General features: G+C 41.1%; 1 protein-coding gene across 11 annotated transcripts; it reads left to right on the forward strand.

The window, feature by feature from the left end:
* Positions 1 to 45,003: 45,003 nt before the first annotated feature.
* LOC126284589 (apoptosis-inducing factor 3) lies at positions 45,004 to 120,110 on the forward strand. Of its 11 annotated transcripts, none has more exons than XM_049983621.1 (12): positions 45,080 to 45,359; positions 45,584 to 45,706; positions 46,030 to 46,090; positions 52,883 to 53,055; positions 62,895 to 63,071; positions 64,648 to 64,814; positions 71,822 to 71,943; positions 90,600 to 90,733; positions 96,781 to 97,115; positions 116,557 to 116,767; positions 118,051 to 118,244; positions 118,370 to 120,110. In XM_049983621.1, the coding sequence occupies exons 1-12, from the start codon at positions 45,254 to 45,256 to the stop codon at positions 118,382 to 118,384; spliced, it is 1,818 nt and encodes a 605-aa protein (XP_049839578.1). In that variant the 5' UTR covers positions 45,080 to 45,253; the 3' UTR covers positions 118,385 to 120,110. The 11 variants fall into 11 exon arrangements, with proteins under 11 accessions (XP_049839579.1, XP_049839580.1, XP_049839578.1 ...); XM_049983620.1 differs by having other exon boundaries at positions 45,080 to 45,284; XM_049983630.1 differs by having other exon boundaries at positions 45,086 to 45,101.
* The last annotated feature ends 24,069 nt before the right edge of the window (positions 120,111 to 144,179 follow it).

Consider the following 144,179-nt stretch of genomic DNA (forward strand, 5'->3'; position numbering starts at 1 on the left):
ATTATGGACAGCTGTAGAGGCAGAATGGCTCAATATTTCTGTAGGGTTGTTCCAACGATTTCCTGAGTCCATGCCACCTCGAGTTGCCCACTACGCTGGGCCAAACGAGGTCCGGGGCGATATTAGGAGGTATCCCATGACTCCTGTCAGCAAGAAGAATGTGAATAGCGAAAGAAATTAAGGAGTGGCATAGAACTTTTATCGGACGGGCGAAACAGACTTGAGCAGAGACGTCTCAATTTGTTGTAACAGCGCTAACAGGGAATGATTTGTAGACAATTTTGTTCCTGTCATATTTCTAAATTCTTAGATGGTCAAGTTGACATATGTACATGTGTACATTTGAAACAATAAAGCAGATGGTGCTGTTATGAAAAACAGCAATATGATTTTTCATTACTAGACCGACTATCATTACAAAAATTGGTAGTTACATAGTTTTCCTGCAGCATTCCAAAAGGTTTGCAAAATTTCGTTATTGCGTAGAGCAATGGATCTTATAGATGACAATGGTGTCATGATTATACACTACCACCCAGAAATATATGTCTACAGCGTAACTAAATTGATATGAGTTTAGTTCCGTCACCTGGGGGGAATATGGCAGAAGCGACACTAGTCTGCAGACACGCAGAGCCGCTACCACAAAGGTCGCAACTTCAGCGAGGCGAGCGCGCCAGACCAGCCGACCTCTGCCCTCCCCATAGCGCCTCGCTCGACCACAGAGCCACAGCCCGCTTCGAGCATTTGCACTCGGGCAAGCCACGGCCGAGCGCGATGGACTCCAGAGTGTATGAGAGATCAAAACGCCCAATTTGCACACATCTACGGTACACTCCATATAAAGATAAGGTGCTTCATTAATCTGTACAAAAACAAGATAAAGAACTCGTTTTACATGTAGTATTAAGTCCCACTGGTTATTTTATGTAACGCGCGCGTCCGGCAACCGAAGGCACTCCGGTCCTCGCGTCGCGGCAGAAGGCGGTGCACTAGCTGCAGGAAAGCGCGATCTCTCCAGCGTTTGTCATTCGCGACGTTGCCAACGGAGAGGTGAGGAAGTGACCAGTCAGCTGAGGTCGCTACGCTTAGAAGGGTGTGAGAAAAGTAATGACACTGATTGTTTATGTAACGAATTTCTTGTTTGTTTTTTTTTTTTTTCAAGGAATAATATTGTCTTCTTGAAAGTAGTCACCCTCCGGCAGCTACCCTCCGGCGGAGTCATTGTTTCCAGTCTTGGCAGCAGCACTGAAAGACTTCAACTGATAGGTTGAAATGACTCTAAGTACTATCTGAAGTTATCAGTCCCCTAGATTTAGAACCACTTAAACCTAACTAACCTAAGGACATCACACACATCCATGCTCGAGGCAGGATTCGAACCTGCGACCGTAGCAGCAGCGCGGTTCCGGACTGAAGCGCCTAGAACCGCTCTGTCACAGCGGCCGGACAACTGGTAGGGCCTTTAACCCTATTGGTCACGTTCTTTTGAATGTTCTCCTGAGTCCTGTGGTATCACGTTTTAATTTCACCCCATGGGCGTCATAGCAACAGAATAAACGGAACAAAACCGATAGATGTAAAGGTAATATCCAGAGTACCACGGGGAAGTGTGATAGGACCGTTGCCGTTTATAGTATACATAAATAATCTAAAAGAAAGCGTCGGATGTTCTTTAAGGCTATTCGCAGATGATGGAGTTGTTTATACCAAAGTAGCAACGCCAGAAGATAGTAAGAATTTGCAGAACGACGTGCAGAGAACTGTCTATTGGTGCAGGCTCTGGCAATTGACCCTGATCTTAAATAAATGTAACATATTGAGCATCATAGGAAAAGAAATCCACTACCGTACAGCTATTGATGACAAACAGCTGGAGACAGCGTCTGCCGCAAAATATCTTGGCGTAACTATCCAGAGCGACTTTAAGTGGAATGACCGTATAAAACAGATACTGGGAAAAGCAGACACCAGACTCAGATTCATCGGAAGAATCTTGAGGAAATGTAATTCATCCACGAAAGAAGTGGTTTGTAAGGCGCTTGTTCAACCGATTCTTGAGTATTGTTCCTCTGTCTGAGATGCCCATCAGGTAGGATTCATAGAGGAGATAGAGAAGATCCAATGAAGAGCAGCTCGTTTCGACACGGGATCGTTTTTTTGGTCGGTGTGAGAGCGTTACAGAGATGCTAGACATACTCCACTGGCACGAGTGACAAGAGAGACGTTGTGCATCATGGAGAGATTTACTACTGAAGTTTCGGGACAACACTTTTCAGGAGGAATCGGACAATATATTACTTCCCCCCCACATAGATCTAGCGTATTGACCACGAGGAGAAAATTCGAGAAATTAGATCCAATACAGAGGCTTACCGACGATCAGTCTTCCCACTGTTCATGAGCGGAACAGGGCTGGAGGGATCAGATAGTGGTACCGAAAGTACCCTCCGCCATACACCATTTGATGGCTTGCGGAGTATGATGTAGATGTATAATTGCAAATTTCCTTGGGACGCCGATAGCGGTCGTATGTGATCCGAAGGCTCCGGTGAAACACGCCCGTTGAGTCACGTCTCTAGCGCCCTCTGCTCCTGCAACATAGGATAGCCGGTGGCAGCGGCTCAGCCCACTCCGCTCGGAGCCACGTCACGACAGGAAGCTACGTAGACGCCTCCTAGTCGCTGCTCTGACTCCATCGTTTTGCTGTTATACACCCCTGGAAATTGAAATAAGAACACCGTGAATTCATTGTCCCAGGAAGGGGAAACTTTATTGACACATTCCTGGGGTCAGATACATCACATGATCACACTGACAGAACCACAGGCACATAGACACAGGCAACAGAGCATGCACAATGTCGGCACTAGTACAGTGTATATCCACCTTTCGCAGCAATGCAGGCTGCTATTCTCCCATGGAGACGATCGTAGAGATGCTGGATGTAGTCCTGTGGAACGGCTTGCCATGCCACCTGGCGCCTCAGTTGGACCAGCGTTCGTGCTGGACGTGCAGACCGCGTGAGACGACGCTTCATCCAGTCCCAAACATGCTCAATGGGGGACAGATCCGGAGATCTTGCTGGCCAGGGTAGTTGACTTACACCTTCTAGAGCACGTTGGGTGGCACGGGATACATGCGGACGTGCATTGTCCTGTTGGAACAGCAAGTTCCCTTCCCGGTCTAGGAATGGTAGAACGATGGGTTCGATGACGGTTTGGATGTACAGTGCACTATTTAGTGTCCCCTCGACGATCACCAGAGGTGTACGGCCAGTGTAGGAGATCGCTCCCCACACCATGATGCCGGGTGTTGGCCCTGTGTGCCTCGGTCGTATGCAGTCCTGATTGTGGCGCTCACCTGCACGGCGCCAAACACGCATACGACCATCATTGGCACCAAGGCAGAAGCGACTCTCATCGCTGAAGACGGCACGTCTCCATTCGTCTCTCCATTCACGCCTGTAGCGACACCACTAGAGGCGGGCTGCACGATGTTGGGGCGTGAGCGGAAGACGGCCTAACGGTGTGCGGGACCGTAGCCCAGCTTCATGGAGACGGTTGCGAATGGTCCTCGCCGATACCCCAGGAGCAACAGTGTCCCTAATTTGCTGGGAAGTGGCGGTGCGGTCCCCTACGGGACTGAGTAGGATCCTACGGTCTTGGCGTGCATCCGTGCGTCGCTGCGGTCCGGTCCCAGGTCGACGGTCACGTGCACCTTCCGCCGACCACTGGCGACAACATCGATGTACTGTGGAGACCTCACGCCCCACGTGTTGAGCAATTTGGCGGTACGTCCACCCGGCCTCCCGCATGCCCACTATACGCCCTCGCTCAAAGTCCCTCAACTGCACATACGGTTCACGTCCACGCTGTCGCGGCATGCTACCAGTGTTAAAGACTGCGATGGAGCTCCGTATGCCACAGCAAACTGGCTGACACTGACGGCGGCGGTGCACAAATGCTGCGCAGCTAGCGCCATTCGACGGCCAACACCGCGGTTCCTGGTGTGTCCGCTGTGCCGTGCGTGTGATCATTGCTTATACAGCCCTCTCGCAGTGTCCGGAGCAAGTATGGTGGGTCTGACACACCGGTGTCAATGTGTTCTTTTTTCCATTTCCAGGAGTGTATTAGCTGGACTGTGTTTCTTATCGCGTTATCTGTACTGTCTTCGTTTGCTTGGAGAGATACGAGTTAAGTAAATCTTCTGTTTGTTGCGTTAACTTGTTCGCTAATTACTTTCTTACGACGTCAGCTACCACACCATTCTGTAGCATACCTCTTCTTACCGTTGTGTACGAAGTCCTTTTGAATTTCGGGAAAAGAACAATGTAGCAAGAACTCGTATCAGGTGAACAGGGAGGCATTGGAACAACAAGAATGCATTTGAGGTCAAAAATTCCGTAACGAAAGTGGCCATGTTATATGGGGCGTCCTCATGATGTGGCACCCACTTGTCTGCAATGTCTCGATTCACCATTTTGCTGAGGCTTTCAAGGACATCTTTGTAAGACTGTTAGTTGGCAGTTTGTTCTGGAGGGACAAATTCCTTATACACTATCACCTATTGTCAAAAAGGCAACTCAGCATTTCTTAATTTCTGATTTGCTCATTCGAGCTTTTTTAAGTCAACATCTACATCTACATCCATACTCCGCAAGTCACCTGACGGTGTGTGGCGGAGGGTACCTTGAATACCACTATCGGTTCTCCCTTCTATTCCAGTCTCGTATTGTTCGTGGAAAGAAGGATTGTCGGTATGATTCTGTGTGGACTCTAATCTCTCTGATTTTATCCTCATGGTCTCTTCGCGAGATATACGTGGGAGGGAGCAATATACTGCTTGACTCCTCGGTGAACGTATGTTCTCGAAACTTCAACAAAAGCCCGTACCGAGCTAGGGAGCGTCTCTGCTGCAGAGTCTTCCACTGGAGTTTATCTATCATCTCCGTAACGCTTTCGCGATTACTAAATGATCCTGTAACGAAGCGCGCTACTCTCCGTTGAATCTTCTTTATCTCTTCTATCAACCCTGTCTGGTACGGATCCCACACTGGTGAGCAGTATTCAAGCAGTGGACGAACAAGTTTACTGTAACCTACTTCCTTTGTTTTCGGATTGCATTTCCTTAGGATTCTTCCAGTGAATCTGCCTGACACCTGCTTTACTGACGATCAACTTTATATGATCATTCCATTTTAAATCATTCCTAATGCCTACTCCCAGATAATTTATGGAATTAACTGCTTCCAGTTGCTGACCTGCTATATTGTAGCTAAATGATAAAGGATCTTTCTTTCTGTGTATTAGCAGCACATTACACTTGTCTACATTGAGATTCAATTGCCATTCCCAGCACCATGCGTCTATTCATTGCAGATCCTCCTGCATTTCAGTACAATTTTCCATTGTTACAACCTCTCAATATACTACAGCATCATCCGCATAAAGCCTCAGTGAACTTCCGATGTTACCCATAAGGTGATTTATATATATTGTGAATAGTAACAGTCCTACGACACACCCCTGCGGCACACCTGAAATCACTCTTACTTCGGAAGACTTCTCTCCATTGAGAATGACATGCTGCGTTATGTTATCTAGAACTCTTCAATCCAATCACACAATTGGTCTGATAGTCCATATGCTCTTACTTTGTTCATTAAACGACTGTGGGGAACTGTATAGAACGCCTTTCGGAAGTCGAGAAACAGGGCATCTACCTGGGAACCCGTGTCTATGGCCCTCTGAGTCTCGTGGACGAATAGCGCGAGCTGGGTTTCACACGATCGTCTTTTTCGACGAGACGTCTCAGTGTCCAACTTCTCCCTTTGCCACTTAGAGGATCGTACCCAAAAAAACAGAATTCATCACCCGTGCTCACACGACTGAACCATTCATGGTCATTGGCAGTCCTCTCAAGAACATCAACGCACACATTTCTTCGATTTTGCTACTGCTTAGTTGTGAGGTTTTTCGGCACCAATTTGGCACAGACCTATCGCATGTGCAAAACTTTGGTCAAAATTTGATGTACGGTGAAAGTGTTCAAGCTTAACAGGTCGCACATCATCTTTATTGTCAAATTTTGGTCCGATCTCATAAGAGGACGCACACGTTCGATGTTTTCGTTGGTTTTTGAGGCTGAAGGTCTTCCTGAGCGAGGTTCACCTTCAATGTGTTCTCGGCCTTCCAAAAATGATTTTTGCCAGCGGAGAACTTGTGCTCTTGGTGAAGAATGTTTCACATAGGTCAGTTTCAACTTTCCAGAGGTCACACTCGCGGATTCCCCATGTTTAACACAAAAGTTTGAAAGTCTACCCCTTGTTTGTTAAGCTGACTGATTTTGATGTAAGAAGTATCTCCCTTTAATATAAGCGGACGCAGTGCTCCATGGTTCCCATTTCTACCGCTATGTGTCTAATTCTTTCAATTAGGCCTGATAAATTGAGCTACGGGTAATCAAACCCGCTAGAAAAGATAATGTTCTAATTTAAAAATGAAGCAACGGATAACGCAACATCGGTGAATGGCCACGGAACAATACGTGCACATTAGGGACAAAGACTTCCTTTTTTTTTTTTGATACTATGAATTCAGTTAGTCGCATAAAGTGCATAATGCATACAAAGGATATGCCTGGATTGAAAATTCATAGAATATAGTCATCATCTCAGTGGTATGGATGAAGGATACTGAATAACGCTACGAGAGAATTTTAATTATCATACTGACTTATTTTGATAATAATTAAGAAAACTATTACCCTATGTGACAAAACACATGTTTAAGAAAACGACCACTCTCAGTGACAAAACCTTCAGGAAGCACTCACTACCTCTTGCATCTCGTCATACCGGAAACATAGACAACACTTCGTCGCCAGTTACATCTACTAATGATTAAAATGGGTAAAAATGAATGTTACTGAATGGTGGCCTCTTAACACCATTTAGTTATTGCCACAGCTATTTAACGCGCGGAGTAGGGAAGGATATTACCTTTCACTCTCTCAAACATTACTTGGGTTACTACACATGCAGTACCATGCGGATAAGTTCATGTTGAAACCACGTATTATGCAACCACAATGCAACGTGAGCAAACAAGCCCTGGCTTCATGACTCCACATTATTCATGCTATGATTAACGAAAGGAAAATCCAGTGACTACCGTTATGAATGCTGGCAACGCGTGGCCAGGTTCGACAACAAAGACACGAGTAAAATAAACCGTTGAATCATGAAAAATTTATATTGCTTGTATCCAGAACTAAACTATGCAACAAATGAAACATTAATGAACCTACCCGCTATTGACCTAAGAACAAGAACCGTTGGTTCATGCCCTCAATCACCTCGCGCCCAAATCCGTTAGTGGAAACACATTAATCTGAAAAATTTCTACAAATAAAATATCGCTGACGTTTCCCGGTATTAATTCACACCCGAACATGTTTCATAACCAATGTTTCCCCAAAAAAACCTACATTATGAATAACTTTTCTCACCATCCATGACGAGCGCCGCACCCCTGCGTCCGTCTCTTTCAATCGGCGACCCCAGAGTGTCCTAACATGGCGCGTTCCAGGACCAACCGCCACCCGTTCAAAAAAACTGGTGGTTGGGGTAGGACCTCAGTGAGAACCAACCTCACCAACTCTGCCCTGCTCATCCCCACTGTCTTTGGAATCACGAACACTCTGCCGAATCTGCTCACGTTGTTATGTTGGTGCTAAACTACCCTACTGCTACCATCTTTGACTAACCCAGATTATTATATATTCCATGCATAATTACGTTTATCCATCCACATACATCACGGGATCAAAGGATGAGAGAGGAGGTGTGACACCGACAGAAGAAAAAATATACACGGAAGCATTCTTGAATCCAGAGGTTAATTAGCTAGACGAAACATTAAAAGGACGCTCTCGGCGTAAAATGAATTATTAAACATATATAAATTAATCAGTTAGTTAAATGAAGCGTAAACCTGTGACGTTTCAAGTTGACGGCATAACACTGCTTTAAATTCCATTGCACCATTTTCGTAACACACAATATACACACAATTTCACTAATGGAGCTCTCAGAATTCATGGGGTGGCTGTATGGAGTTAAAACTCGGAATAAGCATCTGGAAGTAATGAATACACCGGTCTACACAAGTAGAGCGACACAGTGTCGCCAGATCGCTAGCAGTGTTGTCGCTCGCGTTACTTTTCTCACACACCTCATATATGTAGCCCCAGTCCCTCAATATCATTATCATATCTGCTCTATGCATAAATCAATGGAGAGAAAACAGACTGAAAACGCCACTCGTGTAAAATCATATAACTTCGGTCACTCAAACAGAGAATTTCCACGTAAGTTGGATTGGGTTGTTTGGCAGAAGAGACCAAACAGCGAGATCATAGGTCTCATCGGATTAGGGAAGGACGGGGAAGGAAGTCGGCCGTGCCCTTTCAAAGAAACCATCCAGGCATTTGCCTGGAGCGATTTAGGGAAATCACGGAAAACTTAAATCAGGATGGTCAGACGTGGGACTGAACCGCCGTTCTCCCGAATGCGAGTCCAGTGTGCTAACCACTGCGCTACCTCGCTCGGTCTCCATGTAAGTCATACGTGTCCAGGTCTTCAGTTACCTATATTGCTGTGAAATGAGTATTTCAGGTAAAACTAATAATTAACATCAATCTGGTTGACCCAAGAAATTAACCAATAACAAAGTGTGCGAACCGCGATGCGCTGTCGAGGCCCGGCCGTCAGCGGGACTCGGAGCAGTGGGGAAACATGCAGCGCTGGGAAGGCGGGAATGAGGGGCCATACGCGAGTGGAATAGCCTTCTGAATCGTCTGCACTCCTCTCACAAGGGGAACTCCACGTCGCACCCCCCTCAGATTTATTGGTAAGAGGGCCCAGTGGAAAGATCGTCAAAAGCTGAACACAGATCAAGCACGAAGCTGGTGTACTGAACTGTGAAAAAGAAGCAAAATAGAAACAGCGAACGGTCCAAGGACAAGAAGTGCAATATAGAGCCGCGTGACACAGCAAACGCGTCGTGGTGGTTGTTACTGCGATGGACTACCAAACGGGCGAGTCAGCTTCGAACCTCCCTTGTGCCAAATACCTTTTTCTTTTCTTTTTCTTGCCCGCATCTCGTGGTCGTGCGGTAGCGTTCGCGCTTCCCACGCCCGGGTTCCCGGGTTTGATTCCCGGCGGGGTCAGGGATTTTCTCTGCCTCGTGATGGCTGGATGTTGTGTGCTGTCCTTAGGTTAGTTAAGTTTAAGTAATTCTAAGTTCTAGGGGACTGATGACCATAGATGTTAAGTCCCATAGTGCTCAGAGCCATTTGAACCATTTTCCTTTTCTTTTTTCTTTTTTTTTTTTTCGCTGTTCGCTGGATTCGAATTTGTGTCTGTGTCGTGGTGTAACAACCGTTTGCAACAGCAAGGTGTAAGGATGGTGAGACGCCCTGCTAAACCCGCAGGACAGGACAGGACAGCACAGGACAGGCAGGCCGCGCCTGACTAGCCGACCGGTCTGAGGCGCTGCAGTCATGGACTGTGCGGGTGGTCCCGGCGGAGGTTCGAGTCCTCCCTCGGGCATGGGTGTGTGTGTGTTTGTCCTTAGGATACTTTAGGTTAAGTAGTGTGAAAGCTTAACGACTGATGACCTTAGCAGTAAAGTCCCATAAGATTTCACACACACAGGACAGATAGTTTAAATTGTAGAAAGGAGCCAAAATAAGCGGCTATCAGTTACACTCGAACAAACAACTTTATTTATTTGACCAAACATTACAAGAGCAAAGATTTAAAAAAAAAAAAAACACAACATTAACTTACCGGCTGAATGCGCCGTACAATCTCTTGCCTTAAGGGCAAGACCACTTTAATTTAAAATCGGCTGAAATCTAATAACTTAAGACTCAAACCAAAGTCAGAAATTTAAAAGGCAGAAGGCCGTATCTTAAATCAGTTCTTTCAATTAGGCTGAAGTCGAAAACAGTCTCACACCTTACGAGGAAAACAACTTTAATTCTAAAAAAATCGACTGAAGGCCCATCTCTTAAGTCTCAAACCAAAATTAAATTTTTAAAAGGCAAAAGGCCTTACCTTACGTTAAAACAGTTCTTCAAATTAGGCTGAAGGCCGAAACAATCTTACCCCTTAAGGACAAAACAACCTTAATTTAAAAATCAGCTAGAAGCCATACAAATACAAACAACAAAAACAAATAAGAAAAGGCAGAGCACCCAACGGCGCTCAGAAGTTTCCGAGGGTCGGCCTGGAATTCAAACACTAACGGTCGCTTAGGTGGGACAGGCAGTCAGCCCATCCATTCTCGTTATGATGACAACCCAACCGACAGACAGTCAGTGGACCCACCGACAAGATAACATCCGCTCCACCCGACCAGCACACAACTGGAAGTGCAATGGAACAATGTAGACGGCATTGGCGTCCACAACCAATTATACATTGACATGACTGACCTGTCAAACTACACACTATGCTGTACAGCGACAACACTATGAGGAAAATACACTGCCTGAATTTACGTCAATGGCCAGGGCAGGTAAGCGGAACGTCAACGGCCACAAGGCAGAAGATTCCGCTGGTGCACTTCAATTCAAAATAACCAAGTACAGTTAAACTCCACGGGAAGGTGGCTAAAATTTGCCAACTTGAAAACACACGTTGTTGCTCGCGAGAATGTCCCAACAGCCGGCAACGGAATCCAAACGACACAGTCGTGACTTGCTGGTAGATTAAGTCCAAACTCAACTTTTCTGTCCAGGATCGGTGAGCCACGGACCTCCTAGCAATAGGAAGAGCACCACACACTCGCGTGGACGCCGCCAGCAGCCTCGGCCAAACCACGCGCCGCAGTGATTTCCTCGCTGCTCCAGGCCAACCGTCCACTGCTCGCACACAGCACAACCAGAAACTATAAGCGCCAGGCCAAAGATAGTACAAGGTGCGAATATCGATACACACCGCTACTGCCACTCGCGAACAGAGAGGATAACAGCATAATCTCGATAACCGCGGGAGAGTAAACAGAGAATAGCAATCAAAGTTTAATCCAAAGCATAATATGAGGCAGCCACGGCTCAGAAGTGACCTACAATGATAGTTGACTCTGCGCAACTACTCCATTATCAGCTGAAAGGAAGTGAGTTTCGCGTGGTAACCGCAAATGTTTGATGACAAGGCGACAATTCAACCGAATCCTCCACCAAACACGTCCGGTGTGTAATACACGGCATTAGTGATAATACGTGTGCTATGTGATAGGAACCTCTTACCGACGCACCTAATTTGTACACCTGGTGAGTGATATATGCCTCCTTGCCCGATTTAGGTGCTACTATGAATGGGATCACTCGTAAGGAAATGATGAAAACATAATAGTTTGTCACGTAAGTTGCAACAAATGAACGCAGCAGTTTCACAATCGCACCGTTTCTCTGTTCTCTGTCAAAATATACGTTTGCAGTGTTTTTGAAGTTGCGATCCGTTTTGAAAGTTTTGACTCTTGAATTCCTTTGTTGTTACATAGTTCACATCCGTTTATTTGTTGTTTTCCTTTCTGTGAGATGCCTGTGTGGTATCTCGCCTGCTCTAACTATTCGTTACGTTTACTTGCGACGGTAACGCATTCCTACCACATGACTCATGTGCGATAACCAATGAATAGTACGAGAACTGCCAAGACTTCAGAAAGAGAACAAACATTTCAATGACCGGATGGACAGTTCATAATAATGTGAAAAAAAAAGTGGGCGGGGTCACAAACCGAGACCTGGCCACCATGTCGCGTTCCCATCGTCCACGAACCAAGTAAAGCGTAGCGAACGTGGAGTAGAGTACAATGAACATCGTTTATTTATTTCTGTCATTTGTACCACCGATAATATCAGGAAACCGGCGTTATGCGAGGAGAAGGGCGCAGCGAGACGTCAGACTAATAGAGACTACCAAACTTATAGTTTTTCCGAGACGAACGTTGCCATCACTGGTGAATATATCGGTTCTAAGTGTGGAAGAGGCGGGGACAGGAACGCCCCAGTTCTGGGGTGGGTTACGAAAGACACTGCAGAGGAAAGTGGAGAAAAACTGTCTGTATTTTGGATTGCGGACAATTGCACAAGGGCGTTCATTAAGGAATTGCCAAAAATCAAGGACTGTTTTCTCGCCATCAGCAAAAAAGTAGTGAGCTGCGAGTCCACAAATCCACTTCACAGAATTCGTCTTGCAGGAAGTATCCAGAGCCCGGAAAGAGGAGCAGTTGAGAAGGTATCTGTTGAGGGTAATTAGGGACATCTGCTGCACCAATAACCAGACACCTCTTGCCGATCTGCATACGAGGTGATGCTCGTCCGTGTCCATAACATCACAGTCGACACACAACGTGGTGTCTGCGAGGTGAATTCTGTGAAGGCGTGACTGGCATACTTGCTTCCCATTGACAGTAAGGTACCGTGCAGACTAGACGTCAAGAGTCAAGGTAAAGAGCGCTCACTGATCGCCAAACGGCACGGCAGTCGACGTGGCGAAGCTTCCCTTCAACAACATTCGGTGACTTGTGCTGCTGAAGGAAGCCATAGATCGCTTTCGTGGATGTCAGTTGCACCGGCAGTTTCACAGTACTGACGCAGCTCAGTTCAAGGAAAAAGTGGCGAAAGTAAAAGGGCGGCGAGACTACCGAAAGATAGACAGATGCTGAGGGATAGTGTGGTGCAAGGGTTTCCAATAATAGGCTGGTAAGGTGCGTAGGACTACAGCGCCACAACGTCATGTGAGAACCAAAGAAAAGGGCTGCCGCTATGTCAGACACCTAATACAGACTTAAACTGCCCCTGCACCTTGGGAGAGTGAGGGTTTCCTACCTTATCTTAAACAGCAAGGCGTGACAAACACACAAGCCTAATGCCGCTAGCATGCAGCGGGGCATGGATGATGGAATAGGAAGTGTCTGTGCCACGTGGGGCATACGGGACGCCAACTATACACTTACATATTGTGTGTGTTGTAGAAGATCGAGTGCTCGTAAACGCTGATCTAACAGCCCAGCTCGTAGTCGCTGATAACTTGCGAAATCGAGTCCTAAGCATCGGAGAGTATCACCTACACGCAAAGAAGGAGCGCTGTCCACGTGAAGTCCTGCATCTATAGCCATGGCGCTCGATTTTCGAACGTTAAGGCAGCTACTAGAAGCTTCGCCGTAGGTGGTGATCCATGCCAGTGACTCCCTGACCTCAGCACCGCTACGAAGAACGATGACAAGATCGTCTGCATATGCAGTGCAGCTGAATACGTGGCCACCGAGAGAAATCCCAGAGAGCCGCTGATGGCGGCCGCAGAGCAACGGTTCCATAGCGAAAGCACGCAACACTGCAGAGAGCGGGCAGCGTTGACGCACTGATCGACGGATCGAGATCGGAGGAGTAAGACGATCATTGTAGAGTACACGTAGCTCCACGTAGGAGACGCATTATGATATCGACGGCAGTATCAAGCTAGCCCATAATGCGGAGCACCCTTTCCAGGAAGTCGTGGTCGACTCGATCGAATGCCTGGCTGAAGTAAAGAGCTGCCAAAAGTCCAAGCATACGACGAGCGTCAGCAAGAGGGACTATGTCCTGACAGGGGCAGAGGGAAGTGCGGAAGTTATTGGTACCTCCCAAAGAAGTTTGATCGGGGGAAACCATGTACTGAGCTGTCCGTTTAAGCCACACAGCCGACAGCTGGGTAGAGATCTTTGTATCACTGTTGAGAAACGCCAAGGGGCGATAGTCGGATATTCGTGAGATACCCCGAGGCTTGTGGATGGGACTGAGGAAAGCATCGAGGAAACTGTCTGGAATCGACATGAAAGGTGACATAAGGTCTTGGCAAATTTCCTTCCACACTGGCGCCAGAAGGGGACGAAATGTCCGACAAAACTCCAGTGGGAGGTCGTCAGGGCCAGGCGACCTGTTCTTAGAACCCTCCTAAATAGCGTCATGAACTTCGTGACGTTAGCAATCAGATCCATCATTGGATCGATGGGAACCGACCCAAAGGATAGCCTGGAGACCGTCTTAATGTTGTCAGGGCAGTGACATTGTTCAGAGTACAGCGTAACATAATGTGCATGGTTGCAGACCAAATATTCCGTTGGGTATTAAAATGCTGCCCATCATCAGTCGTAAGAACATTAATCAAATTCCTCCGATGGTGGTGTTCTTCCGCTTTGATGTGATACACAGATGGACGCTCTTGCACTAATCCATCATGTGTGCGCGCCCTGACCATGGCTCCTTCAAGGTGTCGGCGAGAGAGGGATATGAGCTTCGCCTTGGCACGATTCGCCATCGCCTGGCGCTCTGGCGAATACCTAACCATACTACACTCTTGGAAATGGAAAAAAGAACACATTGACACCGGTGTGTCAGACCCACCATACTTGCTCCGGACACTGCGAGAGGGCTGTACAAGCAATGTTCACACGCACGGCACAGCGGACACACCAGGAACCGCGGTGTTGGCCGTCGAATGGCGCTAGCTGCGCAGCATTTGTGCACCGCCGCCGTCAGTGTCAGCCAGTTTGCCGTGGCATACGGAGCTACATCGCAGTCTTTAACACTGGTAGCATGCCGCGACAGCGTGGACGTGAACCGTATGTGCAGTTGAAGGACTTTGAGTGAGGGCGTATAGTGGGCATGCGGGAGGCCGGGTGGACGTACCGCCAAATTGCTCAACACGTGGGGCGTGAGGTCTCCACAGTACATCGATGTTGTCGCCAGTGGTCGGCGGAAGGTGCACGTGCCCGTCGACCTGGGACCGGACCGCAGCGACGCACGGATGCACGCCAAGACCGTAGGATCCTACGCAGTGCCGTAGGGGACCGCGCCGCCACTTCCCAGCAAATTAGGGACACTGTTGCTCCTGGGGTATCGGCGAGGACCATTCGCAACCGTCTCCATGAGGCTGGGCTACGGTCCCGCACACCGTTAGGCCGTCTTCCGCTCACGCCCCAACATCGTGCAGCCCGCCTCCAGTGGTGTCGCGACAGGCGTGAACGGAGGGACGAATGGAGACGTGTCGTCTTCAGCGATGAGAGTCGCTTCTGCCTTGGTGCCAATGATGGTCGTATGCGTGTTTGGCGCCGTGCAGGTGAGCGCCACAATCAGGACTGCATACGACCGAGGCACACAGGGCCAACACCCGGCATCATGGTGTGGGGAGCGATCTCCTACACTGGCCGTACACCTCTGGTGATCGTCGAGGGGACACTGAATAGTGCACGGTACATCCAAAACCGTCATCGAACCCATTCTACCATTCCTAGACCGGCAAGGGAACGAGCTGTTCCAACAGGACAATGCACGTCCGCATGTATCCCGTGCCATCCAACGTGTTCTAGAAGGTGTAAGTCAACTACCCTGGCCAGCAAGATCTCCGGATCTGTCCCCCATTGAGCATGTTTGGGACTGGATGAATCGTCGTCTCACGCGGTCTGCACGTCCAGCACGAACGCTGGTCCAACTGAGGCGCCAGGTGGAAATGGCATGGCAAGCCGTTCCACAGGACTACATCCAGCATCTCTACGATCGTGTCCATGGGAGAATAGCAGGCTGCATTGGTGCGAAAGGTGGATATACACTGTACTAGTGCCGACATTGTGCATGCTCTGTTGCCTGTGTCTATGTGCCTGTGGTTCTGTCAGTGTGATCATGTGATGTTTCTGACCCCAGGAATGTGTCAATAAAGTTTCCCCTTCCTGGGACAATGAATTCACGGTGTTCTTATTTCAATTTCCAGGAGTGTACTTTCCCGGAGAATGGTGAAATAGAATTCTTGTCCGTCGCTGCCACGCCGTAACCTCCTTTCCTTAACCATCAAGGACTTGCAGAGAGCAGGCTTTGCATGGCGCACCCACCAAGAAAGGGTAGACTGATATGTATCATGGCGTCGACGCAAGCTGCTCATGTGGTCTCTTTGAGCTGCCGGCAGTCGGGTGAAGTAAGGTGGATCGGGTTCAGTTTCCATGGTACACGGCCGCGCTGCACCCTTTGGCGGCAGAGATAGATGGCGCAGATATATGCGTCATGGTGAAAAAACGCAGTGGGCCAGACTTCAGCGGTTTGCACCCCACTGACAACATCGTGGGAGAGGTAAACACGGTCGAGTCGGCTGGAACAATGGCAAGTGAAAAGTGTGAACTCCGGACGATCGCAGTGAACATGTTCCCAAGAATTCACTAGTCTGAGGTGCTGGTGAATTGTCGCTAGCGCCGCGCATGGAGGATGACGCGGTAGTTGCTCTTTGGGTGCCTGTGTGCGGTTGAAATAGCCTCCCGTGATATGCATCCTGTCCACCCAGGAAGAAAGGCGTGGCGGTCTCTAAGAAGAAGATGGAACGTTCATGGCGGCGACCCGAACCAGATGGCACATAGATATTGACGATCCTGACGCCACGAAAGGTGAGAGCCATACCTCTGGCATCGAGGGGGATAGGCAACTGCATCAGCGAGGATATCGTTACATAAGAGGATCGCCACCCCACTATCATTAGGGGAAGCATGAGAGACATGTGCTGTAAAACCTTGGGGAGCACAGAAAATTGCAACATGCACCTCCTGAAGGAGAGCTACGTCAATGACCGGGGAATACAGCGTGTAATGGAGTAAAGCCAGTTTGTGGGTACTCGAATAGCGTTGACATTGACCGTGGCTATGGGATAAGTCCGAAAGGCTGCCATCGCCAGACGGACAGGCGATTCAAACACAAGGGAATCACAGTGAATTCCCTGTCAGGACCCCACGGAAGGGCACATCAGATGCAGGCTGGGGAAGGTCGATGTCCGAAGGTGGACGCTGACTGAAGATGGAGACAGGGAAGGACGTTGCATCGTCAAGTATCAGGGCATCAGAGGCCAGCGCACCATCAGTAGCAGGGTCGCCATCCTGTGCAGATTTCCGATGGACGCAGTCATCAGAAGGGGTACGACGTTGCCTCTTCCGTTTCCTCGGTGACCGTTGCTTCCTAACATGGTGTTCCTTGTCGGAAGGCGGGCGATTGTCGTACGATGTGGGGCCAGTTGACAGAAAGGCAGATATAGGTCCACGATCAACGACCGTGGAGTCGAGACAGACAGCTTGTGCCTGCTGATAGTCATCGTTCATTTGTACTGCCTCCAGCAGGGGTGTAGGAGAGACAGGTGGAGCGTCCATCGCGTCGCCGAGAGGAGCCGACGATAGTACGGAATTCCTTCACGGTAGAAGACGAAGTAAATATTCCAGAATTCGAAACCAGAACAGCTGTTAGCATGAATGACATAAAAGTAGATATCTTAGGTGTTGCGAAACAACTCAAATCACTTAAGAAAGGCGAGTCTTCTGGTCCAGATGGTATACCAATCAGGTTCCTCTGAGTTTGCAAACACATTGCCGCCTTTCTTAGCAATCATATACAACCGCTCACCTGACGAAAGGTCTGTTCCTAAGGACTGGAATGTAACACAGGTCACACCATTATTCAAGAAGGGAAATAGGAATAACCCATTGAATTACAGACCCATATCACTGACCTCAATTTGCAGTGGGACTTTGGAGCATATACTGCACTCGAACGGTATGAATCACCTTGAAGAAAATGACTTATTGATACATAACCAACACGGATTCAGAAAATATCGTTCTTGTGCAACACAGCTAGCTCTTTATTCCGATGAATTAACGAGTGCTGTCGACAAGGGATCTCAGATCGATTCCATATTTCTAGAGTTACAGAAGGCTTTTGATACCGTTCCTCACAAACGGCTATTAATCAAATTGCGTGCATATGGAGTATCGTCTCAGTTGTGTGACTGGATTCGTAATTTCCTCTCAGAGAGGTCACAGTTCGTAGTGATAGACGGTAAATCATCGAGTAGAACAGAAGTAATATCTGGCGTTCCGCAAGGTAGTCTCATAGGTCCTCTGCTGTTCCTCATTTACATAAATGATCTACGTGATAATCTTTGCAGCCCCCCTTAGATTGTTTGCAGATGACGCTGTAATTTACCAAATCATCAGACGATCAATTCCAATTACAAAATGATCTAGAGAGAATTTCTATATGGTGCGAAAAGTGGCAATTAGCACTAAACAAAAGTGCGAGGTGATCCACATGAGTACTAAAAGAAGTCCGATAAATTTTGGGTATACGATAAATCGTACAAACCTACTTCTACATGACTACTCTGCAATTCACATTTAAGTGCTTGGCAGAGGGTTCATCGAACCACAATCATACTATCTCTCTACTATTCCACTCCCGAACAGCGAGCGGGAAAAACGAACACCTAAACCTTTCTGTTCGAGCTCTGATTTCTCTTATTTTATTTTGATGATCATTCCTACCTATGTAGGTTGGGCTCAACAAAATATTTTCGCATTCGGAAGAGAAAGTTGGTGACTGAAATTTCGTAAAAAGGTCTCGCCGCGACGAAAAACGTCTATGCTGTAATGACTTCCATCCCAACTCGTGTATCATATCTGCCACACTCTCTCCCCTATAACGCGATAATACAAAACGAGCTGCCCTTCTTTGCACCCTCTCGATGTCCTCCGTCAATCCCACCTGGTAAGGATCCCACACCGCGCAGCAATATTCTAACAGAGGACGAACGAGTGTAGTGTAAGCTGTCTCTTTAGTGGACTTGTTGCATCTTCTAAGTGTCCTGCCAATGAAACGCAACCTTTGGCTCGCCTTCCCGACAATATTATCTATGTGGTCCTTCCAACTGAAGTTGTTTGTAATTTTAACCTAAGGGCTGTCAATTCGACTAAATACCTAGGAATTACAATTACGAGCAACTTAAATTGGAAAGACCACTTAGATAATATTGTGGGGAAGGCGAAACAAAGACAGGGCTTCGTTGGCAGAACACTTAGAAGATACGACAAACTCACTAAGTAGACAGCCTACATTATACTTGTCTGTCCTCTGCTGGAATATTGCTGCGCGGTATGGGATCCTTATCAGGTAGGATCGACGGAGGACATCGAAAAAGTGCAAAGTAGGGCAGCTCGTTTCGTGTTATCATGCAATAGGGGTGAGAGTGTCACTGATATGATACTGAAACAAAGGCGGTTTTCTTTGCGGCGAGATTTATTTACGAAATTTCAATCACCAACTTTCTCTTCCGAATGCTAAAATATTTTGTAGACACCCGCCTACGTAGGTAGAAATTATCATCATCATTAAAATAAGAGAAATCAGAGCCGGATCGGAAAGATACAGGTGTTCCTTTTTCCCACGCGCCATTAGTGTGTGGAATGGTAGAGTAGTAGTATGAAAATGGTTCTATGAACCCTCTGCCAGGCACTTTAGTGTGAACTGCAGAGTAACCAAGTATATGTAGATTCAGAGAGGGCGTAGCAGGCAGCACCGCCGCAGACACGATACATTTCGAACCTCTTCCACGTTTCAGCCATGTGACAGACGACTTTGCCGTAAGGTGTAAAAGCGGCCACCACAACGTCCGACGGTGCTTCAAACGGGAGTTCGAAAACCCGCAACGTTCGGAGGCCAAAACCAGCGTGGTCAGCCACGATAGTCCCTACATGTCCGTCAGACTTGAGATCATTAGCCTGACGCCGTACGTCTGCGCACAGCTCGTCATTCGCCAACTTTATGTACGCAATAGTACTGAGGATCGAAAAATGTATTCCGAAAACATCTTGTGGCTCGAGACGCATTTCTTCCCGAATAAAACGTTCAGCCTCATACGCCTTCGGTCGTTCGCGATTTAACAGAAAAGTTAATGTAATTGTCCCTTGGCGGTAAGAAAGCGCCATGATGATCAATGAAGTCGGACTCGGAAACAAGCCGCTACGCAGATGTAAACAAACGCGCCTTCGCTAGCAGGCAGCAAAACAGGCGAGACGCAAACAAAGTGTGTGCGCCTCACCACAGCCAAAGGCTGACTGCCCACTCAATGTCTTAATCCTTGCTCAGATTGCACTTGTTGAGCTTGAACCATCCACTGTTTCTATTTTGCTTTTTCTTTTTCGCAGAACAGTACGCTTTTTTCCTATTTTCGTGCTTGATCTGTAGACAGGTTTTGACTGGGCTATCTTGCTGCTAAACCTTAGAGGGATGCGATGGGGAGTTTCCAATGTGAGAATCATGAAGGTTTGATATTCTAGGAAGGGGTTGTCGTGCCTTTATAAAGGAAAAAAAACTCGTAATGTAAAATAATGAATGCAAAATAGTAATGCGTAATAAAATAAAGAATGTAGTACAAGCAACTTTTTATTTGTTAATAGAATTCAAATGTTTCAAATGTCTCTGAGCACTATGAGACTTACCAGCCCCCCTACAACTTAGAACTACTTAAACCTAACTAACCTAAGGACATCACACACATCCGTGCCCGAGGCAGGATTCGAACCTGCGACCGTAGCAGCAGCGCGGTTCCGGACTGAAGCGCCTAGAACGGCTCTGATTCAGCGGGCGGCGTCAATAAAATTTCATCGTTTCCTTTTTCCGCTTCTTTCTCAGGTCTCCACATTTTTGAGCTCTTTTATGAAACGTGATCTCAAATTTTGAAGTTAAATTTTTGTCACACTCTGGTCCACAGTTTTATATCGCCTTGAAATTTTTTAACCATTTTTTCGTACGACCTACTTTTTACATTCTTCGGAATGTAAAGTTCCTGGATGATTTGCCACACAGAGTATTTTGCAGTACAATTTTATAAGTTTTCGATGTGGTCAGTGATCTACTACTACGCCATATCGGTACCAACTAGAACTGACTGTCACGTGCAGGAAAACCCGTGGGCCCCATTGCGACACTCGAATAACTGCAAAGCTTCTCCTAATTGTCAGACCAATAGAGGTGGCAACCTTCCGGAGTCAGCAAAATCCATTGTTCTGGAGAAGTGTGTAACAATGTGCACAAATTGCCTGTGGCCCTTCATCAAAGGGCCAGGAGAAGGTTTTCTAGATTTTGCGCAGACACTGCCGGAAACAGAAGCACACTACCCTCCACCAACAATTTCTCTCCCTGAAAATGAAACACCAGACTTGGTCCACCACGTGTTGCCGGATATAGAGGATGATGTGCTCGCATGTACAGCTGACACGTGGGCAGACGCATACACTAAAAGGCATTTTATTACGCATTCAATATCGTCAGTGTTGCAGTGTGAAAACCAGGTCCTGTTTGTTACAGAGTTCCTGTTTGTTGGAGAAAAATGCTACGAATGTACGGGAGGGAACTTTAATTAAGAAAGTTAGGGATATTTACAAGCCATGTCTTCAGGGTTGAGTTCGTTACCGGTCAGGGAGCAATAGGAAAAAGTCCCTAGAGAACTGTAGTCACCTTCCATACAACAACCACTTCTGCAACACTGTTCTGTGCTACATCCTTGGGGAAATATGGTTGCTGGAATCTTCTTGTAATGTTCACCCATCGTTGGAATCAACAGAACATGCCGTGACTTACTTAAAAATGAGTGGTCACGTGAAAGACTCACAGTTGTACTTTACCGTGAAGCAGCACGTAGAGACTGGCTGGAATACTTTGTGTGTCATGCTAAAATCCGTGTTGATGCAGCATGGAGAAATTGCTGAAGTTTTGTGTGAATTCGGAAAAATAAACTTGTTTGGGAACTGGGATTACCAGGTATCTGACAAGTTAATTTATTTTCTCGCAGTACGATAAGGGGATACCTCGGTTACGGAAGCTGAGAGTGATTCAACGCTGCAGTTTCTGATGCCGTAGGGGTACCAGCTATAGGAACACTATGCTGAGAATGAGGCCGATAGTACGGTAAGCACTGCCACATATGTAAAACGACGCATTTATAAATGAAATTTGTATTTTGGCTAAACATCTTGAACACCGGTAACAGGATAAGAGATCGTATTTAAGGAATGCGGTATGGCTCAACATTGTCAAACATTTGCGGAAAGCAGCACTACTGAAAACAAGCGCTCGAAATCTCTTAAGCGGAAAAATGGAAATAAAGTCAATGCATTTACTTGCATTATTTCTAGTACCACAGGAGTGTCATCTAAAGAAACTCACGATAACAGAGAGAGAGGACGATTATCCCGCAACACGTTCTAGATGTGCTGCACTATGAGGTAAATGCGATGTTAATTAGCTGTACTAAGCAAATACGAGGGCTATCCACAAAGTACATTACGTTTTCGTTTGTGTCCGTTAGGGGCGGGGCTAGCGCGGCCATCTTGGTGTCATGGCATTCCGCCGCTCAGTCGACATCCTGCCGTGCTAGTGAGAGGTTCGTATTGTACTCCGTTGAGTTACTGTGACAGTTTGAAATGTCAGCGTTAATTGAAAATGCCGCGAAGTGTGAAGTGCTTGCTCTAATAAGGTTTCTGGCTGCAAAAACTGTACACCGATAGAAATCTATCGGCAGTTTGTGAAGTGTATGGGGACAACATAATCACTGAAGGTGGAGTGGCCTCAATGGGTCATAAAATTTAAAAATGGCCTAACTAACGTTCACGAAGAAGAGCGAAGTGGAAGACCCAGCATAGTGACTGCATGAAACCATTACCGAAAAGCTTGGGTACCACAAGTTTTGTGCAAGATGGATACCAAAAATCTTGACAGAGATTCACAAAAATCAGCGAGTGGCTGCAGCGTTAACGTTTTTGGACGCTTACGAGAAAGATGGCGACTCATTACTCGATCGCATCGTTACTGGTTACGAAACATGGGTTAAGCATGTGAACTGCAAGACAAAATTGCAGTCAATGCAGTGGGGGCACACAAATTCCCCCCAAAAACCCAAGAAATGCATGCATACAATGTCGGCAAGGAAGGTGATGGCGACTGTCTTTTGGGATGGAAAAGGTGTGATTTATGTGGATTTCCTGGAAAGAGGCTGTGATGTCCGGAATTAAAAAAAAAAGGGTCGGTGGTTTTTTTTTTTTTTTTTTTTTTTTTTTTTTTTTTTTTTTTTTTTTTTTTTTTGAAAGGAAAGAAAGAAAAACGGGTGAATAAAGGTGAAGGGAAGTGGTTCTATTTTTACTGGAATGAACTTATTGATGGACATCACAAAAATTTATTTTACCTATATTTTTTTTTTTTACTCATCGAAGAAGACAACACAACACATATAAAAGAAATCATCACACTAATATTATCCACAGAATGATCGTTTCACAGGACACTTTCTAGCTCGACTGACTCTTAAGACTGAACAAGACCGGACTGACTCTACTCTCTCTCTCTGGACCACAGCCTCTTCACGTCCCTCTGGACCAGAGATTTCAACTGTGATTAGCACGCCGATTATTTAATTCATCGTACAGCCGCTGGGCGCGCGCTTGGCGCGTCATTTAAATGGGGTTAAACGCACACCGCGAGAGGCGTGGGCTAGCGGTGTCTTACAGGTATCGCCACACGGTCGCCTCTACTGGTGCGTAAGTTTTTCAAACTTCGCGGCAGTACCAGATTTGAGTTGACGAACAAGGTTGTGCAGTGTTTGCACCAGCATTATACAACATTTTCAAACATATGACAAGTACATACATATATAAAGAATTATAGCCTAAAGTACAAAGTTTAAGTAAATATACATAAATTGTTGCACATTACAAAATAGCCACTTTGAAATTGATCAATGGATGATTCATTTTTTTAGAGAGATGCCTGCACCGTTGGCAGTCCTGTTATTAAAACAATAGCTGCTACCCGGTATTCACAGTTCTTATTGTGTCGACCAGTGAGCACTATGCTTTGCCTCAGTTCAGTGTGGTGCGTCGTGCGAAGCACAGTAAAAGTCACAGCACCACAACTTTGTTTACTTTACAGTTTGCATATCAGGACAATAGGTAATGAATCTGCTTACGACAAAAGAACACAAAGGGTCATACAATTTGGTTTTAAGTTGTCGATGACAACAAAGTTCATGTCAGTATTGTTGGTGTTTAAGAGTGGCTGTGCGTGCACGAGTGCAGTAATTTTGATAAAGTGGTCCATCCACCACTCACCGCGGCACTGCGTACAGCCTCGCGCTCGGGTCCGCTGTTGAGGTATAATAGGCGGTGACACGTCTGGCGGCGCCACCCCTTACGACGGACGCGACAGTATTGGTAGCCGCATCCGAAGACCGTACAACGCAGACTTCCAAGCACTTTCCAAGGTAGGGATCACTGTGATACGCATCATTGCACTTTATCGTAGAATTTGAGATTAAACTTATCACTTTGTACGGAAAACACTTTTCTATCATATTTTTACTCTTGACTGGTTGATTTCTCTTTATCAACACTATTTGATTTTTTTTTTTTACACTGTTCAGAAGGGAGGTTCGACGTCCTGTTCCTTCTGAGAACACATTTTCACAGACACTTCACTTTTGAGCAAAATTACACTTTGCATCTTTTCTCCTTTTATATTAGGTGCACATAGTAAGACTGTTTTGTGTGTAGCCTTCACAAGAGGACATTTAAGTTTTGAATAGGCAAGTTCAAAATTACATAGAAAAAATGGACATGTACATATACATAAAATGATTACCTACTATAGACATGAAATTCAATATACATAATACAAATGAACTTCTTCGTAGCTAAGTTGCTACATAGCCATTGAAATACTTTGCTAGTCGTGACCTGTGAAACTCTCCCAAAATTCATATTTATATAGAGAATACTAGTTGTTTACATCTTCAAAAACGTACAATTAGACATGTTTTGCTAGTCGTGTCCTGTGAAACTTTACAAAATTCAGATTTATATTGAGATTGCTAGTTGTTTACATTTACAAAATTTTACAATTAGACATGACATGACGTATTTATGTACACGAAATTCAGGTTGTGCCATCTATTTCTTGCTGTGCATGTGCACTAACGGAGTACTATCTCCTTCTTTACAGAATATTGAAATCTATGGCATCTGCCATCAAGAATTCTGCAAAACTCGACGAGAGACCCTAAGTGCTGCAAATTATGAATGGACAAAATATACCAAAGAATAGTGCAAAAACCTCACTACCCCACTATCCATCGTCCAGCAGTGGGCAAGGAGGTGGGAGTAGGATCAAGATAGAAGGATTGGGTTATATTCATATTTACAAAATCTTCATCAATACAGTAGTGTTTTCACCCGTGTGTGCGACGAATAGTGTATCTGTTTGCGTAACGTATGCATCATAAACTTTGCCATTGCGCAAGTGTCACTGACTTTAAGCCAATTCATGTTGTATTCAGTTTCATCCTTTAAAGTTGATCCGAATTGCTGTTTAAGCAAAAAGAAATTCAATGATCATTGTCAATCACTTCCTGTAAATCAGTCAAAGATTTTTTCAAGAATCAATGTGAGTACCGTATATGGTTTAATTCACTCGTTGAATCAGTCATGTTTAGGTAAATACGCGCTTAATGACACGGTAGTTTATATTCCTGAAAAAAATTCGGTCAGTAAACGTACTAATAAATGACTATAGGATCCTTCCATAAGAGGTGTACTTTAGTGAGTATCACGTAGTAAAATAAATATATGAATTTCCTGTAGGTAGAGGAAAATGAATGCGCTTTAGTTTCCATAAAGACAAGAAAATCGCTGTGTCCACGAAGACAGCTGCGTCGTACTGCTTCACACACAAATCTTCAAAAACGTATCCACTTTGCTGAAAGAGAAAGAAAAATCTCATACACTAAAGTATGTTTTCTTGTAATCGTGAATTGTACGTCGTACCGGTAGTCGTGTAGTTTTTGTTTCCTGGTCGAGAACATGAGCAGAGAGCGGGAGACTTCCTATCCTAGCAATTGTTTTATGAGAGTCGCATTTTCTTAACTCTGGTCCAGACAGAACGACATAAAATTGCATAACTTATATACTATCCCACTTACACAAATACATATGTCCATGTCCTCACAGTATCAAGTAATGAGTGCTAGATTTCACCTAAATTACTTCACAGGATAAAAACATTTTTTTTAAATAGTGTTAATGTTAGTGAGTTCATAAGTTCGTAACCATTAAACAAGACCTTCGTAAATGTAGAATACGAATCTTACGAAGGCAGCCTGCATGCTTGGTACTACACAATTAGCCTGTGTAAAGAATGAGATTCTATAACGACAGCAATTTTTATTCGCTACGTAAGCAGATTATTTATTTCGCTGTGGCTGATAAACATTTTTCCTCCACAATGACCTATGTACAAAATTTACGTTTGTTACGATGGAGAGCACACAAACTCTTTATGCCAAGCGTGAGATAATGGTTTTTTAAATAGGGCACATACCAAATAAGTTTTTCTTTCTCCTTTTTTATTGCCTACACGGCGAATCATTTCTCATTAACATCTATCAGTATTCATACACACGTATCGTTTTCATTCATACAGCTTCATATAATTAATATTCACCTTTCTTCTCATAGAACAGCTTCAATATAAATCGCAAATCATCAAATAATACTACGTGGTGGCATCATTGGCTCACACACAACGAAATCCTCATCATCATCATAAAAACTACCTTATAAACTAAAATTCACATTCATTCTTTCACACTCATTTCAGCACAATCATTCACTCATGCTGGCCTATAGTATAGCATTCTGGTGGCTCTCAAATTCATCACAGTTATTAACATAATAAAATCTTTTTTCTTGTACATAGTTTCCTGTTCTAGAAAATGCCTGTTTAAGGAGTAAGTTTGGTCGCTAACTTCGTTGTCCTTGGCTAGTAGTCAAATTATTCGTAACATAGTAAATATAACGTAGATTAAATAGTTCTTGGATTGCATGTAATGTTTAACGTAGATTTGCTATAGTTTAATGCGTTATGATTCTTTGCATTGACTAACAATTAACACTAACATTTTAGCTGTAACTAGCACATCCTTTCTCTTTTTCTTACTTTACATACTGCTTTAAGTGGTGGTGGGCGTAAAGTCCTTTAACCTTCTGTGTTGTAGGGTATGCTAATAAATAACATCCAGGGTGAGGAATATCGACGATCCGATATGGACCTGAGTAAACTAATTGCCATTTCTTAAGCAAACGTTTTAGCCTCGTAGATTTGGGATGGGTTGTGAGCAATACCAAATCATCAATTTCGAACACACGTGTCGGTCTGACCCGTTTATCAAATTTTTTCTTCCGGAGCTCCGCAGTGTTCTGTTTTTGCAAATCAGTTAGATGGTAGGCTTCGGCACACTTTTCCCACAGAGTTTTACTATCAGCATTGTAAGAAGAAATGCAATTGTTTGTCATAGAAAAATTAGTGATGGGCACAGATTGTACTTTCAAGTGACGTACGTCCCGATAAGAATTGTTGTTATTAATTGTTTTAGATAAAGGTATCAAAATTCTTTGCTTTTCAACCGTCAATTGACAGATACCATTCCCTAAGTCAATCACTGCTCGATACTGATTTAAGAAATCGATGCCGAAAAGACATGGAACTGTTAAATTATCCACAACAAGGAAATGATAACGAACATGCACGTTGGAAACAACAAAAGTTAGAAGAGCTTGTAATTTGACATTTTTTGATTTGTTTCCAGTGGCACCGATGATTCGGCAGTTCTGCACTGGAAACGTCGGAAGTTTAGAACCTTTATCTAGATCCAAGTACAGGGAACTAGAAATCACGCTTGCTGACGCTCCAGTGTCGAATAACACTTCTACAATGGATTTCTCTAACGATAAAACAGCAGTTGCCTGAACCGTTACCTTTACTTTGTCGTTATTACTAGACTTATTATTCTCGGCAAGAAGGTCATGTTCCATAGTGTGTCCGTCTTGGAATCTCAAAAAACAATTTACAAGATTATTTGCGCCCGTGCTCACGTTCTCGACCGGGGGTTGGGCGCTTACGCCGGTCTGCTCATGTTTTCCGCCGCGTTATTAGGCGACGCATTTTGGTCATCACTTACCTCAATAATATTTATCCTTTGTTCATGGACATGTTTGGTATTCGGTGGAGTTTGATTACCGCAGTCCTGATTATTAGCATTGTTTGTTGGTACAAAGTGTCGTGCATTCGGAAACATATAATTGTAGTTGTGTGGTGTATAGTTCGGGTTTCCCCACTGCGGGGGTGGATAACTGACTCTAGAATTTTGACAATTTGAATTATTCTGCTGATATGGCGAATTTCTCTCAAAATAACCAGGGTTGTATCTTCCATCCTGACGTCTGTTTTGATTGTTGTTGTTTCGGTTACGGTTGTTGTTGCCTCTGGAGTACTGATTGTTGTTGAAACTACCATTGCGTCTGTTACCATTACTATTACTTTTTCGGTAAAATTGACCATTACCAAAACTGTTGTAATTGTTGGAATTTTGGAATCGGGGATCGCAAGATTGCTGCGAATATTGTGTGAAGTTGGGCTGTTGTGATTTTTGCCCCTGATTTTGAGGAAGCGGGTTTGCATTCCACGTGTTACCGCTGTTGTTATTTTGATTGAAATTATGGCAATTGTTTTGGCGAGAGTTGGAATTAGCATTATAAATATGTGGAGTGTTCCCTGAATCTCCTCTAAACACAAGGTCTACTTCATTCAAATAATCTAGAAATTTCTTAATGTTAGTTTCCGGAACACCAATTAATTGTGTCCGGTAATGCAGGGGTAAATGACTTTTTAAGGTGTTAATCACATCGGCAAGATCGGCCGGTTTTGACCAATAAAGTGTTTTGTCCAGGTATCTTTCAAAATATTGACGCAAAGTTTCTTTACGAGGGTTGTATGGTTCGGGATTGTGAACTTCACGTCGAAGTTGTTTTTGCTCATGTTCTGACCAGAATTCCTGCAGAAAAGCCTCTTCAAATTGCTTGAAAGCTAAATTTTGCCTTTTTATTTCAGCTCCCCATCTGGATGCTCGCCCCCTCAACAGATTACTTACAAAAAAAATCTTTTCCGCATCTGACCAGTTGTGCGGAAACATTCCGTCAAAAGACCTAATAAAAACAATCGGGTGCACCGCTTGGGTATCATCGGAACTGAACGTTGGAAAATAGGCATGTTTAATCATGTTACCGTCAACAATACCGGCAGGCACTATAGGGCCTGAACTATTGTTCCCTGGTGAAACTTCATGGCACAAGGGTGGTTGAGAATTACTGTTTTGTGCGATCACTGAGAGCGGCTCTGTTTGATGTTTTTCGCTCGCAAGTGATTCGCTGTTAGACTGTGGAACAAACTGCACAGTGAAATTAGGCGGTGAACTCGTTGTGAGTGGGGTTGTAGGCGGAACAGTAACTACGTTAGAATCGGGAGTTAATAACTGAGAAATTTGGTTTTTTAAAGTGTTGGTCTCGGTTTGCACCTGCGACATGGCCTGGTGTAAAATCTCTTTTGTAGCGGTTTCTACCCTTTGCTCAATGAGCTTGTTGCAAATACCACATTCGTGCACTAATTTTTCTGCAATGTTTGCGTTACACTCTATAGAAAGCGATTCTGTTTTTTCCTCCAAATGGGAAATTTTTTCTTTCATTTCTAATTGTTGTAAGCATACTACGCTAACTTGTTGAGTAATACCTTCGATATCCATCGAAATTTTATTTTGTGAGGTGGTTTGATTTTGCACGAAATTCTGAACTAGATCATTGACCTGAGCCTGAGCGTTCGTGACCTGATCCAACTTGGTTTTACATGACTGCATTTCGGAATTTGTCACTGTTTGATATTTAACAAAGGAATTTTCGTGAGTGTTTACACTTTCGGTCAATTGTGTCGTTTTTGAATTAAGTTCTGTGATTTGGTTAGCCTGTTTTTCCAGAGTAGATGTTACCTCAGAAGACAATTGATCGATTTTGCTGTTTAATTCTTTTGTACTCTGCTCCTGTTTATCAAATCCTAGTGTCTAGTTTATCAAACCTTTCATTAAGGATGCTATCCATACTTCGCGTAAGAAGTTGTATAAAAATTCCGTACTGATTCGGATCAATGTTTGGATCATTGTTCCTTTCACTAGAGTTGTGCAAATTAGGATCGGAGTGGGAAATCCCTAGTTTGACACGTCTACTATCGTTTTCCATAGGGTCAGGATTATTGGGTGTGTCACCTAATGAATTACTTTCGTTACTTAGTATTATTTGATGTGATACACCTGCAGTAAATTCCATAGATTCTGGGCTGGAAAAGCCTAGGAAAGGGGATGCTGATGATACAGTAGCATCACCGTTATCAGTTTGCTGTTGCTGTTGTTCCATTTTTGCCAATAATTAACAAACGTGAAATATACAAATAGTACACCCAGAATGGCGATGTCTTGCAAAGTAAAAAAGATAAATAAAATTTAAATAGTTAGACGGTAATAACTATTACTTGATAGAATTTCCAAAAATGTCTGAATTATTATTGTGGTTGTAACCGTATTCGCGTAGCTAATCTGAAAGTGGTGACATGACGTAACAAACAGGATTGACTCATAACAATGACTTCTGCATATCTTACTGTTGAATTTCAATGTTACAATAATAGAAATTCCATTGACAAAGGGTATGATTCTTGTTTAGGGAAAGGCATGGGAAATGGGAATAAAAGTTAGCATAGGCGGGAGGCGCACGCTGGACAATGGCATAGCAGAACAAATGCTTTTGCACTACTCACCGCGCTGCGTTGAAGCTTGCAGAAATCTTGTTAATCTTGAAACAACGTTAGCTCTCGTTTTCATATTGGGCATGAAAGAGAAAATTACAGTTTTTTAGCCAATGTACAAGACAATAAATATTACTACACGTATGATTTTACTTTAATTTGCCCTTGTTAAGTTCATTCCAGTAAAATCCGAAGATTGGCGTCCTGTAAACGGTCGCCAGTGTGATGTCCAGAATTAAAAAAAAAAAAGGAGGGTGGTAATTTTTTGTTTTATTGTAAGGAAAGAAAGAAAAACTGGTGAATAAAGGTGAAGGGAAGTGGTTCTATTTTTACTGGAATGAACTTATTGATGGACATCACAAAAATTTATTTTACCTATATTTTTTTTTTTTTACTCATCGAAGAAGACAACACAACACATATAAAAGAAATCATCACACTAATATTATCCACAGAATGATCGTTTCACAAGACACTTTCTAGCTCGACTGACTCTTAAGACTGAACAAGACCGGACTGACTCTACTCTCTCTCTCTGGACCACAGCCTCTTCACGTCCCTCTGGACCAGAGATTTCAACTGTGATTAGCACGCCGATTATTTAATTCATCGTACAGCCGCTGGGCGCGCGCTTGGCGCGTCATTTAAATGGGGTTAAACGCACACCGCGAGAGGCGTGGGCTAGCGGTGTCTTACAGGTATCGCCACTACAATAAACTCTCAAAGGTATTGCCAAACTCTGCACAACCTCAGAAGAGCAATACAAAACAAGCACAGGGGAAAGTTGGGCTCAAAGATCTTGTTGATTCACGACAATGCCCGGGCCCACATGGCAAATGCCACTCGTGAAGTTCTCGAATCTTTTAAGTGGGAGTTGTTTCCTCATCCGCCGTACAGTCCCGACCTGGTACCGAGTGACTTCCACTTATTCCCAACAATGAAGAAGTGGTTGGCTTTGCAGCGTTTCGATGATGAAGCACAGCTTCAAGAAGAGGTAACCACGTGGTTGAAGGCGAAGGCGGCCGAATCTTACGACGAAGGAATTTCCAAGCTCGTCCATCGCTATGATAAGTGGCAACTATGTAGAAAAGTAGTATTTAAGTGTGGCTTTCATCTGTATATAATTTTAAAAAATCCAATACTTTATTTATTTTTAATTCCAAAACGTAATGTACTTTGTGGATAGCCCTTGTATTTTATCATTACTGACGTGCCCAATGTTAGATCATATAATAGTGAAAAGACGTAAATTTATGAGAAGAATGTGCCAAATTTACTAACAGCTATGCAACGTAACATATTTGTCCTCTATGCTGGCATGATATACTCGTATTATTTGCAAAATGTACAGAGAATGAGCCTCAGCATCGACGCCTTCAAAATGTGGAAAGTGTGTGCAGTGTGAGAACAGTTCTGCTGTGATATAACCTTATAACTTTAGTGTGTGTGTGTGTGTGTGTGTCAATAAAAACATTTAAATACTTGCCGTATTACAAAACTTCCACAATTTCTAGTGCAGTATGTAATGTGTCGTAAGGTACAGAATTTTTTACATGCACATAGCAATAAGTTGATTTAACAATTACAAGCAACAGTGGAGATTTAAGTACCCATCTTGTTCCTGATGTTACAGCCATCAGTTATTTTAAAGCAACACCGGAGGTTAAGTACTGTGTCGGTAAATAATGTGTGAAGTAAAAAACTGCTAGCATGCGGGCCACAGATATTCCGTTCTGCGGACGCAACAGCTTTGGCCACCAAAAAGAGGTATTGGGAAATCGGTTTTGGGAGCCGCATGTAAACGGGTTGGTACGGTGTATGTCGGCAGCCCTGGATCTACGATATTTCCAAACCATGGCCGACATCAAAAATTTAAAAAAAATCGATTTTTCCAAATTAAACAAATTTTGCAGCAGACATCTTTTGTCTGAAGAGTTTGTTATATAAAACATGTATGTCCGAGGCAATGTAAGACATGTTATTCAATATTAAGTGTGCCAAAGTGCCATGCCACACCTCTTCACACAGCATTCTTCTGTCACTGTATTTCACTCTGTGGAATTCGAACGCATACATTTTGTAATGGAAGCCATCAAACCTACATTCAGCACCTGGAAATTAAAGCGTTCTGTGGTGCTTCTCCTGCCCAATTTGAAATTGTACCTCCCATTAAAAAATTAACACTGGGTCGGATTATTTGTGACCAGGAGAATAAGAACTCTTCAGAAAACTTGCACTCTTTGTTGGTTATTAGCTAATAACTTTCTAGTTTGTGTGACATAAAATTAAATATAGGGAACATAAAGCAGTAAAGACAAGAGACAAGTACCAAAGTTCGTCAAACCTTTTGCTACATGAAAAGTCACAATGTAGTTGTCTTTTTGTATCCCACGTGGAAGGCAGCGGGTGGGTCTGCTCCTGAAAACTGAAAAGTTAGCTGAATGAAGGATGCGAGTAGGAGCAGGTGAGATAAAACACGTCAGTACTGCAAGTAAGGAAAAATGGTTTACTGGTGCATGAATATATACAGAGGCATACATAACTCTGTTCGTAGGTGCAAAACCTTAGACCCGTAGTAAGTAGAGTAAAGTCTCTATATGAAGCTAAGTGTACCGGCGTCTGCTCTTGATCAAATGGCTGAATCCATACCAACACTCGTCTAGCTCCACAGTACCGGCTAGACAGGGCTGTCGTCGGTGTCGGTGTAGTGTCAACCTACGAATTTGCACCTACGTGTCTAATACTGAAAAAGCTGTTAATACGAATTATCACTGTCTGCTAGATAAAACGAAATAAGCCTTTCTAATATTGCAGGGATTGTAACACACGCCAAATAAGCGAGACTATTTTGGCACAAATGGTCATTTTTATGTACTTCATTTACATAAATAACACTGCAGAACACAATTCACTAATTACCCGTATCAAATGCCTATTAGGCCTACTACAAGCAAAAAGTTTCATGTTAGGAAATAGTTTCACATTTCATTCATACGCTCCAGCTTCTCAAGCATGAGATAGATAAGTAGTACTAGGATTTTTTTTTATTGGAATCGTCATACTCTACCATATAATTTGTGTGATGTCACAGTTTCCTTCCTAATTCTAACAAACAATCTTGTCATCATTAATTCTGTAACTATTCCTGCCATTGTTAAAACTTATTCTCTAGTTAACTTCACTAACACTGCCATAATGACAAGTTCAAGTTATAACGCATTTATTCTTCAGTTAGGCATTATTACGTGTTCGTGCAACACATTATCTGCGGTATTCCGAGAAAAGTGGCTGCTAACCAGGAAGTGTACAACTGGTAGTGTAGTGATCTGGCAAAAATTTTATGTCAAAATGTCATTTTCTTGGATCTTTCTTACCTGTTATTCCTCTTAGTCGTTCAGTCCACTCTGGTAGTATGAATTGATGGATTTCGCTAGTAATTATAACAATGCTGACCATTCGCACATCCAAACAACCACATAAACAAACAGCGATTGGCACTCACCCGCTCAGGTTTATTCGGCTCGGCATGTATAGCCCCATCCAATTTTGTTTGCGGGAAAATTTTTTATTTCTAGATGGCAAGAGGATTCCCCTGGCAGAGACATCACGTTCACTATGTATTCATTCAAAAATCGACTTATAATTCGTTCAGAAATCAACTTAGAATGTGTTCAAAAATGTTTTAAAACCAACAGGGATGTCATTCAAAATCATATGAATAATCTATAGGCCAACATGCATTAGATGCTAAGCGCTTTGTGAAACAAGGTGCTTTTTTTCCCCTCGAGAGTATGAATTTGGCGCCCCCTAAATTGCCACCCGGGGCAGGTACCCTGGTTCAGCCACCCAGGTCCAGGCGCACAATGTGACAAGCAGCCGAGGCGCACGGATGTACGGATGGACACAGGCGGCTGAGCACTGCAAGGCCATGAGGGCACCTGTGAGGCTCTCACAGCTGACCAAGCAGTGCAAGTCGAGGCTCGCCCTACAGTCATGGCTGCGGTCGCGGGAGGGCTGTGCAGGCGCGATCCTTATCTGATCAGGCAAATACTGGGGATTATTTTTCTTCACAATTAGGATTTGAACCAGCTATCTGAAAGTACCATTGCCAACCCGCCAAGATAGCCAAGAGCGTTAACACGCTGCTTCCTGGACTCAGGTAGGCGCGCCGGCCCCGGATCGAATCTGCCCGTCGGATTAACAACGAGGGCCGGTGTGCCAGCCAGCCTGGGTGTGGTGGTTAGGTGATATTCCACATCCCACTAGGTGAATACTGGGCTGGTCCCCACGTTCCACCTCAGTTACACGACTCGCCGACATCTGGACATGTTCACACTATTCCATGAATTACACTAGATGCAGACAGCTGGGGTACACTAATTCCATCCCGGGGGGTATGGGGCGATGGCAGGAATGGCATCCGGCCACCCATTCATACTTACCTTGCCAAATCCGTTCCTAACAATGCCGACCCTGCATCAGTGCGAGACATGGCACCAGTGAAAGAAAGAAAGAATGAATGAATCTGAAAGTACCATTGCCAACCCAAAAGTGTACAGTAATAATCTCAGCTACAAAGACAAAAGCTGAATTTCACTAATAGTATAACATAACCCAATTATTCTTAGGGTTGACACAGACAGTAGTTTAATGCCTTTATTTCCAATTGCACAAAATAAAGATGGCTTAAAATGGAACATTACATTCAGATTCATAGGTAAATATCTGCTGCAACCACTGGACTTGGAATCCAGAGTATAATGACTTTTCTGAAGACGAGAAATCTATTCTGTAGGAATCAGCATGGGTTTCAAAAAAGACCATCGTGTAAAACCCAGCTCGCACTATTCGTCCACAAGACTCAGAGGGCCATAGACACGGGTTCCCAGGTAGATGCGGTGTTTCTTGACTTCCACAAGGCATTTGATAGAGTTCCCCACAGTCATTTAATGAACAAAGTAAGAGCATACGGACTATCAGACCAATTGTGAGATTGGACTGAAGAGTTCCTAGATAACAGAACACAGCATGTCATTCTCAATGGAGAGAAATCTTCCGAAGTAAGAGTGATTGCACGTGTGCCGCAGGGGAGTGTCGTAGGACTGTTGCTATTCACAATATATATAAATGACCTTGTGGGTAACTTGGAAGTTCACTGAGGCTTTTTGCGGATGATGCTGTAGTATATTGAGAGGTTGTAACAATGGAAAATTGTACTGAAATGCAGGAGGATCTGCAGCGAATTGACGCATCATGCAGAGAATGGCAGATGAATCTCAATGTAGACAAGTGTAATGTGCTGCGAACACATAGAAAGAAAGATCCTTTATCATATAGCTACAGTACAGCAGGTCAGCCATGGGAAGCAGTTAATTCCATAAATTATCTGGGAGTAGGCATTAGGAGTGATTTAAAATGGAATGACTGAGCCGTGGTAAAACTTGCTGTTTTGAAGAGTGCACCGCAGCACGTAGTGTAAAGCAGTCGCCTTCCGTTTCTGGCGGTGGCGCCGCTGTGGCAATCGCAGCTTTGGTGTCTCCCTCTTGTGGGTAAGGGGAAAAGTTGCCTGTTCACATGCATTTAAAGGGTGCTATGAGATCAGCAAAGGGTCAGTCGGTCTCGGCAGGCCGGTCTCGGGTCAGGTTGGGTCGGTCTTGGGTCGGTCTTGGGTCGATCTCGGGTCGGTGTGGGGCAGTCAGTGTCTGTCTGTCATCTGGACTGCTAGTATGTGTTAGGCCGCCAGTCTGCTTGAGTTTGTTCAGGCAAAGGTCATTGTCGGTGGGACGATCGGTTGGTCACACAAGATGACTTGTCCTCCTTGAGCATCGGCGCATTTGAGGTTGTTGCGTGAGTCCAAGGGGCCGCACTATATAGCGAGGGTTAGTGGCTTCGCAGCCGACACAAGAGCAACAGGAGTCAACCCACAACATCGGGCTGACCAGTGCGAGCTGCGACGCCATGAGACGGGAGATCGGCACACCTTCCTGCGTCCGTTGAAGCGGCTGGCAGCAGACGGTTCGGGAAAGCATTGGGGGTGCTGCGCCAGGTCTACACCAGAAATCACAGTTATTAGTTAAATTCTGCTTGTGTTTTTGGTCAGTCTCTCGCCCCCACTTTGCTCGTCTGTCTCTCGTCTGCATTTGTTAGGCAGTTAGTGTCTGTCTGTCGGTCTGCCATACGTCAATAGCTGCCTGTGTCATGTTTCTTGGATTCGGTGTTAACGAATTTATTGCTTATGGTGTAAAGGCCGAATTCCTGAAATATGTTTTTATCTTGCCTATCATCTTGCGAGGTGGTATAAGTGTAACGTAGATCATGTTGGCACATTTTATGTAAAACTGCATTTCATGGATTTTATTTAACTGGTCATTTTAGTATATAAAGTTGCCACCCTTCCACCATAAGAGTACTTTTAAAAACAAGTTGCACTTTCGGTGGCACATAGTTTTTAATGTGAGTGTTTTATACCATCTCCATCCCTCTTACGGGGGTGCATAGTTTATGTGTTTGTGTAAGTTGTTAAAAATTTTAGTTTAAAGTAATCTGGCGTGTCGCAGATTTTCACCAGTGTAGTCTTTCAGAGTTGTTATGAGCGGTCGTGACTACGGCCATGTTAAAAGGGAGCGGCAAGGTTCTCAGCCAGAAAGCTCATACTACAAATAAAAATTAAAAAAAAAGTTATTTCTGCCTCTAAATAAATTGTAACTTGATATTTACAGGGTGCTTTCTGATTATGATATTAAATCTGTTTCAAAAAAGAAAAAGGGCTTTTAGGAATAAAATTTCCATTTATTAAAAAAAATTCATCTGTTACCCATTGGCAACTACTTCCACACTCACATAGTGTGATTAAATGTGTTAATGTTCTTGATGTCTTGCTAGTAAATAAAGTAAATTCTTAAGAAAAGGTTTTGAATGTAAATTCATGGTTCAATGATCATATAAAATTGATCGCCAGTAAAGCTGATGCCAGACTGAGATTCATTGGAAGAATTGTAATAAAATGCAATCCGAAAACAAAGGAAGTAGGTTACAATACGCTTGTTCGCCCACTGCTTGAATGCTGCTCACCGGTGTGAGATCCATACCAGATATAGTTGATAGAAAAGGTAGAGAAGATCCAACAGAGAGCAGCGCGCTTCGTTGTAGGATCATTTAGTAATCGCGAAAGCATTACGGAGATGACAGATAAACTCCAATGGAAGACTCTGCAAGAGTAGTTCGGTACGGGCTTTTGTTGAAATTTCGAGAACATACCTTGACTGAGGAGTGAAGCAATATATTGCTCTCTCCTACTTATATCTCGCGAAGACACCATGAGGATAAAATCAGAGAGATTAGAGCCCACACAGAGGCATTCTGGCAATCTTTCTTTCCACGAACAATACAAGACTGGAATAGAGCGGAGAACCCATAGAGGTACTCAAAGTACCCTCACCACCCACCATCAGGTGGCTTGTGGTGTATGGATGTAGATGTAGTAGTCCATAAATTAAATTTGTTTAAATGAAAAACCACAAATTTATCCATCCACAGTAACTATACAACATGATTATACCTAGTGTCAACACTAACTGATGATGAGTTGTTGTTGTTGTTGTTGTCTTCAGTCCTGAGACTGGTTTGATGCAGCTCTCCATGCTACTCTATCCTGTGCAAGCTGCTTCATCTCCCAGTACCTACTGCAACCTACATCCTTCTGAATGTGCTTAGTGTACTCATCTCTCGGTCTCCCTCTACGATTTTTACCCTCCACGCTGCCCTCCAATGCTAAATTTGTGATCCCTTGATGCCTCAAAACATGTCCTACCAACCGATCCCTTCTTCTAGTCAAGTTGTGCCACAAACTTCTCTTCTCCCCAATCCTATTCAATACCTCCTCATTAGTTACGTGATCTATCCACCTTATCTTCAGTATTCTTCTGTAGCACCACATTTCGAAAGCTTCTATTCTCTTCTTGTCCAAACTAGTTATCGTCCATGTTTCACTTCCATACATGGCTACACTCCAAACAAATACTTTCAGAAACGACTTCCTGATACATAAATCTATATTCGATGTTAACAAATTTCTCTTCTTCAGAAACGCTTTCCTTGCCATTGCCAGTCTACATTTTATATCCTCTCTACTTCGACCATCATCAGTTATTTTACTTCCTAAATAGCAAAACTCCTTTACTACTTTAAGTGTCTCATTTCCTAATCTAATTCCCTCAGCATCACCCGATTTAATTTGACTACATTCCATTATCCTCGTTTTGCTTTTGTTAATGTTCATCTTATATCCTCCTTTCAAGACACTGTCCATTCCGTTCAACTGCTCTTCCAAGTCCTTTGCCGTCTCTGACAGAATTACAATGTCATCGGCGAACCTCAAAGTTTTTACTTCGTCTCCATGAATTTTAATACCTACTCCAAATTTTTCTTTTGTTTCCTTTACTGCTTGCTCAATATACAGATTGAATAACATCGGGGAGAGGCTACAACCCTGTCTCACTCCTTTCCCAACCACTGCTTCCCTTTCATGCCCCTCGACTCTTATTACTGCCATCTGGTTTCTGTACAAATTATAAATAGCCTTTCGCTCCCTGTATTTTACCCCTGCCACCTTTAGAATTTGAAAAAGAGTATTCCAGTCAACATTGTCAAAAGCTTTCTCTAAGTCTACAAATGCTAGGAACGTAGGTTTGCCTTTTCTTAATCTTTCTTCTAAGATAAGTCGTAAGGTCAGTATTGCCTCACGTGTTCCAACATTTCGACGGAATCCAAACTGATCCTCCCCAAGGTCTGCATCTACCAGTTTTTCCATTCGTCTGTAAAGAATTCGCGTTAGTATTTTGCAGCCGTGGCTTATTAAACTGATAGTTCGGTAATTTTCACATCTGTCAGCACCTGCTTTCTTTGGGATTGGAATTATTATATTCTTCTTGAAGTCTGAGGGTATTTCGCCTGTCTCATACATCTTGCTCACCAGCTGGTAGAGTTTTGTCATGACTGGCTCTCCAAAGGCCGTCAGTAGTTCTAATGGAATGTTGTCTACTCCGGGGGCCTTGTTTCGACTCAGGTCTTTCAGTGCTCTGTCAAACTCTTCACGCAGTATCGTATCTCCCATTTCGTCTTCATCTACATCCTCTTCTATTTCCATAATATTGTCCTCAAGTACATCGCCCTTGTATAAGCCTTCTATATACTCCTTCCACCTTTCTGCCTTCCCTTCTTTGCTTAGAACTGGGCTGCCATCTGAGCTCTTGATATTCATACACGTGGTTCTCTTCTCTCCAAAGGTCTCTTTAATTTTCCTGTAGGCAGTATCTATCTTACCCCTAGTGAGATAAGCTTCTACATCCTTACATTTGTCCTCTAGCCATCCCTGTTTAGCCATTTTGCACTTCCTGTCGATCTCATTTTTGAGACGTTTGTATTCCTTTTTGCCTGCTTCATTTACTGCATTTTTATATTTTCTCCTTTCATCAATTAAATTCAATATTTCTTCTGTTACCCAAGGATTTCTAGCAGCCCTCGTCTTTGTACCTACTTTATCCTCTGCTGCCTTCACTACTACATCCCTCAGAGCTACCCATTCTTCTTCTACTGTATTTCTTTCCCCTATTCCTGTCAATTGTTCCCTTATGCTCTCTCTGAAACTCTGTACAACCTCTGGTTCTTTCAGTTTATCCAGGTCCCATCTCCTTAATTTCTCACATTTTTGCAGTTTCTTCAGTTTTAATCTACAGGTCATAACCAATAGATTGTGGTCAGAGTCCACATCTGCCCCTGGAAATGTCTTACAACTTAAAACCTGGTTCCTAAATCTCTGTCTTACCATTATATAATCTATCTGATACCTTTTAGTATCTCCAGGGTTCTTCCACGTATACAACCTTCTTTCATGATTCTTAAACCAAGTGTTAGCTATGATTAAGTTGTGCTCTGTGCAAAATTCTACTAGGCGGCTTCCTCTTTCATTTCTTAGCCCCAATCCATATTCACCTACTATGTTTCCTTCTCTCCCTTTTCCTACACTCGAATTCCAGTCACCCATTACTATTAAATTTTCATCTCCCTTCACTATCTGAATAATTTCTTTTATTTCATCATACATTTCTTCAATTTCTTCATCATCTGCAGAGCTAGTTGGCATATAAACTTGTACTACTGTAGTAGGTGTGGGCTTCGTATCTATCTTGGCCACAATAATGCGTTCACTATGCTGTTTGTAGTAGCTTACCCGCATTCCTATTTTCCTATTCATTATTAAACCTACTCCTGCATTACCCCTATCTGATTTTGTGTTTATAACCCTGTAGTCACCTGACCAGAAGTCTTGTTCCTCCTGCCACCGAACTTCACTAATTCCCACTATATCTAACTTTAACCTATCCATTTCTCTTTTTAAATTTTCTAACCTACCTGCCCGATTAAGGGATCTGACATTCCACGCTCCGATCCGTAGAATGCCAGTTTTCTTTCTCCTGATAACGACATCCTCCTGAGTAGTCCCCGCCCGGAGATCCGAATGGGGGACTATTTTACCTCCGGAATATTTTACCCAAGAGGATGCCATCATCATTTAATCATACAGTAAAGCTGCATGTCCTCGGGAAAAATTACGGCTGTAGTTTCCCCTTGCTTTCAGCCGTTCGCAGTACCAGCACAGCAAGGCCGTTTTGGTTAATGTTGCAAGGCGAGATCAGTCAATCATCCAGACTGTTGCCCCTGCAACTACTGAAAAGGCTGCTGCCCCTCTTCAGGAACCACATGTTTGTCTGGCCTCTCAACAGATACCCCTCCGTTGTGGTTGCACCTACGGTACGGCCATCTGTATCGCTGAGGCACGCAAGCCTCCCCACCAACAGCAAGGTCCATGGTTCATGGGGGGAGGGATGATGAGTTATATGCATATAAAGAAAGAAGAATGAGTGATTACATTCATTCATCACATTCCGTAGATCCCACGAAGAGGGAGCACTGTCAGGAATGTTGAATGAGACATGGTATAGCTACAGTAACAATAGAGTATCAAATCTTATAGCCTTAAACTGTTGTCCCGTCAATTATATTAAACTGTTACAGTTATTCTTTTATTGATAGAGTTATATTTACTTGATTGTGGTAGTGTATTTAAAAAAGTTGATATCTATATCTGTAACAACAGATATCAATTTACGATAAACTGATATTTGCTGTACAGATTTACACTGAATATTGTTATTTGCCATATAGGAAATAAGTATTTTTGTGTCTTTAATGCAGTCAGTTAGTTTATAGAAGGAGTTATGAATTAAGTATGTTTATAATTTACTTTTGAACTGGTAGGATTCACAATTTTTTACTTCTTTGCTCAGAGCATGTATCTCTGCTATGAGCCTTAAAGAGGCAAAGGCTATATGAAAATATTTTTGTGTCTTACAAATGAAGAATAAACTTCCCATTATAGATTGAAAGTTACTGTTGAATCTAATAGGTAAATATAAATAGGAACATAAAAGAAAAGAAAAAAAACATGGATACAGCCACTCTAGAGTTCTCTGCAGATTTAAATATTAGTATTTATTAAATATATATTAGGCAATCTGCAAGGACCTGAAGATTAAATACAGTTTGTTGATTGTGTTATACAGCTTTGATAAGTTGTAGAAATGACAATATGTAACATGTGAAGCAGCTGCGTAATTTATTTTTAATTGAGTGTTAGGTCTGGGTCAGAGGCCATTTTCGAGTAGAATTTGGAAAATGTACATGTTCTGGTAGCATGACTGAAGTGTATGGTTGCACCATCATGCTGGAACCAGGTATATCGAAGGGTTGCAAATGGCGCCTCCACCTAGTAATTCTAGCAGCACTTCCTGGACGAACATTGTATGAATGTCACCTGTGAATCAAGGAGGAAGTATATAGTGGACAATGCAAGCCCATACATTGATGGTGAACCTTCCACGAGACATTGTTTGTGGATGTCATAGGGATTCACCTCTGCCCACACATGGTAATTGTGGGTTTTGAGCGCAGCTTCATGGGTGAAAGATGCCTCGTCCATGAACAACAACTATGCAACATAATATATCTGTCAGACACAATGCTGCAGGAAACCACTGCCCAAACTGTATGTGCAGGGCAAAATTGTAGACCAACGAGGCCTGTTTCTCTTGAAGATAGAATGAAAGCCTCCCCTACTCATGCAGCACCCACCAAATCACTGAGTGGGTGCTTTGCATTGCACGTGCCATAGTATACATATCATGAAACAAATATCAAAACATAAAGGTTTTTTTATGTAATGTTGTGTAGATGAATGAAGTGTCACACAATTATTTTGAAATACTGCCAAACCAGTTATAAAATTAAAAATAAATTATACTGGAGCATCACTTCCTACATAATTTCACTTATACAAAATTTAAACATCTGGTGTCAACAGTTCATGAAATGAGATAACAGTAACCTGATAAGTTTTGCTAAAAACTGCACGTTATTGTTTTCAAGAAAGAGGCAGTTGATAAGTGAGAAGTATTTGGAAGTGCTTTAGTGATTTGGAATCAAGTTAATGTAAACTGTTAATTAAAAGAAGTTGGAGACAAACAGGAACACATGATTAGGGCGTTTTATCTATCTAACATATACTGTTTCTCAGAAAACTAATAAACAGAATTTTAGTCTTCAGTGTTCTGTGATTACACAGAGGCTTACTTCACATGTGATCACAACAACAAGAAAAAGTACGCAAGAGGCAGTATAATACTGGGATTATGCTTTATAAACACATTCTTTCTCATTTTAAATATGTACCAAAATGTAAAAACATTTAAAGGAAAAATGTAGTTCGTATTTAACAATTGCTTCTACTCAGTGAATTTTCACAGTATCACATAAATGTATTAGCTACCGCTAACTAATAAAATTTTGTTCGTTACCTTACATCTTTACTTCTAAATTACAGTTACTTTAGTACGATGGCATTACTTTACATTCAGTTCCACTATTATAAATGAACTTTATTGTTCTTCAGTTGAAGAGTAACTCTTACTTCACTAATAATAAATACAAATAAAACAGCTACAAAGCAAAATAAGAAAAGCACATGAAGAAAAGAGAATAAAATTATCAACATTTGACATTACTCCTGTGCTTCTGACATGGAGTAAATTTGTAACTGAATGATTGACATACTATGTATAGGTCTACCTCCACTGCCAAATAACAAAAACTAACACTAGTTTCACCAACAGTGAAGTGAATCCCACTGAATGTCGACTCGACACTTAAAGAAATAAAAATAAAATTGTGGACTTGCAGAGGAATAATTAGACTTGTAAAAGTTTAAATGGTTGCTGTACCATAATGCAAAGCAACTTCAGCAAGCTATGAGTAATGTAATTCCTTGCTACTGGTACTGGGAAAATTATGTGGAAGTACTATAAAGATAATTGAAAAATCTTGCAGAAACCTGAAAGCTTGACTGTACTGTATTGTGATATTCTAGATTGGTACTTATCACAAAATACTAGCAATAAGCCCAGGAAAATGCCAAGCTGTTGTAGACGGTCACATTCGCATCATATACTAAAGAATGGTTAATTCCGATATTTGGAACTGATACTTCTGATGGACAAAGGAAAAAAATACGTCCCCGGATACGTGAAAGTTGATGTTGATCGTCCCACTGTCGGCTTCGTTACAGAAGTTTCAAATGGCTCTGAGTACTATGGCACATAACATCTGAGGTCATCAGTCCCCTACAACTTAGAACTACTTAAACCTAACTAATCTAAGGACATTACACACATCCATGCCCGAGGCAGGATTCGAACCTGGGACCGTAGCGGTTCCAGACTGAAGCGCCTAGAACCGCTCGCCCACAATGGCCGGCCTACAGAAGTTAACTTGGAATAGCGAAGAGTGCGGAAGGAAATAGGGCGTACCCTTTTCGAAGAACCGTATGCTAGCAGCCAGTGTCTTCACGTATCATGGGGAAACCACGGCAAATCTGCGTTGCCATGAGAGGAACTGAATACTTTTCATCCCCATTGAGGACACGAGGAAATTTTGACACACAGAGCAAATCACTATCGAGACTGGAGACTAAACAATAAATTAAGAATCCAAAAGGGATAAACGTTGGCGATTCGATGCCACAGGTCTACTATCGAAACTTCCTGGCGGATTAAAACTGTGTGCCGGACCGAGACTCGAACTCTGGACCTTTGCTCATCGCGGCAAGGGCATTTCATTCAGGTCTGCTACCTTTGTACACATAACATGGAAAAGCAAGTATAAAATAAAAAAGAATTAATCACATAAAAAGTCAGTCACAGAATGTAGTTTCTTTTATACAGACAAATTGAACGTCAGGTCAAATGCTTAAGTTAATTGTAAGATAAGTTCCCTGAAATAGAGACCATTCGAGCACGCAGGCGTTATGTCGTAATAACCAGTGGTCGAGTATTACGTCATTTGTACCGCCGCTGAAGGCGGAGACACGAACTGCTATCAGAAGTGAAAGTTGACTCGAGCAAGTACGTTGTTGATGTCTGCCTCTCTATAGTAATTACGGTTTGCACTTTACTTTATCGCACAGCTTCTGTTTCCACCAACTAACTGACAATAACATTACACAGTGGCTTCATAGCGGTTAGTTTACACTTTATCGTCGTGAGGTATATATTTGATGATCTCTGCAGCAGGCAGCAGTGATAGCAGTATGTTTACAAGCAGACGTTTGTTTACCGTCTTCTGCGGAAGAAAGTTTAATAATACAAAATTCATGCACAACAGTTATGTCACAAAATTAATTAGCACTCTTGAATATTAACTGTTTTTCATGCATTCAAAAATTGTTTCCTATTAGCTAAATATTTATCTCAAACTTATTAATATTTCGAAATGTGTCATAGCTCGTTGAAGTTCTGTAAAGCAAAATCCAACCTATTTAGTGTATGTGGAATTGCGTATCTATAAAATCATTAGCAGTGAAACTTTTTCTTTCTGTTTCTCCCAGATTTACTTCAGTATCGTTTGGACAGTCATCCGACAGCATTCAAAAGCACAATGGGAAATGGGAAGTCTAAATATGAACTCTCAGCAGCAGCAGAAGCAGCGGGCTCAGGAAGCGCCCAAAAGGGTCTGTATCTCCACTTTTGTATATCTTTTGTTTATATGAATTTGTAAGGGGACATAAATTTTATCTCTGTCAAGATTTTCAAAGGAATGTGTACTTTAGCGAAATTACGCAAGCCACTTTTTGTTACAGTTGTACTGGCCTGTGGAAAGTTGTTTCACAAAAATCGTGTAACCAGATAAATTACTGCGTTCATAGCCTCTTCCGTCGTCAGTAAATTAATTCTGAAGATGGCGTGTAAATGCTGTAAATAATTTGCTATCTTGCTTTTGTTCGGTGTAATTCATCACAGTTACTGACAAAATGTTCAATCTTTTATATTCCAGCAACGCAAGATGATTTTGTGGAAGAAGTTGTTTGCCAGGCATCAGACATCAATGACAATGAGTGAGTATAATGTAATTGTGCCGGTAGTCGGAAATTAAATGTTGGTTTTAGTCTTAGAAGCAAGTACAACATGTAGAAACTGAAAGTGTAGAACTTTGTTTTTCAGAAATGCCTTGAATGCTACAGACATTGAGTGGATTTTTTTTCTAATTAATTTTCCTCGAGAGAGATGTATGAAATAGTCTATTTGTTTCTAATTTATGCAAGGGGCATTGATTTGCAATAATTTCGATGTTCGTGCCCTTTTTATGTACATGCTACTTGACAAATTGCTACATTGCCCCTCTATATTTTCTAGAGACTTAATGTTGGGACCATAATGGTGTCAAAAGAAAATAATCAAATTCGTATACTGTTATATATAGGCCTAATTTGAATAGAATGTCAAAGTAGGCACAATACCTGTGATCATTTATTCTTCTAAAATTCCAAAAGTTTTTTTGTATGTTCTGTCACAAAGTGATTACATACACATTGTTCATGAATAAATTTGGTGGGTATCTTTTCATATTATGTTTGAATTTAAACATATTGTTGCAATATTTGGCAAAATAGAATATAAGGCATACAAGTAGGTTATTGGATTAATGGCACATGGGTAATACGCTACACTACATATGTCTATTATGTCAATTATATTTTGTGTCAAGATTCATCTGAACTCACAAGCAAATTCACATATTCCAACCTAACATAGACCTCGGGCAACACTATATGTCTGTCAGTGTATCTAATTTTCTTCAATTCACATTCATTCGCTTACCAATTCATAACATTCCAGTCTAATCTAGGCCTTGAGCTTCATGACAGGTCAGCCTGTTAGCAGATCTAGTGTTCTCATCCGTTAAATAAATAAAAGTATCAATAAAAAATGTAACATTCAAAAGAATTATATAAGTAAAAGTTATTCTGGCATGATCCAAATTGAAAACAAATGTATTGGTTCATACCTTCTGCCAAAAGGAATCATTAGGTTTAGTATTTTTCACTCGCTACCATATACTATCACCAGATGGAAACTCCAGGTTGGAATATTAGCAATGTAACAAAAATATAGATTGGTACTTATCGTAAAGATGATGTATTAAGGTATTAAGTTGCAGGCAGGCACAGCTAAGAGACACATTAGCTTTCGGTCAAACTTGCATCAGAGGAGGAGGGATGCACCCCCCCCCCCCTTTCCAGACTCCCCCCCCCCCCCCCAAAGTGAGCGCAGGGGGGGGGGGGGGGGAGAAAACCACTGTCAACCAAGAGCCATCAGCTCGCAACTCAAGAGGTTCAGACACTATAAATGTACTTAAGCCATTTAGTTTCCATAGTAAAATTTTATTATATGTACAATTAAATACCTTGGCAAAATCACAGACAATGCTAACAGAACTGAGTTTGTGATGTATACCATCACTTTAACTGTTTTCGTGATACATATCATCACTACAGATGCACAAACAGGACCAAACTGAGCTGCTGTTATAACAAATCTCAGGAAGCTGGTCAGTATACTATTGTAAGCCACCCTTCTTAAACATTTGTAGAATATAAGTAGGATGAATTAAATTACTTACAACAAAAATAAGGATGTAGGCCTAGATACTAAATTACAGAGATAACAGTATATGTGGCACTTTAAGTAGAACATAAAAAATTACATGACGAGACACAAGGAAATTCTATAAGGTGATGGCTGTACTTATCCTATTATATGGCAGTGCATCCTGGGCTATGAAGAGAAAAGTCTGTAGCCATGTTCATGTGACTGAAATGAAATTTTTACAAGCAAATGTTTTAGTAAGCTGGACAGGATGCCTAATGAAAACATTAGACAAGAACTGAATATTTTTGCAATAATGATAAAATAGAACATCACAAACAAACCTGGAAACCACATCTGCAATGAATGCAAGAAACAAGGATTCCAAAGATGGCCTTACAGCACAAACCCAAAGGGACATTGGACAACCTGTTAAAAGGTGGACCTTAGAGCAGAACAGGTCTAATCTGTGAAAAGAAGAAGAAGAAGAAGAAGAAGAAAGATTGATTATAATTAGAGATCTGTTGCTTCTCTCCTTTTTTATAAATAGGTGTTATTCCCATATTGCAGTTTTTTCAGGTAATGAACTGTGACTGGTTGGTTACAAAAGTAACTGAAGTGAGTTGCTGTCAAGCCAGTGTAAGGTTTGAGTATTTTTGTTGAAATACCACCATAGCCAGAAGAGTTTGTCAAACCAGTTCATATGTTCCATATCAGTAACAGCCTTATAGATTCTCGTCTACCTTGGTATTATGTAATGAGGAGGGAAACTTTTATCTCTGATTTGCCTGGATATCATCAGGTTAATAAACTATTTCTGCAAGGTGGTTCTCCACAGTTGTAACAAGTTAATAAGACATGTTTATGTACACCATCAGTTGCTTTACTGAAATATGCTGCCTTCCCAAGTTACTCAAATTATGCTCACTCATAGTTGTTCAAAAAGATTCATCTCTCCAGTGATTAAAATGATTTGGATTTTAAGTTAAACTTACCAAAAGTCTCCACATCCTACAATTTTTCCCAGTATAGAGCAAATAAGCATAACACATCTCCATGCCAAGTTGGAGGCAGTCAGTTGGAGGCAGTCAGTGGGAGGCAGTCAGTGGGAGGTTAATATGTGGTAACTAGTAAAGTGCTGTTAACTGTCTTCGTGTTGTTAACATATGAATTAATTGTTTTTTGCTGACAGCCTTTCCTTCACATGATACTGTTTTTACCACTATTGTTATCTTGTATCTTCAGCTGAAGTTAAGGATTATGACAGAAGTATATGAATTTTGTTTGTGGTGGAAAAATGAAATGAATTATTTTCATTTTGTGGACTAATGTTTGTTCAGTTTCTGCTTTTGCCCATCACAGGAGTTTCTTTCATTGATGCATCTACAGCACTTTTATGCTCTGTGTTGAAAGATTATTAATGTTTTTTTGGAATTTTCATTGTGGCAACTAATATGTAGTGTAGCCTGAATGGTGACAGTTTGGTTGCAAGTTGGCAAAATTGATGGATGTGAGTATTAAGTCTAGATTGTGGTGACGGATGGGTTAATAATGTAGACAGGGATCTCTGTAAACCCAGATAGTTCAGGTTCCAATTATTTTTCATTTATTTGCATCGAGAGTTCTGAGAAATGCCAAGGAGTGGCAAAAGCAGAATGTGAAAACTCAGGGTTAAATTATTTATTACACCTTTCTGTATTTTTGTCCTGCAAAGGGCAAATGTTCTCTAAACATTCAGTTCATTTACACACTGGCACCTAGTATGTTAAGGTTATTATTCTCATATATTTGAAACAAAAACCTTATTGTGTCATTGGGTTTACACATTGGGTGTCCTGTCATCGCAGCTTTCCATGACCACACACAACAAGCATTACCAACGTACACTTTGAGATTGGACCATGAACAGCCCATCATAAAGTTTTCTCAATTTTAGATTGGAGCAGAAGGAAAATTTAGTAGTTCTTGCTCATTAAGATTCCAGATAGGAAATGGTGCTTTATCAAGATAGCTGAAAAGAAGTCTCTCTCCCACTCTCACCATTCAGTTTCCTGTTGAGTGCTCTCTCTCCCGGTCATTTGCCTCTACCATTATCCACGAGTCCACAGCCATAGTTTTGTATTTCGTTCCACATATACACTTTGTAAGCCACTGTACGGCGCGCGAGACGGGGCCCCCTCAGTTCCCGTATTGCCACTTTGTCATATTCCATTTGTGTGTGCCACGAGGGATAACTGACTGTCTGTGTATGCCTCTGTATGTGCCCATAATATCTTTATTATTCTCTTAACAACTACACAAGATGTGAAATGGACCCAGCAGAATTGTTACACTGTCTTCCTTGAAGTCTGTACTCTTAATTTATCCAACAATGTTTAGTAAATCTGTAACGTTGTAGGCCTTTGTGGCTGGTGTCATTGAAAGTAAAATCTTCTACAGTGTTAGGGCTCCATCGTGTTCCTGTTAAATTTCTTCTTATAGAATCAACATTTTGACTCCTCTTCTGAGATCTTCTGGTGTTTCCAAGTAGCTGAAAATCCTATCCTTCCATAGGTTCCCACATAAGGTTTTTGAGCTATTCTACTATATGTTCCTATTGGTTTTATTGGCCGATTACAAACTTTGGGAACCCGCTACAAACTGTCATCATTTAGCTTCATTTCCTTAGCAGAAAGATCTGGTTTTGCTTCTCAGTATCTCCTCAGATTTTTCTGAGGCAGGGAGGTCTGAAACAGAGTCCACTAAGCAGTGTGATGCCAAATGAGGAAATGTTTGAACAAAGAAGCAGTGTTGTCACTAGGATCCATTTATTGGTAACAATAGGTGGAGGGATTTGCAACATGCTGATCACATGTTGCACAGTAATAAATCACTCCTCATGCTGTCTTTTAGACAGCAGTTGGGCCTAAGGCCTAATCTGTCAGTGGTGCCTAAATTCACAAACCTTTCCAATGCATCCCAGAAACTATTAATGTTGTTAGTCATACCCAATTCATAACACTGGCCAACAAAAAAATATTTTTGAATGTTTCCTTCACTTCATGAGTCTAATTATACGTTAAAAAATTAGAATATGACAGAAAAATTTATTAGCTCTAATTTGTGATTCACAATAGGTGGAAATATTATATTTTAGTGGATTAAGAGGAAACAGTGCATTTTAATTAAATAAGTCAACAACATTGAAAGTCCAGTTGAATTTTTTTTAGTTAGCATCACATTCTGAGAATTTCAAATTTATGGAAGAACGCTTGATAGGCAGTTTGGTCTGAAGAGAATTGTGAGATAGCTCATGAGCTCATTGTCTTTTGGCTTCCCTCTTGTGAGTTCCAGAGCATTCTTATACAGAGACCAGTAGTAATTGGCAAGCATTGCTTCATTTCAATAGTCCTGATGTCGGTGTCCCAGTACAGTAATTTCCTGATTGAGCCTTTCCCTGTGCTTATCGTAACAAGGAGGGGAAAAAAGTCTAGTGGGAGTGGAAAAAATGCACCTTAAGTTACAGGTTGCATCAGAGGAGACGGTATTTTTGCAAGAATACTGCCACCAACTGAGAATAGTTTCTGTCCCTTTTGCCGCTTAAAAAGTCATGAATAACTCCATTGAAGGCTTTCCAAGCTTCCAAAACTTGATTCAATGCAGGATCCTTTACAAGGCAAAAATTGGTGGCCCAACAAAAATACCTTCCTTAACCTTTGCATAACGTGATGTAGAAAACAACAGGATTATTTTTGTCTCAAAATAAGGCAGCAGATTCCTCTGGAATCTGTAATCTGAGACTCTGGCAGGTTGAAGAAGATTCCATTGCTGTAATCTTGACCCTAAAAGTTTCGCTTTCTCCTTTGGCAAATCAAGGTCTTGAATTAGATCACTCAATTCTTATTGCTTCAGTCAGTATGGTTTATTATCTTTTTCCTCCTCATAATAAGGGTCATGGGTGGCGTACAGCTCTGTGGGTCCTTCTTTCACACTTTCTGCATCCTTTGTTTCCACCTCAAAGTTTTGGGGGTGGAGTAGTATCTGAATGTCGAATAGCAGATGGAAGATTCAGGTAGTGAACTGAATTCTTCTTCTTCTTCTTCTTCTTCTTCTTCTTCTTCTTCTTCTCCTCCTCCTCTCTTCCCTTTTTTACAATCCTGCCTATATAGGTGGAGTCAAGCAGAAATAGCAGTCATCTGTATGGTTTGTGGGCTCCAGCCAAAACCATAGGTACAGCAAAAGCCACAGATCATTTATTTTTCAACCATTCTTGAAGTGTAACATAGCATGAGTTACATTAGATAAGTGGAGCCCATGGCTTGTCCTGGGACCTCCCCCCCCCCCCCCCCCCCTACCTTCATACCAAACTATTGGGAGTAGGCAGTCTTCCCAAGAGGTATCATATTCAGTTTGTTATGAAAATGTTAGATCTCCACTTATTTAACAAAAATTATTCTCTGATTTGCTTGGTATTTTAATAACTCTTACACCATAAGTGACGGCAGACGCTAGAAATTCTGCACTAATTACAATAGAAACAATATTAAATTTTCACTAACAGCAAAAGTATGTATGTTAATCACCTTCAGGTATCTGCAGAACATTGGGCTTGTCAGGTGACAGGCATGCCAATTGCAAAAATAAAATTTTCCTCAGACATAATTAAAAAAAAGACTTCTTACTTCATTGGCAAAACAAGAGCTAATTGATAATTTTTATTGTTATTTATAAATTCGGCAGGTGGATATACATAACAATCAGCTATTTTTTTGCCCAAAACTTTTTCACTATTGGTCAGCATATGGACTCCAAACAGGTGGAGCTTTGCCATCAAATTGCATATACTGTGTTGTATTTATATGTTCTTTCCTTAACAGATGCACCACACTGTCTCAGAATACTCCCAAAAAGTCCAGATCTTAAATTTTCTTTCCCTACTACTGGTTTCACTTGTTTTTCCATTTCATATCACTTTTTAGTATTACCTTATACATTTAAATGGTATGGCAGTCTTAAAAATGTACTAGTAATGTAGTTAGATAACATAGTATTTAAAAGAAATAATTGATCCAATAGTACTGCTCTCCACAGTTTGGCCTGTAGCTACTTAATGTGTGCATGTTAATATGGAATTCTGAACAATTTTTGTAAATTTTTGCAAATATTTATATGCACCTATTAGTTTCTTGTGACATGATAGCTTTTAAATTTTTTGTACATTTACAGCTGTTGTGTTATTATTTCTTAAAGTACATTTGTTTACAATTTCTTTTCTTGTGAAGAATGAAATCATTTGAAGTGGGTGGTGGAAAAGTGCTGCTGGTAAAGCAGGGCGGTAAGCTGTCTGCAATTGCCAACAAGTGTTCACATTATGGAGCTCCTCTATCTTCGGGGGTCTTGGGAGATGGACGTGTCCGCTGCCCCTGGCATGGAGCTTGCTTTAATGTTCATACAGGTGAGTTGAGTATTTTAATAATTTCATCATTATATAGTTACTGTGTGTTTAATGGTCATAATTCATGGCTGCTCCTTGTAAACAGATGGTACTGCAGGCATTCATTTGTGTGATCTTCTGTCTGTTCCCTTACTTAAACTGATTTAAGAATCTAGTAGGAAACACATGAGCCAATTCAGTTCAGAGTGTAGAAGTACCTAAAGGTAATTGGGGTATATCATTTTATGTACAATGTGGCAAAATCAGTGATTTGTTTTCTGTCAGATTGAGCTCAACAGAGGACTCAATTATCAGCTATGCAATCACATGCTTTCAAGAGAGAGATGAAAAAGGTGACTGTAAAGCAGCCTCCTAGTATGAGTTGTGATAGACAGATTACAGGGTCCCATTATCTTGGATGACAGCATTCAGGATGCTGCTGCATTAGGTGTTGCAGTAAACATAGCTGCCAAAGAAACAGACAGCATTGCCTCAACTTAAATGCCACTGGGCTCTGTGAGTGCAGCACTGTGTCAATGAACTGATTTGCTTCTCATTCAACAGTACAAGCCGCTAGAAATGTCAGTGAACGCTGCTATCAATAAATGTTAGCTCCCCTCCTCCCTGCTCATGTTGTTGATTCAATAATTAAGTTCTGTAATATTCTAAAAAACTGTTAATGGAAATAGGATGAAATAGTAGTATATAAAATACAAAATGGCACTGGTTCATTATTAAATACACCAACCAGATGAAGGCCACTTCAACAATAGCCAAAATCTTGGCTAATATAGTATGATGGCATGGTCGTATATCCAGAAATGTTTTTCTGAAAAATACTAAATACATTCAGTAATACAATATATTCTAATTTTTACCTTGCAGCTGTAAATACAACATTGTTTAGATCTAGATGCTGAGTTGCTGACTAACTAGGACATCTATAAATTCCACACTGGTCAGTTCTTAGCCCTTACCCATCTGACTCTTGGCCAGTACATTGTCTCTACTAACCACAACTCCCAAAATTCTCTACCTTTCAGCCCATGGATATGCTAGCACACTCAGTGCAGATCATCTTGAAGCCAGCCACAAACTTGAACAAAACACCTGACACCTCAAAGAAACAACTGTTAAGGCTGTTAGTTATATACTTCAAAAATGGCGTTTTTCTCTCGCAACTGTCATTCACAGCGCCACCTCCACCAAACTTCCCCCCCCCCCCCCCCCCCTGTCGTCACGCCTGTCTGGCCAAATCCCTAGTCTAACTTCCTCTCATAGACTACCCTCCTCCTCCCGCCAGTCCTTAATCTCTCATCCAGATCGCTCTCCGTTCCAGTCCAGGGTGGTCATTTCTTTCCAAAGGCATAACCTACAGTCCCTACCCAAACTCAACCATACTGCCATATTTAAATATCTTCTTTCATCCCCAAGTAACCTCAGCTGAATATACCACTTCACCAGCCAATGCACCAAACCACAACCAAGAGAATGAGTGTCAAACCCTCAAACCCCGAAAGGATCCTCCTCCCTTCTTTAAAATCATCCTCTCACAGCATTTGAGCCGCTATATTATGCTTGAAAAATATCACCAAAACAGCAAACCTTACTAGAGCTGAGTTCTGAGCTGTCCGTGACCTGCAATCCTCCAATCAGACTGCTCTATCATCCTTCCCACAGACAAAGGCTTGACTACTCTAGTACTTGACCTTAATGAGGGTGTGGCAGAGGTGCATTGTCAGTTCTTGGATACTTCAGCTCACAGAATTATTCCTAATGACCAGATTTCCTTCATCCAGGCTAAGCTGTAGAAAATTCTGAAAACTCTAGGCAACTCACAAGGATTCACAACTGCTTCTGCAGAAATCCTCATTCCTCCTGATACCCACTTTTTACTTAATTCCCAAAATACACAAATAAAAACATCCTGTCTGTCCCTTAGTAGCATTTCTAGTGTATCAACAGAGCCTCTCATCCTATGTAAAAAGACACCATTCACTCTCTTTAATGTCTGAAATCCATTCCCACCCCCACCCCCCTCTTGCATCTGGTACCCTCCGTGTCATCATCATTATGATCACACTGTACACAAACAACACCCCTGCACACAACCTCTCAGCCCTAGGACTCACCCTCTCCCTATGGCCACCTGAAAGTCTTTCTAAAACTTTGTTTACTGTTACCCTAGTGAACGTCATTGTTGTTGTAAGTGCATCACTTGCTAACTGTAACTACTAACTACATAACTCGATAACTATAATTACATCACTTTTGAAGGCCAGACCTACAAACAAAATGAAAGACTGCTGTGGCAACCAGGATGGCTCCATTCTAACAACTCAACAACATTGACTAACACCACCTCTTGTTTTCTTCAACGTTGTCACTCCTGGGCCTTTTCTAAATCCAAAGTCACCTTTCTTGCGTCCTTGGTGTTGACCTTTGCCTTGCTGAAGTCAATAAACCACAGTCCATGTAATACCAACCAATAAATGACAGTTTCAAAAAATTTTCTTTTCAGCTCAGCTATATGCACCAAACTGATCTGTTCCACTGCCAAATCCATTAATACCTATCAAATATTGTCCCAAACTTCCTTTCCTGTGACTACCCCATAGGGTTTAATCAGAAACAAATCTCTCGGGGAGTATTCTCTCTGCCCTCTTACTAAAGCTGTTGCCAGTCCCAAAAACATGGGAAGCATCCTCTTGTTACACAATTCCACACAGGGCTATGATTTTTTAAAATTGTAACGTCCCTTTTATAGTTCAATTTTTGTGGTAATTGGACATGGGCAGGGTATGATTAACAAAGAGAGAATCATTTATTGCTAGATGAATCTGACTATTGTCTAATACCAAAACGTATTGCTTTTGACAAATATTTAAGTTCCACAAATTTAAGTGGAAATACTTTGCTTTGGAAGGAAAAAAGTACAGATCATTTTACTTTATTGACTTTTGTAACATGCTTACTACCCAACCATGCTCATATTAAGAGTTAACTGTGTTCCTCTTTCATACTGAAGTTTCTCATTGCGGTATTGCTTTTCCAAATTAATCTTTCAGATTATAACTGTCCATTGTAGCTTTCTGTAACTGTAGAAATAGTAATATGTTCAACCAATTGAACTACTGACTAACAATAACAGTACTTGTTTCACATAGCACCTAGCATCCAGCGCACATTGGTGTATCGATTATTCATAGGATTTTGAAACACATCTCTGTTGGTTTTTGAACACAGTCTAAGTTTATTTCTGAATGAATCATAAGTTGAGTTTTGAATGCATGCATAGTGTGTGTGTGTGTGTGTGTGTGTGTGTGTGTGTGTGTGTGTGTGGAATACGCAACTAACAGGAATAACAGGTAAGAAAGATTGTGTCTTCTCGATGTACAAAAAAAAAGAAAAGAAAAAAATTGAAAATTTGACAAAGTTTTTAGCCAGGCAGCTACACTGGTAAGGGCCAGTTGCACAGTTCCCAGCTAGCAGATGCTTACGTTCTGTTCTGGGAGTAGTGCGGAAAATGTGTTGTGTGAATACGTAAAAACGCCTAACGGGAAAATAAACTTGTGATAACTAAACCAGTGACTGTGGCAGGGTTAGTGAAATTAACTGGAGAATAAGTTTTGACACTGTCAGGAATAGTCACAGAATTAGTGATGACAAGGTTGTTCGGACGAGGAAGGAAAAGAAACGGGGTATCAAACAAATTGCAGAAGAATATGATGATGTCAAAATTATATAAAAATTTTGTACTGCTACTATTCAGTCTCGTGCTCAAGAAGCTGAAGCATATGAATGAAATGTAAAACTATTTCCTAACATACAACTTTTTGCTTGTAGTAGCTTTAATAGGCATTTGATATTGGTACTTCGTGAATTTTCTTCTGTCGTGACATAAAAATGACCGTTTGTTCCAAAACAGTCTCGTTTATTTGGTGTGTATTACAACTGCTGCAATATTAGCCAAGTCTGTTTCATTTTATCTAGCAGACAGTAACAAATTACATGTAATCAGCTCAAGAAACCACACCAGCCTTTGGTACTATTTGTATTAACAGCTTTCTCCGTATTAGATAATGGCATCTAGTTTTTCGTGAAACAAAACGTTTGACAAACTTTAATGAGGTAATAGATTCTTTTGCAGAAAGAAAAGCATGCCATGTAAAGTCGTAGCAAGGTTAGAGAAAACAATAATATGTTATGATGTAAGGATTGAAGAAATGTGTACTGTCTTGCTTGTTTCTTGTCTTTAATTGAAGAATGCTGTGTGAAGAGGTGTAGCTTTGTACTAAACAGTCTTACACACCCTTGAAGACTTAAGTTTTATGTACCACACTCTTCAGAAAGATGTGCACTACAAAATGATCATTTTTTGAAGTCTCTCTAATTTTTGGCATCCTACTTCAAACGCTGGAGGGAGGGGGAGGTGGGACACCACTATGTAGTATTGCCCCGGTTCGGGAATATCGTGGATCCAGCACTGATACACAGAGCAGTCTGAGTTGTAGCCGGGAGGTGAGTGATCTCTGTGTGCCGTGTTTAGGTTTAGCGATTTTGTTGTTTCCTCTTCGTTTATTGCTCTCATGTCAAATGAAAACAAAATGGATTTCTGTGCCTGGGAACTATCAAGTGAATTAAAATACATTCACATAATCATGGAAGGCTAAAATAAATTATTAGTTTCTGACAGTCAAGCATTAATCACTTTGCAGAACAATGAAGTTATTTTTGTCAGTTTGCTAAAGAAATTTGACTTTTATAAATCCTCTCCACTGAGGCAATCAATTTATTTGAAACAAAGTGTTTAATTCCACACTGTTGGCTTGTTTCAACTGTTTGCTGCATTTCAAGTGCGTGTTTTTATCTTCTAGCACATATGGAATTATGGCATAATAAGGAACCAAACATGAGATAATATAGTATCGGTACTTCAAGAAAATTTACTTCAGAATCTGGACAAACGAATGTGCACTTTAAGCTGAATTATGTATTTTAGTATGGTTCATGAAATTCACATGCTCTTGGAGTGTCCTCTGATGTTTTATTTCTTTTATGACATAGTGTAACATCTCATAATATTTTAGACGTACAAACATAGGCTTCCTTCTTCGTCGTAGCTGCACAAGCGTGGTGACGCATGTTATCTGGCATTCTCTGGAAGATGCTTAAACGAATCTATTTTTAACAGATTGTGAGAAAAATATTGCAAATGGTGGTTTGAAAAGCGTTACTTTCAAAATAAATTTCCTTTTACGCAAGATGAACTATGTGGGAGAATTGTGATGAATTTCTTAAATCACAGAGCATTTGACTCTCATTTAAAAGTCAACTCTTGGAGGATGACCATTAGAATTTTGAGCCCAGATGATCAGACATTTATGTCGTTAGTAAAAATTTTGCTGGCACATTTGTGTGATGTACACTAAAGTGTAACACATGCAAAAAAGATCAGTGTATGTGAAAGCTTAGATTCTCTTGAAGCTTATCAATCTTAGAGACCAATATTATGTGAAAGCTTTTCTTTTCTTGTAGAAACACTTTGTATATTAATGTAAACCATTAACTTTTTCTATTTGTATGGTCGTGCCAGATCACATGACATAAGCTATGACTGGATTACAAAAGTGCATCCCAATCTCGATTTCAATAATTCGGAAAATAACCACATGGGAACTCGAATTTATACTTTCGTTATATGAAAATATGCAGCGTACTTGTTGCTGCACATCAAAGGTCTTTCCAAAATGTTCTTTTTTTCCCCCTAAGTTTCATCTTGTAAAGTATCGGGAAATAATATTCTGGTGTATAAAACCATAGCTATTCAAGGGGCTGTTAACTTTTAGAGTTCTGAGGAAAAGTATACTGCCACTTAACATGGAAAAAATGTGTTTTCACCCGGGAGAAAGTGTATTTTTAACCAAAAAATCTGGGGAATTTTTTTCCTTGTCTGCGTATACACCCTGCCCTTATATCCCCCCCCCCCCCTCCTACACACTAGAATTTTTCAAAAAACGTTTTTGAAAACTCATAAAGAAGCTAGAAATCCCAAAGATCTTGACTCAGCCACTGGATTCCCAGGAAAATAAAAAAACTGCACAGTAACGAACAACCCAGCAATGTCTTTCTGTGCCTAAATCGTCAGAACTGTAATACAATAAAAATAGCAGGCACGTTTCAGTCCCTCATCCCTACACCTGAAGCTACATTTTGTTTTCATTTTGCTTATAAGTAGACAGAGGATATTGAAAGGAATCAGTTTGCTTATGATCAGCCACAACATTATGACTACCGACCTACTGTTGATATAAACCCTTCCAGGCAATAGCATCCTCATCTGGCAAGCAATGACTTCTATTCAGACACTGCATGGTGCATGTAGTATCAGGGATCATGCTATTCATGTGTAGAATGAGGAAGGCAAGCGATCTATCTGAGTTCGGCCAAGGGCAGATTGTGATGGTCTGGAGGCTCAGCATGAGCATTTCAGAAACTTCTCAACTTGTCAGGTGTTAGAGGAGTGCTGTGGTGAGCGTCTTCAACACGTGGAGAAACCAAGGTGGAATCATTTTTAGATGTTGTGGGGTTGGGCAGTCAACTCTTTCTACAGATGTCTGACATTGTAGGCTGGGTAGACTGATAAAACAGGACAGGTGGCAAACTATGGCTGAACACCAAACTTTAATGCCGGGCAGAGTTCAGTTGTGTCTGAAAACACAGTGCAGCAAACATTCCTAACGATGGGCCTCCGCAGCCGATGACCCATGCATGTGCCAAAGTTAACACCATGACATCGGCAACTATGACTGAAATGGGCATGTGACTATTGGCACCAAACGTTGGCCTAATGGCAGAGCATTGCATGATCTGATGAATCCCAATATCTGCTTCATCTTGCTGATGGGAGGCTGCAAATCCATCATTTTCCAGGGGAACAGCTCCTTGACACGTGTGCTGCTTTATGCAGACAAGCAGGTGGCAGCTCCATTATGCTCTGTGAAACATTTGTGTGGGCATCCATGGGTCCATTGGAGCCCGTGCAAGGCACCATGATGGCCAAGGAGTATCGTACACTGGTTGCAAACCACATAGAGTCTTCATGTTTCCCGATGTCAGTGGCATTTTTTAAGAAGATAATGCGCCATGTCACAAGGCTAGGAGTGTGGTGGAGTGGTTGGAGGAACACAGTGGTGAGTTTCAGTTGACGTACTGACCCCCAACTCTCCAGATCTGATTTTGATTGAACACATGCGGGATGTGATTGAATGGGGCGTGAGAGCTCATCGTCCCCCTTCCCGGAATTTACTAGAATTAGGTGACTTGTGAGAGTAGATGTGTCCTAACTCCCTCTAGCAGCTTACCAAGGCCTCATAGTTTCCTTGCCATGTCGCATTGCCACTGTTATCTGTGCCAAAGATGGACATACCCGCTATTAGGTATGTAGTCATAATGTTCAGTGTATATATAGACCAAACAAAAAAATCTGAAAAACACCTTTCATGTTACTGTTTTGCAGCAATTAAAAAGAAAAATAAGACATATCAGTAAGATGAAATAGAAAACAAAGCACAAAAAACATTTACTGTTTTACTTAAATACCACAAATAAGAAACAGTTTACTGTCTGTTGGCACACCCAATGGCACACGAGCATAAGTGGGGAAAAAATCCCGTAAGGATAAACAATATGACATAAGTACTCGTATATATGGTGTGATCATTGTGAAAGTTTAACTAGCATGATGTTAAGGAATAGATAAGTTTGTTTTTAGGTAAGTAAGTAAGATAAAACAGACTGAAAAAGTTGTATTTATAGTTGGGAAACTAACACAAGTTGTAATTAGTCTGCTGGAAGAAGATTTCGATGATCTCCCTATTGCCTGGAAGAGAATGGAAGGTGAAGAGAACACCTGTGTGGCCCTGTTGTGTGTCAGTTCTCTATCATTACATCAGGAATGGCTGTACCGAAGCTTAGCTGCAGCATCACACCTCTTGGTCATTTGTAGCAGGTTCGATTGGGAACTGTGTTGTGTCTTAGTCCCACTCCATTATTGCTTCATCAACATGGCAGACATGCAAATAACAAAGTGGCTTTGCGTACATACGCGTGAAAATAATCAGAATGTGTGCAGTGCAGTAATGCCCCTACTTTCTCTGCCACTACCCTTGTACGTGTTGCAAAGGCTGAGAAGCAAAAGAAGGGAGATAAGAATACTTCCACTTCTTGCAGTAATGACAGTCTTCATGGCTGCTAGCACTAATCGTTCATTAGGCTAACACAAACAGATTAATGTTCAGAAAAACTTAAAGTTCTTTTATTTTGTGGCTACCACACAGCCTTATTGCCGACCTAAAATGTTCCATTGTACTGTTGTTGACCTCCTTGCCATCTTATTCTGCCTCTTCTTCCAGTGTATATTATTTGTGGACATTTTGAAATATTGTCTTTCATAAATTCTCCCATTTTGTTAATTTTCCGGAGTTGGGATGTATGGGTTTTCTTGAATTGTGTGTGTACACTCAAATGGCTCTGAGCACTATGGGACTTAACATCGATGGTCATCAGTCTGTGTGTGTACACTGACCAAAATGAAGTCTCCATTCCCATACACACTCTCTGATGTACCAACTTTTTATACTGTACCTTCCTGGCAGTGGCCCTCTTCACTAGCATCGGTGACACCAGTAACCAATTGTTGAACATTCTCTAGAGGATTGGTACTGATAGTTTCCAAGAACTAAGTGGATAGAGATTTTCTAGCACTTGATATACTGTCAAGTGTTAAACTTGCAGAACTCCCCCTAACTATGTGTCTTTGCTGACTAATTCACAAATCTGTATGTGATGCATTTCATCTCATTTATGAGATAAAAATAACTGGTGCACCCAGAGTCACGGTGACTGATGGAGAAGTGTGTTGGTAAAATTGATGAGTAGGATGAGAGTATGAAATACCAGTAGAGGGAGACACATAATGAGATACATTGTTTTAAACGTCATTATGGACATACACAAATTCTGGATTCTTTTCTGTTCATATTCAATTTCTTTCAAACACTGAGAGATTTGGCGTACTTTATGAGACAACCTGTACAATTCTACTGTGAAGTCTCTCTGGTTAGTGAGGGCTTATATTTAATGCCGCACAGTGCACAAATTACTTATTTCATTGACTTACCACACTTTTGTTGAAAAGGCCCAAGATGTTTTCAGAGACATAGAAATTGAGTGCTTGAGTGACATACTCATTGCCTGTACGTATAAAAAATAATACAATGATTCATACAAACGATTGTACTGCAACACCAGTGCTAAACTTGAATTTTGTTGATGCTGGTTTGGTAGCATTGTTAGGACTGAAGTAAAATGTGAAATCTAACAGTTATGTGACTCTTTGGGCTGTTCTGGCAGGTATAATGAGTGTATGGCAATTTACACAGTGTAATCCAGTAGCAGAACAGAAAACATTTGTTTATTATTTCAACAATAAGTAAGGCAGTTATGCATTCGTAAGCTTAGCTGAGGACTGATGTGGCTGATGTTTTGTCAAAGCAGTGTACTCTGTTCAAATAATACTTTGTTCAAGAGAATTAAACTAGCCCTTTAAACCCAGGAGTGAAAGTGTGTGTGGAATATGTGAAGATGGCCAACTATTTCCTGATGTATATTTTTTTAATGTATTTGTGTTAGTGTAAACATATACATTTTGGCTAAAGCATCTTACATTTTTATTAAGATATCTTTTGTAGACCACTGTCTTGTTTTACATTTTACCGTTGGGAAGTTAATCTTTCATGTAATTGTATTTCTGCTGCCCTATCATAATTTGCTATGCAACTCTGTTCATCTTTTTTCAGGTGACATTGAAGAGTTTCCTGGTTTGGATAGTGTTCCATGCTTTAGTGTGAGAGTAACATCAGATGGTGGTGTTGCTATTAGAGGAAAACGAAGTGACCTGAAATCTGGAAAGCGAGTGAAGCCAATGCAGACTCGTGATCCAGTAAACCAAGATACTTTCGTTATCGTTGGGGCAGGTAATAGCTATAATAATTTATGTTCTTCATGAAATACCAAATATAAATGAGATTAGTATCAAGTATATCTTCCTGTAACATGACTTTTCAATAAATACACAGAGTGAGGTGGTGCCATAGTTAGCACACTGGAGTTGCATTCAGGACGACAATCTTTCAAACCAATGTTCGGCCACCCTGATTTAGGTTTTCCGTGTTTTTCATAAATCACTTCAGGCAAATCTCAGGATGGTTCCTGTGAAAGGGCACAGCTGATTTCTTTCCCTATTCCGATGAGACTGATGACCTCACTATTTGATCCCCTCCCCCAAATTAACCAACCAGCCATTATTTACAAAACTTAATTTTTCTCGTGGAAAAGATGACAAACTAAATGGAAGTTAGCTGCCTATCTGATGAAGTCAGTGCAGCTACTTACTGGAGTTAAAAAAGTAAACAAACAGACGGGTTGTGATCAAAGCAATGAGAGAAAAATAACAAAAATGGATGCTGCGCTGATGGTGTTAGATTGCTGCTACATTGGGAGGGGAAAACACACACACACACACACACACACACACACACACACACACACACACACACACACACACATGACCACAGTCTCTGATAAACGATAAATGCAAGTAATAGTTGTAAGTGCTTGAGAAAGAGACACAGAGAGCTGGCTTGAAGGGAAAGGAAGGGGAAGGGGAAAGTATAGTCAGATATTTTTCTGTCAAGAAAATTGTTTAGAATTTGATATTATGCAGGTTTTTAACTGGGTCAGAACTGGAACTTGTTATGGGTACTTAACAAGTTGCCATTCGTATTCCCTAATATTAAAAATACGCCATACCCCTCCTCCCCCCAGGTCCAGCTCTCCCCCCCCCCCCCCTCCTCCCCACTATGGTCAAAGTTCAACCAATGACAGGACAATTCTTTCAGGTTTTGCGTCCTAATGCTACTGCTTTTTGTATTACAAAAATAGATTACTTGCTTTGACCACTCATGTTGAACATTGCAAGAATATCACCCTTGGCCAGGAAAGCTCATTTCTTTTAAGACTGCCCCTCCCAACTTGACATCTTTATGTGCTCTACCAGTGATGTTACGAAAAAGTGTGATAACGTAAGGCTTCTACTTATTTCTCATCTCAGTATCTTTTGCTCAGGCAGATATACCAAAGAACAGCCATTTGGAGCTGGAAAGACGACTGTTTACTTTACTGGTAGTGAACTGCAACAGAATCTCCTTTCTCTTTTTTTAGCAACCCAACAAAATAAAGATCGTATCTCCATCACTCTTCTATAAATCCAGTACTGGTAAAACAGTTACCTGTGAAATTACATATGTGATCTGTGTAATATATAAATTCAGGGAGTCCCAACAAAACATCTGACTGTTCGTGGGAGGGATGGAGGGAGGGAGGGGGAGGGGAGAGGGAGGGAGGGAGTGGGGGGGGGGGGGGGTTGCACTCCTGAAGCAACTAAAATAATCCTTCATCTTGGAAAAATTCTAAATAGTATACAAATATTTAACATAAAAATTTCTCAAAATATTCAGAAGAGCTGTAGCGATTTTTCTCTTTATGTTCCAGGTGCAGCTGGTATGTCTTGTGCTGAGACTTTAAGGCAGGAGGGTTTCAGGGGCCGGCTGGTTCTTATAACAGCTGAGAGGTATCCACCTTATGACCGCATCAAGCTTAGTAAAATGTTGGATGCAACCATTGATAAGTTGGCAACGAGGCAAGACAATTTTTATCAGGTATATGGTTTATAGTGTAATGTTTTGTGACCTGTAAGTCACAAAAATCTAGTTCCTTCTTAGATTACTCCTGAAAGTTACCGCTGCGCAATCTGAGGCGCCTTGTCACAGTCCGCATGGCTCCCCCCGTCGGAAGTTAAAGTCCTCCCTCGGGCATCGATGTGTGTGTTGTCCTTAGTGAAAGTTAGTTTGAGTTAGATTAAGTAGTGCATAAGCTTCGGGACCGATGACCTCGGTAGTTTGGTCCCATAAAACCCACAACTTTTCAAATTTGAAAGTTACCAAATATTTTTTTAAAAACTGATGTTTTGTTGAAGTTCATTTTCAGAAGTTTGCCAGTATGCTGTGGCTAATGAAATTGAGCATCACTGAGGATTATGAACTTAAAATAAGACATATGTGGCAACTGTCTGAGGCAGGCTGCCGTGTGGAAGAATTATATCCTTATAGCAGGCATGAATTCCACAAACCCTTGTCTGTAATTTCTGATGCTCAGTTTTCACAGAAGAATGCTGTCAACAGGGACAATTTTGAAATGCATGATGGCAACCTTGACTCAAAATTATTAAATCCATAGCAGTATTCTATAAAGAAAGATTGTCATGTTATATTATTTACCAGTAGCCCTCCTCCATTCTCTTTTATAAAATAACTGAAAACACCTGATTAATTTACAAAGGAGTTAAGTTAAATATTTGACTTTAAGCTTGTAAGCAGGAAAAAGTTCAAATGAGATGTGAAATTATGCTGAAAGTTTGTTGGAAGCCACTAAGTGCTCTCATTATGAAACAATGGATGAATATAGAATGTATAATTGGTGTTCCATTTTAAGAGAGATATAGTTTTGTACACATCTTGATGTTTATGACATCGTATTTTCTGAACTGCAAATTGTTCAGTGATACAATTTTGCAAGTACATTCAGCAATATACTGTCTGCAAACTGTATAGCAAATAATCAGTAGTAAAGAAGTGCTGAAGTAAAATGTGGTGCCTGATAGCGAAGTTTTCCTGCATCCCAATTCTGTAGTCATGCCAATGTAAAAGGCTGAACAGTGTTTACATATTAGGTGGTATGACATATGTCATTTTGCATGTGCCATATGTCATACCAGCTATTATGTAAACACTATTCAGCCTTCTACCACCAAATTATCAACTAGGATGAACGGGCATGAGCAGAGGGTATATACTGGCAAGTAGCAATATTCTGCTGCAGAGCATGCTCTACAACATGACATTCATGACCTCGGCACCTGTTTCGCTACACGCACCATCTGAATTATTCCCCCCGGACACCATTTTCTCAGAACGCCGCAGGTGGGTGCTATCACTACAACATGTCCTTGGTTCTCGCCACCCATCTGGCCTTAATTTATGTTAATTTCTTCCGTCTCAGCTTTTCTTCATTGTAACTACTGTTTGCTTCACTTTGTTTTGGTTTTCTGTGTCTTTGATTGTTTTTCCTGTCAGTTTTTCACCAACCCCACCCCACCTATGTTACGTGCAACGCACTTAGCTTCCCAGTTTTATTAACTCATGCACATTGTTTTGTAGGAATCTCTGTCTTGTATATTACCCTGCTTTCCATCTTTAAACTCTCAGGTTTTCAAATCTCATCCAATGCAGTCCCCAACAATCAGTCTTTCCTTCTCATCCCATGCAGTAAGTCTCTCCTGAACCGCAGTTGTGGGTGACTTTCCAAAATCCACCCCTTTTCCTAGACCTCTCCTGTCCTTTTCCTTCACCCGTCTTCTCTGAAAGCTTGCCAATCACAACAGTCTTTTATGTGTGTGTGTTCTGCCACAGCTTGGCGAATAGATTTTTTATCTATCCAGTTAAATAATTTCGTAAAGGTTTGAAATTTATATCTAAACTTGGTTGAAAGTTGGTAAGTGCTCTTGTTTCCAAATACTCCGTGAATAAAGTCTGGTTATTTGCATGCCACTAGTTATGCTGCTGCAAGACAAACATACTGTGTTAAAGTTTAACATCAGATTATTATTTTTAATGTGTGAATTATGACGGCATTTTAAATTAGGTCAACAAGTACATGAAATACAGAAAATCAAATTTTTTGTTGCTCTTGAAACCTTCAACTGGTATTAGGTTCTGTGGTAACGATTTAGTTATGTAGATACTGACCAGTACAACAAGCTGTGGTACCTTAATGACTCAGATTCTTCTTCACACTGAAATTATGTGATAAGTAAGGCATACTATGTGTGTGATTAAAATATCACATTGGTGTACACTTCAGTTAGCCTAATATGTTTTTAAAGACTGAAGATTTCGTAAAGAAATTTTCATTCATACCTTTCATACTCAAGAATGAAGAATGAATGTATGATAGTAAACCTTTAGATAAACTTTCTAGCTTATATAATATGTACACTGACCCAATTTAGGTCACATTTCCAGTTATGGAGGCTACAGTGTTTTTTAATTTTAAAATTGAATACTTGCAACGGACTTGACAAATAAGGTTTTAAAAATTTGATCTTGTTTTGAGTGTTCTGATGATAGCAATTTTAATTCTGGAATAGTTTGTGCAGCCTGCTTTACAATGAATTTAACTTAACTTTTTAAGTGCACTTGTTTAATATTCTTTTACCTCAAACAATGATAATCAAGAAGTAGAATGCCTTTAAAGACAAACTATTATTATTATTATTTTTATTATTATTATTATTATTATTAGATGGGTTGATCACATAACTAATGAGAAGGTATTGAATAGAATTGGGGAGAAGAGAAGTTTATGGCACAACTTGACTAGAAGAAGGGATCGGTTGGTAGGACGTGTTCTGAGGCATCGAGGGATCACCAATTTAGTATTGGAGGGCAGCGTGGAGGGTAAAAATCGTAGAGGGAGACCAAGAGATAAATACACTAAACAGATTCAGAAGGATGTAGGTTGCAGTAGGTACTGGGAGATGAAGCAGCTTGCACAGGATAGAGAAGCATGGAGAGCTGCATCAAACCAGTCTCAGGACTGAAGACCACAACGACAACATTATTATTATTGTCGTCATCATCATCATCATCTCCCCGGGAGACTCGCCACTCTTTTTGTGAGTTTATGCTTGGCTACCACCAAGTCCCAGCCTTAGCAGCACCTCTTGCCTTACTGTGCCTGCTGCATTTCAGTCCTCCTGCTATTCTTTTTCCCCTCCCTTCTGAAGTTTCATTATACTGGTATCAGAACACTCTTTAGTCTGTTTTTTCCTTCTTTCTTCATTTTTCACTTCATCTCTTTCCTCAACTTTGGTGTTTGATTCTCTCTCTCTCTCTCTCTCTCTCTCTCTCTCTCTCTCTCTCTCTCTCTCTCTCTCTCTCTCTCTCTCTCTCTCTCTCTCTCTCTCTCTCCCCCCCTCTCCCCCCCCCCCCCCTCCCCTCGAGCAGCCTGAAAACTATCAGCCAGTGCTACCCTCGTCATCCTTTGGTAGCGTCCATCTATGCCCTGGAATGGTCCAGTCGTCCAGTGGTGTTTGTCTGGACCCCTGGTCTTGTCGGAATCCCAGGAAATGAACTTGCTGAAAGGCTACACGGAAACCACCTCTGGAGTGCATTCTTTATACGCCGCAAGGTTTTTCAGCTTTGGGAGAAGGAATGGCAAAATCTCAGTACGCACAACAAACTGCAAGCCATTAAGGGGACCATGAATGTTTGCAAGTCATTAATGAGGGCCTCTCGCAGGGACTCTGTGGTCCTGTGGGGGCTCTGCATTGGCCATGCCTCGGTGACTCAAGGTTACCTCCTATGCCTGAGTGTCGGTGCGGTGCCCGGTTGACAGTGGCGCACATTCTTCTGCTATGTCCTTCTTTGGCTGCCCTGCGACTTCATCTTCGGTTGCCGGACTCGTTATCATCAGCTGATTTGATTTTATGTTTCATCTCTGAGGGTGGGTTTTATAATTCGATTTGAGTTTAAGTGCATGTCCTTTGTCCCTCTGTGTCCTCCACCCTAGTGCTTTTAGGGTGGAGGTTTTAATGTGTTGCAGTGTGGCTGGCTTTTCCTTTTTATTTTCGTGGTTGGCCAGCCACTGTAGTCTGCTTCCTTGATTTACTCTCCTCTAACTGTTTCTTTCATCTCTGTTGTTTTCTTGTCCTTTTGTTACTTTTAGTGTTCATTGCATTTCCTTCATTCTTGTAGCCTTTCCTTCCTTTTCTGTTTTGTGTTATGTGTCTCATCTGTTTTATTCTCACACTTGTGGCATTGTTTTATCAGGAACAAGGGAGCGATGATCTCATAGTTTGGTCCCTTTCCCCCTCATTTAAACCAACCAATCAACTTTTCATCCAGTATTGTCTGTACCTTGGTGCTCATAATATAATTGCTTCCAGTGCTAAGTGTAGTACTTGATTCATTGTGTTGCTTTCGGATTTAGACTTGATTGTGGTTATAATATGACATATTATTAATTCCACCCAGGATTTTTAAATTTTTGCCATTTTACAAGGCAAATTTGAGCATTTACCCAATAAATACTGAGACAAGGAAAGAAAATAGTATGGCCCTTCTGTGAAGAGAAGTTCTGGGAACATTTTGAGTGGGTTAGCATGGTGCATGAAAAAGCTTCACAAGGTATCAGAATGCCATACTTGTTGCTACTGTCCTAATATTTTTCTGCAATGTGGGCTTAATGTTATGTACAACAAACTTCATCAAGAAATTGTTTCTCATACTAGCAGGGCAGACCTCAAGAGTTTCTCAGGGAATGTCTCATGCGAATAACTGTTTAGTGTGTTCTTTGCTGTAGATTATTACACATGAAAATATTTGTAATATTATGAGACTTTTGTCAGTTTGCCACAAAGTAAAACAATGGAAATATGAAAGAAATCGTTAGAATTCTGTTTTTGCATAGTTAAATTTTGAGGAGGTGTGCCTACTAAATCTTTTAGTGTCACTGAATTTTAAAGTAACAATCAAAAATATTGTTTATCTCACTGCAAAGCATGATTGAATTCCATTGGTAGAATAATGGTTGCCTCATTCCGCTAGGTTCTTAATCAACATTTCATTTCTTGTTTAACTTTTTCTGTTGATGAATGAGGTTAATGATTTTCCTGATTGCTTATAGTTGTGAGAGCACAACAGTTCACTTCAGAGACTCCACAGTTGCCTTAACTTTGTGTGGTCTTCCAGTGAATCAACTGTTTGTACTGTTCTTGGGCGTCCAGCCTGGTGCAGTTGTCTTTGTAGCTTATTGTTGTGGCAGTGTACCTTACCATCATCTTCAGGGGATTCCTATGGAATCTTTGTTACATCCATCTCTTTCATACTGAAACATCTCCCCACCCCATCCTGGAGTACTACCCAGTTGAACGATGTATCGGGTGGAGTGGTGTGGAGGGGGGGGGGGGGGGGGGGGCGGTGGCGTTGCTGAAGGCTGGGTGTGGACTCTGGTCCTTCAGTGCTTCTGTAGATCCTGTCCGGCATAGAAATGGCTCTCAGCTAACATTGTCATTTTAGTTGGTTGAGTGCTGTGTCCCAAGCTTTGCTTGGGGTGTAGCCACTGTTTTTCATGAAGCCCGTTGGCCACTCAAATTCTGGTAGCCTCCTTCAGAGCACAGTCCCAAAACTATGGTGTCCGTATTAGCACTTCTGTTTCTTCATACTTCATTGAGCCCCTGTAGCTATACAATGTTCTGCAACCACAGGTTTTATTGGTGGCTCAAGTTCATTATGTCTTCTGTGTTTCTTGCATCTTTGTGTGATTGTCCACACAATCTGCCCAGTGTATGCCTTACCACATCTACATGGGATATTGTAAACACCCGGTTTACAGAGCATAAAGTCATGTCTCACTAAATCTGATATTGCACATCTTTCCAGAGGTGGACGGAAAATGCATTTAATGATAAAACAAGCTACTATTCTGCTAATATTATTTGATACTTTGTTAGTGGATGGCAGATGTGTCATTGTCTTACCCTCCGTATTGTTATATTTACTGGGTCTGTATCTTCTGCATGAAGGTACATGTGACTTGTTTCCCCCTGTATCCATTCTTGAATACATCATTTAAGGTGATTGAGCTCTCTGGTAGCTTTCTTTGTGCTATATTGCACAGACCCTGCACACCCTCACACTATGAAGGATGACAGCAGCTGACAGCATTGAGATACAAATCAGTGTGGGTGGCTGTCTTATATATACTGTGTCTAATAGTGCTGTCCTTTTTGTGCTTGCCTAAGACATCCAGAAAAGGGAGTTTGCCGTTCTATTTCGCCACTACGGTGAATTTGATACTGTAGTGCCAACAGTTCAGAAGTTCGAGGAACTCCTAAAGTTTTTCACTCCCATGTGGCCACACCACAAATATTGTTTCCAGAGCTTTCTCTTACAAATTCTCCATAAAAAAGTTTGCCACAACCCTTTTGATAGAGAGCACCTTATCGCAATGCTAACCAATTATTCATAATAGTTGCCATTGAAGAGCGAGAATGTTGATGTGAGGACTAATTCAAAGAGCTTAGTCAGTGGTGGGTTGAATTTCTCCCTAATCTACTTGAGGGAATCTGCAAGCAGCATTCTGGTGAAGAGGGAAACCACATCAAAGCTCACAATAAAGTCCTAGTCACGAAGGCATAGTTCTTGCAGCCATTAACTGAAATGTACAGAATTCCTAATGTGATAGTAACATTTACCAACATAGAGGCCGTTAAATATTCTGCCAGCTGGTCAATAGGTGAGCATATCTTGTTCACAAGTGAACATAGAGGAGCATATTGTTTAGAGGAGCAAATTATTTGTGAACCTCTGTTAATCTGTGGGCCTTCGTGGTGCAGCAGCTCGTGTTTTAACCTTGTTTCTCTGTTTCATCCATAGAAATCCTGCATGAACTTTTGGCCAAAATATTTACTGTATCTGTCATTATTACAGAATTAATTTCCAAGTTTGTCATTTTATAATTTCAATGACTATGTTAATATAATTTATAGCACCATAATTTAGTTTTAATTTTATTTACATCCCATGACTAGTTTCTTGTATTTTAGGAATATAATATTGAACTCATGCTGTCAACTGAAGTCACTGGTTTGGACACGCATCACAAGCAGCTGAAGTTGGGAAGTAATACTCTGAACTACACATCCCTTTTTTTGGCTACTGGTGCAAAGTGAGTATCTGAATGTTTTGTTTCATTATAAAAGATGCAGAAATGATAGTTGTAACTTAGCAGTAAGAGTACCGTCAACCCGTCTGTTTCTAACACTACTTCACAGACAAAGTGATCTGCATTTTCAGTGAAAATGGTACCTACCTTACAGCTCAGGGCTTGTTTCCTGTTGTTTTCATTTTTTAACATCCAGGGTCACAGAGGAAACCACATTGTAAGTGCAGGTTGACTCAAACCAGTACTCGGTGTTATGTCAACCACTGTATTAAAAGTACACAGAAAAGAATGTTCACAAATATCCCAGTTGATATCAGCCTCCATTTTATATTATTCTGTTATTTTTTTTTTAACTTTTTCAAAAGGAATTTTGGGATCAGATGTGTACTTCAATATATTGTGTTAAGCACATACAATATTAAATTTGGTATTGACAAATTTAATAGAAAATATTTAATTTATTCCCATACATAAAATTACGTCAATGTAACACCATATTATCACAATTATTATTGAACTAATTAATACAGTAACCTGAAAATTAGGGATTCTGCAATGATTTTTATTCCTAATTAGTTGCTTGACTGACCCATCTGATCTTTAGCATTCTTCTGTAGCACCACATATCAAAAAATTCTGTTCTCTTCTTGTCTAAACTATTTACTATCTATATTTCACTTCCATACATGGCTACACCCAAAACAAATACCTTCAGAAAAGACTTTAAACACTTAAGTCTATATCACACTATGCTGTCCAGTGACACCGCAGTGATTATGTGTACGAAATAGTGGTCAACAGCCAGCAACACCACAGTGGTGTCGTGTGCATAGTATCGCTCAGTGGCCGGCAACACCACAGTGGTGTCATGAGTACCGTATTGCACAGTGGCTAGCGACTGCACTTTAGAATCTTTTGCATTCTGTTGGTGTTTTGTTTAGGTAACAATAAGTTAAACACGTCAACAAGTTTTTTGTTTTTATAAGTGCTTGTGCTCTTTCTTCGTGGCAGATGAAAGAGACAATATGATTATTTACGATGAAGGCACAGAGGTCTTGTCTGATATTCCAGACAACTTGGCCTATTGGGAAGAAGACATTGGATATCAAAAAAATGAAAGTGAAGCAGAATCATCAGAAGATAGTAAAACACATCCAAGAAGTATTCGGTGAATGCTATGGTTGCCAACTGATTTGGGTGAATCGGACGAATAAGACAGTGCACAGTGGTCAGGCTTTGATTTACGACCAATAATAAATGTGAAGAACCTCTGGGTCCATACGTAATTCCCAAAGATCCACAGATCGTCGAGAGTATTGTAGAATTATATATTGGGAACGATCTATTTGAATATGTTAACAACAAAACAAACAAGCTCTTCAGTCAAAATTGCAATAAAAGGAAACTGGATGAAAAAAAAGTCAAATTTGTCAACATTATGGGACCTGAACTTAAAAAATGGTTTGGGCTCGCTATCCTTGTGGGAATTGTTAAAGGGGGGGGGGGGGGGGGGGGAAGCAGTAATTGATGATTGTTGGGCAACGAATCCATTGAGAGAGACACGGATATTTCACAAAACGATGTCCCCCAAACAATTCAAATATTATCATTTTTACATTTTTCCAACAACAGTAAACCGAATAATGCCAACCAGGTTTTCAAAGTGCAGTTTGTAATTGATTATTTTTCCAAAATGTTTCAAGAAACTTTGATTAAAAGTCAAAACATCTCAGCCAATGAAGGAATGATACCATGGTATGGACGGTTAAATTTTAAAGTTAATAATCCGTCGAAAATTACGAAAAATGGCATGCTCATTCAAATGCTGTGTGATTCAAGTACGGGATACATTTCCTCATTCAAGATACACTACTGGCCATTAAAATTGCTACATCAAGAAGAAATGCAGATGATAAATGGGTATTCATTGGACAAATATATTATACTAGAACTGACATGTGATTACATTTTCATGCAATTTGGGTGCATAGATCCTGAGAAGTCGGTACCTAGAACAACCACCTCTGGCCGTAATAACAACCTTGATACACCTGGGCATTGAGTCAAACAGAGGTTGGATGGCGTGTACAGATACAGCTGCCCATGCAGCCACAGTTAATCAAGAGTAGTGACTGGCATATTGTGATGAGCCAGTTACTTGGCCACCATTGACCAGATGTTTTCAGTTGGTGAGAAATCTGGAAAATGTGCTGTCCAGGGCAGCAGTCGAATATTTTCTGTACCCAGAAAGGCCTGTACAGGACCTGCAACATGCGATCGTTCTTTATCTTGCTGAAATGTAGGGTTCCGCAGGGATCGAATGAAGCGTAGAGCCACGGGTCATAACACATCTGAAATGTAACATCCACTGTTCAGAGTGCAGTCAATTCGAACAAGAGGTGACAGAGACATGTAACCAATGGCACCCCGTACCATCACGCCGGGTGATACGCCAGTATGGCAATGACGAATACACGCTTCCAATGTGCGTTCACTGCGATGTCGCCTCACACGGGTGCAACCATCATGATGCTGTAAACAGAACCTGAATTCATCCAAAAAATGACGTTTTGCCTTTCGTGCACTCAAGGTTGGTCGTTGAGTACACCATTGCATTCGCTCCTGTCCGTGATGCAGTGTCAAGGGTAACCGCAGCCATGGTCTCCGACCTGATAGTCCATGCTGCTGCAAACGTCGTCCACCTGTTCGTGCAGATTGTGGTTGTTTTGCAAATGTTCCCATCTGTTGACTCAGGGATTGAGACGTGGCTGCACGATCCGATACAGCCATGCGGATAAGATGCCTGTCATCTCGATTGCTAGTGATACGAGGCCATGGCGATCCAGCACGGCATTCCATATTACCGTCCTGAACCCACCGATTCCATATTCTGCTAACAGTCATTGGATCACGATCAACACGAGCAGCAGTGACGCTATACGATAAACCACAATCGCGATAGGCTACAATTTGACCTTTATCAAAGTCTGAAACGTGATGGTACGCATTTCTCCTCCTTATACCAGGCATCACAACAACGTTTCACCAGGCAACGTCAGTCAACTACTGTTTTGTGTATGAGAAATTGGTTGGAAACTTTCCTCATGTCAGCACATTGTAGGTGTCGCCACTGGCGCCATCCTTGTGTGAATGCTCTGAAAAGCTAATCATTTGCATATCACAAAATATTCTTCCTGTCAGTTCAATTTCACGTCTGTAGCACTTCATCTTTGTGGTGTAGCAATTCTAATGGCCAGTAGTGTATATTCCAGTGTTGGACAGCCTTTAGCAAGAACAGTAATGTAACTATTGGCACATTCTTATGAAAAGTGGCATCGCCTCAGCAATACTACTACTACTACTACTACTACTACTACTTCTACTTCTACTTCTAATAATAATAATAATAATAATAATAATGTCAGAAAAAAATGAAAAAGGTTAGGTAAAATCTCACAACAAGAAGCAATAGAGCAATTAGATGAAAAGAAGCAGAAATTACAAGCATTGGCCAAACGACTTAGAAAATACAAAAAAGTGAAAATAGAAGGAAACAAAACCAAACATTCAACACAAACCAAAAGAAATTTTACCAGACAATAGATAACACACACATTAAAATAGACAATCCACCAAACATAACAGGCATGCACGGTGGATAGAAGCAGAAACAGAAACATACAAGATGATACCACAAACGCCTGAACTGATAATTTTGCAACATGAAGTCACCAAAGCAATTAATTCTACTCACAATTGTAAATCCCCTGGAAAAGATAAAATAGCAAATTTCTGGCTAAAGAAGTTCACCTCAACACATTCACATCTAACTAAATTATTTAACAATGTAAATAAAATAGAAAGAAACTTCCACATGGGAAACTTCCAATCCCGCTTGGTAAGTCTTGGAATAAATTATTTAACAGTTACATTGCAGACCCATACACATTCCATGATACACTTACACATGTAATAACTTACATGAAACCTAAAGATCAAGCAGACACAGCAAACCCAGCTAAATACTGCCCCATAACATGCCTACCAACAATATACAAAATATTAACTTCAGTCATTACACAGAAATTAATGACATATACAACACAGAACAAAATTATAAATGAAAAACAAAAAGGCTGTTGCAAAGGAGCACGAGGATGTAAAGAGCAACTGATAATAGATGCAGAGGTGACATATCAAGCTAAAACTAAACAAAGGTCGCTACACTACGCATACATTGATTACCGAAACACTTTTGGTAGTGTACCCCACTCATGGTTACTACAAATATTGGAAATATACAAAGTAGATCCTAACTTGATACAGTTCCTAAACATAGTAATGAAAAATTGGAAAACGACACTTAATATCCAAACAAATTCAAATAACATCACATCACAGCCAATACAGATTAAGTGTGGAATATACCAAGGAGACTCATTAACTCATTTCTGGTTCTGTCTTGCTCTGAACCCACTATCCAACATGGTAAATAATACAAATTATGGATATAATATTACTGGAACATACCAACACAAAATCACACATTTGCTCTACATGGATGATCCAAAACTACTGGCAGCAACAAATCAACAACTCAACCAATTACTAAAGATAACAGAAGTATTCAGCAGAGATATAAATATGGCTTTTGGAACAGACAAATGTAAGAAAAATAGCATAGTCAAGGGAAAACACACTAAACAAGAAGATTACATATTGGATAACCACAGCGACTGCATAGAAGCGATGGAAAAAACAGATGCCTATAAATATCTAGGATACAGACAAAAAATAGGAATAGATAATACAAATATTAAAGAAGAACTAAAAGAAAAATATATACAAAGACTAACAAAAATACTGAAAACAGAATTGACAGCAAGAAACAAAACAAAAGCTATAAATACTTATGCTATACCATTATTGACCTACTCATTTGGAGTAGTGAAATGGAGTAACACAGACCTAGAAGCACTCAATACACTTACACAATCACAATGCCACAAATATAGATTACATTACATACATTCAGCAACAGAAAGATTCACATTAAGCAGAAAGGAAGGAGGAAGGGGATTTATCAACATAAAAAACCTACATTATGGACAGGTAGACAATTTAAGAAAATTCTTTATAGAACGAGCAGAAACTAGCAAAATACACAAAGCAATCACTCATATAAATACATCGGCTACACCACTGCAATTTCATAACCACTTCTACAACCCTTTAGATCACATAACAACAGATACGAAGAAAGTAAAGTGGAAAAAGAAAACACTACATGGCGAGCACCCATATCATCTAACACAGCCACACATCGATCAAGTGGCATCCAACACATGGCTAAGAAAAGGCAATATATACAGTGAGACAGAAGGATTCATGATTGCAAGACAGGATCAAACAATAAACACCAGATATTACAGCAAGCATATTATTAAAGATCCCAATACCACAACAGATAAATGCAGACTGGGCAAACAACAAATAGAAACAGTAGATCACATCACAAGTGGATGTACAAAACTAGCAAATACAGAATACCCCAGAAGACATGACAATGTAGCAAAAATAATACATAAACAGCTTGCCTTACAACATAAACTTATAAAACAACACCACATAACAAACCTGACATCATACTCACCAATAAAAAGAAGAAATTAACACAACTAATTGAAATATCCATTCCCAATACAACAAATATACAAAAGAAAACAGGAAAAAAATTGAAAAATACATCCAACTGGCTGAGGAAGTCAAGGATATGTGGCATCAGGATAAAGTTGACATGATACCAATTATGCTATCAACTACAGGAGTCATACCATACAATATCCACCAGTACATCAATGCAATACAGCTACATCCAAACTTGTATATACAACTACAGAAATCCGTAATTATTGATACATGTTCAATTACCCGAAAGTTCCTAAATGCAATATAACATATACCGTACAGTTAAAAGGAAGTCACGCTTGATCAAGGTCCGCGTCACTTTCTACTTCTGACCAGACATATAACGCCTGAGGGGGGAGGGGGGGGGGGGGAATAATAATAATAATTATTATTATTGTTATTATTGTTATTATTATTATTATTATTATTATTATTATTATTATTATTATTACTATTACATTTTATGGCCTTCATTCGACCACTCTAGCCAACTTTGTATAAAGAATTTTTCAGTTTCCTGTCAACCCAGTATTCTTCATTCTCTTGAATCTCGTCCTTCTTTCTTTATCGGAAATCACCCTTTCTATTGTCTGTTTGTTGATTCTCGTTTGCAGTCTGGTTTGTTTGTCTGTGCGTTTTCTGATTTTTGTCAGTTTTGTTTGTTAGATCTTCCAATGTAATCTGTAGCTTAACCATATCTTCCTTTATTACTGAAATCAACTAAATGTTGCTCTTACTATTCCACAATTTTTCTATTATTCTCCTGATGACCATGTTCTCTGGTGTTCTGATTAGATGTCCAAAAAATGAAATGCATTTCTTCCTGATTGTACTCATTAATGGTTCTATTTCGTTGTAGACTGGTTCATTTGTAGTTACTCTCCAGTGTCGATCTTTCTGGTACGATTTGTTGATGCACGTCCTGATGATACTTCTCTTTGTTTTGAGTATTTTGTCTATTTGTGCAGTGTTAGTTGTTTTGAAGATGGTTTCATTTGCGTATGTTATTTATGGTTGAGTGGCTGTTTTTTAGTGTTTTAATTTTGTTGTTATTGACAGGCTCTTTTTGTTGTAGGTGTTTGTTCTTGGTGATATATTGTGCTCTGGTCAATCTGTTTATTCTGTTACGCCATGTTGGCTTTTCGTTGAGGTTATAAGTTGTGATTCCTTATGGATAATTATTATAACAGTGTAGAACTTGCAGAGAAGGTACTTGAAAAGAAAATTCGAGTTTGTGGAACGATAAGGCAAAATAGAAGATTTCCAGAAAAATTAAAGCACGCAAAAATCGATGTGTTCAAAGCTTGTCATCAACGGACAGGTGAAGTACTCACCGCACAAGTATGGAGAACTTCAAAATCTAAAATGATATGAATGATCTCTACAGTATGCAATGCCACTTTGACTAACACGCAATGAAAATGTAGAAAAACCAATTACACAATTTAAAAAACCTGAAAGTGTATTAGACTACAACAAATACATGAAAGGAGTGGATCGAGCAGACCAATGGTTGAGTTGTTACCCTATTTACTAGAAACTATAAAATGGTCAAAAAATGTTTAAATGCACATTATTTAATGCATTCTGTACATGGCAGAATACAAGAATCTCCGCTTTCACAATTTTTTATTGAAAGCATCTGATTCGAGGATTAAAGACCATGTACCTGCTTCTGCCACTACATCACATGTGTCTCATCATGATTTGGTTGACATTTTCCCATCTCATAAAGCAAGACCAACTTATACATATTTCTGAAACGAATAAACAAAAATGTAGAAACTGCCATGTATGTTCCAAAGACAAAAAAAAACAACAAATTTCATGAAAGTGGGGGAACAGGGTTGTTAACTAATGAGAACTAACGATGAGATTAGTAAAACTTAACCATTTATAATCTCCTGATAATGTCAAGGACGGCTGGCGACAAGCCAAGTAGTCCACCTTAGCACTGCCGGCGCCAGGTGACTAAATTTGTAGGAGAGGTGCTGACGGCAAAGTGTTAAATTTCTCTTCTTCAGAAAATATAATGTAATTGGTTAGATAAAGATCTACTCAGTACCAGATGAGATGAGAAGGAAAGACTGATTGCTGGGGACTGCGTCTTCAGGTAAGCTTTTCTTGCCAGTGCCTGCCAAAATCTTATGCCATTCTTACTTTGGCTGTCATCAGTTATTTTACTGACAAAATAGTGAAAACTATCTAATACTTCAAGTGAGTTGTCTTAATCTGATTCATTTAGCATCACCTGATTTGACTACATTCCTTTATTCTTGTCTTGCTTTTTTTGACATTCCTCTCATATCCCCCTTTTCAAGACAATCTCCTAAACTGCTCTTCCAAGTCTTTTGCTGTCTCTGACAAAATTACAATGTGATCAGAAAACCTCAATTTTTTTTTCCATTTCTTGTCCTTGGACGTTGATGCCTATTCTAACTGTATCGTTGGTTTTCTTTACTTAATGTACAGATGCAATAATGTTGGGAATAGGCTACAAACCTGTCTTTTCCCTTCTTGACCACTGCTTCCCTTTCATGCTCCTTGACTTTTATAACAGCCCCTTTGTTTCTGTACAAATTGTAAATAGCCTTTCACTTCTTGTAAATAGCCTTTCACTTCTTGTATTTTACCCTCTGCTACCTTCAGAATTTCAAAGAGAGTATTCCAGTCAACATTGTCAAAGGCTTTTTCTAAGTCTATGAATGCTATAAACATAGGTTTGCCATTTCTTAACTTATCTTCCAAGGTAAGTTGTAAGGTCAATATTGCCTCGCATGTTTTGCAGCCTACGTCCTCAATTATTTTCTTGATGTATTCCAATATCTGTCTTTCCGTGCAGCTTTTACCATCCACAGCTCCCTCTAGGACCATGGAAGTTATTCTGTAGACTGTTCACTCCATTCAGCAGGTCCTGTGATTCTTCTTCACTTTCACTGAGAATAGCAATGTCATCAGCTAATCTTATCAGTGATACTCTTTCACTTTGAATTTTAATTCGAGTCTTGAACCTATCTTTTATTTCCATCATTGGTTCTTCGGTTTAGAGTGTCAGAAATGCCTCTCCGGTGCCTTTACCTTTCCTACAGCCACACAGATAGTCATCAGCACATCCTCAATTTTCTTTTTAATTCTTCTGTGTTATATTCTTGTCAGCAATTTGGACACATGAGGTGTTAAGCTGATTGCACAATGATTTTCACACTTGTAAGCTCTTGTAGTCTTTAGAATTGTGTGGATGATGTTTTTCCGAAGTCGGATGCTAAATCACCAGACTCGTGCATTCTACACACCAACATGAATAGTCATTTTGTTGCCACTTTCCGAATGACTTTAGAAATTCTGATGGAATGTTATCTATCACTTCTGTCTTATTCAATCCTAAGTCTTCCAAAGCTCTCTTAAATTCTAATTCTAATACTGGACCTCCTATCTATTGCAAATTGACTCCTGTTTCTTCTTCTATCACATCGGATAAATCTTCCTCTGTTAGAGGCCTTCAATGTACTCTTTTCACCTATTTGCTCTCTCCTCTGCATCTAACAATGGAATTCTTGTTGCAGTAGTAGTATTACCCTACTTGCTTTTGATTTCTCCGAAGGCTATTTCTACTTTTCTGTATGCTGAGTCAGGCCTTTCGACAATCAGTTCTTTTTCGATTTCTTGACTTTTTTGTGCAGCCATGTGCCTTAGCTTCTCTGCACTTCCTCTTAATTTCATTCCTAAGTGACTTGTACTTCTGTATTCCTGGTTCTCCCTGAACATTTTTGTACTTCCTTCTTTCCTTGATCAACTGAAGTATATCTTTTGATACCCTGGTCTCTTGACATTTAGCTTCTTTGTATCTTCGTGTTTCTTTCCAACTTCTGTGGTTGCCGTTTTTAGATATGTCCATTCCTCTTCAACTGAACTGCCTACTGAGCTATCCCTTACAGCAATATCTATAGCCTTAGAGAAAGCATATTTCTTCATTCCTTAGTACTTCTGTATCCCACTGTTTTGTGCATGTTCCTACACTTCTCCAAAATCAAAACTGATCTTCCCCGAGACCAGCTTCTACCAGGTTTTCCATTCTTCTGTATAGGTGTTAGTATTTTGCAGCCATGACTTATTAAACTGATAGTTCAGTAATATTCACATTTGTCAGCACCTGGTTTCTTTGGAATTGAAATTATTACATTCTTCTTGAAGTCTGAGGGTATTTTGGCGATCTCATACATCTTATGCACCAGATGAAAGAGTTTCATCATGACTGTCTCTCCCAAGGCTATCAGTAGTTCTAACAAAATGTCATCTACTCCAGACTTTTTTTGACATAGGTCTTTAAATGCCCTTCTCAAACTCTTCTCGCAGTTCCATATCTCCCAACTCATCTTCGTCGATGCCCTCTTCCATTTCTGTAGTATTGCCTTAAAGTTCACTTCCCTTGTATAGGTCCTCTGTATGCTCCTTTCAGCGTTCTCTCTCTTGCTTCGTAAGAGGTTTCCACCTGAGGTCTTGATATTCATACAGCCGCTTTCTCTTTTCTCTGAAATCTTCTTTAATCTTCTTGTGGGTAGTAACTATTTTTCCCCTAGTGAAATATGCTGCTAACTCCTTACATTCATTCTCCAGCCATTCCTGTTCAGCCATTTTTACTTTCTGTCAATCATTTTTTAGACTTTTGTATTCATTTTCACCTGCTTCTTTGTCTGTTCCCAAGGTAGTTTGTGGAATTCCTTACTCCTGTGCAGCATTTCTTATTTATAATGCATTTGTCTCTGGGTCTTCAATTGCTTTGGCAAAATCTGGATATTTGGAAGACCTAATGGATTACAGAGAAGATAGACTGTGTAAGTATAAAAATCGCAGCAAGACGACAACGATCTCCATGGCAGAATGAAATCACTCTATAAAAAGTGCAACTGCTCTGCCTCGTCAGATGCTTGGTTGACTCTGTACTGGAACACTATTTAAATTTGTGACTAGTTTCTATAATGTGGAAAAAATATTTTTGTTGTAATATTTCGTTAAGCTGAAAATGATGATTATAGAAATAAGATTATTTGTGTTTTAGTACAGCTTGAAAGGGTGGATAAAAGTTAGGCACAATACTATTTTATTAATTTCGCTATTGGCAACCATGAGTTACAAATCATGTCACACAGTATATTGTGCACACCTTGCAAGGTCAAAGGGAGATCTTATCAGTCGGCTAGAAGCAAGCTGTGGCTGCTAGTAGCTAATTTTGTTGGCATAAACATGCAAATTTAGAAAGTGAACACAGCGGTCGAATCTAGGCACCCAAGATACGTTCTAGACAGTTTAAGCAGCAGTGAATTATAAAAAGACTCATTTCTGCATGATGAGGCCTAATGTGGACAAGTTAAAGTCTAAATTTACATCTACATTTATATTTAATTCCAAGCCACATTACGATATGTGGTGGGGGACACTTTATGTATCACTATCATTTCTCTTTTTCCCTGTTTGGTAGCGAATGGTTTGTGGGAACGGCAGTTGATGATAAGCCACTATGTGAACTCCAATCTCTCTAATTTTACCGTCAGTGATGTTTCACAGATATACTTAGGAGGAAGTAATGTATTGGTTGCCCCTTTGTGGAGTGAACACTAACAATAAAGCACAACATAATGCAAACACGTATCTTGCTGTGTCTGCTACTGGAGTTAGTTTATCATCTATGTGATGTTTTTGTGCTTTCTAAATGAACTTGTAATGATGTGTGCTGCTCTTCTGCATTTCGTCTGTCAGTCCTGTTATAACTCTTAACTTGATGTGAAACAAGCTAATGTTACCCTCTGAGAGGATTTCAAATTTTGATTGCGAATGTATGTAATGTGTAATGGTGTCAGACTATAATTTTGAATATGGTAAAAATTAACAGAAAGACTAAATGGACTTTAACCTTGAGAGTTAATGAAAGTGGTAAAAATGATGCGAATGAAAAAATGAATGGCCCCAACACAATTAGGCACACTAATTTGGAAATATATGTTTAAGAAAATTGAATATTGGTTATTAAAGTTACTTTTGTTGGTTTTTCGCTCTGAATAGAGTACAGACTGATACAGTGCACTTTGAGCTATGTGTAGCAGCAGTTGTCAATAACATACACATCAGTAATTTTGGAAAGCAAATTTGCAACAAGCTGATACTAATAACAACTACACTAAAGATCATTACTTAAACCAATACTGAAATCTTATTGCCTGAAGTGCAGAGCTAAATTTGGACATGAGGGGCTTCTATTTTACCTGACATGTAAAAACACAAATGAAGATAAATAATATCTTAAATACACTGTTTATACTCCTCTACATATATCAGTTTTCCTTAGCAGCAGTTATAGTGCAGTTATCTTTCTAATATGTGGAGAATATGATGGGGACCCATAAACTAGTATAGTCTCACTGGTCAATCTCTTTGATTATTTCAGTAAGAAGACTAATTCAAACAAAGCTAATCTCACTTGACTTGAAGTGATTCATAATTTACTTTGCAAGACAAAAAATTCAACACTGAGCTCAATTAACTTCAAAAAAGGAACCATTCATGACAGAAATAAAGACCACACTGTTGTTACAATGAACTTAACATATTTGCCGGTTTTATCACCTGTGAAGCAGGTATTTTAGACAATAACATTTACAAATCTAGCACTGTATTCTTGCAAAACTATACTTTGCAATGAACTGAGAGTACTTTAGCCAAATCCTATCTTGACTTCACTTTTGTGGTTTTAATTTCAACTTTTGCTGCTCTTTTCACATTTGACAAAAAAAAAAGAAAAAAAATCACTTTGAAATACTTGAATGCCAGTATTGTTCATTTAACACAGGATACTCGGTGTTAGTAACACTTAAGTGAGGACTCTGCATAGGTTCGTGATCATGATACAAGATATGGTTACGGACACTGATTTATAGCATTTGGATTATTATGAAAACCATACACAAAAATTAACTGGTCCATGTCCATATACACAGCTGCATTATGAAGTTCATAAAGTTTTTGTGACAAGTGACAGGGTGGCTAACTGTACTTGTGGCTCTTGATGTTGTAATGCTCTATAAAATCTCTTCTTGGCGTCGGATTTTCAACATTTAGGTTCATTCCCTTTTGCAGAGAATACCAAATAATAGTCAGATCCACATCTTGGGCAACAATCCTTTGCAAAGCAACTTCCAGTTGCCTCTCTTGGCACCACATACTGTTCACACAAGGAGCTACAGAGTTCGACTGCCAAAACCACCTTTTACACCGCACCATGCCACTTCTGTTACAGAAGGACTTTCCTACATCTTTACACATGACAAATACAATTGCCATAAGCATGAACCAGCTTTTAATAAACATTGTCTTTTTTATAAACATACACATATTATAAAAAAATTATTATTTTAACAATTCATTTTGCTTTTTTCATATATACATTCCAAAACTCTAAATTTCATGTTGCAAATCAATGACATTAACTAACAAAGAATACACACACCATAATTGTAGATACACAATTACATGATATAAACCTACTTCTAACCGATATAAGTATTACACTGTCTCTTACAGACCCCCAGACTTACAAGCAATATTCAGGTATTGGTTGAATGAGGGTTTTGTGAGCTGCCTCCTCTGCGGATGAATTATATTTCCTGAGCATTCTTTCAATGAATCTGTCTGGCATCTGCCTTGCCTGCGATTAGTTCTGTGTAGCCATTCAGCATTAAGTTGTTCTGTACACATACTCCTAGATATTTTATTGATGTAACTGCTTCCATGGTTTGCTCTGAAATCGTGTAATTGCACAGTGATGAGTCTTTCTGCCTATTGCGTGCTGACAGTCCATTGCCAACCCCTGCACCAAGTGTCAATCCTATGCAAGTCTTCCTGCATTTTGCTACAATAATTTTCTATCATTGTGACTTCTCTTTATACAACAGCATAATCCATGAGAAGCCTCTTCCAGCTTCCAGTGTTATCCACTAGGTAATTTATATGCATTCTAAAAGGGAATGGTTCTGTAAAACTTCCTTGGGGTACACCCAAAGTTGCTTTTACATGTGAAGCTTTCTCCCCATTGAGAATCACATGTTTTGTTCTGATCTGTGCACTTGTATCTTGTTCATTAAACAGTTGTGCATAACTTTATTGAATGCTTTCGAAATGTCAAGGAACATGACTCTGAACTAGATGCTGCTTTCTTTGTCTTGTGGGCAAGTGTAGTGAGCTGGATTTCAAATGATAGTTGTTTTTGGAACCCCAGTTGATACATACGGAGGAGATTTTTCGATCTCCAGTAATCTCATAATATGCGAACACTTATACAACAGACCAACATCAGAGGTGTAGACCTATAGCTTGTTGTGCCTATTCGATGACACATCCAGAAAATAGGAATGACCTGCACTATTTTCCATTCATTAGCGATACTTCAGAGTTTCAGTGACCTATAATACATTGCTGCTAGAAGGAGAGAAAGTTCTTTCACATACTCTCTGTAGAATTTTATTGGTATCCCATCAGGTCCCATATCCTTTCCTCTGCTAAGTGATTTCAATTGCTTGTCTTTCTTGTGGTCACTTATTTCAATGGCATTTTGATGTTCGTGGGACAATTTGAAGGTGTAAGTACAATGCAGTCATCCTCATTGAAATAGTGTTGCAACAGCCATTTAGTGTTTCGATATTCTGTGTCATCATCCTCTTTTTGCTTGTAAGTGCGTTTGAACAGATGGTTCCAGTCAGTACACTAATTTAACAAAGATCAAGGCGTTTTAGGCTTTTCTGTCAAGTAGATAGAATTTAGTTTCAGATTCATTGAACATATCATGCATAACTCTCTTTATGTGGGGTTCTCTCCACGTTTAAATTTGCTGTGAAGCTCTCTTTGCTTTCGTAACAGCTTTCTAACACGACTGCTGAACCTCTTTCCCATACCTCACATTTCTGCTCAACACATACAGCATAATTTGCCTATTGATGCTCAACATTGCCAGTGCTGGAGTTTAAATTTTCGTGGTGACTGCCCAGGTAATTTGAATTTGATTAGCTCACTAAGCAGAATGTGTTACTACATTTCTTTATATTCTTATTTACAATCATATTCAGTGGTACTGTAATGGCCTTACAATCACAGAGAGAAAAGGTTTGGGCCTGTTGGTGACCATGAGATCTAATACACTGGTCAGCCAGAACATTATGACCCCACTGACTTACTGTTGATATAAACCTTTCCAGGCAATAGCACCTGGCGAGGAATGACTGCTAGGCAGACACACACATGGTGCATGTAGTATTAGTGAGTGTGTTGTCCATGTGTAGAATGGAGGAGACATGTGACCTGATTTGACTGAGCGCAGATTGTGATGGCCCGGAGTCTCGGCAAAAGTATTTCGGAAACTTTACGACTTGTGAAGTGTGCCATGGTGAGTGTCTTCAACACGTGGCAAAACAAAGGTGAAACCACGTCCAAATGTTCTTGGGTTGGGCGGCCGCCCTTCATTACAGATGTCGGACATTGTAGGCTAGGTAGACTGGTAAAACAGGACAGGCAGCAAGCTGTGGTGGATCAAACCTCAAACTTTTAATGTTGGGCAGAGTACAAGTGTATGTGAACACAGTGCATCGAACGCTCCTAATGATGGGCCTCAGCAGATGACGATCTAGTGCCTGTGTTAATACCACGACATTGGCAACTATGACTGAAATGGGCATGCGAACATTGGTGCTGAACATTGGCCTAATGGCAGAGCATTGCATGGTCTGATGAATCCCAATGCCTTCATAATCATGCTCATGGAAGGGCGCAAATCCATCTTCCTCCAGGGGAGCAGCTCCTTGTCACCTGTGCTAAGAGACGGAGACAAGCTAGCTGTGGCTCCATTGTGCTCTGGGGAACATTAACATGGGTATCCGTGGGTTCAGAGTGGAGCTCTTGCAAGGCACCATGATAGCCAAGTGGTACCGTGCACTGGTTCCAGGCCATGTACACCCTTCATGACGATCATGTCTCCTGACAGCAGTGGCATTTTTCAAGAAGATAACGGCGCCATGTCATAATATCAGCAACGTGATAGAGTGGTTCGATGAACATCATGGTGTGTTCCATTTGATGTGCTGACCCCCAGCTATAATTCTTCCTCCGATAGCAGAAGTCCAGTAATCCACATCCAAGATTGTCACAGCATCGTCTGGATCTCTTATGTAAGTCTTCCATTTGGCTCCAAACTAGAGGACCACTTTCGGTTTTGGGAATGATACTGTAAAATGCTTAGTTCTGCTTCCACCCTGTGAGTGAGGCATTCTGATGTATTTTGCATTTGGACTTGTCCCTGCATACACAACAGTTAAGAGCTCATTAAAATCTTTCTGGGTGTAGTGCCATGTCATCTTAAAAAATTTTAATATAACCAACATTTTGTGCATGTTGTAGCAACCTTCCTCAGGCCATACACTAATTCACTGGGGAGTGGGTGTTTCAGTATATGGTATCTCTAAAGGTGTAATAAGGCCACTGACACCATATGTCTTACTGACCTTAAAATACCACTCATTGTAGGCTGGGGATATATGGCAAATCGTTCATGGGTTATATGGATTGCTGGTAATTTTAGTTCACTATAATTTGGCAACAAGCTTGTGAGGGCTGTTTTGCTGTTATTAGTTGCAGATAAACAGTGCCAGTTATCAGCAATTGTAGGAAAAGTTCTCACATCTTGAAACTCGTAAAATTAAGAAGTGATGTGTTTTAAAGAAATGTGTGAATTGCCTCTGTGAAAGACTTGCCTCTAGTATAGATAAACTTAAAACATCATCTGGAATAAAGTAGGCCTGAAAATACACTCCTGGAAATGGAAAAAAGAACACATTGACACCGGTGTGTCAGACCCACCATACTTGCTCTGGACACTGCGAGAGGGCTGTACAAGCAATGATCACACGCATGGCACAGCGAACACACCAGGAACCGCGGTGTTGGCCGTCGAATGGCGCTAGCTGCGCAGCATGTGTGCACCACCGCCGTCAGTGTCAGCCAGTTTGCCGTGGCATGCGGAGCTCCATCGCAGTCTTTAACACTGGTAGCATGCCGCGACAGCGTGGACGTGAACCGTATGTGCAGTTGATGGACTTTGAGCGAGGGCGTATAGTGGGCATGCGGGAGGCCGGGTGGACGTACCGCCGAATTGCTCAACACGTGGGGCGTGAGGTCTCCACAGTACATCGATGTTGTCGCCAGTGGTCGGCGGAAGGTGCACGTGCCCGTCGACCTGGGACCAGACCGCAGCGACGCAAGGATGCACGCCAAGACCGTAGGATCCTACGCAGTGCCGTAGGGGACCGCGCCGCCACTTCCCAGCAAATTAGGGACACTGTTGCTCCTGGGGTATCGGCGAGGACCATTCGCAACCGTCTCCATGAAGCTGGGCTACGGTCCCGCACACCATTAGGCCGTCTTCCGCTCACGCCCCAACATCGTGCAGCCCGCCTCCAGTGGTGTCGCGACAGGCGTGAATGGAGGGACAAATGGAGACGTGTTGTCTTCAGCGATGAGTGTCACTTCTGCCTTGGTGCCAATGTTGGTTGTATGCGTGTTTGGCGCCGTGCAGGTGAGCGCCACAATTAGGACTGCATACGACCGAGGCACACAGGGCCAACACCCGGCGTCATGGTGTGGGGAGTGATCTCCTACACCGGCCGTACACCTCTGGTGATCGTCGAGGGGACACTGAATAGTGCACGGTACATCCAAGCCGTCATCGAACCCATCGTTCTACCATTCCTAGACCGGCAAGGGAACTTGCTGTTCCAACAGGACAATGCACGTCCGCATGTATCCCGTGCCACCCAACGTGCTCTAGAAGGTGTAAGTCAACTACCCTGGCCAGCAAGATCTCCGGATCTGTCCCCCATTGAGCATGTTTGGGAATGGATGAAGCGTCGTCTCATGCGGTCTGCACGTCCAGCACGAACGCTGGTCCAACTGAGGCGCCAGGTGGAAATGGCATGGCAAGCCGTTCCACATGACTACATCCAGCATCTCTACGATCGTCTCCATGGGAGAATAGCAGCCTGCATTGCTGCGAAAGGTGGATATACACTGTACTAGTGCCGACATTGTGCATGCTCTGTTGCCTCTGTCTATGTGCCTGTGGTTCTCTCAGTGTGATCATGTGATGTATCTGACCCCAGGAATGTGTCAATAAAGTTTCCCCTTCCTGGGACAATGAATTCACAGTGTTCTTATTTCAATTTCCAGGAGTGTAGAATATAATAATCCTGAATATCAACCATAATAACGCCTATTTAGTGATGGGAAAGAATATAGTGCAGTTGTACAACCAGTTGTTATAGTTTTTGTATTTGGGGTTGTTGAAGATGACAACTTGATGGGCAGCAAAAGAATAAACAGAAGAGTAAGAAAGGGAAATGATATAATATGTAGAGAACTTCAGCAATGAGACATTCTATAGCTTTTGCTAAAAGTAACTGATGGCATTCAAAAACATTGAGCCATATCTCAATGTGCTCTCTACAGCTGATCATATTTTGGATTGTGAGCTGTGTCCTTGAAAATTTCCACTGCATATGTATTCAGTACCTGCAAGAGAGAGACACTGCCAAAAATTTGTTATTTAGTTACTTTTTCTGTCTCATTCACATACATTGTCTGGTTTGATCAGATCTTTAGTGAAGGTAAAGTTGCTTAAAGAGACTACAGTAGTATGATATTCTTCTTGTTTTCAAAGTATAGTTGTTTATCTTCAAGTCACAACAGATGACTGTATTTGAAATTTTGTAGAATATATATTAAATATATTTTTTACTACAGGTGTTGTCTGATATACAGAGACTGGTGTTCATGATCTTATTTGGTAAGATTTGTGGGTGACTGCAACCTCCATTCCTTTCCTGAACTTTTTTAATTTCTCCAAAATTAATTTGTACTGAGAAGATCTCTCTCTATTTCAGCCCACGTGTACCTTCGATTCCAGGAAGTACATTGGAGAATGTATTTGTTTTACGGTCAATTGATAATGCTAATTCCATCAATCAGGCACTTGGTAAAGACAAAAACGTAGTCATCCTAGGAGGTTCCTTTATAGGTAGGTAACTGTTGTACTGCCAAGAGGCTGCAATGATATTCTTTTTCTTTTTTTATGATTTCATGTTTCTTGCAAAGAAAAAAAGTATTGTAAAGGCAGTTCCAATTGTGGGATAAGTGATTAATTTTTGTGATTAAATGATTGTTTTTGAAAATGTACAGAGGGTAGATGTATCTCATACAGCATCATTTGTGAAATTAAAATAATTGAAATATGAAAGAGACTTATAATAAGATATACTATACTTTAGTTGCTGATGTGACACATAAGGCGTTTTTGCCGAAAGAATAATAATTTGACAACAGAATAATTATTAATCACAATTAATAAAAATTTTCTTATTGTGGTTGTTAAGCAGACAAAATCCTTCCAGAAGGTTAGCATGGAAATTGATAAATAATATTTTGTTATATCAAGAGTGCTAAATTCACACTCTTATTCATGCGGAGCTTGGTTTTTGTTGTAGGCAGCTTACTTTTGGTTTCTCCCACAACTTCCTTAAACAATTATAGTCTGGCAGAAAGGTGTCGTCAGAAAAATATTGCAACCAGTCTTTCTCCCTTACTCTTGTCACAACTGAACCTTCATTTTTAAATTAACAATTCTTGGTGGGGTCTTAAATCCTAAAAATGTACCTCGAGATGCATTTGAAACTACAACAGTTAATTTGACTGGTTTTGTTTACATTTTGAATTCAAAACACTTTGTTTCAAGTATGTTCCTGGATTAAATAGGTTACAAAATGATTTATGCAAGTATAGATGGAACTACTGTTACAGTGAAACAAAGAAGTGTAATCAATATGAACAGATATTTGGTGGTTACATAGCTTAGTCAGTATTCAAATTCCATTACAGGTAAGAATATCAACAATGTAGGAAAAGACAGATTGCTACTTACCATAAAAAAGACACAAAGTTGCAGACAGGTACACGCAAGCAAGCACACCTCATGCACACACAACTGTCAACTCCAGCATCTACGGCACGAGATGCTAGAGTTTGTGATCGTGTGTGCATGAGGTGCACTGGTGTGTGTGTGTGTGTGTGTGTGTGTGTGTGTGTGTGTGTGTGTGTGCATGAGGTGCACTGGTGTGTGTGTTGTGTGTGTGTGTGTGTGTGTGTGTGTGTGTGTGTGTGTTCTACTAACAAAAGGCTGTGACTGTAAGCTATATGTAAGAAAAAGAAAATGCCTACAAATGTCCTTATGACTAACTTATTTTGTTGCAACCATTTCAGTGCTTCATCTTCGGGATGTAGTTGATATGAAACGGGTTGTTACGATCCACACACACACACACACACACACACACACACACACACACACACACAGAATTTCAAGCTTTCACAACTGACGGCTGCTTCATCAGGAAAGAGGGAAAGACGAAAGAATGTGGGTTTTAAGGGACAAGGTAAGGAGTCATTCCAATCCTGGGAACGGAAAGACTTACCTTAGGGGGGAAAAGGGACAGGTGTACACTCACATATCCATCCGCACATACACAGACACAAGCAGACATTAGTAAAGGCAAAGAATTCGGGTAGAGATGTCAGTCAAGGCGGAAGTACAGAGGCAAAGAAGTTGTTGAAAGACAGGTGAGGTATGAGTGGCGGCAACTTGAAATTAGCTGAGGTTGAGGCCTGGTGGATATCGAGAAGAGAGGATATACTGAAGGGCGAGTTCCCATCTCCGTAGTTCCGATAGGTTGGTGTTGGTGGGAAATAACCAGATAACCCGGACGGTGTAACACTGTGCCAAGATGTGCTGGCCATGCACCAGCACAATCCATAGCCCTCACCTGCCTAATCCTTCACCTATACATCGACTCGGCCAATGAACACACCCGTCAACTCCTATCCCAAATCAAAGTCCTCAATCTTTCCTCTCCAACATCCACACTGGCTGTTCAGAGCATCCTCCTGCAGGCCAACTGCAAATTAGAACAGCATGCAACCCTCCACCTCAAAAAAACTATCTTGTCTCCTGGTTTCCCACCTCCGGAAAGGCAACTCACTCACCCTTCACAATCTTTACAGCAAACCTAAACATCCTCTCATTGCACACAAACCCAGTCTCTCCCATCTACTCAATCTCCCACTTCCAGTTCCACTCCCCCCAACACCTCAAAATACTAGTCAACACAATCTGGAACCACAACACCCCAATTCAGTAGTTAACCTTTCCTCCAAATCTCTCTCCCAATTCGAAGCCTCTGTCCAATCCAAAGGCCTCACATTCAGCCCCACTCCCAGATTCAACCAAACAGTCCTCGTCAAAGATTTACTGTCCTACACTCTTACTCCCTGCTGGAAATATCACTTTGCCACGAAGAAAAATTATCCTGATCCCACTCCTAATGATCCAACTCCCCAAGACACTATCCAAATTGAACCATGCCTGGAACAGTTCCGTCCTCCATCACAGCGGGACCCACCTCCTCTTCCTCAAAATCACCCTCTCCAAACCTTCCAGGAATTTCTCACTTCCAGCCTTGCCTCTCAATCTTTCTTGAAAAACCTTAATCCTACTCCCAACATCACCACAGCCGAAGCCCAGGCTATCTGTGATCTGAAAGCTGACCGATCCATCATCATTCTTCCGGCTGACAAGCGTTCCACGACCGTGGTACTTGATCGTCGGGAGTATGTGGCTGAGGGACTGCGTCAGCTTTCAGACAACACCACATACAAAGTTTGCCAAGGTAATCCCATTCCTGATGTCCAGGTGGAGCTTCAAGGAATCCTCAGAACCTTAGGCCCCCTACAAAACCTTTCACCTGACTCCCTCAAACTCCTGACCCCACTGACACCTCGCACTCCTACCTTCTACCTACTTCCTAAAATTCACAAACCCAAACATCCTGGCCGCCCCATTGTAGCTGGTTACCAAGCCCCCACAGAACGTATCTCTGCCTACGTAGATCAACACCTTCAACCCATTACATGCAGTCTCCCATCCTTCATCAAAGACACCAACCACGTTCTCGAACGCCTGGAATCCGTACCCAGTCTGTTACCCCCGGAGACTATCCTTGTAACCATTGATGCCACTTCCCTATACATAAATATCCCGCACGACCAGGGCCTCGCTGCAATGGAGCACTTCCTTTCACGCCGATCACCTGCCACCCTACCTAAAACCTCTTTCCTCGTCACCTTAGCCAGCTTCATCCTGACCCACAATTTCTTCACTTTTGAAGGCCAGACATACCAATAATTAAAGGGAACAGCCATGGGTACCAGGATGGCCCCCTCGTATGCCCACCTATTTATGGGTCGCTTAGAGAAAGCCTTCTTGGTTACCCAAGCCTGCCAACCCAAAGTTTGGTACAGATTTATTGATGACATCTTCATGATCTGGACTCACAGTGAAGAACAACTCCAGAATTTCCTCTCCAACCTCAACTCCTTTGGTTCCATCAGATTCACCTGGTCCTACTCCAAATCCCATGCCACTTACCTTCACGTTGACCTCCATCTGTCCAATGGCCAGCTTCACACATCCGTCCACATCAAACCCACCAACAAGCTACAGTACCTCCATTATGACAGCTGCCACCCATTCCACATCAAACGGTCCCTTCCCTACAGCCTAGGCCTTCGTGGCAAACGAATCTGCTCCAGTGCTGAATCCCTGGACCATTACACCAACAACCTGAAAACAGCTTTCGCATCCCGCAACTACCCTCCCTACCTGGTATAGAAGCAGGTAACCAGAGCCACTTCCTCATCCCCTCAAACCCAGAACCTCTCACAGAACCACCCCAAAAGTGCCCCACTTGTGACAGGATACTTTCCGGGACTAGATCAGACTCTGAATGTGGCTCTCCAGCAGGGATAGGACTTCCTCAAATCCTGCCCTGAAATGAGATCCATCCTTCATGAAATCCTCCCCATTCCACCAAGAGTGTCTTTCCGCCGTCCACCTAACCTTCGTAAACGCTTGGTTCATCCCTATGAAATCCCCAAACCACCTTCCCTACCCTCTGGCTCCTACCCTTGCAACCGCCCCCTGTGTAAAACCTGTCCTATGCACCCTCCCACCACCACCTACTCCAGTCCTGTAACCCGGAAGGTGTACACGATCAAAGGCAGTGTCACGTGTGAAATCACCCACGTGATTTATCAACTGACCTGCCTACACTGTGACGCTTTCTATGTGGGAATGACCAGCAACAAACTGTCCATTCGCATGAATGGACACAGGAAGACAGTGTTTGTTGGTAATGAGGATCACCCTGTGGCTAAACATGCCTTGGTGCACGGCCAGCACATCTTGGCACAGCGTTACACCGTCAGAGTTATCTGGATACTTCCCACCAACACCAACCTATCCAAACTCCGGAGATGGGAACTTGCCCTTCAATATATCCTCTCTTCTCGTTATCCACCAGGCCTCAATCTCCGCTAATTTCAAGTTGCTGCCTCTCATACCTCACCTGTCATTCAACATCATCTTTGCCTCCACACTTCTGCCTTGACTTACATCTCTGCCCATACCCTTTGCCTTTAAAAATGTGTGTGTGTGTGTGTGTGTGTGTGTGTGTGTGTGTGTGTGTGTGTGTGTGTGGGTGCGCGCGAGCGAGTATATACCTATCCTTTTTTTCCCCCTAAGGTAAGTCTTTCCGCTCCCGGGATTGGAATGACTCCTTACCCTCTCCCTTAAAACCCACATCCTTTCATCTTTCCTTTTCCTTCCCTCTTTCCTGACAAAGCAGCCGCCGGTTGCGAAAGCTCGAAATTCTGTGTGTGTGTGTGTGTGTGTGTGTGTGTGTGTGTGTGTGTGTGTTTGTGTGTTTGTGTGTTTTATTCATTGTGCCTATCTACCGGCACTTTCCCGCTTGGTAAGTCTTGGAATCTTTGTTTTTATATATTTTTCCATTGTGGAAGCTTCTTTCTATTTTATTTACATTATATATATATATATATATATATATATATATATATATGGGAAAAATATATTTAAAACAAAGATTCCAAGACTTACCAAGCGGGAAAGTGCCGGTAGACAGGCACAATAAATAAAACACACACACAGAATTTCCAGCTTTCACAACCGACGGTTGCTTCTTCAGGAAAGAGGGAAAGACGAAAGGATGTGGGTTTTAAGGGAGAGGGTAAGGAGTAATTCCAATCCCGGGAGCGGAAAGACTTACCTTATGGGAAAGAAAGGACAGGTGTACACTCGCGCACACACACACATATCCATCCGCACATACACAGACACAAGCAGACATTTGTAAAGGCAAAGAGTTCGGGCAGAGATGTCAGTCGAGGCGGAAGTACAGGGGCAAAGAAGTTGTTGAAAGACAGGTGAGGTATGAGCGGCAGCAACTTGAAATTTGCGGAGGTTGAGGCCTGGCGGATATCCTCTCTTCTCAATAAAATCATAAGGACGGCTACAGATGTTCTGTTTTCCCATAATAGTATATGGCAGTCAGCCCAAAGACCTCCTGCCAAAAGGATGGACATACAAAAACTTGAAAGCTACATGTGTCTTAATCGTGCCTGTCTGCAACTTGAGGTGTCTGTCTTTTCTTATAATGTTGATAATATTCCTACCTGGAGTTTCCATTACAGGTAAGCAATAGTTGTGTATACAATTTGAACAATTTGAGATTTTGCCAAGTTTTCAAAGGTAAAAATTTGTCATTAAAAGAAAAGGATAAATATAAATTGAAAATACAATAAAAGAAGTTGTCATCAGTACCGTACCAGGAAAGGGACAAGCAGGTTACAAACACTGTAATACTTGATTTTTTAAAGATATTGATAAGGACATTAAAAGAAAGTGTAAAGCCAAAATGAGTAAAAAAATACTGTTGACATATTAGAGATACGTCTGCTAGAGCGAGAAGGCAGGAGAGGTGGTGATGTGTACACAAACTAGCCTTTTATGCATTTAAAATCATGTTATATTGAAATCATCATTTATGTGAAGGCCTTCAAAATGTGCAACAAATTAAAATGAATAAATGCTCTCCAATGTTTTGTATTATACAGTTGTTACCCCCTAATTTTTTAATTTCGATAATTCTTTGATTCCAGGAATGGAAGCAGCAGCTTACTGTGTGAAGAAAGTTCACTCAGTTACTGTGGTGATTCGTGACAGTGTCCCATTCAAAGCATCACTTGGTGAGGCAGTCGGTGGCAGATTGATGGCTTTTGCTCAGGAGAATGGTGTCCAGTTTATCACTGGGAGTGGTCTAACAGAACTCCGCCCTGATGAAAGTGGCAAAAAAGTAGCAGCTGCCATAACAAAAGATGGAAGAGAGCTTCCTGCTGATGTTGTTATCTTTGGTGTTGGTGCTACACCTAGTACTAACTTCCTTAAAGGCTCTGATGTGAATGTTGCTCCATCTGGAGTTATTCCAGTGGATGAGGTTGGTATCTGTCTTCTAATTATGACTCTTGAACAGTGTTTTTACTCGTTTTTCTGTGCCACTATCTTTGCCGATTCAGCCTGTTTCAAGAAGTATATTGAGGTATAGATCTGTCTGATAGCAGATTGTTGCACATCTAGTTTCTGGTGTACTGTGAAATCTTAAATTCATAATTCAGAGACTAAAGAATTGTATATTTTTACTGAAATTTTGCAGAAATGTGTCCAATTTATTCATTTTTAGAGTGCCAGGTTTGAAACCAATAATTTGGAATGTTATAATACGTACTGTTAATATCTGCAGCCATTCTTCCTCAGTTGTGAGTTCAATTATTATCATGTAGATAATAGTAAATACAGTGTTCAACAAAAAGACCTCCTGTGTTTTAAAAAGAATTTACAAACAAACAAATGAAGATAAAGAGAAAGAGAAAATACTGGTATCTGTGAGTAACAAAGACTATGCCATTTTACATTAGCTGGTTTTAAAAATTATGTCCAGTAAATGGCTTCCTTCATTGTTGTCACATTGACAGTGTATTTCTCAGAAGTCGTCCATAGTTCTTCATGCAATCTCTGGAGGAATGGCAGCCTCTTCCTGGATGGTTGCCTCCTTAAGTGTGTGCAGGGTTGTGGGGTTATGTTTGTACACTTGAACCTTTAAGAGCCAACCCCCCCCCCCCCCCAAAAAAATAAAGACAAGTTGATAAATCAGGTTACTTAGGGAGCCAGGCAATGTCTCCTCGTGAAGAGACGAGACATCTTGGAAACAACTCTCTCAACATTTCTAGACAACACTGAGAAGTGTGAGCTGTGGCTCAGTCTTGTTGGAACCAGACTTCTCTCTGTCCTTAGTCCCCAACAAACTTGTTTAACTAAGGTCTCTACTATGTGACAGTAACTATTTGAATTAACCATTACCGTCACGCTATCATCTTTGAAAAAATGCAGACTCCAACATCAAATTCAGCGATACACCAAACTGTTGCATGATGGCTTTGAAGTGATCATTGGTGAAGTTCCTGACAAGTGGAAGTGGGCCTTGTCAGAAGAAATCAAAATGGCGCCAAGGGGAGTGTTCTGAAGAATTTTATTACATGCAACTCTGTTGTTGTTGTTGTTGTTGTTGTTGTTGTCGTCTTCAGTCCTGAGACTGGTATGATGCAGCTGTCCATGCTACTCTATCCTGTGCAAGCTTCTTCATCTCCCAGCACCTACATCCTTCTGAATCTGCTTAGTGTATTCATCTCTTGGTCTCCCTCTACGATTTTTACCCTCCACGCTGCCCTCCAATGCTAAATTTGTGATCCCCTGATGCCTCAGAACATGTCCTACCAACGGGTCCCTTCTTCTTGTCAAGTTGTGCCACAAACTCCTCTCCCCAATTCTATTCAATACCTCCTCATTAGTTATGTGATCTACCCATCTAATCTTCAGCATTCTTCTGTAGCACCACATTTCGAAAGCTTCTATTCTCTTCTTGTCCAAACTATTTATAGTCCATGTTTCACTTCCATACATGGCAACACTCCATACAAATACTTTCAGAAATGACTTCCTGACACTGAAATCTATACTTGATGTTAACAAATTTTTCTTCTTCAGAAACACTTTCCTTGCCATTGCCAGTCTACATTTTATATCCTCTCTACTTCGACCATCATCAGTTGTTTTGCTCCCCAAATAGCAAAACTCCTTTACTACTTTAAGTGTCTCATTTCCTAATCTAATTCCCTCAGCATCACCCGACTTAATTCGACTACATTCCATTATCCTCGTTTTGCTTTTGTTGATGTTCATCTTATACCCTCCTTTCAAGACACTGTCCACTCCATTCAACTGCTCTTCCAAGTCCTTTGCTGTTACTGACAGAATTTCAATGTCATCAGTGAACCTCAAAGTTTTTATTTCTTCTCCATGGATTTTAATTCCTACTCCGAACTTGTCTCTTGTTTCCTTTACTGCTTGCTCAATATACAGATTGAATAACATCGAGGAGAGGCTACAACCCTGTCTCACTCCCTTCCCAACCACTACTTCCCTTTCATGTCTCTCAACTCTTATGACTGCCATCTGGTTTCTGTACAAATTGTAAATAGCCTTTCACTCCCTATATGTTACCCCTGACACCTTCAGAATTTGAAAGAGAGTATTCCAGTCAACGTTGTCAAAAGCTTTCTCTAAGTCTACAAATGCTAGAAATGTAGGTTTGCCTTTACTTAATCTTTCTTCTAAGATAAGTCGTAAGGCCAGTATTGCCTCATGTGTTCCAACATTTCTACGGAATCCAAACTGATCTCCCCCGAGGTCGGCTTCTACCAGTTTTTCCATTCGTCTGTAAAGAATTCATGTTAGTATTTTGCAGCTGTGACTTATTAAACTGATAGTTCTATAATTTTCACATCTGTGGGTTTCAAAATCTCTGTCATTTAACTCTTGGTTGATGATCTTTTGTAGGATTCTTCATACATTCTTATTAGATGATCCCAGGGCAACTCCATGTTTAACTGCTGTACACTCTGGAGACTGCTAGATAGATGTTCTCATGTAAGCAACATTTTCCAGCATTTTTACAGTCCATTGTCAGCCAGCAGATTTTTATTTCAGTGCAGAACCTGCTGTTCTAAAGTTTTCTACCCAGGAGAAGAAATAAAAACTTTGAGGTTCGCCGATGACATTGTAATTCTGTCAGAGACAGCAAAGGACTTGGAAGAGCAGTTGAATGGAATGGACAGTGTCTTGAGAGCAGTATATAAGATGAACATCAACAAAAGCAAAACGAGGATAATGGAATGTAGTCGAATTAAGTCGGGTGATGCTGAGGAAATTAGATTAGGAAATGAGACACTTAAAATAGTAAAGGAGTTTTGCTATTTGGGGAGCAAAATAACTGATGATGGTCGAAGTAGAGAGGATATAAAATGTAGACTGGCAATGGCAAGGAAAGCGTTTCTGAAAAAAGAGAAATTTGTTAACATCAAGTATAGATTTAAGTGTCAGGAAGTCATTTCTGAAGGTATTTGTATGGAGTGTAGCCATGTATGGAAGTGAAACATGGACGATAAATAGTTTGGACAAGAAGAGAACACAAGCTTTCGAAATGTGGTGCTACAGAAGAATGCTGAAGATTAGATGGGTAGATCACATTACTAATGGGAAAGTATTGAATAGGATTGGGGAAAAGAGAAGTTTGTGGCACAACTTGACCAGAAGAAGGGATCGGTTGGTAGGACATGTTCTGAGGCATCAAGGGATCACCAGTTTAGTTTTGAAGGGCAGCGTGGAGGGTAAAAATCGTATAGGGAGATCAAGAGATGGATACACTAAGCAGATTCAGAAGGATTACACAAAATGTTTCATATGGATAGACTTCAAATTTATATTCATAGTCTTTGACTACTCCTGGCTCCTTTCTGAAGACATTGGCATACTTACACAAGAAGCGAAAAGTTCTTGTCATGGCATATCATTTAGTACCTCTGATTCACTTAGTTTCTGCTCTACCATTTCGTAACCAACCTCAGTGTTTGCTTCTTGTTCAGCATCAAATTTGTTTGTGGAATACACAACTGGAAGGGAATATTGTACTATGACATTTGACTCTGGTTTTTTATCTTACTTTCATCAGGTGTTTTGACTAAATCAGTAGAAAAGGTGTGGCCCTTTACATAAAAGTGGTATTTACCATTACCTATGTCAATCTGATTTTTGTACGTTCTAATGTGTCCGTGCCAATAAGACTCAAAACAATAAGTTTGTCAATTATAAGAAAATTGCAAAATTGCATTTCACTGTAAAATGTTCAATTTGTACTGGAATAATTGCTTGATGCTTAACCAATTTAGTCTTACTGTCTGTAGCAGTCTGCACCTTGCAATTTTGTACAGCAAATGTTGGGAACTTGCCTCTCTTCTTAAATTCACAAAAAATGCATTTGACATTAGGTTGGTAGCTGAACTTGTATCTAAAATTAACTGTCTGTCAGTGTTAAATTTTTTCACCTTAATGATTGCTTGTACTTATTCTTCCTTGACTTTATCTACTATATCTAACTCATGCTGATACAAATCATTCTTGATGTCATCTCATTTGTCTAATCTTATGAAACATGTTTGCAACTCTGCCTTGCCCCCACTCCCTGAGAGGTCAATAGCCTGGGGCTTTACTACAACCGGCGTATAGTGATTTAGTTCATTACCTGGAGAAATTTCAGTGAGTTGCACTGTGTGTGTACTTCGCCAATTTGTGTCGTTAGCTGCTGTGCAGTTATTTTGCTGCCCAAAAGTTTGCTGTGGTACAGTGTCAGGCATGGCATTGTTGCCGCACATCGGCCACAGCTGCAGCTGACTGTTCCTATTCATATTCAGCATAGTGCCTTGTGATGGTAAATTGTAATTCACTCGTGTATTGAAATTACGCCTGTTGTTTTGAAAATTTCTTGTAAATCATTTTTTTTTTCCATTCCCGTTACAGTACTCATTACCTCTGGGTATGTAATTTGTTGTGTGTACCAACCTTGCTGTGTGTTTAAATCATGTTTTACTGACTGATTTGCATAATCATGTTGTTGTTGTGCCTGATTTGCATAATTATGTTGTTGTTGTGCCTGATTTTCTGTTGCTTTGTGGGGTACAGGTCTTTCCTCATAGATTAAGTCAATCGAATTTAGCAGTGACAGAAAATATTCAGTGTTGTGCTCGGGAGTTGTGACTAATTTTTCTGTAATGTGCGATGGTAAATAACTTCTCAAAAATTTTATCATGTCTACCTGTGATATTTTGTTCTTCCAGTTGCATGTCTTGTTCAGGTATTTTTCAAAGTATCCGCGTAGACTATCTTATTTGCCATTGAATGGTGCGGCGTTGAAAACCACGTGTCTGAGTCTTTCTTGCACTGCCTCAGACCAATATTTGTCAAGGAAAGCTCGTTCAAATTGAATGTAAGTGCTGCAACATTTGACCTCTTCGGTTGCCCTTGTGTTTATCCCACAACAAATCTGATTTTCTGTGCTTCTGTCCAGTTGCGTGGAAATACATGATGATGAAAAGCACTGATAAATACTGGGGGATTCATTCTTTTACCTTCGGTAATGAATGTAGGAAACTGTTGATGTCTCAGCAAACCTTTGTCTACAGAAATAGTTGATAAACACATGACATTTTCGGTTGTGTTTGTTATTATTGTAGTTGCCTGTAATTCTGGCTGGTAATTGTTCAGATATTGGAGTTGTGGATATGTTTACATTTTGTAACCTACTGCTGTCACTGGTACCTGCTGTGGGGTTCATGACAATTTGTGAATAGATACCAACAGGTTGTGGTTTGTTCACTGTAGCCTGTGTATTATTTGCATGCGTATTTCGAGCTCCAGTAATATTTTCTTCTAAAAGATTGCGGATCCTATTTTCCTCAGTTTGTGGGTTAATGTTTACCTTGTTCACGATTTCATTTTCCTTCTACTGAATAGCCTTTTCTACTAAATCTGTGAATAACTTAAAATCGGTTACTGACTTCTCTGCAATGGTATTACCCCTTATCTAGCATACCTGCTTCAGCTTGACTAAAGATGTCACTCAGATTTTCATTGATCTTCTCTCTCTCCTTCTTCGCACATGATGAGCAAACTTCTAATGTTGCTACCCTTAAAAGTAAGCTCTTCTACAGCTAGAGGTACACCTTCATAGTCTTTATTTAGTTTGTTAACAATAGTGGTTTTCTTTTTTACTGTCAAAACCAACTGATATTGTGCGGCTTAACATTCCACGTGGGAAAAATATATCTAAAAACAAAGATGATGTGACTTAGCAAACAAGAGCGCTGGCAGGTCGATAGACACACAAACATACACGCAAAATTCAAGCTTTCGCAACCAACGGTTGCTTCTTCAGGAAAGAGGGAAGGAGAGGGAAAGCCGAAAGGATGTGGGTTTTAAGGGAGAGGGTAAGGAGTCACTCCAATCCAGGGAGTGGAAAGACTTACCTTAGGGGGAAAAAAGGACAGGTATACACTCGTACACACACACATCTCCAGAGTTCTGACAGGTTGGTGTCAGTGAGAAGTATCCAGATAACCCAGACGGTGTAACACTGTGCCAAGATGTGCTGGCCATGCACCAAGGCGTGTTTAGCCACAGGGTGATCCTCATTACCAACAAACAGTGTCTGCCTGTGTCCATTCATGCGAATGGACAGTTTGTTGCTGGTCATTCCCACATAGAAAGCGTCACAGTGTAGGCAGGTCAGTTGATAAATCACGTGGGTGATTTCACACGTGACACTGCCTTTGATCGTGTACACCTTCCGGGTTACAGGACTGGAGTAGGTGGTGGTGGGAGGGTGCATAGGACAGGTTTTACACAGGGGGCGGTTGCAAGGGTAGGAGCCAGAGGGTAGGGAAGGTGGTTTGGGGATTTCATAGGGATGAACTAAGAGGTTACGAAGGTTAGGTGGATGGCGGAAAGACACTCTTGGTGGAGTGGGGAGGATTTCATGAAGGATGGATCTCATTTCAGGGCAGGATTTGAGGAAGTCCTATCCCTGCTGGAGAGCCACCTTCAGAGTCTGATCCAATCCCGGAAAGTATCTTGTCACAAGTGGGGCACTTTTGTGGTTCTTCTGTGGGAGGTTCTGGGTTTGAAGGGATGAGGAAGTGGCTCTGGTTATTTGCTTCTGTACCAGGTCAGGAGGGTAGTTGCGGGATGCGAAAGCTGTTTTCAGGTTGTTGGTGTAATGGTCCAGGGATTCAGCACTGGAGCAGATTCGTTTGCCACGAAGGCCTAGGCTGTAGGGAAGGGACCGTTTGATGTGGAATGGGTGGCAGCTGTCATAATGGAGGTACTGTAGCTTGTTGGTGGGTTTGATGTGGACGGATGTGTGAAGCTGGCCATTGGACAGATGGAGGTCAACGTGAAGGTAAGTGGCATGGGATTTGGAGTAGGACCAGGTGAATCTGATGGAACCAAAGGAGTTGAGGTTGGAGAGGAAATTCTGGAGTTGTTCTTCACTGTGAGTCCAGATCATGAAGATGTCATCAATAAATCTGTACCAAACTTTGGGTTGGCAGGCTTGGGTAACCAAGAAGGCTTTCTCTAAGCGACCCATAAATAGGTGGGCATATGAGGGGGCCATCCTGGTACCCATGGCTGTTCCCTTTAATTATTGGTATGTCTGGCCTTCAAAAGTGAAGAAATTGTGGGTCAGGATGAAGCTGGCTAAGGTGACGAGGAAAGAGGTTTTAGGTAGGGTGGCAGGTGATCGGCGTGAAAGGAAGTGCTCCATTGCAGCGAGGCCCTGGATGTGCAGAATATTTGTGTATAAGGAAGTGGCATCAATGGTTACAAGGATGGTTTCTGGGGGTAACAGATTGGGTAAGGATTCCAGGCGTTCGAGAAAGTGGTTGGTGTCTTTGATGAAGGATGGGAGACTGCATGTAATGGGTTGAAGGTGTTGATCTACGTAGGCAGAGATACGTTTTGTGGGGGCTTGGTAACCAGCTACAATGGGGCGGCCAGGATGTTTGGATTTGTAAATTTTAGGAAGTAGGTAGAAGGTAGGGGTACTGAGTGTCAGTGGGGTCAGGAGGTTGATGGAGTCAGGTGAAAGGTTTTGTAGAGGGCCTAAGGTTCTGAGGATTCCTTGAAGCTTTGCCTGGACATCAGGAATGAGATTACCTTGGTAAACTTTGTATGTGCTGTTGTCTGAATGCTGACACAGTCCCTCAGCCACATACTCCCGACGATCAAGTACCATGATCGTGGAACCCTTGTCCTCCGGAAGAATGACGATGGATCGGTCAGCTTTCAGATCACGGATAGCTTGGGCTTCAGCAGTGGTGATGTTGGGAGTAGGATTGAGGTTTTTTTTAAGAAGGATGGAGAGGCAAGGCTGGAAGTCAGAAATTCCTGGAAGGTTTGGAGAGGGTGATTTTGAGGAAGAGGAGGTGGGTCCCGCTGTGACAGAGGATGGAACTGTTCCAGGCAGGGTTCAATTTGGATATTGTCTTGGGGAGTTGGATCATTAGGAGTGGGATCAGGATAATTTTTCTTCGTGGCAAAGTGATATTTCCAGCAGGGAGTAAGAGTGTAGGACAGTAAATCTTTGACGAGGACTGTTTGGTTGAATCTGGGAGTGGGGCTGAATGTGAGGCCTTTGGATTGGACAGAGGCTTCGAATTGGGAGAGAGATTTGGAGGAAAGGTTAACTACTGAATTGGGGTGTTGTGGTTCCAGATTGTGTTGACTAGTATTTTGAGGTGTTGGGGGGAGTGGAACTGGAAGTGGGAGATTGAGTAGATGGGAGAGACTGGGTTTGTGTGCAATGAGAGGATGTTTAGGTTTGCTGTAAAGATTGTGAAGGGTGAGTGAGTTGCCTTTCCGGAGGTGGGAAACCAGGAGACAAGATAGTTTTTTGAGGTGGAGGGTTGCATGCTGTTCTAATTTGCAGTTGGCCTGCAGGAGGATGCTCTGAACAGCCAGTGTGGATGTAGGAGAGGAAAGATGGAAGACTTTTATTAACGATAGGAGTTGACGGATGTGTTCATTGGCTGAGTTGATGTGTAGGTGAAGGATTAGGTGGGTGAGGGCAATGGATTGTTCAGTTTGGAACTGGTATAAGGACTGATGGAAAGAAGGATTGCAGCCAGAGATGGGAACTTTAGGTGTGAGGCCTTTGGGGGTAATGCCAAATGTCAGACAAGCCTGAGAAAATAAAATATGGGAACGTAATCTGGCTAGGGCGAAGGCATGTTTGCGGAGGGAATGTAAATAAAACTTAATGGGGTCGTTGTGAGGGTGACATGGTATTAGAAGGTGGAAAGTGTAACATGAGGCTGAAATGAAAATGAAAATAAAAATATATAGGGAGAGATAAAGGTGAACTAGAAAGCAACTGGAGATCTGGTGTGAAAAAAGGCGAAAAAGTGTTGGCTAAAGCTGGGCTATGTTGATCCGGTGGTGAACTTGGGTTGGCAGGCAACGATGTGCATAAAGGTTAGGTGGCTGTGTTGCCGCCAAAACACATTAAAGGGTGGAGAAATTGGGGAAAATTTCGAAAATCCTTTCATCTTTCCCTCTCCTTCCCTCTTTACTGGTGAAGCAACTGTTGGTTGCGAAATCTTGAAATTATTTAAAAGTTTTTATGCTTATCTTAATTTTGTTGAACCATTGGACTTCGCTGACCTAGTTAAAGATGCTCCATCAGTGGACTTCCAGGATACCGGTGCTTGTTGTGACTGAAATATTCCACTTTCTTCGTTTTCCTCTTCCCTCAATAAATAAAACTGCTTGATACATTCTTCAACCTAGTATTATTCACTCATACAATAGAATACATCACTGTCACAGTATGTCGTCCTGCTACATACTTTGAAGACTGACTCTGTCACTCTTAAAACAGAAACAACTGTCAAAAAAATTGAATGATAATGTTTTCTTTTGTCTGCACCTTACCACGCATTCATAATTAATGTCTTGCTAATGCAGCTGTTCAATCTCTGTTTCATTTTTGCTTTGTTCTTTAATAAATATTAAGTTAACGGCATCCTGGGGCTCTTTCGTCATGTATTTGTACACAGTGTCACTGTTTCAACCACACTCAAATGTCCTGTCAGCACCCGGCCAAATGTGTAACCTGTGGTAAGGATTCTCATGAGGGCAGTTGTCTGCTTCCTCATCCTCGCTGTATCAACCACAGTGGCGGCCGTGCTGCCTCCTCTCTAGATTGTCTCATGTGTCTCAATGAGCAGGCTGTCCAGGAGGTCTGGGTAAAGGAAAAAGTGCCTTACCCCTTTGCTTGCAAGTTATTTGCTTGTCGCAAACCATGCATTCTACCATCTGGCACTTTCAATACTGTTCTTGCTACATCTCGCTCCATGGAGGACATGACCACACAGACATGTGACCTCAAATTCAGTTTTGTGGTTATAAAATCACCCAGTGTCATAATAGCATTGTGATTTCCTTGTCCAGCTGTGCAAGATGCCACCAAACTTTCGCCTCATGGAACAAAGTCATCTGCTACTACACAATCGGCAGGCCAGAAAGAATGGAAGGAATACTCTTGTGAAGACTTTCTATGTCCCTCAAGCCAATAACCATCTGAGTCTTCCTCTGCCAACTGGAAAGGCTCCAAGAAGTTGAGCAAAGGCAAAATTTGTACTCTTTTGCTGACTTGGAGATACTCTACAGCAGTGTCACCATGTGGCACCCTTGCCTGTCTGTGTCGCCAGTATGCACCGCCAACTGTTTTTCTGCCCTGGACTACACAGATCGAAAGACAGAGTCTGCCGATCCCTCTGTACATCTCGCGGATCAGTGTCCTCCAACCTCTGCCCTGTAGCATAGTCTTTGAAGGCTGGCAGTCGGCAGCCATGTAGGTGACAACCAGTCATTTTTTTCCTGTTCCCCCTTTCCTTGTTATGGCTCTCCTTCAGTGGAACATTCGTTGCCTTAGATCAACCAAAAAGGACATAAGGGTGCACTTAGAATCACAGCATCTGCTTGTTCTCTGTCTCGAGGAAACACAATTGTGTCCTCATGACCACTTTGAGTTCTTGCATTTCTCCCTGGTCCGTTTTGATGATTGCAACTTCTCTGTACACTAAATCATCATCCGCGAAAAGGCGCATGGAACTTCTGACACTATCTACTAGGTCATTTATATATATATTGTGAAAAGCAATGGTCCCATAACACTCCCCTGTTGCACGCCAGAGGTTACTTTATCTGTAGACGTTTCTCCATTGAGAACAACATGCTGTGTTCTGTTTGCTAAAAACTCTTCAATCCAGCCACACAGCTGGTCTGATATTCCGTAGGCTCTTACTTTGTTTATCAGGCGACAGTGCGGAACTGTATCGAACGCCTTCCGGAAAATGGCATCTATCTGGGAGCCTGTATCTAATATTTTCTGGGTCTCATGAACAAATAAAGCGAGTTGGGTCTCACACAATCGCTGTTTCTGGAATCCATGTTGATTCCTACAGAGCTGATTCTGGGTTTCCAGAAATGACATGATATGCGAGCAGAAAACATGTTCTAAAATTCTACAACAGATCGATGTCAGAGATATACGTCTATAGTTTTTCACATCTGCTGAATGACCTTTCTTGAAAACTGGGACTACCGTATTTACTCAAATCAAGGCCACACCTGAAAAATGAGACCCGAAATCAAGAAGAAGAAGAAAAAAAAAATTCCCGAATCTAAGCCGCACCTGAAATTTGAGACTCAAAATTCAAGGGGAGAGAAAAATTATAGGCCGCATCTCCAAATCGAAACAAAGTTGGTCCATTGCAATATGAGACACAATTTAGGTCGGGTGACTGATGATACAGCTACAGTAGTTTGGTTAGAGTTGTAAGCTTAGCAGTAAAGCTTTACCAGGTAGCCATTGCTATGTGTCAGGCGCTCCGTCCATATTTATATGGGTACCCTTCCTTTTCCACATGCTTCGTCTGGTTTGAATTGATTTCTTACTTTTCTTTGATCTGATACACACAGTTCTCTTTGTTATATGTGTTTACGTCACTCTAAGCTGAAAATGCATTACTGTACTGTGTCGTGCATTGTTTGTCGCATTCTGATAGTGCGTGTTTAAGGCCTGTCGCCGCTTGGCTTGCTTTTGTGCTCACCATCGCCGTTTTTTTAAAAGAAAGAGAGAGAGAGAGAGAGAAAAGAGAATTGTTTCATTAGCGAAACAATGGCAAGAAACTGCTATTTATTGTTAATTACACTGCTGCTTTCTTTGATAATGATCAACAAGAACCAAATAATAGCCTGCGTATGATAGAAGATGTTCTGAACGAGAGTTTAGCGAAAATTCTTCTCAGTTTGAAAATCTTTGCAGGCGCCTCTTTAGTACATTACATTCTACACAGAAATTAGTCATCTTAGATTTAAAAATCTAGTCAATTGCCATACTTCCTTTCTGACTGTATCACTATTAAGCATAAGAATAATATGAATATAAACATGACATGATATGTATATTCTTCCACGTTTGCTGTTGTCTCACTCTAGTCTCGTAGTTCATTAGGCAGACAGGATTTAAATGAGATAGCAGCAAACATGAAACAATACATGGCAAAATATTTATATGCCTATTATTCTTATGATGATGAGAATACGGCACGTGATTCACAATTTATAAAAGTTCCTGTTAGCAACCATCTCTTCTCACAGATAGGAAAAAATTCAGAACGTAGAGTTGGCCATATTGACAAACATCCCAAACAGTCTTGCCAGTCAGATTTTCGTATTACATCGAAATGCTGATACATTCGAAGGTGAACAATACGGTATTTGTATTTACTTCATTGAATAATGTATGAAAATGCAGTGGTCGAAAGTCGAGGCGGAGAAAATAGCTCGTCTTCCACCTTTTATTAAAAATTTATTTACTGACGCAGAGGTTTTGGCGCCAGTATTTATCTTTCTGCCTACAAAGCATGCCTGTGTAATGCTACATATATTCAATGGCAGAAGTAAGTTGTGGCGGTACCCACCAACTTTTTTCAGAATTTCCGCTTGCTTTGCACTCGATTCTAAGCCGCAGGCGGTTTTTTGGATTATGAAAACCGGAAAAAAAGTGGCTTAGATTCGAGTAAATACGGTACCTGTGCTCTTTTCCTATCATATGGAACCTTCCATTCCTCTAGAGACTTGCGGTACACGGCTGTTAGAAGGGGGGCAAGTTCTTTTGCGTACTCTGTGTAGAATCAAATTGGTATCTCCTCAGGTCCAGTGGACTTTCCTCTGTTGAGTGATTTCAGTTGCTTTTCTATTCCTTGGACACTTATTTCGATGTCAGCCATTTTGTCGTTCATGTGAGGATTTAGAGAAGCTCTGTGAAACAGCTTTGGAAAAAGGTGTTTAGTGTTTCAACTTTACATGTCATCCTCTGTTTCAATGCCATTATCATCCCAGAGTGTCTGGATATGCTGTTTCGATCTACTTACTGATTTAACGTAAGACCAGACTTCCTAGGATTTCCCGTCAAGCCGGTACATAGAATTTTACTTTCGAATTCACTGAACGCTTCATGCATAGCCCTCTTTACGCTAACTTTGACATCGTTTATCTTCTGTTTGTCTGAGAGGTTTTGGCTGCGTTTAAATTTGCAGTGAAGCTCTCTTTGCTTTTGCTGTAGTTTCCTAACTTTGTTGTTGAACCACAGTGGGTTTTTCCCATCCCTCACAGTTTTACTCGTCATGTACCTGTCTAAAATGCATTTTATGATTGCATTGAACTTTTTCCATAAACACTCAACATTATCAGTGTCGGGACAGAAAATTTTGTTTTGATCTGTTAGGTAGTCTGAAATCTGCCTCCTATTACTCTTGCTAAACAGATAAATCTTCCTCCCTTTTCTTATATTCCTATTTACTTCCATATTCAGGGATGCTGCAATGGCCTTGTGATCCCTGATTCCCTGTTCTGCACTTACAGAATCGAAAAGTTCAGGTCTATTTGGTATCAGTAGGTCCAAGATGTTATCTCCACGAGTCTGTTCTGTTTAATTGCTCGAGGTAATTTTCGGATAGTGCAGTCAGTATAGTGTCACTCGATGCTCTGTCCCTACCACCCGTCCTAAACTTCTGAGTGTCCCAGTCTATATCTGGTAAATTGAAATCTCCACCTAAGACTATAACATGCTGAGAAAATTTATGTGAGATGTATTCCAGATTTTCTCTCAGTTGTTCTGCCACTAATGCTGCTGAGTTGGGAGGTCGGTAAAATGAGCCAATTATTAACCTAGCTCGGTTGTTGAGTATAACCTCCACCCACAATAATTCACAGGAACTATCCACTTCTATTTCACTACAGGATAAACTACTACTAACAGCGACAAACACGCCACCACCGGTTGCATGCAATCTATCCTTTATAAACACCGCTGTGCCTTTGTAAAAATGTCAGCAGGATTTATCTCTGGCTTCAGCCAGCTTTCTGTACCTATAACGATTTCAGCTTCAGTTCTTTCTATCAGCGCTTGAATTTCCGGTACTTTACCCACGCAGCTTTGACAGTTTACAGTTACAATACTGATTGCTGCTTAGTCCTGACTTCCCCCCGCGCCATTTGAGGCTGTTGCCCTTTCTGTACTTGCCCAAGGCCATCTAACCTAAAAAACTGTCCAGTCCACACCACACAACCCCTGCTACCCATGTAGCAGCCTGCTGTGTATAGTGGACTCTTGACCTATCCAGTGGAACCCAAAACCCCATTACCCTATGGCACAAGTCGAGGAATCTGTAGCCCACACGGTCACAGAACTGTTTCAGCCTCTGATTCAGACCCTCCACTCGGCTCTGTACCAAATGTCCGCAGTCAGTCCTGTCGACAATGCTGCAGATACTGAGCTCTGCTTTTATCCCGCTAGTGAGACTGTCTTCACCAAATCAGATAGCCGCCAGAAGCCAGAGAGGATTTCCTCCGATCCATAGCAACACACATCATTGGTGCCGACACAAGCGACCATCCGCAGATGGGTGCACCCACTATCCTTCATGGCATCCGGAAGCACCCTTCCCCCATCTGGAATGACTCCCCCCATATGCATATGGTGTGCACATTGGTTTTCTTCCCCTTCCTTGCAGCCATATCCCTAAGGGGCCCCATTACGCGCCTGAAGTTGGAGCTCCCAACTACCAGTAAGCCCACCCTCTGCGACTGCCCGGATCTTGCAGTTTGAGGGGGCAACCTCTGGAACAGGACAAGCAGCCATGTCCAGCCGAAGATCAGTATCAGCCGGAGACAGAGCCTGAAACCGGTTCGTCAGAAAAACTGGAGAGGCGTTCTGTTCAGTCCTCCGGAATGTCTTTCGCCCCCTGCCTCACCTCGAGACGACCTCCCACTCTACCACAGGTGATGGCTCAGCCTCAATGTGGGCAGTATCCCAGGCAGCCACAGCTGTAGTACGATCGGGGGATGCGTGGACGAGTTGGGCGTCCCCGACAAACCCCTGTCCAGACCCCCACAGTGATGCCCATTGGCAACAGCCTAAAGTTGTGTGACCGAAGCCAACACTGCCTGAAGCTGGGAGCGAAGGGATGCCAACTCAGCCTGCATCCGAACACAGCAGTCACAGTCCCTGTCCATACTAAATACTGTTGTGCAAAGAACGTCTGAAGTAATCTACAGATAGCACAAACAATTCGACATAAAGTTCAAATAGTTATTAAAATACAAGACTGCCTAGTAAATGCGGTAATGCTGCTACTTGCAAACTGCTGACACACTGCTTGGCGGCAGAAGGCTAACTGTACTGTCAGTAACATACAAAGACTATTTGAAAGAAATAAACAAATGACAGACGACTATGCGACTTTACACGTCACAGATATTAAAATGCAAATCTGCCCCTGCTAATTACGAAACTACTCAATGATTTGACTGATTTAACTAAACAAGTGCACTGTGAACACTCAAACAAATTTTCAACTTGACTACCACACTTATATGAACACTAAATACGCCACTTGCTGCTATTTGCGCACTGCTGACAAAGTGCTCGGCGGCAGAAGGCTCCAGCCTGACAGTAGCAGATGATGTCATAGTGGACACTGTTACTATCTCCAAATCCTTGGGCCGCTATTTTGTGGAGATTTCAAGCTACTATCAGTCTGCCTTCCTCCATCGGAAACAAGCCGAGGAGGCTTGGGCAATACTCGTCACTTTTCAAAAAAGTGAGTGTTACAATGCCGCCTTTACTATGAGCGAGCTATATTATGCTCTCACATTCATCCCGATCCTGCGCCCCAGGGCCAGACGATGTTCACATTCAGCACCTTTCTCTTGGAGGCAGGCACTTTCTCCTTCATACATACAACCGTATCTGGGCACAGAGCACGTTTGCTAGATGCTGGCGTAAAGCCATTGCCATACCCATACCTAAACCCGGTAAGACAAACACCTTCCCTCCAGCTACTGCCCTATTTCCCTCACCCGCTGTGTTTGCAAGATGGTGGAACATATGATTCATGCCTGGCTGGTATTGTGGCTAGAGTCTGGCAATTTACTATCCATTGCACAGTGTGGATTTCGAACGCACCATTCTGCAGTTGACTATCTCATCACTTTGTCCACCCATATCATGAAGGGTTTTCTGGGGAAATCACAGACTGTGCCACGTTTTTCGATTTGGAAAAAGCCTATGATGGCTGCTGGAGGACTGATATCCTCCATACTCTCTACTCATGGAGCTTCTGTAGCTGCATGCCTCATTTCCTTCACAAATTTTCAAAAGACCTAGTTTACAAGGTACATTTTGGTCCTGCCTTGTCGGGCACCTTTATCCCGGTAAGCGGTGTGCCTCAGGGGTCTGTCCTGAGCGTCGTCCTCTTTGCTATTGCCATTAACACTATAATGGCCTATCTCCTGCTGGTCATCTCCGTCTCCCATTGCATTGACAATTTTGCCATCTATTGCAGTTCTCCAAGGACTTTATTCTCATTGAGTGCATCTTCAGTGATGTCTTGATCATCTTTACTTATGGCGTGTCAACGGTGGCTTCTGTTTTTCCACTTACAAAACCGTTTGTATGAATTTCTGGTGGCATAATTGGTTTCTTTCACCTTCTTTACATCTTGGGCCCGTTGCTCTTCCATTTGTTGCAGCTACAACATTCCTGGGGTTCACGCTTGATAGGAAACTTTCTTGGTCCTCCCACATCTTACCTGGCAGCCCGCTGTGTGCGGTCCCTCAATGTCCTGTGTGTCCTCAGTGGTAGTTTCTGGGAATCATATCCCACTAAACTCCTCCATTTGTACCAGACCCTTGTCTGTTCGAAACTAGACTATGGGTGTTTCGTTTATGCATCTGCATGTCCATTCCTCTTATGCTGTCTCAATACTAGCCACGATTGTGGCATCCATTTGGCCACTGGCACCTTTTACACCAGCCCAGTTGAGAATCTGCACACAGAAGCTGCTGAACTACCATTGTCCTAATACCGTGACCTTCTCAACAGATGAGCATGATGTTTGTCTGCCACGTGTGGCCACCCATTCTATGCCGCCTCCTTCAATGACTCCTTTGATCGCCACTATGAGGCACGTCCGTTTTCTCTGCTGCCTCCTGGAGCTCACTTTCAGCTCTTGCTCTGGCAGCTTAAATTCACGCTACCTGCCACTTTCACTATGGGTGTGAACCCTTCACCATCCTGGCTTTGTGTGGCGGGTAGTGTTCACCTTGGCCTTCATTCCTTAGGACACTGCTCCAGCCTCGCTCAATCGCCTAGTTTCACAATCTTCACATAGTACTTGGTGATAGTACTTTTGTGTTCACTGATTGTTCTTGGACTGACCATGGTATCAGGAGTGCCTTTGTCATTGTTACCAACCTTGGCTTCCGGAACACTGCTCAGTATGTACGGCAGAGCTCTTCACCCTGTGTGAGGCCACGCAGAATGTCCAGCAACACAGGCTTTTCAATTGTGTCATCTGCTCAGACTCATCCTTCAAAGTCTCCATGTGCAGGACACCATCCATCCCTTAGTGCAACAGGTCCAGGAAGGTTCTCTCTTGCTGGAGTTACATGATAATTATGTGGGTTCCTTGTAACATCAGTCTGACAGGAAATGAGGCCACTAATGCGGCTGCCAAGGCTGCAGTACTCATATCTCGGCTGGCTAGTTTTTACATTCTCTCCAATGATCTCTGTGTGTTGCCATCTGTCAGCAGATTGTGTCACTTTGGCACCACCACTGGTCCACCCTTCATGGGAACAGGCTCTGTGTTAAGTCTCTCCCAGCAGCTTGGCCACCCTCCCTTTGGCCCTCTCACTATGAGTAAATCATTTTAGCCGGGTTGCTTATTGAACACATTTTTAGCTATTCCTCCACCACTTTGTGCACATTGCTTTCAACCAAGCACCATTTCCTGACAGAATGCCTTATTTTAACCACGTACATTCTTGTTTGTGGTTGCCGTGTGACTTATTGGCCATTTTAGCAAACAATGTGCAGGCTCTCAACTGTATTTTACTTTTTATCCATCGTAGCAGTATGGTGAAGGACAATTTTTAGTTCAGGACCTCCATTTCTCTGTGGCGTATTTATAGACATTTCTCCACGTCCCTGTTTTTAGCTGTCTTCTCATCCATCGGGTTAGGATTAACATGTATTTGTTTTTAAATTCTATCTTTGTCTTTTGTTCTACAGTTCTGACATGTACGCGTATGACCCTAGTTGTTTTTGCGTCCTAAAACAGAACAAAATCAAAAACAGTTTTGTTACGCCTCTTGCTAGATAGCCCGAAGCGGCATCTGTGAATTTTCTTTTCTCTCTTCTATTATTGCAAATCTTCGTTCTTTCAACAGGGTTTTCAACTTTGAAAATAAGTGCACTGGGGCCAGATCTGGAGAGTACAGAGGATGAGGCAGCATAATGATTCCATTTTTTGTGCAATAGTCATGTACCAATAGGTATGAATGTGCGAGTGCATTATCATGATGCAAGAGCCATGAATTGTGTTCCCACATTTCAGGCCATTTCCTTCTTATATTTTCTCACAGGTGTCACAGCATGTTCCAATAGTAACATGTATTTACAGTTTGTCACTGTGGCACAAATTGATGGTGAAATGATCTTTGAAAGTGAAAGAAAACTGTGAGCATGCCTCTGTCATTTGACCTGATGAGATTCTTTTGGTCTTGGAGAACCCTTCTTGACCCACTGTTAAGATTGAACATTGGTCTCAACATAGACTCCCGCCTTATTACCTATTATGATTCTCTTAAGGAATGTTTTCATTCTCTTTTGCGCAATCTGAAAGCTCTTCACAGATTACAAGGTGAAGGTCTTTAACTCTGCCATCTCAAAATTTGCAAACTGTGCAACACAACGTTCTATTCAATATAGTCTCTGCTTGGGGACTGGGAAGTGCTGAGACTGGAAATGGAAAGATTTGGAACTTGTACGGGTCCTGATGTCCGCGACGTTGAGCACCCCATAAACTGAAATTGTCGTCGTCGTCGTCGTCATCATCATCAATACAGCATTGAACAATAACTGACAGATATACATCAGTTGGTTTCCTTTTGGCAGCAATTTGTTTTCCATACTGACAGTTAAAGAAAAAAAATCTGCATCTAGATTTATTGTATTAAGTTCATCACATTCTAGTGGCCTCAGAATGAAAACACCTGTATTTATGTAACAAACAAAACTGCTTATTAATATTTATTAATAAAAGACATCTTTCAAAAAGAAAAAAGTAGTACCTGAAATTCCAAAAGTCTGCTGTGGACATGTCACAAATTAAGTATATAACTAAGTCTGGCTTGCATGCCCCAGTATTCAGTGCAAAATGACACTAAAAATGTGGGTAACCTTCATCAATCACTTTCCTGCTGCAACTAGTTATTGGCACTGATGCTAGCTACTGCCAGCAATCAAAGTGCCACATATACTAAGGATGGTAATCAATCTTTATGTTTGGCTTCAGTACCTGCGGACAAATGTTGACGGTGTGTATGCCGGTGGGGATATTGCAATGGCTCCAGTCCTGGGTGGTGAACAAGCTGCTATAGGCCACTGGCAGCTTGCACAACACCACGGTGCTCATGCTGCCCGCAACATGCTTGGTGCTGCCAAGCATCTGAAGACAGTACCATTCTTCTGGACAATGCTATACAACAAAGGCGTGCGCTATGCTGGTAAGTAGTTGTAACTGGCCTTCTTCCGTTGTGGTGCTAAGTATTGTCTTCCAGATGCCTTAAATTTAATATTAGCAGATGAGTCATGGATGGTTGAACTGGTCCTCAGTGTCCTCCGTGAAAGTGGTTTTTATTTCTAGATAAAAGGTTTCGCTTTACTCCGGGAACAGGGGCAGGGTGCTTGCGGTTGGGACTTCTCATCATGTCTTCTCGGTCTGGGACCCTGTGACCACTGCCCCCATGGAAAGACTGCCCTTATTTCCAGTTTTTAGATTTGGCCTCACCTTGTATTGTGTGTGTTTTAGCATCATTATTTTATAATTTGAGTACCCTGATTGGATCAGTCTGCTTTTAGCAAACACTCTTTCTTCTGTGAGTAACTTAGGAATCATGGGACTGATGACCTCATCATTTGTTCCCATAAGCCCTCTCGGTTAATCAATCAGTCAATCAATCAAGCACTCAATTTGTTCCATTGCAGGGTACTCATACTGATGGCTACATAAAACTGTGAATATAATTCATGAATTGAGAACCATGGATAAAGATATGAAAAAAATGCTCTGAGGAAAAATGACAACTCACTCTACCGAGGTAGTGAGTTTTGGACACAGGGTGATAACAGACAGATGTCATATGTGTATAGAAAAGTGGCAGGTGCAATTTCATGTGTGACATCACTCTGTCAGACCACCTGACATTTAATCCTCTGTATTTATCCCTTTGGCCTTTCATCTGCTACAAAAGTAAAACATAGTGTCAACTGTTGTAGTCAGTAGTTGTAATCCCAGTGGTGGTAGTGCGGACAGCTGTCAGAAGCTTGTATTTCATTTGAAATGATGTGTGTTCGAAAAATCTGATTATTTTATTTGGGCATACCACTGTGAAAGACTTGGAGGACGTACAACATTTCTGGGCTTCCTCTAAAGTGCAAGAACATATTTGAAGTATTAAACTTCCACTTCAGTGGAGTTGATAAATTTTGATTTAACTTTCAACAGCATAAAGACAATGGTCTAGGTTGTAAAACAGCTGCAGCCTGATACGCCATGGCATATAGTTCTTAAGTAATGCAAACAGTCTTAATTATTAAGTGTTGAAGGTGTACATGTATCTTCATGGATTCATTGTCATATATGGGAAAAAGAGGTTGTCTTTCACTTGAAAATACTGTTTTTGTAATAAGAGAGGTGGCACATTTTGTCTTTCATAGATGTAATCTAAATGTAGCTTTCCTTCTTGCTTACTCAATATTTGTAAGTGTGTTTCTTTTTCCTCCCTAGGCTACGCTCCTTCATATGAAGACGTCATGATAACAGGCAGCCTGCAAGACTTAGCATTTGTGGCATATTATCTGAAAGGTGATAATGTACTAGCCATTGCCACAATGGGCCGTGATCCTTTGGCAGCAAAGTTTGCTGAGCGGTTAAATTCTGGGCGAAGCCTAACTAGATCAGAAGCTGAGGGTGATGCATGGGTAAGATCTTCTGTTCTTTGACAACAGTTTGTTTCATGCTTTGTGGTTGTCGGTTGTAAAAACATATCTTTGTATTATGCTCTTCCTGAAGAACAATATTAGCAGCTAATGTTTATTTGTTCCAGGTTAATGAGGCATGATTAATGGATTAAACTGAACATGAATAATGCCAAACTGATGCATTTATACTTGGTGCTGACATAGTCCACAAAAAAATATTATATACTTAGAGCTGGTGCTAGCATGTGCAAACTTTTGTGTTCCTTCAGTTAATTTAGCATTTTTCAGAGGTACTGGAAAAAAAACTCACATTTTGTGCATTGTAAGATTTCTTTGTTCATGTCACTGCAGTTCTGAAGCTTCTTAATGCAGTATTTTCCCTGTGTGTGTCAAGCATTCCAGAAGCACCAACAAGTTCACATGGCAACAATTTGTAAGACTACAGTTAATTATTCTGCTATGATTTCATCTGTACCATGTGATACTGTGGAAAATCTAAAACCGATATTTTAAGTGGAAATTGGTAATATGTAAAATTAAAGGCAAGCTTTAGTTCGTTAACATCTCTTGTTTCAGCATCATAGAATAAAACATTGAATCTCAAGCTTCAGGAACTTAAGCTGAACAAAAAAGGGAGAAATTCTGAAATTAAAGGATTTAGAATGCTTGTGTGTGTGTGTGTGTGTGTGTGTGTGTGTGTGTGAGTGAGAGCGTGAGAGAGTGAGAGAGAGAGAGAGAGAGAACAGTAGAAACTCGCGGTATGAATACAAATAGTGAAAGGTGTAAATCAACTTTAGCTATCAGATAACACTATGTAGTGCGTCTACATCTAAAAGAACAGAAGTTATGTGTGAAGTTGACATTTGCTGAAACGCTACACATAATAAGAGTTTAGAATGTGTATTATTTATTGAAGTGTTTGGCATCTTAAATAGTGTGGTATGCTAGCTAAAGTTGGAGACCAAGAAGCAATCTGTACCAGTCAATATTTTCTTTTTCTCTTTTTAAAGCTACTCTTGTCACCTATTTTGCTGATAGCTGTCTTGAAGTGTAGTAGTACACACACTTAGATGATTTCGTTGACCTGGAGTTAGTGCTGGGAAACGTATAGTGATGGTTACAATCTTGTTTGTGTTTGTTGATGACTAAATGCCTTATTATCGAATGAAAAGAAAGAGGAAAAAAATTCTGTGGAAGAAATTTTGTTCTGAAAGCTGAAGAATCCTCCAAAACTTAGTTTTTCTGTTGGCATGGAGATATGTACTGTGGTTAACTCATTATGCACTTACATCAAATTACAAGCCAGTCTGTGCCAATTTAGAATTCTTAGAAGTGGCAATGCAGGGCACACTCAGTGAAAAAGATTTTACCCTTTCTCATGTGACTGGGTGTTGCACTGTGCAGTGAAGCTGTAAGCTTTCAAATGAAGAAAGTAAACATTCCTTACAACTGCTACATTTTTAAAATGTTTCACATGCTCCATAAAAGGGACTGCACCATTGAATGTGATCTCTGTTGATTTGTTTCCACAAAAAAATAAATAAATAAATAAAAGGTTGCTGCGATGTATGCTGGACACACAACTTTGCTACAAAGAAAGAGACTGAATTTCTGGAAATGTAGGATTTTGTATTTTAATTCTCATAAAATGAGTTATTACAGTTTGTGCAATATTTTAATGTTTTTACATAATGTGATATCTTTTCTCAACATTGAAATATTTTGAAATGCATTTTATTACATTTTTGTAGCTCAGTATTATCACTTGTGACAAATGTATGACCATTTTTCCTTGGTATGATTAAACTGATAAACCCTTATTTTGTAAGCCAAATATATTTTTTGAAATAAAGTCAATGTTTGAGACATTGTGTTTAAAAGATTACACGAATAATTCTCCTGATGTATGAAGGTACAAATGTTATGTGGTTAGTATTAGTAATTTCTTAATGAACTTTGTCATGTATAGAATGTAGAACGCATTTAAATTTTTGAACCTGTCAAATTCTGCTTTGTGGTTACTTGACCCTGAGGTCCACGCAATAGAATAGACCTGTCCCATACATCCTCGCACCACCACCACCACCACCACCACCACCACCACCACCACTTAATCCAGTCCGGTCACAAGCATCACCTATCCCATCAGAGGCAGAGCTACCTGCGAAGCCACTTATGTGATCTACGGTGAGTCAAAAAAGTATTCATCTTTTTGTAATTTTTTAAAAAACTAAGTACATGTCACATGAAAGGAAGGGAACATAAAATGTGAGCATCCAGTCCTATGCAACGAACCTTGGTAAGTCATTTTTATTGATGGACATGGAAATAAATACACCCATAGCAATAACAAATTTGATAGAATGGAGAATTTATTCAAGGGCTACTTGAAAAAGGATTTGTCCACTCATTTTTTTTAACTTTACAATATGAAAATAGATTTCAATTACAAAAATTAATATTTAGTGGGGTTTCCCTTTGCAGATACTACTGCTTCTAGTCATCTGGGCATCAACTTGACCAAGTTCGCCATCAGAGAGGCTGGAATTTTGTCCCATTTGTCTTTAAATGCTTCTTCTAGGTCTCTCTTGTTAGAAATGTGTCTTCTGCTGATGCTATCTTCCAGTACTTTCCAAAGTTGTTCAATAGGATTAATGTCTGGGCTCTGAGGAGGGCTCTTAAGTTGTTTTGAGGTATTGTACAGGAGCCACAGCCTTGTATTTATAATCTGTTTATCATAAGAGATCATAAGAGTAAACCTGATGTAAACAAACACCAACTCGATGATTGGTCAGAAGCGTAGCACACATACATTGGTTTTATGCTCTTGGAAGTTGGTCCTACTTATGTGTTAGTAATAAGGTATCTAAGTTATGTTAAATGAAACTTTAAAATATTCAAATATATTAACAGCAATTAATGTTTTTCTAAACCATGGTTTAGCTATGTAGTTTTTATTTCAAAAATCGTGTACAGTCACAGCCCCTGCAGTGTTGTGCTCTGCTTGACACCTCTTAGTGCGCAGTACGAAAATGGGTTTCTGTTCCATAATGAAACACGCACGTGGAACACAGTTGATAAGTGCTGAGAAATAGGCTCTTCTTAATGATTTTCATAAATTTAGAGAGATAACTGGCTTTAAAGTTTTCGCAGCGTTGTATACAATGCAGTTGATACCACATGGGCATTGAACATGTAACGTGGTCAGTAGAGATACTGGAACCAAATGCGGTTATTCGTGCACTGGATCTCCCCACTACCTGTTCGATTTGAAATACCTGCATCTCATAATTATAAAACTCATCATTATTTTTTATGAATAATGCACTTCTTGTTTCTAATCACATACTGGATGTGAAATTCTTGTTTCCATTTCTAATACAAATTCTTAATTATAGATATTTTGTGAAAGACTGTTCATAAAACTTGTTTAACTTAAGAAAATATAATTTAATTATTTAGGGCAAAAATAAAAAATCAAATCCTATTTATCTGGGCTATGTCCATCACTTTATACCACAGAGGTAGATAAGTATTGTAGAAACATGAAAAACAATCATTTTCACACCATCGGGCACATTTTTACATTTGGTACAGTACCATTACAATATGAACCCAACAAAACTGATTTGGAGTCAAGCTGCAGGATTTGGCCCGAGAAGTAACAAGACTGTTAAGCTAGACATACTGGAACTCGGGCACGCAGCTTCTTCAGATGTCATTCTCAAATGCTAGTGCGATATAGAATGGCTCATGTTGCACCTGGTTGGCTTCATGGATTCTGTTGTTGATAGGCTTGTTATCAACATAGCAACGGATACTTCCAGAACTGAAATTTATTTCTCAAATTCGGATAAGGAAGGACCTAAGAGATTACCAGATGACTGAAGTCAGTAATACCTTCAGTGGCTTCAATATTTAACTATACAGTGAAATCCTTCAATACTCTCTTACATTACACACAGCTGATGCAGAAAAATTACCCTGTGATTAAGTTGGGAATTTTCCTCATTTTTGTTTTTAATTATAATAGTATGTTAGCTAAAACGATAACATGTTGCGGTGAGAGATTTGTGGTGTATAATTTCCTTCTGCTTAAAAAGTAAATGACATTCAAAGCTGTATTGCTCCACTGCTAGTCTTCTTCTTCTTCTTCTTCTTCTTCTTCTTCTTTTGTTTTTTATATATGAACTGCAGCTGGCCACGTCACTGCAGGGTAATTGTACGAGCTGACTGGCCAGTGCTGCCCAAGTTAAATGTGCTGGTAAAGCTGTTGTCATGTATTATTGCTAAGTCAACGCATGCGTAATGTACACCACAAAACGTACCCTTACTATCGTACTCAACAGTACTCGAGACAGCCTGGCTGCAGTCACACGTAAAACAGAAATCCAATTAGGTTCCAGCAAACGTGGAAGAATACATAGTGCAATGTTTACATCAGGTTCATTCTTACAATGAACAGATTATGAAGCCATATTCTTTGGGCCATTCTCTTGTTGAAAAATATAATTTCCTTGCAGACCTAATTTTTCAGCACTAGGATTCAGATTGTCCATTAAAATGTTGATACACACATGGTGATCCATTATACCTGCTATGAAATGTAATTTTCCAACACCTGTTGCACTCATACAGCACCACACAATCGCACAACCACCACTGTGTTGAAGCATTGGCACAAGGTTGCGTGCCACCATCTCTGTATTATTCTTACACCACACCATTCGCCTGCCATCTGACCCAAATATGTTATATTTACACTCATCAGAAAATATTACTCTATTCCAGAAGTCTTCCTTTTTGAATCTATTCCATCGCAAAATGAAGACGTTTATTTTGATTCGGTTCAGTGACCCAAAATTTCTTGCACACTACCCGGCTGCGATACCCATATGTTTTGAAGGTATTTCTGATTGTTTTGGCACATACATTGTTTCCCCTAGACTCTAATTTCCCTGCCAATTTAGGAGTGCTGATCGTAGGTTTCTTCATTTCCCACATGATAAATCTCAAGACTGCATCAGTCAAAATGTGAGGGCATCCGATACTTGGATGGTTTCTTGATGATTTTATAGCACAAAATTGAACTATTATCAACTGAACCGTCGATCTAGGTCTACCGACTACATTAGCAATCTTGTAAGAAGATTTACACTCATTATGTATGAGCAGAATAAGTTTCCTGTCGATCAGCGTCATCTCATTACCCTTACGGCCCATGGCGCTAATTGCACTATAATGGCACTGTTCAGAACCACAACAGGCGATAGAGTGTGGTCACACATGGTTGACTCTAGTGTGCGCCGTGGGTCAGCATTATAGTTTAATCACTGCATGCAGAATTTTGATATGTTCAGATGGTGGACAAATATTTTATGAACTAGCTATTGTATTACATTTTCTATTTTGTTAACCTTGCTGTCGATTTGGATGTATTTCTTTCCTTGCTTTTCAACAAAAATGACTTACCGAGGTACTTCTTACACGACTGGCTCCTTAGATTTTTGTATACATTTCTTTTCATGTTACACTGACTTTGTGCAGCTAGACGAATACTTTTTGGACTCACTGTACATGCTTAGCTGCAATCACTGTGATTCATTTTATGTGGGCGTGACAACCAACAAACTATCTCTCTGCTCAAATAACCACTGACAAACTGTGGTCAAGAAACAGCCAGGCCACCTTGTTGTTGAGCATACCGCCCAACACATTATTCTTCATTTCTGTGACTGCTTCGCAGCCTGCGCCATTTGATCCTTCGCCCACCACCACCACCTTTTCTGAATTGTGCACGTGCGAACTGTCCCTACAATATATCCCTGTTCCCGTAACTCTCCTGGCCTCGCCCCCTGCGGGTCCGGGGGTAAGAATAGGCCCGAGGTATTCCTGCCTGTCATAAGAGGTGACTAACAGGAGTTTCACACGTTTTGGCCTTTATGTGATGATCCCCTGTAGGGTTTGACCTTCATTTTTCAAAATTTTCCCGGAGAGTGGGCCAATTGGGGAAGGGCGCTTTACATGGTGCATAGTGTCAGTCATGCTTTGAGATCTTTAGCCTACTCTCTCGTCGTCACATTTCAGTTCAACTTATTCTCCATCTCTTGGGCGAGGACACCTTCCTGGGTGCATTTTCCACCATGCAGTATAAAGTGTTGCTTCCTGCATCGACGATGACCATGGACTTCTTTGCACCTGATATCGAGCATGGGAGCCAGTCCATTGTTGTGGGGCTGCCATGGACCCTGTTGGTTGTTGCCCCCTGACCACATGGGGATTGCTCTGCTGATGCCTGCGCCGTTAACTCCACACGTATGTCAAGGGAATCGAGACTCCCGGCAATGGCCATCCTACCAGGTAGCCTTTGCTGTGGCTGGGTAGTGTCCGTGGGGAGGCCCCCTGCTGGGAGTGGGTGGCATCAGGGTGGATGACACGCGATGAATTGTAGTCCATCGTCTCGTGCTGGTAGTGAAACACCAGCAGTCTCTAAGCGTTCACGAGCTCAAGTCAACACACAAAAGTATGTTCCCAAATCATTCCCCTTCCTGGCTACACCATGCGAGGAGCATCAGGGTAAGGATGGCAGTGAATCTTATTCGCCCCAGTACCTTGTATGTTCGAGAGCTGATAGGGTATCTTTCATGACAATGAAGCCTCAGTTTTTTGTTGAGCACTTATAGGACAAGTTTGGGGAGGTGGAAGGCTTGTCCAAAATGAGATCTAGGTCAGTCTTAATAAAAACTGCATCCTCTGCCCAGTAACAGGTGTTCTTGCTGTGACAAGCTGGGGGATGTTTCTGTAACAATCACACCCCATTAGAGCTTAACTATGGTCCAGGGTATCATATTTCACAGGGACCTTCTTTTGCAGTCTGACAACGAGCTGTGTGCCAATTTAGAACGGCAAGGTGTACGTTTCGTCTGGCATGGCCACCAGGGTCCGAGGGATGATCAGGTTTCCACTGGTGCCTACATCCTGGCCTTCGAGAGTGATACGTTGCTCGAGAAGGTCTAGGTGATGGTCTACTGCTGTGATGTAAAGCTCTGTCCTTCCCCTGATGCGGTGCTTTAAGTGCTGGAAGTTCGGCCATATGTCTTCCTGCTGTACTTCCAGTGTCACATGTCGCGACTGCAGATGCCCATCACATCCCAATACTCCATGTGCCCCCGCCTCCTATCTGTGTCAACTGCGGAGAGCACCATTCGCCTTGCTCACCAGACTGCTGGATTCTCCAGAAAGAAAGGAAAATCCTGGAACACAAGACCCTGGACCGACTGACCTACATCCTGTACATATGACATTGTCTTACGCCACTGCTGCAGCAGTTCTGGCACCATCAGCTCCGCCAACCCCAGTCACCACTCAGAGCCAGAAGACTAGACCTGCCCCTGACGGTGGGTGGCATTTCCCTCCCTGTTCCTCACCCACAACCTCCTTCGGGAGCAAACTCTCTGCTGCCCTTCCCCCCTCCCCCCCCCCCCCCCCCCCTCCCAACCATCGGGGACGTCTGTCCCCAATTCTAAGCCAGAGAAGAGAGAAGCATAAGTCGTCTTCGGCTTCTCTCGCTAGGGAGGGGTCCCTTGGGTCACTCCTTTCCCAGGTTTCTGCTAGTGGGAAAGATGAAAGATGACACCCACCAGTGGCTGAAGAGCCCAAAAGCAGCTGGTTGTAGGGCTTCATGCTCATCCTCAGTCCCGGAGACTGAGCCAGTGAAGTCCTCCCAGCCAGGGAAACCCAAGGAGCAGTGAGAGAAATCCAAAAAGAAGACCCATAAGACGAAGGAAATGGTGGTGGCACCTACACCATCGCTACCTACAAGCTCTGCATGTGATGATGGGGTGTAGATTGTGGCGTCCACTGTGGACCTAGATCTCGCCAAACCCTCAGATACAATGGATATAGACTGCTCAGGCAAAAGAGTCTGTGGCGGTGGCAGCAGGTGACACTGAGGCGTAAACTGCCTCATTGAATGTTCCATGCCTTCCCAGTCTCATGGTGATGTCATCCTTCAGTGGAATTGCGACTGTTTTCCCCACCGCCTGATTGAGCTATGGCAATGGTTAAGGTTTACATTTGCTATCTGCATACTTCTCTCATCTATCCACTGGAGAGCACATGATGACCTGTGTGGTAGGGACCACTTCCCCATCGTCCTGTCACTGCCCCAGCATCAAACCCACAGATGCCTGCCCTGCTGTCACCGTTGAAACTCTTCCACACGGTAATATCGATGTGATGGTTGAGCAGGTAACTCAAAGAATTGTTTTTGCATCAGAAAATGCGGTCCCTCGCTCTTTAGGGTGCCTCCAGTGTCAGGCAGTCACTTGGTAGTCGCCAAAAGTCCCTGAAGCAATTAAGGAGCGTCAGCGAGTTCTACAGCGGCACTCTTCCCTGGAACACCTCGTAGCCTTTAAACGGCTCTGTGCTCGTGTTCGCCAACTTATCACACGACAGACGCAGGAGTGTTGGAGAGATACGTCTCGACCATTATTTTCGGGTACCAGACCCCAACAGGTGTTCCTGGTGTTACCATAAATGGTGTGTTATGATGCAAACACGATTGCCGTATATGAGTACTTTGCTTGAGCTTCTGCATTGGAGAATTACCCCCAGACTTTCACTCTCTCAAACAGCTGGTGGAAGGGAAAGTCATCTCATTCTCTACACGCCACAGTGAATCCTATAGTGCCCCATTTATAGAGTGCGAGCTCCTCAGTGCTCTTGCACATTGCCCTGACACAGTTCCTGGGCCTGATTGGATCCACAGCCAGATGATTAAACATCTCTCATCTGACTACAAGCAACATATCCTCATCATCTTCAACCGGATCTGGTGCAATGGCTTCTCTCCATCCCAGTGGCAGGAGATCACCATCATTCCGATGCTCAAACGTGGTAAAAACCCACATGATGTGGATAGCTATTGGCCCATCAGCCTCACCAATGTTCTTTGTATGGTGTGTCGGCGGTTGGGTTGGGTCCTGGAATTGTGTGGCCTCCTGGCTCCATGTTAGGGTGGCTTCCACCAGGATCACTCTGCCACTGATAATCCTGTGTCCCTAGAGTCTGCCATCCAGACACCAACACCTGGCTGCCGTCTTTTTTTACTTACGTAAAGCATACGACACGACCTGGGGACATCATATCCTTCCCACATTGTATGAGTGGGGTCTCTGGGGCCCGCTCCTGATTTTTATCGAAAACTTCCTGTCGCTCTGTACTTTCCATGCCCACATTGGTGCCTCCCATAGTTCCACCTATATCCAGGAGAATGGAGTGCCACAGGCCTCTGTATTGGGTGTCTCTATTTTTAATGGCCATAAACCGCCTAGCAGCACCTGTCTGGCCCTCCGTCTCACCTTCTCTGTATGCAGTCACTTCTGAATTTTGGTCGGCTGCTCCAGTACTGGTGTTGCTGAGTTTCGCCTACAAGGAGCCATCCACAAGGCGCAATGATGGGCTCTAGCCCATGGCTTCCAATTTTCCACCATGAAGATGTATGTCATGCATTTCTGTGAGTGTCGTGCCGTTCATCCGGAACCAGCACTTTATCTTAATGATGAACCACACACTGTAATGGAGACATATTTGTTCTTAGGTCTGGTTTTCGACGCTATTTTGACGTGGCTTCCTCATCTTCGTGAGCTGAAATGAAAGTGTTGGCAGCACCTCAATGCCCTCTGCTATCTGAGCAATACCAACTGGGGTGCAGATCGCTCCACACTGCTGCAGCTCTACAGAGCCCTTGGTCAATCCCGCCTTGACTATGGGAGTGTTATTTATGGTTCGGCGGTGCCCTCAGCATTGTGTTTGCTCGACCCATTGCACCATTGCAGAGTTTGGCTAGAGACAGGTGCTTTTAGGATGAGTCCGGTGACAAGCGTACTGGTGGAGGCTACAGGCCCTCCATTGAAGATCAGACGTGCACAACTGCTCGCCATTTACATTGTGCATATTCATAGGTCTCATGAACATCCTAATTACCGTCGTCTTTTCGCAACTATGGCATTTTACCTCCCACATTGGTGGTCCAGGTCAGGACTAACGATAGCAGTTCTCATGCAATCGCTTCTGTCTGAACTGGAGTCCTTGCCTGTACCATCTCTCCTTGAGGTCCATTTGCATGGGCCTAAGGGCTGCATTAACCCTGCGGCTCTCTGCTGTCACTTCCTCTCGATTCTTGAAGTGTTCCAGGGCTCTGAAGTGGTTTACACCGACAGGTCGATGGCTGACGGTAATGTTGGCTATGCCTTTGGCTGCAGCATATTCACTGCAGAGCTGGCGGCCATATCTCGTGGATTTCAATATATCCGTTCATGCCCTGAGGAATCGTTTCTTCTGTGTACTGACTCCTCGAGCAGCCTACAAGCTATCGACCAGTGCTACCCTCGCCACCATCCTTTGGTGGCGTCCACCCAGGAGTCCATCTATGCCCTGGACTGGTCCTGTCTTTCAGTGGTGTTTCTGTGGACCCCAGGACATGTCAACATCCCAGGCAACGAACTTGCCGATAGGCTGGCCAAACAGACTACGCGGAAACCACTTCTTGGAGATGTGCACTCTGGATCAGACTCCGCAAGGTTTTTCGGCTTTGGGAGACGGAATGGCATATGTATGCACAACAATCTGCATGTCATTAAGGAGACTATGAATGTGTGGAAGTCTTCCATGCAGGCCTCTTACAGGGAATCAGTTGTCTTCTGCCAACTCCACGTTGGCCACACTTGGGTGACCCACGGTTACCTCTTGCGCCATGAAGACCCACCTCAGTTTCGGTGCGATGCCTAGTTGACAGTGGCCCATACTCTGGTGCACTGTCCCACTTTGACCAGCGATGAAATCTTGGCTTACCGGACTTGTTGCCACTCATTTTACCTGACAACGCCTCATTGGCTGATTTAGTTTTACGTTTTATTCATGAGGGTTGGTTTTATCATTTGATCTCAGTTTTAATGCATGTTTTTCATCCCTCTGTGTCCTCCATCCTAGTGCTTTTAGGGTGGAGGTTTTAATGTGTTGCAGAGTGGCTGGCTGTTCCTTTTTATTCTCACGGTTGGCCAGCCACTGTAATCTGCTTTCTTGTTTTACTCTCTTCTGTCTCTAGTGTGTGTGTTGTTTTCTTGTCCTCTTTTGTTCCTTTTAGTGTTTGTTGCCTTTCCTTTGTTCTTGTGGTTTTTCCTTCCTTTCCATTTTGTGTTATATGTCTCATCTGGTTTATTCTCACACTTGGGGCACTGTTTTATTAGAAACAAGGGACCAATGACCTCTGAGATTGGTCCCTTCTCCCCCCTTTTAAATCAATCGTCCTTACCCACCTAGCCCCTTCCCTGGTCCCATTCTAGCACCACACAGCCCTCTTATCACACCAAAACACCCCCAGTCTTTTTGCTTCACTCTTTTTCCACAAACCCTCCCACTTCCTCCATCTAACCATCCAACTGCACCTGGCTGCCATACCCTCTCTCCACCTCGTCCCTGTATGCTGCCACAAGCAGCACTTTACCATCCCCCACCCGTACTCTGCTATTCCTCCCCCTCCCCAATCCAAAGGCCTATTTGCAAGCCCTATTTGTCTTTAGTGCACTTTCTGACAGTCTTTTTTGTTGTGCCTATCTGCCACTCATCTTTGCTGTATGGTGAGTAGCAACTATCATTTTCATATTATAGTTAAAACAATTTTAACATTCTGAAAAAGAACACTTTTGTTCTGTTTAGTTGCAATATTAATCCACTTAATGAGAACATGAAGGGCAGATTCTCTAACCAGAATCAGTAATAAGCAATCCAATTGAGAGTTTACCTCTGTTTCATGTTCCATGGGTAATTGGGCTTCGATTAACAAGAATAGCTTAATGTAATCATGGGTTCGAGCCACACATCTGCTTTCATGCCCTGCAACCAACTCGTTGCAAGTAATAATCTGTTCCACTGATCCTGCAGTTGAAAAGACTGTGCATTGGCTAGAATTGCAAATTAGAAAAGTAATGTTTAATATAAGCCATAAGAATAATTAACAAAAAAGGTGTTTTATGCTAATGTCAGTAACTGACGTAAACGACAGATAATTCTGTTGAAAAATGTTTGCTCAAGAAAGCAAATTTAAAATAAATGGAAACTGATCCTAAGATAACCAGGTATGACACAGACAGTAAGATATTCTTATAAAATGCAGGAAAGTTGTGTTGAGAGAATGGTGGTAGAATCCAAGACTCATGAAAACTAAGTCCATTTCATGATCATAATACACAAAATATTCGCCAACTCAAAACAGTTCAGAGTTCAACACAATGATTTACAAATTAACACACACACAAGATGATGATTAAGAATTTATTGTCTTGTCTTGGTTATGAAATACAAAGTTAAAAGTTCTGCACTGGAGCACATTCAGACCCCACAATATTTAAAGTCCCATCGAAAGTTAAGGTGTATTAGTGGCTGTTCACCACCCAGACACCCACAACACACGTTACTACAGGCAGGTCTGCCTTAAGTGTCCAGAATCACTCCCTTGAGCCCTTCTCTCAAAGTCCGTCTACACTTGACTGCAGCGAGATTCCACCACTGTCCAACACTCATTGGCTGAAGGCCATCCACCACAAAAATTTACATCGTTCTTTAGTATTAGACATCATTTGACCCAGCTTGATTACTTTCTGCGCTAAATTAATATATTAAAACAATATTTCAATAAATAAATGTTAAATATTCAGTCACACTCAAACCATTCGCAATAAATAAAAATTTGTCAACAATTAAATAATTTAATGTCATTGCGCATGTGCACTCATGTTAATTGACAGTAAAAGTGTGGTTAATATTGTTTAAACAATTATTGAGGCCTGCTTGACAGAATCATGTTTTGGCCTTCTTTTCATTGGTGGTGTCGGCTAACCCGTGTGATTAACCACTTTTAAATTAATATTTTTTTTTTTTTTTTGTCCACTGTAATCAATAGACAAATAAATGTCTGACAAAAATAGTAGCACATTCCGGTGACATGAGGTGTTCACGTTGCATTCATTTGTTGTGTTATAGTGGAGGATATGATGTTCTGACAGACATTGGCATAATGAAAATGATATTAGAAATGTAATAAGTCAATAAATTAATAGATACAAATATGTAGGTTTCAGGAATAACTATACTGCAATGCTATCCTCTGAGACATTGTTGAAATTGCATGAAGCATTTAAAAGTTTTCAATTCTAGAATTGATTGCGAAAATATTTAGTCACTGTAAAATATTAGTCATTTTCGTGTGTGTGTGTGTGTGTGTGTGTGTGTGTGTGTGTGTGTTTCTAATGAAGGATTTGGCTCACTTGTACGGTTAGTAGCAGCATTTTCTTGACCTAATATTATTGTAGTTTTTGAAGATATTGTTTTGTCACTGGAAGGGTCTCGCTTTTTGGAGTTTCCAGCATATATAGATTGCTTTATTATTTAATTGTGATTTATTATACATTTTCTCCAGCCACACTGTGCCCTGGGCTTGCCATCATTCAGCCACTCAAGCAAATTCATCTCCTACCAATTCTAGGCAACTGAATAACTCTCCTACAAATGTGTAATGTGACATAATAAGACAATGTTGATATTGACTGAGTAGGTTTGCAATGCATTTGGAAAATTTTAATTGATGCTGAGCTGTGTTCATGAATCTTACAGAAAAGGAAACATGTTCTCTTAACATCATTAAGGTGGTTAGCGACCAGTGATGGATACATATGAGGAGTGCGGGGACATACGCCCTCCCCTTGCAGGGTCGCCAGCATTGCCACCCCTGTCAGTCAGCCCGCACACTATTCGTTCTTTTCTTTTTTTTACAGTCGACTTGACTGCATTGAGTTATCGAGTAGTTGTACTTTCCTATGTAGCATGTGCATCTGCGTCATTGTATTTTATACATTTCTGTGTGGCAGACAGGTAACTAATACATACCTATGAGAAAAGTCGTGGCCATTCTATTGATCTCAATATGTTATTCTGTCTGGTATTTGTTTGAGAAAACTCATGAATATTCTACTGTTTTCTTGTACAGAGAACCTTTGATATGTAACATTATAAATACGTACTATTTACTGAATAGGAAACAAGTTTACATTGAGAAGCATAAATATTAAGACTGATAATGAATAAGTAAGAAGTCCCAGTTGTACCAAGTGCAAGTGTGATGATTATTCAAGAATGAGAATGATCAGTTGATTGTGAAGTATTAATAATAAGTTATACATAGTAATTTCTCAGTAAAAATATTGTTAAGAGGCTCACAACAATATTTTTACTAATAACAACAATAGTTTCCCATACCTAACTCGTAATACAATTGATGCGTATATCTGTGGCAATAGTGACTTTCGAGTAAATTCCTGAAAATGCTTTGTTACTAAATAGCCCTGTATCGAATGCACTAGAAATGAATGGAACCGACAATAAAAGTTCCACACAGATAAATTGCCGGATAACATCATCATTGGAAAAGCGCCCTTTTATTATTCGTCGTAAGGTACATATTGGCTTGTCGCTTTCACAGTAAGTATTTGTTCACACTCCATAAAAGTCAAAGCGAACATTCTGGCAGCCTGTGATTGTCCTATTGATGATGTAATTAACCAATTTCCCAGGCAGAATAGGTGCATAGAACTCACCATTTAAGGAAAAGAACCACAATTGTAACTTTTTTAAATCATCAGATGGCATTGTCTTGTATATGTGTATAATCAGTTTAAATAAAACTTTCTTAAACTTTACATGTGACTTGATTATTTACAGTAAAAATAAAAGTAGCTCAACATATCTTTAGTACCCCCTCCTTGAGGTTTTTCTACATCCACCAGTGTTAGTAACACATACAAAGATCAGGGACAACAGACAGCACTGAGAAGCTAATATTAGTGAATATGAATACATCAATAATGAATGCACATGCACCAACAGAGGAAAAAGAGGATATAATTAAAGAATAGTTCTACGAAGACTTGCAAAAAGTGTGCTGCGCAGTACCGAAATATAACCTGATGCTAGTAATAGGAGGTTTTAATGGAAAAATAGGGAGAAATGAACCTCCGTATGGAGTTTCTGGAACATCTTCACTACATGAAGAAATAACAAGAATGGAGACTTACTATGCCAATTCACAGCAAGGAACAACATAATTATTAAAAGTACCTGCTTCCTACATAAAAGGACCCGTCTGGGTATTTGAAAGTCTGCAGTCAAGCAGACTGACCGTATTTTACTGATTGCATGCCAGTCCACATCAGTCATGGATGTACGGAGCTGCAGAGGACGAAATTGTGAATCAGACCACTTTGTGATAAAATCAGTCTTGAGAGAAAAACTGGCACTAACAAATTGCAACAGAGTAGGAAATATAATGAAATGGAGTACTGACAAAGTGAAAATCCCTGATGAAGTAAAAATAAAAAAAATAAAAGTTACACTAAACAGAAAGTTGAACAATGGAGAGCCCATAGCAGGAGTTTGACGAAAGGTGGAGCAGGATTGAAAAAGCCATTAAAGATGCTGCAGAAGAAATAATAAGCATAAGAAGGAACAGAAGAACCCAGGAATGGCTTGACGAAGATTGCAGGTCAGCAATAGAGGAAAAGAACAGCGCAAAAACAAATGTGCTACAGAGAGAAACCAGAAATAATGCAGAACAATATATAGGCTTAAAGAGAAGAGCTAATAAACTGTGCAAGAAAAAGAAGAGAGAGTGGACTAAGAAGAGATTTCAAGAACTGGAAGAGTTACAGAAACAGAGTGAAATAAGAAAGTTCTTTCATGCTGTAGGCAAAATGAAGAATAGATACCAGCCAAAAATAATGGCCTGTTCCAGTAAAGATGGGAAAGTGATAAGGGAGGGAGAACAGATAGTGGGAAGATGGGCAAAGTATTTCAAATGTACACTAAGCACCAGCCTAGAAGATGGAAAGAGTAAAGTTGGAAGTAGACAATAACGAGGCAAGAAAACCAACACTACAAGAGGTCTCCCAGGCTGTGCCCAAGTCAAAAAACAATCAAGCCCCTGGGGAAGACAGCTTAATCCTTGAATTAATTAAAACTGGTGGTGAGGATTTAATATAAGAATCGCACACATTAATGTCAGATATATGGGAATTAGAAACTATGCCAGATAATTGGAAAACTGGAATAATAATCCCAATTTATAAGAAAGGAGACAGCACAACATGTGAAAACTATAGAGGAATAACACTCCAAAGCACAAGTATATTAAACAAAAGGACACAGAAGTGTGCAGAAGACATACTAGGGGAATATTAGTGTGGCTTTTGACCAGGCAGAGAAACAACTGATCAAATATTTGTGATAAGACAAATGATGGAGAAGTTCTACATTTTGTAGTCATTGACTTCAAACAAGCCTTTGACAGCATAAATCAGCAAGAATCATACAGGGAACTGGCAGAAGTTGGTATAGGTGCTAAACCAATAAGACTAATCAGAATCACAATGACAGAGACAAGTGCAAAAGTAAAGGTCATTCGCAGAACAAGTGAAAGCTTTATTAAAGGTGTGAAGCAAGGTGATAGTCTCTCCATTGTTCTATTCAATATAGCCCTGCATAGTGTAGTACAGTAGGAAGAAATACAAATACACTTCAAGAAACAAATAGAGCAATGGAAACAGAAACCTTAAAAATTAGCCTTAAAGTAAATGAAAACAAAACAAAATATATGGTAATGCCACAATATGAGGCCACAAGAACTCTTAAAGACCTAAACATTAATGGAAAATGCTTCAAAGGAGTGTCCTCTCCTAACTACTTGGGAGCCCTAACAACAAATGGTAACAGTATAGGAAAGGCTATAAGGGAAAGAATACAAGCAGGAAACAAAGCTTACTTTGCAAATATGTGACTTTTCAGAAATAGTCTTGTTACAAGAAAAACAATACTGCTACTCTATAACTCCCTAGTCCGCCCAGTTATCACATACAGGTCAGAGCAATGGACATTGGCAGAGCATGAAAAAATATCACTAACAACCTTTGAGCAGAAAATACTAAGAAAAATCTATGGTCCAATATGGCAGGAAGGAGGCTGGAGAATATGCTACAATGCCAAATTACAAGAGTTAATACAAAGTAGGGACATGCTAAAATTTGTCAAATCACAGCGAATATGATGGCTGGGACATGTGGAGAGAATGGCAGAGAATAGAATTTCAAAGAAAATGATGAAAGGTGTGATCCATTCAGTTGGGTGAAAATGGAGACCTAGAAGATGGACTGACGATGTAGTAGTACATCTCACCAGTAAGGGAGTCAGCAGTGGGAAAGAGCAGGAAATAACCGATAAGTGTGGAGGAAGATTATTGAAGAAGCCAAGGCTCACCAAGGGCTGTAGTGCTACTGAAGAAGTAATGTATACAGTAGTGCTTTAGTATTTAACCCTAGGACGCCCAAGCCTTTTTTTTCTAACTTGGATGCCTAAGGGGGGGCTTCGGCGAGCCCACAGGTATTAAATAAGTTTACTGACGAAAAATTACAACTTTCAGAATGGTTTGTGTATTTTAACTAAGGCATCAGTTTATAAATGTTGTTAATTGTTATAAATATTGGATTGAGTGAATAAAAAATTGACATATTGCAATACAAAATACAGATGTGTTCATATACAATCGACTACTCAGAGTCCTCAACTTAAAGGCAAGAGACACACTTCAAATTTTTTTCTGAATGTGTGTACACACGTTTATGACACTGTCCACAATACTGTTTTGGTTTACTTAGATGCTTGTACTTCTGCTTCTTTGTTTTAGCTTTTCTTACACAAATATGGCACCGAATTTTCCCTTCAGCAGGCTGACATGGTTCTGTCGTCACTTCTTCGATTTTCTTTTGTAGAATAGTCTCCATTGATTGAACAATTTGGTTAGATAACCCTCTTGCATTGGCACTTCTTTCTTCTACCTGCAATTTCACTAGTTCCATCCCAGCTTGCAGAAAATAATGTTTCCGTTTGTTGTGTTTCTTTTCATTCCATCTTGGATGTTGCTGGATGTATATGGTGGTTGCATTGATAGCACAAATGTTGATGAGAGAGTAAAATACAGATAGAGGCCATCTCTTTGTTCCCCTCTTGCACGTGTACATATGTGCCATTTGATCAATGGTATCAATTCCACCTTTAGTGGTACTATAATATGCATTTACCTTGGTTTTATTCTTCTCTCCTCCAGCAGTGCCTTTATCTTGGTGCACTGTTGCCAAACATCAGTAAGTTTTTACTTGGTTTCGTTTTTGCTGTGTAGGACACCAAAGTTACTGGAGGCCTATGTGATGGGAACTGCACTAACTCACAGCAAGTTTACAAGATAAGTAACAGCTGACTGTCATCAACAATCACTTCCTCTGAAAGTAAACTGATTGCTGTGAATATCAAGAATACCAACCAACAAGAAACTAACTTGCATTGTTGTAGAGATGAGAAATATGAAATCCTACTAAGGGAAATTTTCTATAGCATGGAAGCCTAAGGGGGGGGGGGGGGGGTTGTTGGACCCATAATAAGTTTATTTATTTTTTCTTTCAAAGTAGGAATTTTCTATAAAGTATATTGACACTAACGTTTCATAAAATAGCCAACAAACAATAACTCAAAGGGATATGTAGTATGAAAGTTACTTGGGCAAAGGCAGGGGACATAAAAAAATTGTGGGTTCAATGAAAGCCCCCCCCCCCAAATTAGGTGTCATAGGGTTAATTATGATTTATTACAGATTTTCTCCAGCCACACTGTGCCCTGGGCCTGCTATATTCACCCACACAAGTAAATTCATCTCCTATCAATTCTACGCAACTGAATAACTCGCCTACATACGTGTAATGTGACATAATAAGGCAATGCCAATATAGACTGCTTGGAAAATGTTAATTGATGCTAAGCTGTGTTCATGAATCTTACGGAAAAGAAAACGTGTTCTCTTAACAACATCAAGGTGATTAGTGACACATACAAAGATGATGTAGAATGGACAGCATTGAGAAACTATTACTAGTGAATTATGCTTCCTTGTTGTACCAAATGAAAATTAAGCATTGATTCTGATTGTGGACGACAGTTGAGCCTGGACCTGGTAAAGCTGCATTAATTGCTGATACCATGTTTATATAAAATGGGCAGCAAATACTTATATGAAATTTGACAGATCCAAAAACAGTATGGGAAGAATTTCAAAAATATATTCCAAAGGATTGCAAATTTCACACTGTGAAACTGAGACAGAAATTCTCTAGAACTCATAAACCATCTGTACCAGATCTAGCAAACATTGGTGTCAAAATTGAGGCTGTAGATACAGAAATGTGTATTTTGTGTGGCCTCCCAGATGAATGGGATGCAGTAGTTAAACCATTATCTGGCAAGCAGCACAAAGCATTAAGTGTTCTACAATTAAACAGCTTCTACAGGCTGAAGATACTAGACATCATGAATACAATGAAGACACATGTTCTGCAATGTCCTTGGCACAGTAATCACAGATACCAAAAGAAGTCACTTATGGAATGCGACAAGGGATGGGAACATATGAACAAAGAAACAAACATGAAAACATTGCCTACTTTTGTTTGTTACAACTGTTACAAAATCTGTCACATATCCAGAAATTTCCTGGAAATTTTAAAACTGGCAAAAGAAATGATAAGCTGTTAGTATGAGTGTTTCCTGTGCCGCAGTTGCACTAAGTAGGGTTAACTGGATTCCAGGGCAATGCATTACATGTATGAAATAATTTTTTTTTTTTAACTGTTGATAAAAATATTTTAGCTGAAATCATGAACTTTACTGATTGCAGAAAACATAAGCCCTGGAAAAAAGCATAAGGGCAAAGATAATTAAGAACAAAGGATGGCTAAAGAATTCATAGTTAAAAATACACTCCTTGCGCCCGAGATCAACCATGCAATCTCACACGCGAGGGATCTCACTGGAAAATATAGGTTATTTTCGATAAAGAAGGTTGAATGATATACTATGAATCTGGAAGACTGTTCATTAAAACAACAGAACTGTTGTTTGTATTCAGAGTGTATACGCAGAAAAGGAAAACAAAGATTCCTGAATTTCCCAGTTAAAAATACACTTTTTCTGTGTTAAGTGACAGTATACTTTTCCTCAGAACTGTAAACCATATCAATCCTTTGAATGGTTATGGTTTTACACACCAGTGTAGAATTTCCCAGCACTTTAGAAAATGAAACCCAGGGAGAAAAACACGTTATTGAAAGATGTGTGATGTGCAGCAACAAGTACACTGCATGTTACTTTCTGAAACATTGAAATCGAGATTGCAATGTGCTTTTGTAGGGCACTCATAGCTTATGTCACATGATCTTACCAGCCAAAGACAACAGATATTCAGAGCATAGTGTGATGTAGTCAGCCAATAACAACAGCACTGTTAAGCAGCAAAAACATGCAAATAGGAAAAGTTAATGGTTTAAATTAATACACACGGTGTTGCTACAAGAATAGAAAAGCTTTCATTAATGTTGATTTCTTTGCGCATGTTACACTTTAAGATACATCACACATATGTGCCAGTAAAATTTTTAACAATGACATAAATGTCTGACCTTCTGGGCCCAAAATTCTTCTAAATGGTCGTCCTCAAAGAGTTGATTCCTTTACGAGAGTCAAACGCGCTGTGATTTAAGAACTTCATCGTACATTAATAGGTTCATTTCAGCAGTTGGCAGAGAGTGCCAGATAAAAGGCATCACCGCTGTTGCGTAGTTATGATGACACAGGAAGCCCGTATGTTCATATGTGTAAAACATTAAAAGCTCTTACATTATGTCATAAAATGAACAAGACATTAGAGGGTACTCCAAGAGCATCATAATTTCGTGAACCATACTAAAATGCATAATTTGGCTTAAAGTGCACATTTGGATGTAAATTTTCTTGGAGTACCAGTACTGTTTTATCTCATGTTTGGTTCTTTACTATGGCATAATACCATACACACTAGAAGATGGAAATGTGCACTTGAAATACAGCTAACAGTTGTACTAGCCAATAGTGTGGAATTAAACACTTCATTTCAAATAAATTGACTGCCTCAATGGAAAAGATTTATAAAAGCCAAATTTCTTTAGCAAGCTGATGAAAATAAATTGATTGTTCTGTAAGGCGATTAATGCTTGACTGTCAGAAAGGTGGAAGTAAAATAAAATTTGAAATTAATAACTTTTTTTTTCTTTTTATTTGCCTGTAGACAACTGTTGTGTTGTATAGGCATCATCAGATTGTTATACAAATGATTATAAATAAGGTCAGTAGTTACACAGTTATACAGGTTGTGGTACAAATGATTACACAAAAGTTAACATATGGTATATGAGTATACAAAAGGTTGTATGACATAAACTACAGTTTCTTTGATCACAATCACATTTATAATAATAGAGAATCATATTTTTTCATTATGTAGGAATTCACTTATGCTATAGAATGCTTTCTCTTTCAACAATGTCTCTACCGTCATTTTAAATCTATTCTCATGCAATTCCCTCATTCCACGTGATGTATTGTTGTAAAATGTTTTGTCAGCATGTAAAAAATTATTTTGGATTTTACTCAAACATGTCCAAGGAATGTCTAATAATTTTATATTTCTGGTTTCATATTAGTGCACATCTGACCTGCTTTCATACATGTGGGCATTCTCTTTGGCATGCATAAGTGCTTTACGTATGTATAAACTGGGAACTTTAAGAATTTTGTGCTCAATGAAGTACTGTCTGCAAGAAGTTAAATTGCTCACACCAAAAATACATGTAATGGCTTTCTTCTGCCAGAGGAAAACATCTTTTGCCCCAGCAGAGTTTCCCCAAAGAAGTATTCCATAATGCACATGAGTATGAAAATAGACATGGTATGTCATAAGTATGCACTCCTTACTGACACAATCCTTCAGTCTCCTAAGGAGATATAGAACTCTAGCCAACTTACTGCACAGCTTTTCTGTGTGGGTATTCCAGCACAACTTGGTATCAAGATAAATGCCTAGTAATTTTACTGAATGTCTGTGTTCATTAGGTCAATCATTAATATCTCTAAGGGAAAAGAGCATGTGTTCAGTTTTATTTTTATTTAATGACAGCCTATTTTCATGGAACCAGTGAGCCGCCTTTTCCATCATGGATTTGTTAATTTGTTTGACAACATTCACATCATTATTTGATGTGATAAAAGCTGTGTCATCAGCATACATTACAGATTGATATGGTAATGTGTTGGGCAGGTCATTCACATACACAATGAATAGGAAAGGTCCCAGTACACATCCTTGTGGGACTCCATATTTTTACCTTGAGAAGGTCAGATTTGTTGTTTGAATTTATATAGACCATTTGGTTTCTGTTTGTCAAATATGATTTCAGCAGTAATAGTTCTGTTTCAGTTATTCCACATTTTTCTAGTTTCTTAATTAAAATGCTGTGTGAGACAGTGTCAAATACCTTGGTTAAATCAACTGAAGTTGTATAGGTCTGTTCCCTTTTTTCAAAACCTTGTAATATTGATAAGACAACTTCCTGAACTGCTTTTATTGTTGATAGCCCAGTTCGGCATCCATACTGAGCCTTATTGAGAAGGTTGTGACACTAAAAAAATCGTTTTAATTGGCCTTTCATTAATTTTTCAATAATTTTAGATAATATTCGAACTATTGCTATAGGTCAGTAATTTTGGGATGAATTTCTGTCTCCCTTTTTGTATATGGGCAATACAATTGTCAGTTTAAGGAAGTCTGGAAATGTTCCCACTGTAAACATCCTATTGATTAAGTAAGAAAGTGGAATGCATATAGTGTCTATTATTTTCTTCGTGGTAAAATTAGAAAAACCATGGATGTCCTCAGTTCTGGAGTTGCTTAGTGATCTGACTACATCCAGTATATCCTCAGGATAAATGGTTCTCCATTCAAATTTTGGCAAGTCTCCTGTCAACTCTGTTTCCTGCAATTTGGGAAGTCTGTCCTCACTATCGTCTAAGTTACTTTCATCTGTCATAGCTAATTCTCCAGAATTTATGAAACTATTATTTAGTTCAACTTAGAGGTAAATTTTCTGCAGTTAGCCCTCTTTCTGCTTTAACTATGTTCCATGCTCCTTTATATTTGTTGCTGGACTGATAAATATAGTTATCATTAGCTTTTTTTCTTTGCAGAAATGATTTCTTTTCTGTACAGCTTTTTTAAATTGGCATATGAGTGTCTATACTCATTATTCAAGCAAGATTTATCATAGTAAATTCTTAACAGAATCCTTAAGTCATTTAAGTAAAGTGTATACCAGTCAGTTACTTTTCTTTTCTGTTTTCTCCTTGCATTTAGTCTATTGTGTTTAATTATGAGGGGGCAATATTCATTAAAGATAGTGGTAATGGTGTCTAAGAAATAATCAAAAGCAACACTTTATGACTCATTTTCCATGACAGCATTACACCAGTCCATTATCATAAGTCTTTGTGTGAGATTTGTTATATTTGATGGGTTTAACTGCCTCACTGTCCTGGGTTCCATTGGTTGAGACTGTTCTTTTTTGAATGCCATTAATTTTAGGAAAATTCCATGATGGTCAGAGAGCATTGGTTTAACAACATTTAAGATTAGGGCCTACATCACATTTGCAAATGTATGATATGACATTATCTAGGCAGGCATTCTGCCTGGTAGGCTCATAGTTAAGGCAAGCATAACTGTATGACTTGAGGATATTTAGCAGCAATCTACTTTTAGGATTTTGCACCAACAAATCAGTATTAATGTCACCAAATATTAAAATTTTATGGTTCTTATATCCAAGTAAGTACATTAAGAGATTATCTACATGCTGGACAAAACCTTTGGCACCAGTCTTGGGGGTACAGTACATGGATACTACAACAATCTTGCATTCGGGGAAGTGAATGGCAGCAATTTCAATTTCTCCTTCGTGGACTAAGTGCTTGAGATCTATTAGCTTAACTGTATGGTTTAGTTCACTTTTCATTAGTATTGACACTCCTCCATTTTCCATATCTGATCTAAAATAGCCAGTTAAAAATTTAAAACCAACAGGAGTATACATCTTGGATTCATGTTCTTTAAGCCAGTGATAATTTAGGCACAGAATATCACAATGCAAGTCTTCTAAAAGCAGTTCTAGTTCATAAAGTTTATTTCTCACTGATTGTATGTTTATATGAAAGAAGGACAGATAATCACAATCCTTGACTTTCAATTTTAGCACAGAGTTACAGTCATCTGACTTTGAAGTTAATGGTGGTGGTTGCAGTTTAATAGGCCTAGACCAAGACTTGTAAGTGCAGGTCTTGGTCATCACTGCAAGTTTCCCTGTTGGAGACATTTATATTCAAGGCTGTGGGTTGTTTTTAGCAGTTTTATCTTGTCAATAACAACTTCTTCAATAGCCTGGCATAAAGCTAATTTGCCAGAGTAATTAAAGTGCTGCCCACATTTTGTCTATCGATCCCTTTTGAAAGAGCTTAAATTTATTAGTGTCACATTACTTAAATGATCACAGATTTGTTTATATCTATTATTCATATTTAATACTTCCTTGTTCACACATAAACCTTCTGTCAAGTCAGGTCGATGTGGTATGTTCACTATGATAGTATTTCTATGTGTGAGGCTTGCAAACTGTTCTCTTGAGGGCAGACGTTGCATCAGATGCTTGATTTTTGCTAACATCGTTTGTTCCCCCAATTACAACAAAATCTTCAGTAGACAATTCAGGGAAGGCAGTTTTACCCACAACGTTACTCAGAGAGGCTCCAGGTTTCGTAAACCCATCCACTTTAAACTCGGTTGAGTCATTCAGCACTGAACTTAATATATTGGACATACCACAACCGTGGCTGTCTGAAAGAATCCTTATTTTGTGTTTGCTTGCAGACTGGGGCACGTGACTTTTAAAATTTAAGGAATTTGATTTTTCCTTTTCGTTTGTTTTCCAGTCATTTCCATTGTTATTTGACACTTTTGAATCGCAATTTTCGTATTTGGTTAATACTTCAAATCGATTTTTAAAGGGGAAAAGTTGATTTCATAGTTTATTAACTTCTTTGTAAATGTCCTTTCCCTCGAAACACGTTTCCAGGGCAAAAATCGTTGTATGTTTGTACAGCTATTTCATCACCGTTGGTAAAATCACGTTTGTTATGCCTGATATTAGGCGTACACTCTACAGCACTGACCTGTTCCCTTAGTTTCGCGTTCTCTAACTGGAGAGCTTTAATATCTTCTTTTAACACTGAAATAACTTTCGTACGGTTCATTTCTTCCAGGGCATCTCGGTTTGAAGCAGGTCTACAGTAGGGTGACCAAATTATTTTCGGTAAAAATCGGTACACATTCACCTGGGTACCAATGGACACCTCATTCCACATGTACCCAGGTTTCTTAATTTTAAATATTAATGTTTTGTTGATACATTTTGTTAACCCGATTATTGTAACTAATAAGAGGATAGAAAAGATTGATATAATCTAGATTATCTGTATAATTAATGACATTTAATAAATGTATACAGTAATAAAGAAATGTATTACGATTTTACAAAATTTTACAGCCATTCAACTTTTAACCAATTAATATTAACATGAGCTTTAATATTACTGAGCACTTGTAGATGGAATTGACTGTCCTTGGAGAAAAGTGTATTTTTCACTGCCTCCAATCTTCTTGATCATGTCTTTGTTCTTTGAGACACAGTGATAAAACTCGGCACAATCCATTTTGTAGTTGTACAGGATCTGCAGGATTGCTTCAAGAGAGTCCACCTCCATTCTGTTTCTTTCATCAGTCCACTGGATATTCATGAAGGAAAATATTCTTTCCACATTGGCATTATGGGCTGGGATTGCAAATAAATACCTTGCAATTATTACCAA

This window comes from Schistocerca gregaria, chromosome 8, assembly GCF_023897955.1.
Source record: "Schistocerca gregaria isolate iqSchGreg1 chromosome 8, iqSchGreg1.2, whole genome shotgun sequence".
Classification (NCBI taxonomy): Eukaryota; Metazoa; Arthropoda; class Insecta; order Orthoptera; family Acrididae; genus Schistocerca; species Schistocerca gregaria.

Bases quoted from the DNA above. Each gene is read 5' to 3' on its own strand.
- LOC126284589 (XM_049983621.1), top strand. From the start codon at position 45,254: ATGATCTCTGCAGCAGGCAGCAGTGATAGCAGTATGTTTACAAGCAGA. The intron at 46,091-52,882 runs GTGAGTATAATG...TTTCTTGTGAAG, and splicing joins TCAGACATCAATGACAATGA to AATGAAATCATTTGAAGTGG. The intron at 63,072-64,647 runs GTAATAGCTATA...TTTATGTTCCAG, and splicing joins TTTCGTTATCGTTGGGGCAG to GTGCAGCTGGTATGTCTTGT.